This window comes from Leiobunum rupestre, chromosome 9 (genome assembly GCF_980474605.1).
Source record: "Leiobunum rupestre chromosome 9, qqLeiRupe1.1.hap1, whole genome shotgun sequence".
Classification (NCBI taxonomy): Eukaryota; Metazoa; Arthropoda; class Arachnida; order Opiliones; family Sclerosomatidae; genus Leiobunum; species Leiobunum rupestre.
In genome coordinates, this window is record NC_143392.1 from 20,145,116 (window position 1) to 20,289,294 (window position 144,179).

Sequence of the window (144,179 nt, forward strand, 5' to 3'; positions counted from 1 at the left end):
GTATCTTCCAAAAGTATTTTTTGAAGAAGTTATAAATTACTAAAATTTTATATTTGTAAAACTGGCCATAATTAATACTTTCGATTTCGGTTAATAGATGGCGGCAGCTGAGTCTTACAAAAATAAATGAAACAATTGATGTTCATGGAAATTAAAAATGAGCCGGTTCCAAGGAGCTAACTGAATTTTTGTTTGAACTTTTTAAATTATTCCGAGTTCAAGTCGAACAATTTGCTACCAAATTTATTTATTTATTTATTTATTGATGGATTTATAAATAAATAAATTGAGATACTCTACCAGCTAAAGTATAATGTTTCGTCTACGTAAGTTTGAATTCCCTTTAATTAGCCTTTACAGATAACATAGAGACCCCTTGGACGAATAATTACTGGACTCGAAACCTAAGCAAAATCCCCGGTTCCACAATTACCATCGCCCGTCAGCGCTCCTACCGAGATAATCGCGAAATATTTCTATCCAAATACAAAACACGTGCGTAAATTGTCAGGTGACCCGCATTCCGTCGGCTGCTCCGCTGTTTTAATAGAAGTTTGGCTTTTGGAATTTTAATAGGCTTTAGATTATTCAGTAATTATTGTATTGTTATAAAAATGAAAGGGTAATGATTTCATTCATTTAAATAGGAAGTTCGCTTTCATGTTTTTGCAAATATAGTTTGTGTGAAGGTTTAAGTAGATTATAAATTTAAAAATGCCTAGTCGAAATGGAAATAAAGGTGTAAGCTTTGACGACAGTGACGGGCTTAGAACGCTCGTCCTAACGTCGTCCGCTAATATTGGGCACGTGTTTAGTATTTGGATAAAAATATTTCCAATACTTGACACTACGGCGCTACAAGCGGTGCTGCCGTAAAAGCACTTAGCGGCCACAGTGAGAAGTTAATACACTGCTATGTTTATCGTCTGCTAAGTAGACGATATTTTGAAAAGCGATCTACTCGTGTTGACCGCTACGTGGCACTATATAAACTGAAAAGGTTAATTACCAACGAAGTTTTAGAAGTTTCGCGAAGCTTTTTTTAAAAGTGTCCTTTAACAAAAACCTAACGGCCTAGCCTCCAAATGAATAAAATGTCCCAACGAAGAAGGGCCCCCAACGGCAAAATATTATTTCTCAAGTGTTCCGAAAAATCGCGTCTTATCACGCTAATCGACGGAACTCGGAGAGCGCACGGCAAAATGAGACGGCTCCACTAACTGCTCTTCGAGAACTTCCAAATACCCCGGAGGTCGAATAATTTGGAATTTTAAAGCCTGAACTCCTAATTAACAAAGCAGCGACGGTCGAAGGACACCGGAGAGATCGGTATCGAAGGGGGATGGAAGCCCGAGGACAAATAGCACCCATTGCCATCTCGAACAAAGACTACCCGTAGGAAGGGAATTCGTGCTCTATCGGTGACTGGCGCCGTTTCCAAGTACGTAAAAATAGACGTGTATTTCCATGTTTAGCTAACCGTCCTAGCGAGGGAGATCATTGAAAAAGTTAAATACTTTAAAACGCCAGGAAAGCCGTCGTGTTTTTTACCCCGAACGAGTCACCTAATTCAATTGTACCGTACAGTGGAAAATCTTTTTTCTTCACAATAGCCTAAGGGGAGGAACCGGCCAAAACTACCAAGAATATAGTCAATATATTACTATAGAATGAAGGACTACGGGTAGCCAGAGAGATTGAATAAGCTTACGAAGAGACCATTCTGAGACACTATATATTCTTGTTAGACCAGTGGATGGTGAATTTCGGTCGCGTGGACTCGGACTTTGGGATTACGTTACGATCCCCTTCCCCGAATTTAAGATATTCCGTGTCCATGGACTTATGGTCGACCGGTCATCGATAGATGGTCAGTCAGACGGAAGGAGTATTTTTTTCTCCCCCAAAAAGTGTCCTTATAACATTTTTCGTTCATATTCTTTGGACCTTTGATTTTGATCTTTTATGCCCGTTGGACTGAGTGTTCGCTTTGTATCGTGGATAACGCGATTTTTCACGTAATAAACTGTATTGTAATGTTGAGACCAAACTATGTACGCCATAAATTGCAACAATCGAAAATAAACCCAACAAAGGGTTCAGATTGAACTTTCAATGTTATCAGAAGCGTATAATCTTCCCAATTCTGTCTATCTCCTTATATTGCTAATGTTATCCACTTGAAACACTTGAACCTTCGTAGGCTTACCATTTGTAAGTTTTGAGCATATCCCGCGAAGGTGCGTGAATATAATTAACTTCTGTTATTATATTATTATATTTAAGTTTTTGAGATTCCAATTTTTTAGCTTTGTGTAGAGTAAACGTTTCTGAATAAGAAACTAAATATCTTACAAGGGAAATCGATTTAAATCAACAGGGTTGTTCAAAATGCTTTTTAGGCAAAATGTAATAATAAAATATTAATTAATTGACGGTGACCGCTATGTTGGGTAGAATTTTTTATTCGATAGGAAAAAGCATGGGTGACGTCGTGTGACGTAGAACTGTTAGCTCCCTATTAATAATAATTGCGTAGAGATTTCAAAAGCATCCTCGCAGCCATCGTGGGAAATAAAGCGGTGGCACTGTACGAATATTCGTCTGCTTCTGAGTAAGTGAGCAACTGAGTATCGCATTCTATGATTACTTGGGAGTAAACAGAAGACGAACTTCCTCTACAAGAGTTGCGATGATGGTACCAGAGTAAAAATATTTTGAAAATGTTTTTCCACATATCAAAACAACAAAATTCAAAATGTAAAATGCAAATTTTTTTCCTAGAAAATCAAAAATGCCAAATGTAAAATGCAAAATAGTTTCCTAGAAACTCGAAATGTAAAATGCAAAATAGTTTCCTAGAAACTCAATATGTAAAATGCAAAATAGTTTCCTAGAAACTCAAAATGTAAAATGCAAAATAGTTTCCTAGAAACTCAAAATGTAAAATGCAAAATAGTTTCCTAGAAACTCAAAATGTAAAATGCAAAATAGTTTATTAGAAACTCAAAATGTAAAATTCAAAATAGTTTCCTAGAAACTCAAAAAGCAAAATGTAAAATGCAAAATAGTTTCCTAAAAACTCAAAAAGCAAAATGTAAAATGCAAAATAGTTTCCTAGAAACTCAAAATGTAAAATGCAAAATAGTTTGTTAGAAACTCAAAAAGTAAAATGTAAAATACAAAATAGTTTCCTAGAAACTCAAAAAGCAAAATGTAAAATGCAAAATAGTTTCCTAGAAACTCAAAATGTAAAATGCAAAATAGTTTGTTAGAAACTCAAAAAGTAAAATGTAAAATGCAAAATAGTTTCCTAGAAACTCAAAAAGCAAAATGTAAAATGCAAAATAGTTTCCTAGAAACTCAAAAAGCAAAATGTAAAATGCAAAATAGTTTCCTAGAAACTCAAAATGTAAAATGCAAAATAGTTTCCTAGAAACTCAAAATGTAAAATGCAAAATAGTTTATTAGAAACTCAAAATGTAAAATTCAAAATAGTTTCCTAGAAACTCAAAAAGCAAAATGTAAAATGCAAAATAGTTTCCTAGAAACTCAAAAAGCAAAATGTAAAATGCAAAATAGTTTGTTAGAAACTCAAAAAGTAAAATGTAAAATTCAAAATAGTTTCCTAGAAACTCAAAAAGCAAAATGTAAAATGCAAAATAGTTTCCTAGAAACTCAAAATGTAAAATGCAAAATAGTTTGTTAGAAACTCAAAAAGTAAAATGTAAAATACAAAATAGTTTCCTAGAAACTCAAAAAGCAAAATGTAAAATGCAAAATAGTTTCCAAGAAACTCAAAATGTAAAATGCAAAATAGTTTGTTAGAAACTCAAAAAGTAAAATGTAAAATGCAAAATAATTTCCTAGAAACTCAAAAAGCAAAATGTAAAATGCAAAATAGTTTCCTAGAAACTCAAAAAGCAAAACGTAAAATGCAAAATAGTTTGTTAGAAACTCAAAAAGTAAAATGTAAAATTCAAAATAGTTTCCTAGAAACTCAAAAAGCAAAATGTAAAATGCAAAATAGTTTCCTAGAAACTCAAAATGTAAAATGCAAAATAGTTTGTTAGAAACTCAAAAAGTAAAATGTAAAATACAAAATAGTTTCCTAGAAACTCAAAAAGCAAAATGTAAAATGCAAAATAGTTTCCAAGAAACTCAAAATGTAAAATGCAAAATAGTTTGTTAGAAACTCAAAAAGTAAAATGTAAAATGCAAAATAGTTTCCTAGAAACTCAAAAAGCAAAATGTAAAATGCAAAATAGTTTCCTAGAAACTCAAAATGTAAAATGCAAAATAGTTTGTTAGAAACTCAAAAAGTGAAATGTAAAATGCAAAATAGTTTCCTAGAAACTCAAAAAGCAAAATGTAAAATGCAAAATAGTTTCCTAGAAACTCAAAAAAAATTTAAAATGCAAATTAGTTTCCTAGAAACTCAAAAAAAAATTTAAAATGCAAATTAGTTTCCTAGAAACTCAAAATGCCAATGTAAAATGCAAAATAATTTTTCTAACTCAAAATGCAAAATGTAAAATTCAAAATAGCTTCCTAGAAACTCAAAAAAAAAGTAAAATGCAAATTAGTTTCCTAGAAACTCAAAATGCCAATGTAAAATGCAAAATAATTTTTCTAACTCAAAATGCAAAATACTTTTTCTAACTCAAAATGCAAAATGTAAAATGCAGAATACTTTTTCTAACTCATAATGCAAAATGTAAAATGCAGAATACTTTTTCTAACTCAAAATGCAAAATGTAAAATGCAGAATACTTTTTCTAACTCAAAATGTAAAATGCAAAATACTTTTTCTAACTCAAAATGCAAAATGGTGTTTTGCATTTTGCATTTTCAAAATGCATTTTAAACCACCCTGTAAATCAATAATTAAAAAAACATTTGAATTAAATCAACTAACACACGAAAGTTAATGGAAACATTTCGGTGTACGGAAAGGGATATGTTTTAGAATCTTGGCTAGGTTTTTATATTCATTTCAAAATTAAAAAACTTTATTTTTAGGGATTGTTTGAAGTCATCGTTCACGAAGGGCGTTTGATGTAAAAATAAATTACGAGACGACTGTTAAAAGAGAACGTTTTTTCCTTTGAAAAAAGCCAAACAAAAGTAGCTTATAAACCCTCATTAATTAACTCTCCTACCCGTCGTTCGCGGCGCCTACCAAACAAACATATCAAAAGAGCGAAGCCTTAGAGAAATGATTATGAGGATACTCGACATTTTTTTCTGGACGAAATGGGACATACCTATCAACCCCCATTTAACTCGTTTAAATTTTTTGAAAGTTTCGTTAGAAAAAATATTAAATTTGGTGACATTATTATCGGAATCACAGCCAAGAGAATTTTTCACGCAGCTAGCTAGAAATAGATTTTTATAGAATGATAATTATTACGAAAGAACGGTCTAAATTTAACATTTGAAAAATTTTAAAATTTCAGATTAGGAGAGATTCATCATGTAAATTGTGTTATTTTATCTTAAGACCAAATCGACGACCTTAATGTATATCGAGAATCCGATTTGAAAAATGGAGTTTTCGTTTCTTTTCAGTATACGAAAATAACTTTGACCTTTGATTCTTATAAAATTGAATTTTTGAAATACCTCAACTGATGTTAAATTTATATAGCATTTCATTAAATCACGGCCAATTTTTATCACGCGCTATAGCGGAATATTTGGTTTAGAATGGCTTTTTTTTTATTCATATTAAAATTGTATTTTTTCATTTTTACGCAATTGCCTTGGACAAAACTTGTAAATATTAATAAATTAACATGTATTATTATCTTTAATTGCAAATATGTGATATTTTAAACTAAGCGTATAAGACGCGTTAATAACACCCGTTTTGCATTGAAGCCAATATAAAAAATCTGTGGGGTTGGAGCGCCAAAATTCACCTAGTGAGAAAATCGTTGTTCACGAAAATAGGGCGATTGGGCTGGACGCTGTAGCGCGAACAACGCGTGATCAAAGTTGGCTGTGATTAAATACACTAGGTTGGTGCTAAAACAAAATTATAATACCAAAGGCTTACTGGAGAAGTGTCCATCTAGACCATAAAAATTAAACATGTACCTTCGCCGGCTCGACGTAAATAATGTTTTAATTCTTTATGATTATTCATAACGAAATCCAAAAAAGGTTTCTTCCAAAATCTTAGATTTAATTAAATATTATTTTGAATTTATTTATTTGAGTTTCACTGGTTCTTGGTGTGTATTAGTTTACATTTAATTATAATTGATTTTGTTTTAATTTCTTCCTAAATGTTAGATTTAAATAAATATTTTTGTGAAATTAACCAATTTCTTGAGTCTCACTCTAATTTGGTTTCAATTTGCATTGAATTATATTTTTTTTTGGAAACTAAAAAGTTTTTTTGAAATGTTACATTTGAATAAATATTATTGTTAATTTAATTATTTTCTGAGTTTCAATTAGATTACTTTGAATTATAATCTATTTTTTAACGCAATAGGGTTCTCCAGAAATGTTATATTTAAATATTATTGCCAATAACATTATTTAATGAGTATCAATTGATAATGGTATTTATTATTTTGGGTGTAATTATAATTTAATTTGTAACCCAATAGGATTCTTTTGAAATGTGAGATTTTAATAAATATTATTGCGAATGTTAAAATTTTCTGAATATCAATCGATAATGATATTCATTATTCTTGGTTTTAATATAATTTAATTTGTACCCCAAAAGGTTTCTTCGGAAATGTTAGATTTAAATAAATATTATTGTGAATTTAATAACTTTTTTTGAATATCAATCGATCTTGGATACCATTAGTTTGTATTGAATTACAATTTTAGTGTTGTAAGTCAGAAAATTTTCCGCGGGAAAATAACCGAGACCTTTTTTCCGGAAAAGTTTCCGTATTTTTCCGAAAAAAATAAAAACACTTTTCATTCCATGAGTAGTCTAATATATTGTTTGCAAATTAAAATAAAGCAGCATTTTAGCCTCATTTTTTCGAATCTAAAAGTAAAACTAAACCTCTAGACTAGCTTTAAACTGATTAACAATGTAACACTATTAAAGTTTTGTAGTATGTTTACTGTTATTAGACCTTTTATATTTTATTTTTCCGAATTGCGGAAAATTTTCCGCATTTTATTTTTCCGGAAAATTAACAACGCTTCAATTTATTGAAATTAAAAATGGGTTAGTAATATCGAAAGGATACCCGAATGGAAAAAAATGTGTATACCGAGAAATACCTTGGAAGTTATTTGCGGCTAGGTAATTCCAAATTCGCTCAGTAATGAAGGCAGAGAATAAGAGGTGCCGGAACACGAAGGGCTCTCATCGTCAAAGAGTGAAATTTTCTTTTTTTTAAAGATGACACTCTGCAGATAGTCACGGTAGATTACCCTCGAGAAGATAAGTGGCCCGGGCGATATTTTAAGGGATGAGGGCGAAGAAGTACAGGAAGGTTTCCAATTCGGGGACTATAGAAAATATGGGTATACAACTCCACGTAATTATCAAAACGTAAAAAGCCCATTTTTGTGTGCCTCTCAAATGCAGTGTTGGGCATTTTCGACAAAGAGTCGCTCAACTCACTCACCGCTCACCCTCACGCATTTTTCAGCGGTAAATTCGGAGCTACTCTCTTTTCGCTCTTTTTTGAGTGGTAAAATAAGCCCTCCTCTATTTTCGATCTTTTTGAGTGAGAAAATAAGCTCTCCTCTATTTTCGATCTTTTTGAGTGAGAAAATAAGCCCTCCTCTCTTTTCACTCTTTTTTGAGCGGGGAAATAAGCCCTCCTCTCTTTTCACTCTTTTTTGAGCAGGGAAATAAGCCCTCCTCTCTTTTCACTCTTTTTTGAGTGAGAAAATAAGCGCTCCTCTCTTTTCGCTCTTTTTGAGCGGGGAAATAAGCCCTCCTCTCTTTTCACTCTTTTTTGAGCGGGGAAATAAGCCCTCCTCTCTTTTCACTCTTTTTTGAGTGATAAAATAAGCGCTCCTCTCTTTTCACTCTTTTTTGAGCGGGGAAATAAGCCCTCCTCTCTTTTCACTCTTTTTTGAGCGGGGAAATAAGCCCTCCTCTCTTTTCACTCTTTTTTGAGTGAGAAAATAAGCGCTCCTCTCTTTTCGCTCTTTTTGAGTGAGTAAATAAGCGCTCCTCTCTTTTCGATCTTTTTGAGTGAGAAAATAAGCGCTCCACTCTTTTCGCTCTTTTTGAGTGAGAAAATAAGCACTCCTCTCTTTTCGCTCTTTTTGAGTGAGTAAATAAGCGCTCCTCTCTTTTCGATCTTTTTGAGTGAGAAAATAAGCGCTCCACTCTTTTCGCTCTTTTTGAGTGAGTAAATAAGCGCTCCTCTCTTTTCGATCTTTTTGAGTAAGAAAATAAGCTCTCCCCTCATTTGCTCTTTTTAAAGCGGTAAAATTGGCGCTCCTCTCATTTTCGTTTCGCGCTCTTTTAAAAAAAAATATTTTGCCACTCAATTTCGCTCATAATTATAAAAGTGCCCACAATGAGAGGAGCGGTGCCCATCTCTGCTCAAAAGGCTTGTTTCCCCAATCTTTTATTTTTATGTACAGACTACGAGCAACGTTTAAAAACGTGGAGTAAAAATAAACATAAGTTTATCGGGTTACGACGAAGCGCCTTAGTAGATTGCTTCTTATCAACGGGGGAACACGGCCTTGCGTTTCGGAGTTCGAGTTGACGTTCCAAGCTAGTGTTTACCTCTGACGCGAACGAAAAACCGTTCAAAGGACTGTCATGTTCCCTTTTCGGCTTTCCGTTGCTACGCAACGCGTTTTGAAATTTTTAATGTTTAGGCTTAGTTTCTCCTTTAGATTTGACAGTCGCCAGCCAGATTTCCCGCACGGTACTGATGAGTTCCAAATAGAACGAAACCGGTCTACCGTTGGAATTTCTGGCTATTTTATTTAGTTTTTATGTAGTTTTTTACTCGAAGATCTATTTGATCCGAGTTTCGCGTCTTTTTGTTTGCTTGAAGACCTATTGTTACGAATTATTTGTAAGTTTTTTAATTTCTTCAAATTTGTTTAGGGTTTAGCTATTTTATCCCTTTTAATTATGGACTAATCTACTTATTCGCGTAATTTATCATCCTAGGGATAATTAATATCGTTTGTTCGAGTGTCGTTATTAATTTTGGTCGTCTTTTATTTGAGCTATTTATCGCCTATATTTAGTTGTAATAAGGAATGGGGCTTACAGCCAAGCGAGAGAATGAGACTTTAGAAACATATTAGTGTTAATTAATATTTATATCCTCAATTGGCGTTATTAATTTTGTTCATTGAGTGTTTGATCTATTTATCGCCTATATTTAGTTGTAATAAGAAACGGGGCTTACACCCAAGAAATAGGATGAGCCTTAAGATACATATTAGTGTTAATTAATATATATATCCCCAATTGTCGTTATTAATTTGGTTCATTGAGTGTTTGATCTATTTATCGTCTATATTTAGTTGTAAACTTGTAATAAGAAATGGGGTTTACCATCAAGCGAAAGAATGAGACTTTAGATACATATTAGTGTTAATTAATATTTATATCCTCAATTGGCGTTATTAATTTTGTTCATTGAGCGTTTGATCTATTTATCGCCTATATTTAGTTGTAATAAGAAAAGAGTTTACTCTCAATAGTAAGGATTAGATTTTAAGTAAATATAAGTGATAATTAAATTTTTTTCATAAGTGTCGTTATTAATTTTGTTCATCTTGATCTATTTAGTTGTAATAAGAAAATAGTTTGTAATTCTAATTTTTGAATGAAAATAGCTGATGCTACTTCCAATGTATAAATAAATACTACTTTTATTTGTGCAAGAAAATTTAATTAATTTGAATAGTTTTTATCAAGGATGTTCTTTACAAAGCTATTTAAATGAAAATGTCCAAGTTAAACAACATAACATTAATCACTAAACTAAACAATTTCAAACAGATGAACAGGATATTAAAATATATTACCAGAAATATCCCAATAAAATAGCACGTAAGCTATTTGTTTCTTAAATTTCAGATTGCAATTGATTAGTTACGCCTTTACACCAATATCCGTTTTCAGTTCAAAATTATACTTCATTTTCAAATTAAAATAGCCCCAAATTTTGTCTGTAAATAGACAAAAGAGGAATTATTTTGGTGCAATCCAATTGTAGAATGGCGGAAAACCGGTGAAGAAGTTCGTAGTTATGGGAGGAAGGAACTGGGAGCGAGGGTTAAGTAAGTCGAGATACACGGCTTTTGGTTGAAATCCAAAACAAGAGTAGCTTAAATTACTAGATCATATTTTTCATGTAAATCTTTTACCTAAATATTTTTTTAATATTTTTCAATCATCAGTATTGTTTCAAGAATACATTCATTTACCCATTCTAAGCCTTATTCTAGAATATTTTGCATGGAAAGTTCGCCTGATTTCAGCTTTTCTTCAGGTGATGTTTACACTCAGCCCATTTATATACAACGGGACTCGTAACGATATCATTTATAAAATCGTAATCTTACAAGCACTGGAGAAAGTGTGGTGGCACCATCATTTGTCCGTTAGTTTAAACATTTAATGTGCCTTTTAGTGTAATCATTCTTAATAATTAGTAAAATATTGAATATTTTAAATAAATATTAATTTAATAAATCCTTCAAATTTCTTATTCATATTAATTTTAAAATATTTCTTATTTTGTTTATTATTTTAATAATTCCTTTAAAACTATTATTCGTATTATTTCTTAAAATATTTCATATTTTAAATATTAATTTAATAATACCTTCAAAGCTCTTATCCGTAGTAATTCTTAAAATTTATTATATTTTATAAAAATATTAAATTTAACAATAACTTCAAAGCTCTTATTCGTATTAATTCTTAAAATATATTATATTTTAAATAAATATTAATTTAATTAGACCTTCAAATATCTTACTCGTAATAAATCCTAAAATATATTACATTTTAAATAAATATTAATTTAATTAGACCTTCAAATATCTTAATCGTAATAAATCTTAAAATATTTAATATTTTAAATAAATATTAATTTAATAAATCCTTCAAAGCTCTTATTCTAAATAATTCTTAAAATATTTAATATTACAACCGAATAATAACTTACGAAGATTATATAAACTGATAACAGATGCCGCTAACACCCGACTTTAATAAAACTATCGAGGAGAACTTATCTATGGCAGCATCACGTAACAATAATAATAATCAGCTAGGCTAATACCCAAGGCACCACTTTAGGCCTAAGTCAACCAGCGACTTTTAATTCCATTAATTCAGGTGCGCAGTTAATATTCGTATACTATTACAAGGATAATGAAATTGCCCCATATTCTTAGGTACCTAAATGCTTTCTTGTTTTTATAAAAATAATATAAATTAATTTTACTCAAAGAGGGGTTTTGAAACTTAGATCATTTTGGCTCTCAGAATGAGAGGTAAAGAGTCAGATAACGAGGCGCAGGACGAATGATCGTGAGCAGCGAGAAAATAAAAGAGAGGGCTCTAATTTTGGCTCCGGTATAAAGCTCCCTTTAAAATCTCTATTTAACCCTCGACTCCCCCTCCGCTTTCCCCCAAAACAGCGTTACCATCCCCGGCCTGCCTTCCAAGTCTGAAAGGAGCCCAAAGGAACCCCCTCCGAGTAGAGGGAGTCGAGATAGTCGAAAAAAATCATCCCGGGCGTCTAGAATATCATCAACCCTACCAGCACATGTACCTCAAGAGCAATGGGCCAAGTTTCCAACGCTTCTTCGTCTCCGTTCTCCCTCTGTGTGTCCCCCCCCCCCCCTTAACACACAGACACCACACGCACTAATTTAAAACTAATAAAAACTAGGTAAATGTATTTAAATTAAATGGGTAAGAAGTGGTATGGGAAATTATTTACAGCTACTGCACACTGAGGTAATATATAAAATAATTAACATTATTATACTTACAGATTAATAATTATAATATAATTATAATTAATAAAGATTATTAATTAATTATTAATTATTTGAATAAATATATTATGAATTTATTTCACAGTATTAAACTATTCAAGATTACTGAAGATTATGGAAGATTATTAAACTATTCAAAATTATTGAAGATTATGGAATATTATTAAACTATTCAAAATTATTGAAGATTATTAAACTCTTCAAGAGGAATTAAGATTAGTAAAGTCTTCAAGAGAAATGAAGGTTATTAAACTCTTCAAGATAAATTAATATTATTAAACCATTTAAGATTAGTAAAGATTAGTAAAGATTAAGAAAGATTAATAATTTATTAACATATTAATAATAAGTAAAGATTAATAATTTATTAACATATTAATAATAAGTAACGATTAATAATTTATTAACATATTAATAATAAGTAACGATTAATAATTTATTAACATATTAATAATAAGTAACGATTAATAATTTATTAACATATTAATAATAAGTAACGATTAATAATTTATTAACATATTAATAATAAGTAAAGATTAATAAATTATTAACATATTAATAATAAGTAAAGATTAATAATTTAATAATTTATTAACATATTATTAATAATTTATTAACATATTATTAATAATTTATTAACATATTATTAATAATTTATTAACATATTATTAATAATTTATTAACATATTATTAATAATTTATTAACATATTATTAATAACTTATTAACATATTATTAATAATTTATTAACATTTTATAAACATATTATTAATAATTTATTAACATTTTATAAACATATTATTAATAATTTATCAACATATTATTAATAATTTATTAACATATTAATAATAAGTAAAGATTATTAATTAATGAAGATTATTAAACTATTATTAAATAGTTCCTAAATCTAAGATTAATGAGTAAAGAGACGCGTGAAACGGTTCTAGCGGCGTGGTACAAAACCTAGTTCGGAAACTTGATCGCGAGATCCCATACATCTCCCACGATTCGCAATCCATTGTCTAGCAGCGATCATTACAATTAAAATGTTTCTAGTCCATTTGGTAAATACTTTCGGTGGAGAAGAGCGTGCTATAGAAGACAAAAAAGTCCCTATTTTTTTGGTTCACTAATGGAGGGTACAATTTCTCTCCTTAATCCATTCGTATTGTTCTTTTTTGTCGGTCATTTAATTGGGATTTTCTCGGGATGGGTGGCCTGAAATACCCTCCACAATTTTGCGCCTGGCGGATCTTTAACCGTATTAGTAGAAATCCCGTCGCCTGACCATTATCCCGGCCCTCCTGCGCTAATCAACGGAGATGAGAGCTCTTCGGTTAAGGCCACACTCCCGGGAAAGAGTCGCCGGCCGACTCAACCATTATCGTCCTCTTCATCGAGTAATTAGGGATGGGGAAATTGATAGAAGAACCCAAGACCTGGGACCTTCAACAACACGTACGCCGCGACACGGACCACACCGACAAAGGAATTGAAAATAAAATTAGCCGACAAATCGTTTCACTCAATTGGAGTGTTCCGTACGGACTTCAGCTCTAGAAATTCCCCACTATCAACCAGCCAAATTGTGACACGAATTATAATAAATAATGTATAATGTATAACGTATAATATATAACGTATAATATATAACGTATAACATATAACGTATAATATATAACGTATAATGTATAACGTATAATATATAACGTATAATATATAACGTATAACATATAACGTATAATATATAAGATATAATGTATAACGTATAATGTATAACGTAAAATGTAAATCGTATAATGTAAAACGTATAATGTATAATAAATGGCATATAAAGTATAATGTATAACGTATGACATATAAGGTATAATATATAACGTATGACATATAAGCTATAATATATAACGTATGACATATAAGATGTAATAAATAACGTATAATGTATAACGTATAATGTAAATCGTATAATGTATAATGTATGACGTATAATGTATAACGTATAATGTATAACGTATGACATATAAGTTATAATATATAACGTATAACATATAAGTTATAATATATAACGTATAATGTATAACGGATAATGTATAACGTATGACATATAAGATATAATATATAACGTATGACATATAAAATATAATATATAACGTATGACATATAAGATGTAATAAATAACGTATAATGTATAACGTATAATATATAACGTATAATGTATAACGTATAATGTAAATCGTATAATGTATAATGTATAACGTATAATGTATAACGTATAATGTATAACGTATAATGTAAATCGTATAATGTATAATGTATAACGTATAATGTATAACGTATAATGTATAACGTATAATGTATAACGTATGACATATAAGTTATAATATATAACGTATAATGTATAACGTATAATATATAACGTATAATGTAAAACGGATAATGTATAACGTATGACATATAAGATATAATATATAACGTATGACATATAAGGTATAATATATAACGTATGACATATAAGATATAATATATAACGTATGGCATATAAGATGTAATAAATAACGTATAATGTATAACGTATAATGTAAATCGTATAATGTATAATGTATAACGTATAATGTATAACGTATGACATATAAGTTATAATATATAACGTATAATGTATAACGTATAATATATAACGAATAATGTAAAACGGATAATGTATAACGTAAGACATATAATATATAATATATAACGTATGACATATAAGATATAATATATAACGTATGGCATATAAGATGTAATAAATAACGTATAATGTATAACGAATAATGTAAATCGTAAAATGTATAATGTATAATGTATAACGTATAATGTATAACGTATAATGTATAACGTATAATGTATATCGTATAACATATAAGTTATAATATATAACGTATAATGTATAACGGATAATGTATAACGTATGACATATAAGATATAATATATAACGTATGACATATAAAATATAATATATAACGTATGACATATAAGATGTAATAAATAACGTATAATGTATAACGTATCATATATAACTTATAATGTATAACGTATAACGTAAATCGTATAATGTATAATGTATAACGTATAATGTATAACGTATAATGTATAACGTATGACATATAAGTTATAATATATAACGTATAATGTATAACGTATAACATATAACGTATAATGTAAAACGGATAATGTAAAACGGATAATGTATAACGTATGACATATAAGATATAATATATAACGTATGACATATAAGATGTAATAAATAACGTATAATGTATAACGTATAATATATAACGTATAATGTATAACGTATAATGTATAACGTATAATGTAAATCGTATAATGTATAATGTATAACGTATAATGTATAACGTATAATGTAAATCGTATAATGTATAATGTATAACGTATAATGTAAAACGTATAATGTATAACGTATAATGTAAATCCTATAATGTATAATGTATAACGTATATTGTAAATCCTATAATGTATAATGTATAACGTATAATGTATAACGTATGACATATAAGTTATAATATATAACGTATAATGTATAACGAATAATATATAACGTATAATGTATAACGAATAATATATAACGTATAATGTATAACGAATAATATATAACGTATAATGTATAACGAATAATATATAACGTATAATGTATAACGAATAATATATAACGTATAATGTATAACGAATAATATATAACGTATAATGTATAACGAATAATATATAACGTATAATGTATAATGTATGACGTATAATATATAACATATAACCAGTGGCGTAGCCAGGGGGCACATGCCCCCCCCCCCCCGAAACGTATGGTCATACGTACAAATATTTTTATTTTTTTACTTTTTTTTTCAATGGCGTGCCCCCACCCCCCGAAACAAAATCCTCGCTACGCCACTGCGTATAACATATAAGTTATAATGTATAACGAATAACATATAAGTTATAATATATAACGAATAACATATACGTTATAATATATAACGAATAACATATAAGTTATAATATATAACGAATAACATATAAGTTATAATATATAACGAATAACATATACGTTATAATATATAACGAATAACATATAAGTTATAATATATAACGAATAACATATAAGTTATAATATATAACGAATAACATATAAGTTATATTATATAACGAATAACATATAAGTTATAATATATAACGAATAACATATAAGTTATAATATATAACGAGTAACATATAAGTTATAATATATAACGAATAACATATAAGTTATAATATATAACGAGTAACATATAAGTTATAATATATAACGAATAACATATAAGTTATAATATATAACGAGTAACATATAAATTATAATATATAACGAATAACATATAAGTTATAATATATAACGAATAACATATAAGTTATAATATATAACGAGTAACATATAAGTTATAATATATAACGAATAACATATAAGTTATAATATATAACGAGTAACATATAAATTATAATATATAACGAATAACATATAAGTTATAATATATAACGAGTAACATATAAGTTATAATATATAAAGAATAACATATAAGTTATAATATATAACGAATAACATATAAGTTATAATATATAACGAGTAACATATAAGTTAATATATATAACAAATAACATATAAGTTATAATATATAACGAATAACATAAGTTATAATATATAACGATATATAACGAATAACATAAGTTATAATATATAACGATATATAACGAATAACATAAGTTATAATATATAACGATATATAACGAATAACATAAGTTATAATATATAACGATATATAACGAATAACATAAGTTATAATATATAACGATATATAACGAATAACATAAGCTATAATATATAACGATATATAACGAATAACATAAGTTATAATATATAACGATATATAACGAATAACATAAGTTATAATATATAACGATATATAACGAATAACATAAGTTATAATATATAACGAATAACATATAAGTTATAATATATAACGAATAACATATAAGTTATAATATATAACGAATAACATATAAGTTATAATATATAACGAATAACATATAAGTTATAATATATAACGAATAACATATAAGTTATAATATATAACGAATAACATATAAGTTATAATATATAACGAATAACATATAAGTTATAATATATAACGAATAACATATAAGTTATAATATATAACGAATAACATATAAGTTATAATATATAACGAATAACATATAAGTTATAATATATAACGAATAACATATAAGTTATAATATATAACGAATAACATATAAGTTATAATATATAACGAATAACATATAAGTTATAATATATAACGAATAACATATAAGTCATAATATATAACGTATCATGTAAAACGTATAATGTATAACGTAATGTATAATGTATATTGTAAATCGTATCATGTAAAACGTATAATGTATAACGTAATGTATAATGTATATTGTAAATTGTATAATGTAAATTGTATAATGTATAATGTATAATGTATAATGTAAATGTATAATGTATATTGTAAATTGTATAATGTAAATTGTATAATGTATAATGTATAACGTATAATGTAAATGTATAATGTATATTGTAAATTGTATAATGTAAATTGTATAATGTAAATTGTATAATGTAAATTGTATAATGTAAATTGTATAATGTAAATTGTATAATGTAAATTGTATAATGTAAATTGTATAATGTAAATTGTATAATGTAAATTGTATAATGTAAATTGTATAATGTAAATTGTATAATGTAAATTGTATAATGTAAATTGTATAATGTAAATTGTATAATGTAAATTGTATAATGTAAATTGTATAATGTAAATTGTATAATGTATAATGTATAATATATAATGTATAATGTATAATCCCATGTAGCAAAAGCTCTATGATTAACTGTTCTAAAACGGTTAATTTTAAGTTGAGATGAAACGTTGAGTGTGACGTTGACGATGTCCGGCGACAGAACGAGTCTGGCAACGTATAAAAAGACGTTATAGTTTCCATCATAATCTACCAAATACTGACGTTATTATTAACAACGCAATTAAATCGTTATTATATAAAAGCTGATGAAACGTTTAATGAACTGTTCTGAAACGTTGCAAACAACGAATATGTTACCTTTATATAGTTATATATGTACCTTAAACATGGAATCCTACAAAGCATTATATATTTTTGGAAGAAACATCATGTAGGAACTATATATATAGTTAATTATTAGTATTTCCAGGGAATAGTTGGTTATTTATGTACCCTGTGAATAAGCGCCAGTGATGAAATTCATGAAAATAGAACGCTGCAATAGCTGTTTCCACGCATGGCACCGTACCTAATATAACTAACTAGTTTATGACAATATTAACCAATTATACGTAGATTACATAATACTTTGCCTTTTATTATATGGCCTAGTGTCTGGTAGAAGGATTTTCAAAGAAAATTGCAATAATTTAAGCTTTTTTCGTGTGTATGCCTAAATAATTAAGAACTCGGTATTTTGGCAAAGACCAAAGTGTATTATCTTGTATATAGCGGATAAACCTAATTATTAAATTAATTCAATTAATTAAAGTTGTTTTGCCCAATGTAACCGTCGAAAACCACAGTCAGGGTAGTATTCCAAATGTGGTCGACCTAAGTTGAAAAATGTAGATTCCTATAGTGGACAAACAAACGCTCTTCTTTATTTAAGTAACCGACTTTTAAATCGCTTTACATAGATATTTAATAAATACAAAAATAGTTTAAAACAAAACGAACTAAAAACGTGGATTTCTAGCTTAAAATAAACCGTTGATAAAATTACTGAAAATGACGTTAATTTTAAGTAAATATATAAATCTATTTTTACACATGAAAACTGGTGAATAAAATTAATAAGAAAACGAAATTTAAACGTAGATTTCTAGCTTAAAATCAACCGTTGATAAAATTAGTGAAAATTACGTTAATTTCAAGTGAATAGTGATACTCAATTTTACACATGAAAAATGGTGAATATTATAATTCAATATTAACGTAGAAGAAGGGTGAATAAAAAACCAGACCGAACGAAATATTAACCAAATAATAACGTTGTTTTGCTACTTGGGATGTATAATGTATAATTTAAGAATGTTTATAATTATAAAGTTATTTAAAAATTTATCATAGTATGAAATCTGACCCTGATTAAATGATTTAAAAACCAATCATTATTAATTAATTTTAATATATTTAACTATTTTGTCAAATTTAAACAGTATAAAATCCGATTTAGTTTTATCCATTTTTAGTGCAAGTCCGCATAAAGATACTAATAATCAATCAAAACACAAGATAATAATAAAACTTTTTTTTCTTGATATAGAGATGCGAAGGCAGTAGGTAAAAATCGACCTGCGTAGAGTATATTTGGGATGAATGTAGTTTGAATGGCAAGCAACAAAGCTGCCGTTCGTAAAGAAGAGGAACAAGAGAGGGAATTGATGCCAGTGAGAGCCCCAAAAAAACCATTTGTCATTTTCAGCCGATTTAGGCCCAGGTCGAGCGTGGCAATACCCGCCCGAAAAAGAAAGGAGTTGAAACGCGAGAAGCGGAGGTGACCGACCGACCGGAAGAAAGTTCGTCAACGATCTGATCGGCTAGAGGCCGTTTATTACCGAGGCAGCCAGCGAACACGGCCCACCCTAGCCCACTCCAGCCCCTGTTTACTAGCTCCTTTCAGACCAGCCCACTCGATGTAAGAAACACTCTACATTACTCGCAAATAACTAATGACTTTAGAAACGTTTGATAGACAGAGAACAAATTCCCCGAGAACTCGGCTGTTCATTTCGTTGATGCCGGGGAAAAACGACCGCGCTTTATTTGCATTCTGAGAAGTCGACATTGAAGGTTTCTTTTTTTATAATATCCTCTTCCGAGGATAGGAAAATTCTACGAATTCTTTATATCTAAGACAAGAATTACAGGCGGTAGAGCCCGAAGAAACAGTTGATACGCCGGTGAGCCGGTTTTATTTTAATTGGTACCCCAAAAGGTTTTTTTTTAACTGTTAGATTTAAATAAATATTATTGTGAATTTAATAACTTTTTTTGAATATCAATCGATCTTGGATACCATTAATTTGTATTGAATTATAATTGTAGTGTTGTAAGTCAGAAAATTTTCCAGAAAATGATCGAAGCCTTTTTTTCGGAAAGTTTTCCGTATTTTTGCGAAAAAAAAGTTTTAATTCCATGATTAGTCTATTATTGTTTGAAAATTTAAATAAAGCGGCATTTTCGCCTCATTTTTTCGAATCTAAAAGTAAAACTAAACCTCTAGACTACCTTTAAACTGATTAACAATGTAACACTATTAATGTTTTGTAGTATGTTTACTGTTATTATACATTATATATCGATAAAAAGTTTAAAAAAATTAAAAACCCTTAAAAAGTAATTTGTGTTTCAATTTTTACCTCTCCGAGGGGACTTTGTACCCTAGGAGGGGTTATACAACCACCGTGTCTGTCTGTCAGGCCTGCGAACGCGTTCGCATTTTCGGGGCAAAGGGTAATCACTGCGTACCCAGTTTCTTAGAATCAGCTAGGAAAATGTTTTTCCAAAATCGCCCTCTTTTTGTCATTGGGTGTAGTATAATTTTTTAATCGGCCGGGATTCGAACCCGAGCCCTCTTGCACGATAGGTGAGCGTTCTACCACTGAACTGAAAATTAAAAACTCTTCCGAGAAGTGGTATATTTTGGCTTGCCACCTTGTTTATTTTTCTAATTTACAGAAATTTTTCTGCATTTTATTTTTAGGGAAAATTAACAACACTAATTCTTTCTAACGAGCTGTTCCGTTTTCCAAATGAGTTCATAGTTTTAAATTAAGTCAAAAAATTTTAGTAATGTATGGATTAGGTCTAGGCGTTCGGATAGGAAATTTTTCATTCAATTCTTTTATCTATATCCGAAAATTTTCCGAATTTAAACTTATTTGTTTCATAATAAATCGTATAATAGCCGCAAAAAATTTCCATAAATAAACAGTTAACCGAATTGTTCATGATTAATCGAAATTTTGGTGGTTAATTTATCCATTTCCCCTAGCTCTAGTATAGAAATATTGTACATGGTAACTTATTTCAAAATAAAGAATGCACACGTTAGTTACTAGTCCTTTTGTTAGTTAATTTTTAATATTTTAATTCTTAAAATCATCTTTAATGCTAACGCTGCCGTTGTGAACTAAATTACCCTAAAGCCGCGACGCCGAATCGAAATTGTCGCCGCCATCACTCTAGAAATAGATTACGCAGCTGGTAATTTTTCACTCCGGCATGAAAAGGGGGGAAGCAAAAACTTCACCGATGTGTGTTTCAATCGCGTCGAAAGACGTCAGTCCTAGGGAACCAATGAGATTTGATTTAGTTTACCTGAATTAATGGCTTCAAAAGTCGCTTGATGACTTAGGCCTAAGGTGGTGCCTTGGGTATTAGCCTAGCTGATTATTATTACTGTTAGTCATTCTGTCGAAGTACCAATAAATACAAAAATAAATGGCTCCTAAAATAGGAGGCACAAAACCTATAATTATTTACTTCTGGTTATAGTTAGCCATTATCGTCGTTTGGAGGGTCCTCAAAAATGACATAGCAGAAAAAATATATAAATAAATAAACACACTTAAAACACGAAGGGCCTTCAAAACAAAGCCTGTTATAACTCTGGCTTAAAGCAAATGGCGTCTCTTGTCCAGTTGCATTCTCTCGCACTAGATGTCATTAGCGTATAAATCAAAACAAGTTGAGTAAGCATCAAAATATAGCCTAAAAAGGTGTGGCAAATAGACGCTTCAATAAATCATCGCCAAGAAGTAATATTTCCGAGAGCTAGGACCTGAAAGTTATTGTTTATATAGTGCTTGTTAAAATAATGGAAATTTTTCACCTTTACGGCAGCCACAAGCGTTCCCTTTTAACCAGGTTAGCTTTTTTGACGTATATTATGGCTTGGAAAAAACACGACGTTCTGTTTACAGGTGAAAAGATTCCATTATTTCAACAAGCACCATATAAACAGTGACTTGCAGGTCCTGGCTCTCGGAAATATTACTTCTTGGCGGTAACCTGGGAGGCTGATTTATGTAAGCGCCTATTGTGAACTTCTCGCGTTGATTGGCTTTTCGGAATCACGTGATTATTACCTTATTAAACACGTGGTTTCGGGAAGCCAATAGATCGCGGATAGCTCGCCTTTGCTTTAAGTCCCCGGAAGGTGCTGCCACCTAGAAGCGCTTTTAGAAGCTTTTTTGTAAACTTTTTTTACTTTTTTTGATAGAGCCGCCACTTGCTTTAAAGTGCTTGGTCCCAGCGGTTAAGCGGCTCGATGTATTGGTACCTCGATCACTCAATAGATGTCGTTGTGGGTACGTGAGTCCGATCTACGGTTTTAGGTCTGACAGAGGCTTAGCACCAAATTGTATTTGGTAAATTATAATAAATATATTTTCGTTTGAATAAAATAAAGGTAAAAAATGAAAATGTACACAACGTTTTTATGTTTATAAGCAGAGATTGTAGTGTATTAAACTAGTTTATGAGTAATTTTAGAATATATAGAGCTGCTCCAACGATAGGTGGCGCTATTTTACAGGGTCTTTTTGGTGTAATAGAGGAAAGTCTCTAAGGGGTTTTCTTTGTAGTCACCAATTGTTAAAAATTTCGGTATTTGAATTTTTTAATATTGAATCCCATATTCGACCGAGTATCGTTCAACCGAGTATCGTTCGACAGAGTATCTTTCGACCGAGTATCATTCAACCGAGTATCGTTCGACAGAGTATCTTTCGACCGAGTATCATTCAACCGAGTATCGTTCGACAGAGTATCTTTCGACCGAATATCATTCAACCGAGTATCGTTCGACAGAGTATCTTTCGACCGAATATCATTCAACCGAGTATCGTTCGACAGAGTATCTTTCGACCGAATATCATTCAACCGAGTATCGTTCGACAGAGTATCTTTCGACCGAGTATCATTCAACCGAGTATCGTTCGACCGAGAATCAAGCAACCGAGTATCGTTCGACCGAGTATCATTCAACCAAGTATCATTCAACAGATTATCGTTCGACAGAGTATCTTTCGACCGAGTATATTTCGACCGGGTATAATTCAACCGAGTATAATTCAACCGATAATCGTTCGACTGAGTATCATTCAACCGAGTATCTTTCGACCGAGTTTAATTCGACCGAGTATCATTCGACCGAGAATCATTCAACCAAGTATCATTCAACAGATTATCGTTCGACAGAGTATCTTTCGACCGGGTATAATTCAACCAAGTATAATTCAACCGATAATCGTTCGACTGAGTATCATTCAACCGAGTATCATTCAACCGAGTATCTTTCGACCGATAATCGTTCGACTGAGTATCATTCAACCGAGTATCATTCAACCGAGTATCGTGCGACCGAGTATCATTCAACCGATAATCGTTCGACTGAGTATCATTCAACCGAGTATCATTCAACCGAGTATCATTCGACCGAGTATCATTCAACCAAGTATCATTCAACAGATTATCGTTCGACAGAGTATCATTCAACCAAGTATCATTCAACAGATTATCGTTCGACAGAGTATCTTTCGACCGAGTATCTTTCGACCGGGTATAATTCCACCGACTATAATTCAACCGATAATCGTTCGACTGAGTATCATTCAACCGAGTATCTTTCGACCGAGTTTAATTCGACCGAGTATCATTCAACCGAGTATCGTGCGACTGAGTATCATTCAACCGAGTATCGTTCGACCGAGTATCGTTCGACCGAGTATCATTCAACCGAGTATCATTCAACCGAGTATCGTTCGACCGAGTATCATTCAACCGAGTATCGTTCGACCGAGTATCATTCAACCGATTATCGTTCGAAAGAGTATCGTTCGACCGTGTATCATTCGACCGATTATCGTTCGAAAGAGTATCGTTCAACCGAGTATCATTCAACCGAGTATCGTTCGACCGAGTATCATTCAACCGAGTATCGTTCGACCGAGTTTAATTCGACCGAGTATCATTCAACCGAGTATCGTTCGACCGAGTATCATTCAACCGAGTATCGTTCGACCGAGTTTAATTCAACCGAGTATCATTCAACCTAGTATCGTTCGACCGAGTATCATTCAACCGAGTATTGTGCGACCGAGTATCATTCAACCGAGTATCATTCGACCGATTATCGTTCGAAAGAGTATCGTTCGACCGAGTATCATTCAACCGAGTATCATTCAACCGAGTATCGTTCGACCGAGTATCATTCAACCGAGTATCGTTCGACCGAGTTTAATTCGACCGAGTATCATTCAACCGAGTATCGTTCGACCGAGTATCATTCAACCGAGTATCGTTCGACCGAGTATCATTCAACCGAGTATCGTTCGACCGAGTATCATTCAACCGATTATCGTTCGAAAGAGTATCGTTCGACCGTGTATCATTCGACCGATTATCGTTCGAAAGAGTATCGTTCGACCGAGTTTCATTCAACCGAGTATCGTTCGACCGAGTATCATTCAACCGAGTATCGTTCGACCGAGTTTAATTCGACCGAGTATCATTCAACCGAGTATCGTTCAACCGAATATCATTCAACCGAGTATCGTTCGACCGAGTTTAATTCGACCGAGTATCATTCAACCTAGTATCGTTCGACCGAGTATCATTCAACCGAGTATCGTGCGACCGAGTATCATTCAACCGAGTATCATTCGACCGATTATCGTTCGAAAGAGTATCGTTCGACCGAGTATCATTCAACCGAGTATCATTCAACCGAGTATCGTTCGACCGAGTATCATTTAACCGAGTATCGTTCGACCGAGTTTAATTCGACCGAGTATCGTTCGACCGAGTTTAATTCGACCGAGTATCATTCAACCGAGTATCATTCGACCGATTATCGTTCGAAAGAGTATCGTTCGACCGAGTATCATTCAACCGAGTATCATTCAACCGAGTATCGTTCGACCGAGTATCATTCAACCGAGAATCATTCAACCGAGTATCGTGCGACCGAGTATCATTCAACCGAGTATCATTCGACCGAGTATCATTCGACCGATTATCGTTCGAAAGAGTATCGTTCGACCGAGTATCATTCAACCGAGTATCGTTCGACCGAGTATCATTCAACCGAGTATCGTTCGACCGAGTATCATTCAACCGAGTATCGTGCGACCGAGTATCATTCAACCGAGTATCGTTCGACCGAGTATCGTTCGACCGAGTATCATTCGACCGAGTATCATTCAACCTAATATCGTTCGACCGAGTATCATTCAACCGAGTATCGTTCGACCGAGTATCATTCAACCGAGTATCGTGCGACCGAGTATCATTCAACCGAGTATCGTTCGACCGAGTATCGTTCGACCGAGTATCATTCGACCGAGTATCATTCGACCGAGTATCATTCAACCTAATATCGTTCGACCGAGTATCATTCAACCGAGTATCGTTCGACCGAGTATCGTTCGACCGAGTATCGTTCAACCGAGTATCGTTCGACCGAGAATCATTCAACCGAGTATCGTTCGACCGAGTATCGTTCGACCGAGTTTAATTCGACCGAGTATCATTCAACCGAGTATCGTTCAACCGAATATCATTCAACCGAGTATCGTTCGACCGAGTTTAATTCGACCGAATATCATTCAACCTAGTATCGTTCGACCGAGTATCATTCAACCGAGTATCGTGCGACCGAGTATCATTCAACCGAGTATCATTCGACCGATTATCGTTCGAAAGAGTATCGTTCGACCGAGTATCATTCAACCGAGTATCATTCAACCGAGTATCATTCAACCGAGTATCGTTCGACCAAGTATCATTTGACCGAGTATCGTTCGACCGAGTTTAATTCGACCGAGTATCATTCAACCGAGTATCGTTCAATCGAGTATCGTTCGACCGAGTATCGTTCGACCGAGTATCGTTCGACCGAGTATCATTCAACCGAGTATCATTCAACCGAGTATCGTTCGACCGAGTATCATTCAACCGAGAATCATTCAACCGAGTATCGTGCGACCGAGTATCATTCAACCGAGTATCATTCGACCGATTATCGTTCGAAAGAGTATCGTTCGACCGAGTATCATTCAACCGAGTATCGTTCGACCGAGTATCATTCAACCGAGTATCGTGCGACCGAGTATAATTCAACCGAGTATCGTTCGACCGAGTATCGTTCGACCGAGTATCATTCGACCGAGTATCATTCAACCGAATATCGTTCGACCGAGTATCATTCAACCGAGTATCGTTCGACCGAGTATCGTTCAACCGAGTATCGTTCGACCGAGAATCATTCAACCGAGTATCGTTCGACCGAGTATCATTCGATCGAGTATCATTCAACCGAGTATCGTTCGACCGAGTATCATTCAATCGAGTATAGTTCGACCGAGTATCATTCAACCTAATATCGTTCGACCGAGTATCATTCAACCGAGTATCGTTCGACCGAGTATCGTTCAACCGAGTATCGTTCGACCGAGAATCATTCAACCGAGTATCGTTCGACCGAGTATCGTTCGACCGAGTTTAATTCGACCGAGTATCATTCAACCGAGTATCGTTCAACCGAATATCATTCAACCGAGTATCGTTCGACCGAGTTTAATTCGACCGAATATCATTCAACCTAGTATCGTTCGACCGAGTATCATTCAACCGAGTATCGTGCGACCGAGTATCATTCAACCGAGTATCATTCGACCGATTATCGTTCGAAAGAGTATCGTTCGACCGAGTATCATTCAACCGAGTATCATTCAACCGAGTATCGTTCGACCAAGTATCATTTGACCGAGTATCGTTCGACCGAGTTTAATTCGACCGAGTATCATTCAACCGAGTATCGTTCAATCGAGTATCGTTCGACCGAGTATCGTTCGACCGAGTATCGTTCGACCGAGTATCGTTCGACCGAGAATCATTCAACCGAGTATCGTTCGACCGAGTATCATTCGATCGAGTATCATTCAACCGAGTATCGTTCGACCGAGTATCATTCAATCGAGTATAGTTCGACCGAGTATCATTCAACCAATTATCGTTCGACAGAGTATCGTTCGACCGAGTATCATTCGACCCGGTATAATTCGACCAAAAATCGTTCGACCGAGTATCATTGAACCGAATCCCATTCGACCGAAATTTTTTAAAGTGAAATCTAATCAAATTGTGCGGTTTTCAAATCAAATATGAATTCTAATTCATTCGATAAAAATGCATATTTTTACGCGTTAATTTAACTTAACCTAACCTAAATTTTCGGTCGAATTTGATTCGATTTAATGGGATATCTAAATTAGATCAGGTCAATACTCTAGTTCAATTCGGTTCGTACAGTTTTCTGGACCTACAAATTGTCGCCATTTCTTTGATTGATACCGAAATATCGTAGAAGACGGTCAAATCACGTCCAACTAAAATTAGATAAAAAAAAATTCTTCGAGATCGCCTCTACCAGAAATGATAAAAGGAAATCATGAAAAATTAATGTCTTGCACCGTATACAAGGAGGATGAGGTCGTGACGCCGTGGCGTCAAGATCCGACCAAGAAAGACTTTTTATTCATTTTGTCCGAACTCGGAAGTTGGCGGAAACTAGATTATGGGCCGCCTGTTTGGACCTCCGATCTCGAAATGTGATAAATAACTTTTTTATCGAACCCTAATATAAAACTACATATTTATAAGGATTTTTGACCAAAGGAAAATATATTTATTCAGACTTCAAACGATGACCAGTCTGTTTTTTTTTTCTTTTTTAAATATCAGTGTATTTTATTTACAGAAAGAAGTTGCTATTCTTTAAGTATTTTATTTATCTCATTTCAAAAATAGAACCAAAAGTAAATAGGATAAAGTCTCGGACATCGGCTTGGATGAACTATTTGGGGCTTCCAACTATGAAAAATTCATAGTTTATATCTACGGGACTTTATCAAAAGGTGTATTCCGTCGCGGTAAAGAAATAGTTCGCTCCATTTTCACTTTTTAATGGGGAACGGTCAAGCTTTAATCAGTTAGATAGCCCTATAGCCCATTAAAAACTAACATTTATGGCGAAAACCGCATAAAAAAATATTGAGTGGTTAATTTTTAATAAAATAAAGAAATTTCGGGAAATCGAAAAGCGCGCGTCCGCCGCGACACCTGGTGAGAAGTCGGTGAGACAGAAAACCAACGTAAAAGGGCGCGCTGCTGAAGACGCGAAAAAATAGTTTTGCACGCGCGGCGCGTTCCAGTTATAAGAGACTTAAGCCTAAATTGCGCGATTTTAAAAGTGAGGATAATTCGCAAATCGCTCATACGGGGTTAAGGGCGCTGACGGCAGCCCTAAGATGGCGGCGAAAATTCAAACCCAAACACCTGGCGTTATTTTTCCTTTCAAATTTTTGGGTTAAAAGCTATTTTTTCAAGACAAAAAAGGTACGTGTTAGTATATTGAACTTCTTGTTAATCTTTTGATACGGAAATAAGGCCATATTTGGAAAAGCTTGGCCGTTCCCCTTTAAGAGATATATTATATACTTATGACACTTGTAGCCGTGTTCATGCATTTTTTCTTACTACATTCTTTTCTTCACCAAAGATAAATCAGTAAAAAGACTAGCAACTCTGTAACCCGGAAGTTTAACCCTCTTTGTTATTTAAATTTTTCTATTGGTCATCCAAAAAGAGTCAGAGTTCAAATTCAGCCAATCATATAGTACTCTAAAAAAATTATCGTCTGTTTCGTAACAATAGTGCAGCTAAATACGCATTAAGCCTAAAAATGGCCCCAAATTCTCGGAATATCACGTGAACGGCAGTTGGGTTAGATTAGTTCATGGAGCCGCTACCGAGGGGCACTTTTTAGAAAAAAAATTTGGGCGTCATCGTGAAGAAAGCATGTAGTAACAAAAAATTATAATGTCATACTAAGAGGTATTACGTTACTTATGGTAAAACTAATCTTCTAAATTACATTTTAAAATAAGACTAATCAAAGTAAAATAATTATTTTGTCGAAATTATCAAAAAAGCCCTAAATTTTTCAGTTTCAATAACATTACCGCCATCTATCGGTTTCAAACACTTTGCACGGAATAAGGCAGCGCGTTCTTAAAAATAGTCTCGCGTAAAAGTACCATTTTGGCAAATTGCTATAAAATAAAAGCGCGCGTCAAACTATGGAAATTGCCTGTACTTGCGGTTTTTGAAAATACATTTACATTACCCAGAAGCCTCTAGAAGAGAAAGTCATCAATTCTATTGGCTGGTCTGCTAGTCACGTGTTCTCGTGCTCATTTAAAAACATGACATCTCCTAGAATATGTATAAATTAAGGGAAAAAAACACAACTTCAATTACACAGTACAATTAAATTTTAATAAAAACTTAAATTTTATATTTTGTATATAAAATTTAAGTTTTTATTAAATTTTAATTTTTTGTGTAATTGAAGTAGTGTTTTCTTTCTTAATTAACCTATACACAGGTGCCGTGAAGCTTTATTTAATATGTATCAAGTTGAAAAGTTTCCCCTATTTTACTTTTAATAGGACAATATCGATATATTGGGTGAAAACTCGGAACCCTTCCGCGTTGAGTTTGCAAGTTCTCTCCCCACTTATTTAAGATGTTTTCCCCCGAGCTCTTCGGTTTCCCCTTCCATAAACACTTTTAGAGGTTAACGGTAATAGTTAGTGTAGGCTAGGAGCAACAAACACAAGGGGAACGCAGTTAACCTTTAAACACGCTAACGCAGTGTTGTGTACAAATTTCATTGAACGAGCCTTTACGCTGAACGTTTTACGGGCGGGAGCGGGAGACAATTTCCGAATATTCCCCTTCCGACGGCAGTAGGCGATAAAGCATCTAACCAATGAAAACTGTACACAAAAAATGCAGGACTTTGGACGGGTGTAGGCCGCTGTTGGCTCGCGCTGCATGAAGGGCTTGCCACCATCCACCTACATATTGTAACCCGGCCACCTGAATTAATGGCTTTAAAAGTCGCTGGATGACTTAGGCCTAAGGTGGTGCCTTGGTTATTAGCCTAGCGATTATTATTATTATTATTATGTACGGTAAAATTTAAATAAGATCAACAATTATATAACCGAAAGTTTTGACAGTGTATTTCACATACTTGTTAAAATAACCAAAAGATATTTGATAAACAATTTTGGCATTATTCCGGCCTTAGCCCATTCAAAATGTGGGCGTGGGTTGGGATGAGATAAGAATTTTTGAAAAATGGATGGTCTAACAAGGGTAGACAAGCGAACCAATTCATGAACTTCCTTATAAAAAAATAGCCAGGAATGCGTTACGAAAAAGCTCAAGTAGGTCGTAAGCCTATTTTCACTCTCTTGAAGCTTGATCCAGTTCGATACGTCCTCTAACGGGAGAGTTACAGAGATAACTGGCGCGTTTTATTTTACTTTATAAAAAATGTATGGATTCCTTTCGCGTAAGAATCGGGGGACTTTGAGTTCATCTTTCCGGCTTTTGAAACGCTTCATTGAACGAGAAAGAACAAGACCTGATACCAGTACCGCCATCTATCCGACGGTCTAGACAGTGTCGTCATTCGAAACTCTGTCCCGCAAAGGCTACTTTCAAAAATCGGAGACGCTAATACCAGCTATACTTTTCAAAGTTTCGCACTGCCCCCTATCACAGAATTTTGATACTATTTAAGGCGTTAGACCGTGACCGACGAAAAGTTCTACCAGTATTATCATAAATATATTTCTAGTATTATTTTACACTAATTTATAAAATAACGGTACTCTTGAATTTTTACGGGGCTTACACTGACAAATTTCTCAAAATTAACCAAAATTTACATTAATTAGACATGCAGTATCAAACTATCAACAATTTATAATAATAATCAGCTAGGCTAATACCCAAGGCACCACCATAGACGATAGGCCTAAGTCATCAAGCGACTTTTAAAGCCATTAATTCAGGTGGCCGGGTTACAATGCGTAGGAGGGTGGTGACAAGCCCTGCATGCCACGCGAGCCAACAGCTCCCTACAGTATCTATTACCGTTAATCTCAACAAGTTTTTATAAAATGCGTAAACGCGAACGTCTACGTCTCTCCCCGATTTTGATTTCAAATTTTGTGAAGCTAAAACATTTTGTCGAATGGTAAAGTTAAATATGGCGCCATCTATGTTGCTTTTAATATGTATATAATAAAATAATAATAGTATCCAAATTTAACCAAGGCTTTAAATTTTTTAATTCTAATCATTAGTTAAGCTGTTTTAAATTATGTTATTTTATATAAATTTATATTTACATTTTCAATCAAATTTTTTCTGTTTCTTAATTCCCTAAGCCATGGACCAAGAATCTAAGGGAACTCACTGTTCCTGAGGTACATCAGCCGCTTTGACAAAGCGCCTCAAGAATTCTGTTCAACTATCACTACGAGAATCTTATTCGGGGCTTAGAAGACAGTACATGCGAGAAAGTTCGGTTAGGCTTAGTTCATTAATTTTTTTTAAGATTAGAAAATATAAATTAATTGGATTCTAGTGAATTTGATTAAAAAACCTCAGCCATATACGGCTTAGTGGTTATTTTTACTTAACACAATGGTTAATTACCACTACTTAAACCTTTATTTCAAAAATAAAAGGTCTAAGACTTCCTAAGCCTAATCTTTTAACCGACAACAACGGCGCCATTTTGTCCAAATGGAACGCTTACCTATAAAAATACGCCGGAAATCGACTTCAGCAACGCCAAGGTGGTCCACATGGAACTAAAATTAACAGTGATTTTCCTACTCTTAGTATTAATCCAGCTTTTTAAAGCCTGAACACTGAGTCCCCTTAGATTCTTGGTCCATTCCTAAGCCTATGTCTTTTTTTCCGGTTAATTCGTCGTCTGCTTATTCAATTGACAGAATCCAGACGGTCACAGCTTTTCTAATCTACCATAGATGACGTTCTATTATGGAGTTTCTAATTTTCCTACCATAAATAATATAATAAAACAAAGTATGGTGAAATTGTTTACTACATTCTTTTTTCACAGTGACGACAAAAAATATCATAACCATGTAATCGCCTTTTCTTACTCATTAGTTTATCATTTGAGGCCAAAGCTTAGTGAAAGTTAAAACGTTTTCATAATTAAAATAAAGAATAATTAGTAAAAAGGAACCTAAAATTTGTTATTTTTTTTTTAAACTACTTGGTTTATCTCTACAGGTCACCCACAATTAGTAATAAATTTACGATATATGGATTTGCTAATCCTTCTACTAATTTGTTTTTGTTGAAGTAGGTAGTACCAAAAGTGACATAATTAGCAAAAGTGTGTCAATCGGACCTTTTTCTGAATGAATGTTACGAGCGAAATACACTTTGGGAGGGGAGAAGGGAAAGTATGCCTTGGGGAGGGAAGGAAGTTAAAACCAACAAACAACGCCTCGTAGTGAGGAACGGAGGAACTAAGCAGCACTGGTCAAAGTTAGTGTATTTTTTATTTTTCGTCGTTCTGTGGAGATGCTATCGCCATCTACCTACGATATAATACCATAGACTAAAAAAATATCCAGAAAGGCGAAAATAAATAGTTTTTTATGTGGTCGATCTCGGGTCGAGCATACGAAAGTACAGGGATTGTCACACTTTTGGTAGTACTAAAATAAAATACACAACCAGGCAAAAAGCGTCAAACTTATGGTTTGTATTTATTTATGCTCTTACTAATCTGTCAGTGGTGAGGAAATCTGTTGGCAAAAGTGACATAATTATCAAATTGTAAGTTCCTGTACTTTCCAATGTGTAGATTTATTTAGTGCATATAGAAGAATGCAGTGGGATTGACCTTGGATTAATTAACGCATAGGGATATACCAGTTTAGCAAAACCCCGGAAACTTGCACTAATAGCGCTCTAGCGGTGGGAAAATGCAGAGCTATGTCTGCGCAAGTGCGAAAAATGGGGCACGGAAGTGGTTAAAGGCCTAGGTTTTCTTCTGCCTGTCCCCCTTTAAATTAGGCCAACATGTTCAGCGGTTGGCCTACCACCAGGGTATTTGTGCTAAAAAAAAAGTTAATTTAAAGGGGGACAGGCAGAAAAAAACCTAGGCCTTTAAGTAAGGAGGGACATCTGGTGTTTATTTTTTAAATTTATTTTTGCGTCCAATTTGAAAGTAAATATATTAACGGGTGTCGCAACTCACGTAGAAAAAATTGTGGCCCCATTTTTGGCGCATGCGCAGACGTTGTTACGCCTATTTTCCCCTATAAGAGCGCCATTAACACACGATTTTCGGCTAGCGAGCCCGTAGTGGCGTAGCAGTGTGCAGTGGTGTCGATAAAATGTTTTTATTTGTATTGTATTGTATTTTATTTTTATTTCATTTTTTTAATCGTATATTTTGTAATAGTAGTTTTATTCATTTTATTTAGTCCAAACACCATTTTCCAAATAGTAGTGTCGTGTAGCCTGCTTCACTACCAGAAGTGAAAATAGATAGATGGCGATAGCGTTTCAGTCGAATGGCAAAAAATCAATAAATCAGCTATAATAATTCTCTCGGGCCTCCTAAGTTCTCACCAAAATGTATTCGCGACCGAAAAATATCGCTACGCCCACTTTGTTTTGAAACCTAGATAGGTAGCGACTAAAGCAGACGCTATTAGTTTTTCCTCATCGTTATTCGTAAATTACTTGCATTGTAATATAATTTTTGCATCGTTTGCTTATATTTTGATGAGTTTATTTAAGAAAAAAAACGTTCTTATGACTTTTTATTTGGCTGTAGCAGACGCTAGATCAGAGAAGCAAACGCCATTACGCCACCTAGACTCGATTCGGTCGCAAATACCCTCCCAACTTTGTCATTAGGTGATTTATTTTCGCCTTTTCTCGGACTAAAAGTGTACTCTTTTTACTCGAAAACGTTTTATTCGCCTGTTCCAGAGATCAGAATTACTCGGCCTCATAAACAATTGTATTAGCGCTACTCTTTTTACTCCTTCTGGTGTAAATCGCGTAAACCGGATTTTGTCGTCTGCTAGCCAGAATATATCCGCTGAAAAGGCCACAGGCAGCCATTTTGGAAAAACGTTTTTACTCCGACTCAAAACTATTCGCCAGCACAGAATCGGAGTAAAATGACGTCCTAGCTTTACTCTTCTTACCTTACTCCAAAATCCCGCAAAAAGTATAAAGAAACCACCTACTATTACAAAAAATCATTTATATTAACTTTTGTTATTGTATTTTTTTCTGTGAATAGAAATAAAAAATTTGATTTTTGTGCAATTTTTCGGTTTTTAATTAAAGGCTACAGAATCATTTGGAAAATGTCCTCGAATTTCTGGTACCTTCATCAAATTATGGCACTTTTAAAGTCATATTTCCGGACACTAGCTTGGGTGAACTAGGGAAATTTGAATTATTCCTTGTCCCTTTACGTCATTATCTCAATAACCTTTGACCTTTTTATGAAGATTTCCAAAGATTACAATGTAGTAAGTTACGGAGTTCTTATCAAGAGTTTGAAATATTCTTTAATTTTCGAATTCGTTGATGGTTTGAAGCACCTGGAATTCATAGATGTATAACAGACCATCGAGTGAAGTGGTTCGCTACCTTATCTGGGTTTGAAAAGCCAGACATTTTCAGTTTTGTAGTTTATAATCTTTTCCCTATCTTGAAAGTTTCAATTTGATTTTCTACCATTAACAATAATAAATACTTTGTCAAAATATCAAGTATGGCTGTACATAAACTGATCGCCTCTATGGCGGTCCTGGTGATTAGCTTACTGACCACTGGACTAAGGGCGAAACCAATCGAGAATGGAACTGAAACCGAATTAATCGAGACTGAACAGTACCAAGCTTTGTTGGAGGCTATCGCCCGGGGTGATAAAGACTTGAACCAAGTGGATTTCACGAAATGGCTCGATTCGCGTCAAAACAAGTCCCATAAGCAAGAAACCAATTATGCAGGTTTGATATGTTGAGGGTGAGCTAGAGAATCAAACCAGTTTCTTCCCAAGTAGGTACTTACTTACTTGCTTGGTACAAGGAAGGCAGAGTGATTAGCAATTTCGACTCGCAGCAAGATGAGCCGGGCTCGACCCCAGCTTGTGGCACCTATAGGGGTGCTGCGTTTGTTGCTCCTAGGTGGCACTGGGTGAAAACTCGGCACTATTTCTTCCGTGTTGAGTTTGCAAGTTCTCTCCCCACTGGCTAAAGCTTTCCCATAAGTTCTCCGGTTTCAACTTTTTATGAAAAAAAGACCTTGTAGAGGTTAACGTAGTGTTGTAAGTCGGAAAAGTTTACGGAAAATGACCGAGGTCTTTTTTCCGGAAATTTTCCGTATTTTTCCAAACCAAATAAAAAAAGTTTTCATTCCAGGATTAGTCTAGTAACGTTTGCAAAATTTAAATAAAGCGGCATTTTCGCCTCATTTATTCGAATCTGAAAGTAAAACTAAACCTCTAGACTAGCTTTAACTGTAACACTATTATTGTTTTTAGTATGTTTACTGTTATTAGACATTTTATATCGATAAAAAGTTAAAAAAATTAAAAACTCTTAAAAAGTAATTTATGTTTCAATTTTTTACTTTTCCGATTTAAGGAAAATTTTCCGCAATTCGGAAAATCTTCCGGAAATTTTTCCGCATTTCATTTTTCCGGAAAATTAACAACACTAAGTTAACGGTAATAGTGAGTGTAGGGAGCTGTTCGCTCGCGTGGCACGAAGGGCTTGCCACCACCCTCCTACGCATTGTAACCCTTCGACCGCGGTTACTTCAGCTCGTCTACAAATTAATAATTTTATATTATTTTTTGAGCAGGCTTGATATAGACAATTAAACCATAAATTTAGAATTAGTAACAGTCTACAAGCTCTTCTATTGTAGGGCTTCAATGAATTAAGAATTGTGCTTAAGTAATTAAATTATGTATGGAATAACTCCGAAAGTTGATGATTACGTTTTATATCATTAGTAATAATTATTATAATAAAGAAATATGGAATTCATAAATTCTAATTGACCGTAATTATACTGTAACATAGTTTCCAAGGCATACCCAGCTACAATTAAGCTCATTCAATCAGTTAGTAATTAAACTACGTTGTTTACCGATATTCAAATAACTATAAATCACATGTAGTCATTTTTAACGCGTTTTAAATAATTATACTAAATTCATAAGTTAATTACTAATTAATTACTTATATATAAAATAAAATAATTAATAAATAAATAAATAAATAAATAAATAAATAATAATTTATAGATTAAAAAAATTACAGTGTAACACATATACTTAACAGGTTATTCAATAGTAACTAATTCCAAATCGTAATAAATACTTAGGAATTATTTCGTAAATTTAACTTAAGTTAAATAAAGTAAATAATATTAAAAATTCGAATATTATAACATGAAATAAGGGTCAGTACCAAAGAAATAAATTAATTTCTTCGTCAAAACCAAAACATTATTAAAATAGTATAAACCGATTTTCGAAACAAGTATTTCGAAACAAGTATAGAAATATTAAACCACGATTGTAACAAGAAATTACTCAAAAATGTATCGCGTAACAGCCTGGAGTATCAAAATTGACAAGCGAATTCACCAAATTTTAGGTCCATCTCAATCCGTATGCGACGTCCCAGCCAACATTGTCACCTGTCAAATGAAAAATGGACAATGCAAGAAACACGCGACAGATCCGTCGAAATTCATGTGCGAATATCAGCATGGAGACCCGGTTGATCTAAAATCATTCTATACGTGTCCAATACAATGTAAGATATATTCCCAAGAATGTAAAAACGATTTCGTGACTGCAATTCGTAATTTCGTATTTCAGCAATTTGCGAAGACCAAGCAAACATCAACGCTTGTGTTGGCAAAAACGGCATATGCAAAATAGACCCGACAAGTACGTCCGAATTCATGTGCGAGTGTAAGTACGGAGACCCTGTAGACCCATCGACTTTTTCCGCTAAATGTCCAAGTAAGTGTCAGATATCATTCGAGGAATATCACAATTATTTCGCGATAGTGATACAGGATCGCATATTTCAGCAATATGCGACGTCCCAGCCAACATTGTCACCTGTCAAATGAAAAATGGGCAATGCAAGAAACACGCGACAGATCCGTCAAAATTCGTGTGCGAATGTCAGCATGGAAACCTGATAGATCCATGGAATGTCGATCAATTCCAAGATATTTCTCAATCTTCAGTAATCGTTGCAGCAGCATTTTAAGAAGTATGGTTATTTTCTTTAACTTGGGCGAAAATCACCAATATCAGAATTAGATTAGTTATTCTGCCAATATTAAAAGCTCATCGTTTTAAGTTCTGAATGTCGTTGAAGAAATTCCATGACGATAGAGCTCTTGCAACGCGGGGGAGTCAAATACTATCATTACAACATTGCAAAATAAATGGGGAAAATTTAAGGACAGCGATAAATATGATCGTTTCAATATGGAAAAATAAAACGATACTACCACGGCAATTTCCAGACGTACGATAATTTTAACGCCGTACAATATAGTACTCGATTTTCGATGATTCAGTCTGAGCGTAAGATAATCTACTATATATTTCTGGTAAGAGATTAATTTAAGCATTATTAAAAAACCAAATCATTTCTCATAACTATAACTTCGACCAAGTCAATATTTTTACAAAATTCAATTTTAAAACAAATTTTCAGACGTACGACGTGGCAACGATGGCAAAAATAATAGTTGAAAAAAGAACGCGATAGATTAAGCCTAATAATGTTGATACATTGAGTTGGGAATAAATAGAGGTACAGCTAATTTCGTTCAATAAGGAGACTTTATCAACTATATCGTTCTACCGTGGCGGCATCTGTCTCTAGTGGTGGCAACTATATTACAATTGAATTTTTTCTCGAATCTGATGCGAAATTGAAATGTATGATTACTCGTAACAAACAAACCTTTGAAGTTGTTTAAAAATAATTTTATTCTTTCAACACGATCCTTTTTAACTCAATTTACGGTGAGTTAGCTAATAATTATTTATTTTTAGCCAACTTTGATCTCTCGCGCTACAGCGGCCATCTCATTCCTTGACGTTTCTGTGTTAACCTATGAGCAAAAGATGTGTATAACGTGAGCGCCCCTAGCGGATTATTATTTTTAGAATAGTTTTTACATTGAAGTCAATATAAAAACCGAGCGTGGCGCTGAACTCCTACACGTACAGTTTATAGGGGGAAAATACTTGCTCGCGGAATTTCGACGAATGTGTTGGCCGCTGTAGCACGAACAGCGCGTGATCAAAGTTGGCCGTGACTTAACAAACAACAACGTGAGAGGGGAGCGCGCGCAGAGGAGATTTTGCAGAGTGATCTTGCCATACGCGATACGGCAGGATAAGCATTCCATGGTATGGATTCCTGCCATGACGTATACAAGCAACCACCGAATCTAATAACCAATATATAACATTTTTAAATAGTAGGAACTGCATGGATCCATAGAATCATACACGAATCATGGAATCATAAGGTCGAATCCAAATAGAATCGAAACCGAAGGAATTTGACGCCGAAAAGTTATAATCCGTTCCCACTGAAAATAATTATCATTTCAAAATGAAGATAACTCTCAAATTAAGAAAAATAAAGTATTTTTCCAAATATTTTGAGATTTTCAGTGTCAGGCTGTGAAGGGCCGGCGAGTTCAAATTTGGGTAAATGGTACGTCAAGTTAATAAGAAATCCATCGCCATTTATAAGATTTCTGGTCGTTGAGAATTCAGTAAAAATAGTCATTAAGAATTCATTTATTAATTTTATTTGTAAGAATTCTTATGATAATACCATAAGTAACAAAATAAACATAAGTATAGCGAAATTGGAAGTTTCCGAACAGGATAGTCGACCCTTGGATTAATCAAGGATAGTAGATACATGGACGATACAAACCGCGGCCATTGTTAAGACGTGGTTCACCATGGACAGTATTATTGCAGTTAGTTTTTACTATTTTGATGTTAAATTAAAAATAAAACTACGAGCGTAAATAAAAAAATCACCATTTGTTTTGAACACTTAAGCCTCGTTAAGAACCGCTGAAATTAGGTGACCGCCATTTTTTTTTGTTTACAACTAACTCTCCTCGCGTTTAGGTCGTTTTAGGTGATATATTCCAACCGGTGCCTACGTTATTATAAAGGCCTGTGCAAGCTGCTCAGCTAGGGGGTGACAGGAGCTTGCGACTTACGCGCGAAAGACCAATAGGTGGCGTACTTCGTTGTCTTTTACTTTTCAAATATTTCGAGATTCGCGCCGAAAGTTTGAATCGTTCGGCGGGCTAATTTTGCTAATATCCTGTCTAATACCATTTTATTAATGGAATTTCATTGTAAATCCTTAAATTAAATAATAAAGTATGTTAAAATAGGCCTTGGCAAAAATTTTATCAGTTAAAATAACCTAGTGTTATAAATAACAGTATTTTCGAATAAATTGATTATAATTCATCAATTTATTGGAAAATAAAATATTCTCAAATTTATTTTAGTAATGAAAGATTTTGAAAATATCTTACTTAAAACTCTCGACAAACATTTCACCGTCTTTCTCCTTATAAGACACCGACTCGACAATGATTATACGCGGGAACTTCGGAAATTCAAAACTCTAATGTAAAGGAAGAGCGCCTCTATCGGGAAATACCGGCGAACTAAAACTTCCAAAAACAAAAATGAAATCAGACGCTTGCACAGGCCTTTATAATAACGTAGGCACCGTTCCAACAGAGGCCGCCAATACACTTTCTCGTCCCTGTATCTACTGTCCTTGGATTAATTAACGCATAGGGATATTCCGGTCTCGTTGAAATTCCCTTCTCTGGCTGAAAATCCGGTGATAATGGCGCTCTATCGGGAAAGATAGGCATGACAACGTTTGCGCATGCGCGAAAAACGGGGCACACTTTTTTTCTACGTAAATTCCTTTCAAATTGGACGTCAAAACTAGTTCGACAAATAAACGCCAGATGTTCCTATTTGTGCCCCGTTTTTCGCGCTTGCGCAGATATAGCTTTGCATTTTCTCGCCGCTAGAGCGCCATTAGCGTAGGTTTCCATGTATTTGGCTTTTTGCTAAACCGGAATATCCCTATGCGTTAATTAATCCAAGGTCGACCCTTAATTCCTACTCTTTCCGTTGGCAAAATAGTTGGTTTGTTTGATGGCGAGAAATACGAGCGTACACGCTTTTAGGTTTGAAATTCGCAAATAACTAACTTCTGAAATGGAGCCAGTGTTGATAATAGTTATTTTTATCTTCCGATTCAATAATTCATCATTATTTTCCAAAAGTAAGCGTTAATTACACTTTTGAAAGCATTTCAATTTTTATTAGGCCTTGGCTGGTCCGTCGAAAAGGCTTAATCCGGAGGACCGTCGCCGATTTTCCGGGCTTCCTCCAAATTCTAGGAGCAGTTCGCGGAGAGTTGTCAGTCCGTCGGTACGTAATGGTTTACGTTGTCATTGGCGAAACAGACTCATTAACAAATTTGCATTGAGTGAATAGGAAGTGTCATACTTATGGCTATTTTATTACTAAGAATGATAGAGACCATCCAATTCAGTAGCATTAGCCTCTTTAGGCATTTTTAAAAAGGTTTTGATGTATAACGGCCAGCTTTGATCGACGTTATATGAGAGTTCTGTGGGTAATTTCTTTTGTCAACCTTGATAAATATGTTGTACCCAAGTTTGATATGTTGTATCCTGTTGTATTGCTCTGAATTTCAACAGGGTTGCCACAAAATTTTCAGATTCAAATTCCCTGACTATTCCAGGTATTCCCTGGCCATTTTAAGAATTCCCTGACTTATTAAGACCAAAATTTTTCTTTTATATTTTACTTTTATCATAATTTAATAAATTTAGATGGACTTATATTTCAGTAAAAACGTTATTGCAATGTTGAAAAAATTAGCCAAACATTCAAGGAAATAAATGATAATCATATAATTTGTCATAGATCTAGAGTTAAATTACCTTCAAAAAGTGCGAAGTTAAAATTGAATTTCCTGACTTTTCCCTGAATCTTTAAAAATTCTTAAAATTCCCTAACATTTCCCTGACTTTTTAGGCCCATTTTTAAATTCCCTGACTTTTCCCTGATTTCCCTGTTTTACCTGACGTGTGGCAACCCTGTTCAATGCGTTTAGATTCAGACAGGAGCGTTAGCGTGTGGACAGTAGCGTATAAACCTTCAATTTCCGACGTGTTGATTTAAGTGCGAGGAAGAGGTGCCCGGGACAAAGTATCAGTTATTGGTAACTTTGTGCCTGGAACATATGACATATGCGACAGCAGATGCATTGGTTTGTGAATTATTGCAAGTATAAGGGCTTGTGATCAGTTTCGACGGCTACATGCATCCCCACAATATAGTAGTGAAACATTTCGCAGGCATATACGATTCCTAGTAGTTCTTTTTCGGTCTAGGCGTATCTTTTCTGCGTCTGGTTGAGTGTCGTTGAGGCGAACTCAATAGGTTTGTCGTTTTGAAGAAGAGCTGCTCCGATTCCAGTGGACCGTAATTTTGCATGGATATTGAGGATTAAAAACTGCTAGCATCGGGGTATTAGAGAGTAATTTTTTCAGTTTATCAAATACGACCTGTTTATTTTCGTCCCAAAGAAAAATCACGTCCTTCATCAGAAGCTTTCATCTTGTTCTGAATACGATGGAAAGAATTTTGTTACGTAATTCACCATATCTAAGAATCTTTAAGTGCACGTTTATCTTCTGGCGGTGGGAGATCAACTATGACTTTGACCCGCTCAGGATCAACCTCAATTTGGTGCGGAGTGATGATGTGGCCCAAGTACAGGCCCGGACTGGCTCCTTTGAGGGCCCTCGGCTAGAGACTGAAAAGGGGCCCCATTACTGGGTGGTGTGTGGTATGGAATAAAAATATATTTATTATTGCAATTTATTTTAAACAATTTGGGGCCCCTTGAGCCCGGGGGCCCTCGGCGATCGCTGACGAGCCACTATGGCCAGTCCGGGCCTGCCCAAGTATTTTATTCTTGTTGTAGTTTCTTCGAGCTAAATGTTTAAACCAGCCTGCCTAGCCTTCTCCAAAATTCTTCTCAGAAGCTCTTTGTGGGCGGTAGTGTTCGTGGCATGTAATAGGAAGTCGTCTGTTGATATATGGGTGTTAGAAAGGTTTTGTGGAGGGAACAGTTTATACATCACTTGTTGGAAAATTTCTGAAGTGGTGCAGATACCATAGGGAAGACGTAGATATTGGCAAGTTCCAAACGGCGTGGCAAATGTACATAGATGAGAGCTGGTTTCCGTCAGTGGCACTTGCCAGAAAGAGCTTTTATCATCCAAGACCTTGAGGATAGTGCTTCCATGGAGTTTGGAGAACGGCAATGTGGTTGTAGCGACCAATTTTAGTAATGTATTAATGTTAGTTAATTCAGAAGCCCGATTTAATTTTTATTCTGTAATCATGTTTTCTTTCCCGTGTTAGTCAGAATTTGACCTTGTCGTTTCCAGGAAAGTTCACGGGTTGGGGTAATTTTGGGCCACCGTGGGAAGTTACTCTTAGCCTTGACTGTTCTCATTGAAGTGACCGCGCCGCGCTTCGGGCGGTCACTCTATGTGAGGGCGGTTGTAAGAGGTGACCTTGTGGCCAGAGGTAGCCTAAATTCCCAATTCGTTATTTTATCTCTCTCCGTACATACATCTTCGGGATTAGCGAGTCCCCCTATTATATGAACAATTCACCGCGAACCCCCTAAAACCTTTCTCTTTTCCCCTGCAGTTTCTTTTACAACAAGTCCGAATTGAGGGTTGCCAATTATCTTATTCGGTGTATTTCTCCTTTTTGTGTTATATTTTTAAAAATAGCGTCTCGATGGCGCCAGGCTTGACATAATTGCAAACCATGATTTATTGGGGACGCTACGGCTGACCCTTTGAGGTGTCCGCTTGTGGGAACCGAAAAATTAAAATTACCGTGATAACGATTTTCTGGCGATTGGTTGGGTCCGGCCAGGACTTTTGGCCCGGCTCCTCTGATTGGAGTGAAAGTGCGCGCCTCGTGAGACACGTCACTTTAGCCACGAACAAAACCAGGGTGTTCGCGCCCTTTTGGTCAGAACTGGCTTGGGTCTCACCTTCATCCCATAAGGTCGAAAACACTCTCTAAGCTGTCCCGGGTTCGGACTTTGAAAATGCGAGGTTGGGGTGGCGAGTAAAGCTTGGTTTCCACCAGCGCGCGTCAAAAAGTGACACTCAGCTTTGAAACGTACAAATGTTCTTACGCGCGACAAAAAATTAACATTATGACGCGCTCTTACGCGCGTTGGTGGAAACCAAGCTTAAGAGTGAAGCCGCGAGATTCTCGACCGCAACGTGCGGGTAACGTTACGGTCTCGCGTAGCTAGAGAAGTTCTCTGTCAGCAATGAACAAAATAAAGCTTCGATTAGTTGTTCCCAATTACGGGGAAGCTACCGAGTATGTGTGCGTGATCAGGAACAGCAAGAGGTGCGGTTAAGGACCCCGACCAACATGGACCGCCAATCCGGACCGTAAAAATAAGTATTTTGAAATAAGGAGGATGGCTGTGGCCATCAGGTGTTATGTAAATTTAATTCTTTCATAAGTGTCATATTGTTAAAAGTGTTTTATTTAGTTTGGTTACATTGGTAACCTGTAGTGCTCAGTATGTGTTTAGTTATTGTAATTGTTTTCTTGTTTTTATTTGTGTTACCTTCTTTAATTAAATGCTAATTATTAATTTTTAATTTCGTGTAATGGCAACCCTCAATTTAAAGTTTTAGCAAATATCCCCTAGACATCCCTTTTCAAACTCGCTAACCCCTAAGCAAATATCCCCTAGACATCAAAAGTCGCATGATGACTTAGGCCTAAGGTGGTGCCTTGGGTATTAGCCTAGCTGATTATTATTATTTTTATTACATCCCTTTTCAAACTCGCTAACCCCGAAGGTTACGCGGGAGGGAGGATCAAACTCACCATTGTAGGCTTGGTCGTTGGGTCTCCTTCAGGCTAGGAGGGCGACGCAAGGTTTATAGTATAAAATCCCTACATGGTCTTTTCATAGCTGGATTAAATTTACGAGGATCCAGGCAGATACGTATTCCCGCCATCTGATTTTCTTTGAACCACCATCGGGTGCACCTATTCAGTTTGGCCTTGGACTGGTGTGATAATCCCGTCCTTTAGCATGGCTGTTCTAATGCGTATGGTAGTTTATGAGCTACGGAGACCAAAGGTATGGCATTAGGTTTCAACTGAATTTGATACTTTATCGGGAGTTTTCCCAATCCAATCAAAGACGTCTGAATATTGATTGATGACGGCTTTAGGGCTTTCTTGCTCCGACGGTGTTCGTACCATAGATGCTGATATTGCCACAGTTTGGGGAATGCCTTGTCTCGTACGTTGCACCAGTCCCAAGGCCTCCAAAGCTCTAGCTCCAAGAATGGGAGTAGCCGGATTCGGAGTTATATAGAAGAGCAGAAGTGATAAAGGAAACGCAAGACATCTCCACAACCCCGTGCCCAGTGTACACTCTTAAAAAAAGGGTGTTTTAATGGTATATTAAGGGTGTAATATCTGTAAAAAAACACTCTTTAATGTTCATTTAAACGCCCTAAAGGGATTTTTATTGTCCCAAATTAAATACTTGAAAAGGTGTATAAAGGGTGTTATATTACCCCGTAAATAAGGTGAATTAACACCTCGTAAGGGTGTAGCTCCCTTAAGGCAGTAGTTTAGTACCCTAAAAGGAGTATTTTAACACTTTAAAGGGAGTATTGTAGCACCCTTAAGGCATTAGTTTATAGAACCTTAAAGGGAGTAGTTAAAAACTTTAAAGGGAGTATTGTAGAACCCCGAAGGGGCTAGTGTAACACCCTGAAGGGAGTCGTTTGGTACCCTAAAAGGAGTGGTCTTGTACCCTAGAGGGAGTAGATAATAACCCTGAAGGGAATAGTTTTATACCACAAACTGTTAACAAAGGAACCAAAACGGAGGACATAAGCACCCCAAACAGTGTAAATAAACACCCTAGCAGGAAAACTGCTTTTTAAGGTGTAGAATAACATCCTTTATAAACCTGTTAAGGTGTTAAATATGGGACAAGAAAAAACCCTTAAAGGTTTGAAAATACACCCTTTTTTTAAGAGTGTACGCAATTATTTGTTTTGGTGGAGGAAGTAACATCGGCTGGTACGTAAGTGTGTTATAGATGAGCTGGGGCAGAATATTAACTTGCGAGCCAGAGTCTAGTTTAAATAAACCATAAATATTATGAACGTACATGGATTAGTACCATTCATCTTCAGCATCCTGCGAGTGAAGGTCACTATAGTGGCATTGCATGAAGCCGGTATGAATTATAGCCAAAAATTTGAAGAATCTTCAGTTTGCATGTTATCGTCTATGCCAACTTGAGATAGATCTAGAAAGTAACTTCTTTGGAATGGTGAATCTGCTAGGTACTGCATGGAGTCAGTACTTGCAGCAGGGTCCGCAGAAGAAGAAAAAGCGTGGTCGTGAATCATTGATACATTGGCTGGGTAGTAGTCTGTATTAACGGCATCTAGAGATTGGGTAGAATCGGTAGCCGGACATCTACCTTCCCGGTGATGCTATAAGCCGCAGTTTGAACATCTATTTTGGATACCCGTTGGCATAAACAAACGATTAGATTTAGATCCCCTTTGTTGGTACTGGTTTGGCTGTTGCCTTGGTGGAGGGAGACGCTGTGCTGCTTGAGGATGCCATGTACGTCGAAAAGAAGGATTATGGCGTTAGCGCTGAGGTACAGGAGGGCATGAAGGTTGTGATTATACGTGTCGGTGTCCCTGTCCTCGTAGTAGAACATCAACGGCAGCATTTTGCTTTGGCGGTGTGGTCCCATGAACCAATTCCGAATACATAGTCGATGTCTCATCAGCTTGGCAGATAGTTATGGCCTGTTCTAGAGCTAAGTTGCGATGTGAGAACAATATTTTGCGTAATTCCGTCTTATAGATTCCAGACAAGTTTTGATATCGAAGAAGCGAATCAGAGAGGTCCCGAAATCTGCAATTACGCGCAGGGGCGTAGGAACGTTCTAGAAGTTGTAGGGGGCAAAGATAAACGAAAAGGGGTCTGGATGATGGTTTTTAATTTTTAATGGAGTGTATCTTCTCCGAATGCATGTGTACTTGTTACTACTATGTAAATTGGCGGGAAAAGACTGAAATTTAAACACAGTTGAGGTTCTATAAACTGTATATGCTTTTAAAATGATAATTTGAGCCTTTTGAAGATTTCAACTGACCAAAGGTTGGAGGGGGCAATAACATTAGTTGCCCCTTCCAGCAAATTTCTAGGGAGGGGCATTGCCCCCCTGCCCCTCCCGGTTCCTACGCCCCTGATTACGCGCCTGAGAACGGAGATCTGTGAGAAAATCATCAATCATTTGCTTGGTATGAAAAAATTTGTAACGATGAGAGTCAGGGTTATCGTAAAAGGGCATAATAATTATCAGAGGCTGAATAGATTTGGTCCAAAGTAGGGTGTGGTTCATCGCCGGGCAGCGTAATGTTACAATGTAAAGTAAAGTGGCTACTTGCGTCCCAGCTTGTTCATTGGAAAGTTTCGAGGCCGTGGTGTATATCTTGAAAGTAGCTTTATACTGTTGCAAAGTTTGTAGTTCCTGGATCAAAGTGTTCTGGGCCTCGAAAGGATGAAGACATCGTCAGCAAAGGAATTCAAATGAAGCCATGAGAAGTAGAGGTTACGTATGCACTTCTGACACCATGTTATTTTTTTTTTTTTTTAGAAGCTCGTTACGAGCGATTGTAACGGGTGGGACAATTCCGTCCGCTCGTCCATTTGATTAATCAGGTGCGAGATATGTGTTACGGCCACGCCAACGGGGGGATACTTAGGGATAGGGTTGGGACACCCGTGGCGGAAGTATGACAACCACCCGCTGGGGGGTGAGTGGTCGTCCTCACACGGCCATCCACAAACTCTGCCTCCCGGACGCCTGGGATTACAGGAGTGAGCCACTACTCCCGGCCACCATGTTATAGTTTAGAATAACGCAATATATAGATAGATTATATAGACAAGTTTATTAAAACATGATTATACGTTAAAATCCAAGTGATACATATTCCTATTGTTTCGCCTTTATATACCGTTTGCCGGGCTTGTTTACAACGCCACCTGTGATGGCTAACCAAACCAAATGGATGCGCTACGCTATAGGGCCATCTTTCAACTCCACGTTACTCTAGGGCGTTCAACCATGGACTGTAAATTTTAGAGGACGAGTAAAGCGTAGCCTTCCCCTGTAGAATTTTGGTTTCCCCGAGCATCAATCACTTCGAACTAGAGAGAGAGAGTCCGTGAAGGTCATTTGTAACACGCATAGAGATAGACCCCCCCCACATGTTATCTGGAAATCTGGCCGACCGAAAGACACGCGCTTTAGTTTTTTTTATGACCTTGAGCGACTCCCGTCAGCCTGATCGGTGAACGGGGCGTAAAATACCTCGGGAATACCGGTCCTCTAAAATTTACAGTCCGTGGTTCAACATTATTAGGCCTAATCTGTCGCTTTCTTTTTTCTAAATACTAATTTTGAACACCGATAGATGGCAATATTACGTAGCGCATTTCCAAATACTAATTTTGGTCACCGATAGATGACACTATTACGTAGCGCATCCCGAAAATATCGGTCTTCTGCAAGCGGTCTTTTCTGTGTTCTTCCCACGAAGCCCGTATGCAGCTTAAGGGATCTATGCTATTTCATATCTATGGCGAGCACTCCCACAACCATCATAGGGATAATATATCTGTTGTAACAAGTTTTAGTGTCGCTCCCAATCCGCCTTATGCTCAAAGAGTAAGCTACTCCTCCCTAAAAACATTAAATCGTACCAGAATCTCATTGGTTTACCGTTAACGTCTTCCGAAGTGAAGTTTTCTCCTTATCCCCTTTCGTACCATCTAGAAGCAACAAACCCAGCACCCCACACAAGGAGAACGCAGCCCGTCAAAAGTCGTGCATTACCTTGCGTACAGTTTTCATTGGTTAGACGCTTTAGCGCCTGCTGCCGTTGGAAGGGGAAAATTCGGAAATTGTCTTCCCCCCGCCCGTAAAACGTTCGGCGTAAAGGTTCGTCCAATGAAATTTGTACACAGCACTGCGTTAGCGTGTTTAAAGGCTAGCTGCGTTCTCCTTGTGTTTGTTGCTCCTAGGTGCCCGAGTATAAATTATACCGTTATACGTTCTTGGTGTCATTCAGTGAATTGGGAATAGTACCGCTAGAATTACAGTTTCAATCTGCCTTCCGCAAAACAAATTTTTCAAAATTGAGAACTCTATCATATCTCGGTGGTGCCATCCGATGTCAGCGACGGGAACTATATCTTTTGAAAATGACCTTTTCCAATATTCCACCTTGAAAGTGATAGATGGCGCCACCGTATAATGATAGAGTTGAACGGCTGAGTGCGCCAACTCGAAATTTCAGAATTTTTTTCGCAAAACCCCAACTCCCGAACGTGCCTATAGTGTCCATGATGTAATTCTAGCGGTACTATTCCCAATTTAATGCAGGTGTAATGTGAAAAAAGAATTATCAAGATGGGGGTTGATAGCAAGTCGTTTCCATGGCTAAGCCTCTGACACTAACAATGTAAGTCTATTTTTAAACCATTTTTAACGAAAATAACAATACGTTCTTAAAATAAAGAAGGAGAAGAACTGATGATAGCAGAAGGTATTCAAAAAAGAGGTGGTTACTTTTCGCTTGTTCTAGAACAAATGGAGTACAGCTTTTTTAGACTATTCGCTTGTTGTGGTGGAGAGTATTTCGGATACTGTCTACTCCTTCTGTAAAGAGAGTTAACTGATAAAATCGTCTGCTTATCCAGAATTTATCTGCTAAAAAGCCCACAGGCAGCCATTTTGGGAAAACATTTTTACCCGACTCCGAACTATTCGCCACTTCAGAATCGGAGTAAAATGACGTCATATGGTTATAATTCTAAAATTCTAACTAGAGAGCTGCAACGGAGCGGAAATTATTCCGTTTCCGCGGACTCCGTTCCGTTCCGCGGCGCTGGAATGGAATCGGAGCTAATTTATAAGAAAGTAGAGGAACGGAATGGAATCGGAGCAAATTTCCGAAAATTTGTTGTATCGGAACGGAATCGGAGCAAAATTCCGAAAAATCGTTGTAACGGAACGGGATCGGAGCAAATTTCCGAAAAATCGTTGTAACGGAACGGGATCGGAGCAAAATTCCGAAAAATCGTTGTAACGGAACGGGATCGGAGCAAAATTCCGAAAAATCGTTGTAACGGAACGGGATCGGAGCAAATTTCCGAAAAATCTTTGTAACGGAACGGGATCGGAGCAAAATTCCGAAAAATCTTTGTAACGGAACGGGATCGGAGCAAATTTCCGAAAAATCTTTGTAACGGAACGGGATCGGAGCAAATTTCCGAAAAATCATTTTAGCGGAACGGGATCGGAGTAAAATTTTCCAAAACCTTTGTAATAGAACAGGATCGGAGCAAAATTCCGAAAAAAAAACGTCATATATTGAAGCATGGACACTGTTTTCATTTCTCTCTTGGCTGCTGATTGGGTCTCCCACTTTTCCAGACAGTGAGATCATAATCCCCCTTCTTCACCGGCTCGTGGGAAACATAATTGCAACTGAAGCCTTTTTCTCTACGACAACGTTGCGTACATCAATGCGAAGAATCGCAAAAGGTACAAAGGCCGTTTAGCGAAAAGGGGGAATAAATTGGCGGGGTGACCCAGCTTGCGGTAAAGTTTTAGTTTTACATTCAATTCAATATAAATAATAATTGTTTCTGTAAATTTCTGTATTCAGGTAAATAAAATAATTTTTCCTCATTTTTAAGACTATAGACTCTTAAACGCGCCTTCCCAATCGACCGCCATTACCTTACAGTCTACGGGGAGGGTGATGAGAAAACCGGTTTTGGGGGATGAAATTTCTGCGGTAGAGGGCTGGCTCGTTGGTTGTCTGTACGATAATGGCGGGGCCCAGTAAACGTTTCTAAAAAGAGTGTATACTGAGGGAAAGCAAAATATTTAACGGGAGCGGAAACTGAGCATTAAGTAATAAGCCCCATTTTCATGCTCGCTGGTAGTGGATAAAACTCGTCAAAATTTGCTTCCGCCTCTCGCAAGCGTGAAAATAAAGCTAAAATATCTGTTTGAAACAGATCGACGCGGAAAGTGATAAAGTGTATAGCTGAAGCGGATTTTGTCGATTTTTACCCGCTACCAGCGAGCATGTAAATGGGGCTTTATAGACGATTAATGAAACGGAGCGGAACACGAACGGAAATAATATCGGAGAAACAAACGGAGCGGAAACGGACGGAAAATATTGACGATAAATGAAACGGAGCGGAAACGGACCGAAATGATAGGCGACAAACAAAACGGTGCGGAAACGGACGGAAAAAATGAGCTTGAACGGACGGAAATATTGGGCTAGAAATAAACCGGAGCGGAAACGGACGGAGATATTGGGCTAGAAATAAACCGGAGCGGAAACGGACGGAAATAACGGACGATAAACAAAGCGGACCGGAAACGGACGGAAATAATATCGGAGAAACAAACGGAGCGGAAACGGACGGAAAATATTGACGATAAATGAAACGGAGCGGAAACGGACCGAAATGATAGGCGACAAACAAAACGGTGCGGAAACGGACGGAAAAAATGAGCTTGAACGGACGGAAATATTGGGCTAGAAATAAACCGGAGCGGAAACGGACGGAGATATTGGGCTAGAAATAAACCGGAGCGGAAACGGACGGAAATAACGGACGATAAACAAAGCGGACCGGAAATGGACGGAAATAATAGGCGAGAAACTAAACGGACCGGAAACGGACGGAAACAACGGACGAGAAACAAAGCGGACCGGAAACGGATATATGTACCATAACGGGAAACAAAACGGAGCGGAAACGGTGTGGTATTTTCGCTTCTCTGCAGTTCTCTAATTCTAACCCTACTGCGAAATCCCAGAACAAGCGAAAAGTATCGACCTATTAAGGTTCTGAGGGTCAGGCCTATTCTGAACAACCTAAAGCGTTAACAACGATACTAATCACCTAGTGAAAAAATAATTCTATCAATAGTATAAAAAAATTGGCGCCAATAAAAAGGAACTCCGAAAGTACCCAATATAGCAATACCCAGGATACCATAACATAGCATAGCCAACACTTTATCTGATAGCGTTTTCCATTTGATTGCTCGAGAATCGCTCCGAATCTGTCTCTGACTAGAGTAAAACTGAAAATGGAACATCCCATTAGCATATTCCCGCTCGTTGTTGTTTTTCGTCTGCTAGTAATTTGAATTTTCGCGTCTTGGTTTGACATTTTGCCAAAAAATCTAAACAGAACACGCAAATATTTGCTCGGATCTCGATCCGTTGATCTGTCGAAATTGGCAGATCGGTTTTGGTTGATCTCGGAGCACCCGAGAGTGGGAAATGGAACACGTGAAACTTGATCGGAGCAGATCCGAGCACGCAAATGGAACATAAAATGTTGATCAGAGCGATCTAGAGCGCTTGAGAGCAGTCAAATTGAAAACGCTATAACAATAATCAAGATAGGATAACGTAGCATCTAGGAAGATGAAGACTATGCATCCTGGAATAGAAAATTGTATTCCCCCAATGCGGCTCCCCGAAGACCCCGATCTCTCTAATGGCGTTTTCCATTGGGACTGCTCCGAGCATGATCCGGATTTGCCTTCTACGTCATCGCTCTACCACGGAGAACTCCGCTAGGTGCTCGGAGGACTAGACTTCCAGCCCTCCCAATGGAATACGAATTTTTCTCGGAGTCACTTTGCTTAAAAATTGCTCTTTTTTGGTTGCCCCGTCCCTCGAGTTGGGGCAGCTCGGATCAATCCGCGAGGGGGCAACAGTGCCAATGGAAGACGTGCCTCCTTTTTGGAGTTGCCCTTTTTGTCCCAATGGAACACGTTTTATATTTAGGAGCGCTCAGAGGACTCCAATGGAAAACGCCATAAGGTGACTCAAACCTTAGCGCCATCCCATGACAGCCAGAGCAAATATTGTTCTAAGCTTTGGAATTTTGAATTTCTCAGGCAGTAAATGATTTTAGTCGCAAAATAACTGCGAACATATTTTAAAAGTGGAAACAAATTCAATATGAGAAAGTTTTTCTAATTAATAATCCATTAAAAACCAATAAACATTCCCACGTTTTCCAGACTCCCAAAGCAGAAAATTTTAAAAAGTTGCTAATTTTCCACGATAGATGTCAGTTTTTATCACTAAACTTGGCAAATGACCAACTTGTGGCGCCCTATCTACAAAATTCATAACAGACTACCGAGTGCAGGATATATTCTTTTGATTGAGATATCCCTGGCACTGCTGAGCCTAATTCTTGGTGATTTATGTAGAATACGGCGGCGGCGCCGCCATCGGCTACACTGCGCCTGAAACTAGTATATTTCCAAATTCATTTTGCGCGTGAAAATACGCCACCATGTTAGCGTATAAATGCAGGTAAATATGCCTGCTGTACCTCACAACGTAAAGGTACTGTCACGCCCAAAAACGTAATTTTGAAATCCGTCAATTGTGTGTAAAAAGTACAAACAGATACTCAAAATCATTCAGAATACAGTCATATTTCCGAGGGGTCGGACATTTGGAAAAAATCCCGTACAAATTTTGGGAAAAAATCCACAAATCCAAAATCCAAGAATTTTGCTCCCATAGACTTTGTATGACAAATCTACAATAAAAAATCCTGGATTTTTAGAAAATCCGAAATCCCATACACAAAACAGGCAAATGTCCGACCCCTCGCATATTTCCTTTCAAATTTTCGGTTCGGAAATTGAGCAACATTGCTTAAAAACGTTTTGACGGCAAATTTTTACAGGGGATTTCTACTAATTAATATAGAAATGATAATTTAAAATTATTCATGCATAGATTTTAAAGCTAAGCAAGGCTTAAAAATTTAAATATTAAATAAACATATAAGTTAACTATGAATTAATATTTAATATCCTCTCTTCAACAGGGCACAGCCCTTACAATTTAAAAAGCTCACTTTGTGTTTGGTAAAGCAGCTTCACACATTAAATAACCATTGTCAAAACGAATTTTATCTAAACAACATAAAATTTCTTAAGTGATATCTTTCGAGTCTAGTTCGAAACAACGCTAATCTAAACCATTCGCTAAAATATGTTGAAATAATTTTAAATAAAGTAATTGTATAAGTTTTGTTTTAAAGACTGAACATTCAAAATGATAATACGATGAAAAATAAATAATGATGAGAAATACTAGTTAAATTTTCCACTATATTTATTATATATATATTTCTGCTTAACTCTAGAAATTAATTTTATCTCGCAAGTTTTAATATTAACTTTGATCTATATTAACAATTTTATATATAATCTAGAAACGCCTACCAATATAGTTTAGTTAGAATCTAACTTTGGGTCAATGGCATAGTTAACAACTTTCTTATTACCAATTTAGTTATTTTCCAAAACTTACGATAGTTAATTTCTCTTTCAAACTTAATGAAAAACAGTCGAGCTACTCTTGAATTTCGGAATGAGAAAGTACTTTGCACTAACTCGATATTCCTTATATTTTAACAATTAAGTACACAAAAGGCAGAATTCAATCCTGATAATTTAAATGAGAAAAACAAATATAGTTTGCATTAAAATAACTCCAAATTCATGGTTGGTATTTAGAAGAGGGAAAGTTATAATAAAATCAATAGAGGCAACACTTTAATTAATACAAGTGAGAAACTAAATATTAAAAAGAAAAATTCCTAAAACTGTTTGTTCGTAAAACAGAGTAAAAACTTTAAAACCATAATACAATTTCGTCAATAGTTGTCTAACAACTTTAGTTATCTCTGATATTTTTCATATACGAAAAATAAAGTTAAATGCAGCTTTTACATTCTTCTCATCGATACATCAGAACATCGGGGCTTTGATACAAACACATGTAGGCGTCACATAGAAGTCTCCTGGCAATTTCTGGTAGAACTTTATCATCTTTCGTACTCATAAGAAATTCTGTCCCTTCATCCGACAGCCACCACCTTAAATCTTGAAATGGAACTACTTCGGGAATATTGTACCCATTTTGTTCGCCTAGTTTTTAGACACACCCAATTTATAAAAATGAAATATTTTATTATAACAGGCTTGCCACAGTTTTTTCACAATCAAATTCCCTGACTTTTACAGGTTTTCCCTGACTTATTTTGTGTGAAAATTTTGTATTTCTGTTAAAATATTTTAGTAAAAGTTTCCTATTTGCCAAAATTAAATTCCCTGACATTTAGACTAATTTTTAAAATCCCCTAACATTTCGCTGATTTTTAGACTTAATTTTTGAAATTCCCCGACTTTAAGACTAATATTTAAAATTCTTACTTTCCCTGATATTTAGACTATATTTAAAAATTCCCTGACTTTTATACCCATATTCAAATTCCCCGACTTTTCCAGGAATTCCAGATACTGTGGCAAACCTGTATAATTTAAAAGTTGGCCATACCTTTCCTATCAGCCATGCTATCAAAAAAGCACCAAGGAGCATCTGGACCACTTCCACATTTGACAAAGGATACGTAATGACTTGTTTCAATGCACAAAATTGCAAAGAGTTCCATATAAACACGTGGGATCGTCACCATGTCTTTCAACATACGAAATTCAGAAGGAACTGTAAGAGCCGTACACTTGTGTTTCGATCGCTTTTTGTGACTATGACTCTTTTTAATTTTGAATTAATAAAATATTAGCTTTGATTAAACTAAACACTAACTTTTATATTATTAAATATTCTTACTTTATCCATACAGAGATGACAAAAAGCGGTGCTGTCCAAACCAGTACCCAATTGACCGAAACATTCTTTGCACTCAAATTCCGCAACTTGACCGCAAACGCTGCACTGTCTCGGTGCTAGTTAATAATAATTTAGTTTAGTTACAACGTCAAGATTCGTATAACTAGAATATTAAATTTATATTTACAATCTTCGATAACGTCAGTAATATCTAAATAAAGGCTAGGAATTATTCTCGGATACATTTTGAACTGTTTCCCAAAACGAGGCATTTGTACAAGGAGGCAATTGGGAATCTAAAATTATTCAAATGTATTAATATAAGTAATTAAACAAGAATAGTATCAAACTTACCTCTCTTAGTTTAATATCAGAAGCTAAGAAAGACTGGTCAAATAATTGTTGGACAGTGGGCAAGGTTAGTTTCTCATCCTTTTCTACAAACAATTGGTAGAAATATGCTTCTTGACAGGAGCTAGAAAATTTAAAATAACAATTAAGAGTTTATATCCCAATGTTTAAGTATAATGTAGTATTACCTGAGTTTTAGGAAAGGATCAGCTTTCAAAATTTGATTAAGCAAAGAATTGAGAAATTCTTCAGGATCTTAAATTAAAAATATTTTAACATAAGTAACAATTTCTAAAAGTATGACACGTGGGTAAGTAAAAAATGTATGGACAATTGTCATACTTTTGTCAGTGTGATATTTATGGTTTAACTAAAATAAGAATCTAATATATACTTGTATTGACTAGTAATGAAAACAAACCAATATGAAACCAGTATAATTTACTGAAAATGTTATCTAACAATTGTCATCTAAATTACAGATTTCAATTTTATGTTATGATGTAAAACCTGACTTAAAAAAATGGGGGAAAATAGATTGTGCTTTTATGATAGAAAATCCGCAAGGCATATTTAGAGGAAAATCAAGAAATTGATAAGAAAAATATTCGTATTAGTACTGATTTGCCATATCAGTAAAAATCAGTATTGGTTAAACTTCAAAATCAATATAAGAATCAGTTAAATTACGACTAGCCAACGTTAGTATTTACCTTTCTCTTCAGACATCAGCCCACTCACAGAACTTAATCTGTCAAGCAAAGTTCTTAATTTCATGACTCTATCTGCCCTTACATACATATTTCTAAAAAAAATTTAATCGTTAAGAATATTAACTTATTTAAAAAGTAATAAAATATTCCTTACGCTCTTAATGGATTTACAATTTCCTCTTTCAACACCTTCTGTACTTCTCCATATTCCGGAATATCATCGAATCTAGATGGCCTGTGTAGTAATGAGTCAAAAACACCGGTACAAGAGAACATGGCAAAAAGAGTGGCGTCGAGATAGCAGGAATTATGATGGCCCTGAATTCCACGATTTTTCCCGCAAAGTTGCCTCATTTTTTCAGGATTACAAATAGGTGGGATGTCGCCGCTGACTGAGGGACAATCAATACTTCCAAATACTACCAAAAAAAAACAGTAAATCATTAATATACGAAAGAAAAAAACCTCCTACAAAGTACACCAACCTGCACTTTTTCTTTTTTCAGATTCGAGAAACCTGCCATCTTTCCTACACTGGCTTAGACGAACAAAGAAGGCTTTCCGAGGTTGGCAATGAAAGTATCGTCTTCCGTGAAAGGTTCCGTCAGTACTCCCGGGGTTTTCCTCTTCCATTTCAATACCAGCCACCAATTTGTTACTGTTTTGATCTTCCGGGATAACACCAATCCACCTGATAACTCCGTAACAAGGGTCTCCATTCACTATGACTTCAACCACAGATCCCACTTCCAAGTCCGTTGAGTTAGTGATGATTTGACTGGAGTTATTGTTCATGTTATTACTACTGATGTGGCTTATTTGGGTGCCATTGGATACAGAATGGCCTTTTTTGCTAGGTATGGTAAGTCCGGGCGTTTGGTGGGATAAAGTCATCGAATTTTTATGAATACTCAAAGAATCATCCGATCTCGTAGTTCCGAGTTTGAGTGAATTACCTAAATTAAAAAAGGATAGTAAATAACTTACGAAGAGGGAAATATAATATCTATTACTTTTTCGGTTGGTTATCTCGTAGGGGTTCACAGTTGGACTATGATTAGATGAACTAGTGACTCTTGGTAGGCAGTCGTCGTGAGTAACGTGATAAAATGATTGAGAATTGTTCGTGGAGACCAAGCTGGGTAATCCACTGTCCGCTACCACATCTATTCTAGTAGTTTTGCTCACTGAATCCAAATCAGACAATGCTAAATTAAGCCTATGCATTGCGGGGCTATTTCCACCTGATTTTGACCCATTTAACATCATATCATCGGGTCTAGCTCGCTCGACCTGCGAAGGAGACCGAGACCCACTTTTATTTGAGTAGTGATTACCATCAGTCACGCTGTAGTTGGGCAATTTCTCCCTGCAAATACGAATGATAGGTAATTACTATTAAAACTCAAATTACTAAATGATTTTATCACTTACCACTGCGACGCAACTTTGCTTTGCTTATCTACAGTCGAATACAGCGGGGTAATGGTGGATGACTCAAAACCAGACCCAGTTAAGGAGGCTGAATGGGACCGGTTATGACTTCCAATTTTAACTGTGGTGGCTGGTGGAATCCTCCTCTGCATCGTGCTGTGAGGAGAAACGTTGTTGCTGCTAAGCGCTACAGTTGACTGAGAATTATTCGAGCAATATTCGCTTTTCTTTTGTAAATCTCGTGGAAGACTCGAAAATGTTTGAGAAAGTTGGACAGATGACTTCCCTACCCAACGAAATACTAAAATTACTAACAAATAATTTTTTCTACCCAAATCCATATTTTCAATAATATTTACCAGTATGACTAATAGTATCTGTATAGTCCTTACTCTTCTTTTTTCTATTAGGTCTAGGAGGCGTACTAGATGCGGGTCCTAATGAATCATAGAAATAATTTACAAACTTAAATAAATCGATCATCGCTTCTTCTACAGATAAACTAAAAATTATTTTTCAAAAAGCTATGACTAACTGAATTTGTTAAATCTCTCTTATCTGAAATAAACCAAATCAGTACAGGTACTACAGCTTATTGGAGTCATACTGGTAGATTGGTAAACAGGGATAGCTTGCTCAGAGATAAGAAAAAGAAGATAAGGTTACAGTTCTCAATTCCGAAAAACCACCGATCTTTCATGCACATGCAATATGTTGATTCTAGAGAAAAGATTAAAAAGTACCGTTAGAAGTTTGCTTGTCTCCTAAAAAATCTTCAGCTTTCATCAAACCAATAATAGGAACTAAAGAGGCGTGATTTTGTTTGGCTTCAAACAACTGGTAATCGTTATACTTTCCTGTACCGCTACCAACTGGGTTTACCTTAATTGGGATTAAATAACCCAATGATGTCAATAGTAATTATTACGAGCGCTGAAATAAGCCAATTACTACTTACAAATTCTAAACCAACCATCCAATCTGTACCAACATCGGGCAGTTTTCCCAGCCATTTAACAACACCATATTCGGGTCCAATATCACTGATCCATACCACTTTATCATTCAGACGCAGAGGTGGAGGGGAATATCCTTCAGCGCATACTTTCTCAAATGGTATAGGCTGAAGTTTTGAACTTTGAACGGGTGTTGAAACTGGGCTTTCAGACGCACTCAAACCTGTAATATCAAAATATTTTAAGAAAATTAATAAATTTTATATTTATAATAATCAGAGCTATTTGACTAAATAAGAATATAAACTGAAACTAATAACAAATATTTCCCTCTAGATAAAAACTTATTTAGTTTCATACTCTCTCGATATCAATATATAAATATAAAAAATTACTAGTATAATTAAGTCACGCTTCAACGAAATTTTAAATTAAACACATTCTTGAACCACAGAATTACTCACCAAAGAAAATATTTTAAAATTACAGTAGTAGTGGCATGCGTGTGCCATTAAACCTCACACCCGACCTTAATGATATTTACATTATGTGAAAGAAAAAATGTCATGAACCATACCTCTTCACCAAAAAAAAATCTAGGAAGAAGTTTTATTATAAAGGTTCTGTACTTCATGTATAAAAAATACAGAGCATTGACCCATTACCTCTACCATAAAGGTCCTTATTCGAAAAGATAACCTATTATCCGAGAATTTGAAAGGTTCGTAGAGCCAAAATTCATTAGACTTAACTCCTCAAGCTATCGGACTTAAGTTCCAAAAATAAACCGAAGCCAAAAAGAGCTTATTAGGCTAGTAACAGTTTCAATCTCTTTTTAACCCAAGCTGGTAAAATAAAGGACAACTTATATTGGGAAATAATTTTAAGCAAAATAAACGTAGAAGTATTTTATACTCCAGCTTGCTTCGCTGTCTCTCTCCCACCCATAAAAGTAGCACGTGCAAGTGTCTAATTCAGACTCTCTTGGCCTCTTTCCCAAAATCTCATGTTAAAATAAAAAAGGAATACAATTCCAGCCATACCGATATAAGACATGTCAATGTTTCGTCCCGATTTTTTCTAGCACACGCATGTGGGGCAAAACAAAATCAATATTGTTTTAATTTATAGAAACTCTAACATGCAAGTACTCTATCTTTTTAAAAAACTAGGTAATATATCGATACTACGAGACAAACGCCCCACTCATTTTAGTTTAGATTACAGCTACAGTAAGTGTACTTTAAACTAAGCTTATCAAACTATTTGAATAATACATACACACCTAATTCTAATAAAAAACTCAAATGAAAGATGAAAAATTAAAACAAAATATGGTAAAAGAGTACCAATTCCTAATTAATATTTACAATGGTACTTTTAAAGAGTAGAAACAGGACTATGTACCAAAATCAATTTTATATGAATAATAAATACAGAGCGAGTGATCGTCATCCCACGTAAAATGAATAAGTCAACAAGTTACGTCGAAAGATTTCAACAAAACAAACTAATGCCGAAATCCGGCTTGCGTAAGATAATGTTGGAAAAAACCCATCTAATCCAAAAATTACGGCTTACATTCATTATTTCCTAGTCTTTGAAACCACTAAATTAACCAACAAGTTTTATTTCCAGCGAATCCAGCCCTGAAAAAGTAAACCTACCCCCGTAACGTAATAGAAGTCAAGGTTTCACGTATTTTCTGGGGCAAAAAATAGTCTGATATGACAGAAAAGGTCCACTTCAGAAGAAAAAAAACAAATAAATAAGATTAAGCGAAACCAGTTTAATGGAAACCTTTACAGCATTAACTTCGTTGGGAAAAAAAACCGAAACTTTTGGATCAAGGCCTAATCTTATCGGTAAAGATAAGTTTTTGTATAGTTAAAATATGGGAAAAGATAAACCATGTAAATGCCGCCTAACGCAAATACTCGTTGCCAACTCCGCGGTTTTGTAATTTAATTACGGGGAAAAAATTTCCAGCTGCGAGTTTTTAAAGTTTTTGCTACGGTATATTAATTCCATACTAACAATATTTCAAAACCATTAGTAGTTCTCCGAACTTCCTAGAAGAAATAGCTGATATCTAAAATATCGCGGGCCTGCTCTAAATAGACGCTTCAATAAAACGACTTCAAGGAAATTGCCAAGAAGTAATATTTCCGATAGGCTGGACCTGCATGTTATTGTTTATATTGTGCTTGTTGAAATAATGGAAACTTTTCACTCGTACGGTATGCAACGAGTGTTTCCTTTTAACCAGGTAGCTTTTTGACATATAAAGGCTTGGCAAAAACATGATGTTCTATTAACAGGTGTAAAGTTTCCATTATTTTAGCAAGCACTATGTAAACAGTGACTTGCAGAGATCTCCTAGCTATCGGAAATATTACTTCTTGGCAATTTCCTTGAAGATGTTTTATTATTGAAGTGCCTATTCCGAGGGTTTTTCGACTTTGGTTCGCGGGAAACGGGTTTCGCCAATTGGCAACCCTATTTTGTTGCAATGCAATAGTATTAGTAAAATTTCGAAAGAGCCTTAAAAGGGGTTTACGTTTTATATATTGTAAAATATTATTTATAAGATAAAATAATGAATACTTGAAAAAAAGATCGTAGAGTCGTTGTAAACAAAAATGGAACAATGTTTTAAGTTTTAAAACTAAAATAAATGTTTTAATTCCGCCTCAATGACCCTAAACCTTCAAAATAGAAATTCCTAGATACCGTTCATTAAACACGTTTGAAAAAACCGATTCTTTTCAATTTCATAAAATAAAAACTGAAAGACTCACAGGACTTGGGGAAAAGTCTAGGCATGAAGACGCCACTAATCTCAATCATCCAGAAAAAGATTTTCTTCCAAAAATTGCATTATAGCATCACCACAATGAAGAAACGAATAAAAGCATATCGCGTAAAAACCAAATCAACGAAATAGACGCGAAGCTCCGAAAGGGAAAATATTATCGCGAAACAGTTCAATAAAGCTATTTTATTTCCCGCGTTTAGGTCCGCGCACCCTGAAATATATTTCAAGCGAAATAGCCGAATGACATTTGCAGAAGGGCAAAAAACAACACTGCAAAGAGAGGCGCTACTTTTGCATTCCCGTCTTTCTTACGTAGTGGGTTCAAAATTTCTTTTGGGTTGTACGCGCACTCCCTGATAATAAAGCCTTTCTATTCTCCGTTCACTTCTAAAGTTCGCTTCTAAATAAAAGTGCAGCCAAGAAAAACCCGAAAAAAGGCAGAGATGGGGAAACGCCGCTTTTTTTCCCGCTTTAGTCAAGGACCATTTTTAAAAACAGCCAGATGAAGTCTAGTGGGCCGACTTTTCGAGATTTGCGTCACAGTTTAGGCGAAACTGACGTAATATTGAAAAGTTTATCAAAACAAACGCCAAACTAAGAAGGGGGATGGGTCATTACGCGTAACTCGACGCGACGACTTGTTTAGCGTTAGCGATAAAATTGAGACGTTATCGGATTCGGAATTTTGATATAAAAATAAATATTTATAAAATCAATTAATTCTTCATGAGGCTTTATAATTCCATATAAAAGTGACCAAACAATGGAAGGACAAACTATACATGATTACTTTATAGAGCGTAACCAAAAAGTTTCAGACATACATGGAATAAGGAAATGACTATATTGTTCTCATTTCAAGGGTATTTTGAAACAAACAAAATAAATTATTATTTGGTTTAAAAAAATATCTATAGCTCAATATGTAAATTTACGAACAGCATTATTTAGTTTGAACTGAACATTGACGTATGGCGGAGGAGGAGGATTGAAAGTAGGCCAAGGGTGGATTCTAAACTGGATTTGGGAATCAGAAATCGCGAGAGGCCCTCGCAATTACTTTTTTTCCTCATTGACTCATTACTTTAAAAAACTGACGCTCTTGCTCATTTAAGGATATAATATCCATAAAAACAAATTATGTAGAAATTTGTGGCACGTCAACATTTTAAACCAATAAATATATAATTTTACGCAATTACAAATTTAAGGTTTACATTGATTAGTTATGAAAATTATTATTTGCCAATGGTATTTGGTTTCTTATTTTCTGTAACTTATGCCCCCATCACCCAAAATCAATTACTCGAGTATCTATACACCCAGATTGGAATGGAATGAAAAAAGTATGACTCACCAATTTTATTTTCAAAGTAGCTGCCAGCTCTCACTGTTATGCTGCAAGGGTTGAAAGACTTCCTCTCTTGAAGTAAACGTAGTTTGTTGATTGCTAGAAATAGCCCCCCGTTACTAGTTCTCGTTGAAAAGTAGTGATGACCCTTCAAAGTACCATCACTGTTGCCATACTCAGATTTCTCCTGCAATTTCCATAAACAGAAATAAAAACTATTTTCCTTTAGCGAATACATATTTAGCTTCTTTGAAAATAAGAAATTACCGTTAATTCAACTCCAAACATGATCCCTTTGCCAATCTGAGTTACTGGACCACAATATTTCACAAGTCCTAATGCATTAGGTTTATTATCACCAACATCGACGTATACGTTTGAGCCAACCATTATCATAGCTGCTTCTCGGATCCAAGAGCGATCTTCTAATACTAAAAGACGGTCTTGTACTGGACTGACTGATATCAGAATTTCTGCTTGAAAAAGCGAAACTTCGTGGAGCAACGAGTCCGGACATATCACTTTCACAGAGTCATTGTCTAAGCACTTGAGATTCAACACACCAGGAGCGTGTTTCTCCGAACTGATCTCCTCGAGCATAGAGCCTTTAACCAACTGCACTTCTTTGTTGAACGCATTTGTTCTCAATGTCAAGGGTTTTCCTTCAATCACATGGTCTACAATCCTCTTCGCAAAGTAATCAGCTTGAAGCACAAATTTCTTTCCCATGTTTGATTAGTCTTTAAAATGTCTTGACCTAATAAAATTTTATCTCGTCAGAATGTAATTTCATCTGTGAAAAGAATAAATATATAATACCGTAACGAGTAACAACAAGAAATTAAATAGCTATTAAATCTAAAGCCAATTTAGCTATTTTTTGATAAATAATCAAATAGTTTTTCAGGGGTCACGAAATCATAAGAAAGCTGTGACATTCAGAAAAAAACCAAGGCTTAGCAATTTCATTTCAGAACCTTTACATTAATCATACTCAACTTACAGATAATTTGAAGTAGATTTCCATGTTAGAATTAAAATTATTTTAAGTATTTTTTAATTTTTTCATTTGCGATAAATTTTACTGGGTTCTGACGCGTAATTTATTTGCCTTCCTGACACCAAAAATGGAGATGAACCGGTCCAGTGTTAGGCCCATTTTTTGATACTAACATATATAAAAATAAAATTTAAAGGCGTAATCAAGAAGGTAAATATTTGGCAGCTTGTCCAAAACAGTCACTTGAATCTCTCCAATGCTTGAAAAGAAGCCAAGTGAGGCATATAATTTCGATAAAACAGCGACGACGCCTTTAAATCAAGTAAAGCCAAAAGCGACAGTTGTGTCAAGAGGGCCAGTTCAGTGACGAGTGCTGCCATCTACAAGAGCAAAACGAAACTAAAAACCGTACCTTGAGTATATCCAATGACATACTTAGGCGCGATATTCAAATTATAAAGAAGAATAACAAAAGTCAAGTTTGTAAATATATTTTAATAAAAAGTATTTAAATAGTTTAAAATTGAAACGTAGACAAAAAACGTGAACACGTTAAAAACTAGTTAATTTCACACAATTCATTAGGACTAACACAAAAATCTCTCGTCAATTAGAGCCTTGCGAACTAAATTTCGACGTCCAACACTCTTCCTAATCGCTTGAATGACCTTTTCCATAAATAAACATATTTTTTTCAATTATTTTCAATTATCCTTCTAATTTTACCAACGTATTACTTACTTTTGAGGCAAAATAAGTAAAAACAGCAGCCGTAACGAAATTCTGAGACATAGAATCAATTACCGCAAACAGCAACACTTCAAACACTATTAATGTACTTTCTTGTCCACATAAGAGAGCTTCATCGAATGAATGACCATTATCTATTAAAAATTAAAAATATCACACTGATTTTACCAATATTGACCATTTGAAAAACAAAACATACCATTGTAAAAAATTCCCTTATCTGTGACTTCGGCAAACTCAACATCAAGTATATTTTCCAACAGTAACCTATCTCTAATGACATAATCTAAGTCTTTGAACGCCTGAAATGGTAACAATTACAGTCCAAACGTTTTCACAAGTAATAACATAAGTTCATAATTATTTTTCGCATAAGTATGCCAGTTCCCTAAGTTGACATTAGTACGACCATAAGTAACATAATAACCATAAGTATGACACTTCCTATTGCTTTAATGCTAATTTTCTAACCGAACCTTTTTTCGGCACTGATACTCTCTTCAAGCTGTGACTTGGACTCGCGACTTACCGTTTTGGATGACTACGTTTTGATAAAAACTTAAGCCTAATATCGGAGAGCACGTTCTGGAGTCGCGGGGGAGCTTTGGCTTTGTTTGGAAGCCCGCGTGCGAATCACGCGTGAAAAAAAAAACATAAGCTCGTGGCGCCGAGAAAAACTTTTTTAATTTTTATCATTTTAGCCTAATATTCCGCCTATCTATCGGAAACCAGATATTTAGGCTTAGCGGAAGTCTCGCATATTTTAGACACTAGAGGGCTCTGTGCTGAGAAAACATCTTGATTACACAATATTTATGAAAATCAGTTTGGTTGTAAATATCGTTAATTGTCATACTTATTGATATTATGTTACTTATGGTACGACGTCACAAAACACTGACACACTTATGGAACGTAATTACAAACTTATGGTAATAAATAACCAATACTTACATGATCAATAAAGCCTGATAAAAATTTATTCATCATGAGATATGTGTTAACAACACGGTCGATATCAACTTTGGATAATCTTCCACCAGCTCCTTGCATCCGGTCTGACGTTTGACTATACTGGCATATTAATTCTAATTAAATTGACGATTAACTTTAAAAGATTGTGTAAGTATTTACGGTGCGCAGAGGCATAAGCAGTCGTTGATACTGTTCGTAAACACCCTCGGGGAGGGACATTTGAAACGTTTGCTGCTCCGTATTGGGCAAAAGTCCTCGATGTCCGCACAAATCTTCTTCCTCTCTTCTCAAATGTTCGTGCATCTCTTTCATATTGATGTCGGCTCTGCCATGCGTCGATCGACCATGAATGTAATACCCGTACTTAACCATGGTCATTATGAAGACGCTCACCTACAGTAGTAAGACGTAGGGTTTAGTCACAACTCTGACTAGAATCTTACCATAAGTCTATAATTATTTTTCCCATAAGTGTGCTAAATCTTTACTGAGAACCATTTATAGAGTTACCACACATTTTTGGTGTCCGAGACTCGAGTGGGTTGAGAGATGGGTAACCACAACCAAAGATAATAAAGAACTCCGTACCCTAGATTCGAATTCAGAGAGCCACGGCCAACTGTGATCAAAGTTGGCCGCGAGAGAGCTTTCCGATTACCCATTTCCGGCATGTGACCTTCATCGGCTGCTGTAGGGCGCTATCTATAGTTGCCATTAGTTGGTTACCATGGTAATTATGCAGCTAATTTTTTCCGGCAGGAAATGGGTAAATCTAGGTTACGAGGTTTATATTATCTTTGTTGAGCGTCGACGCAAAAACTGTCCGTTAGGCCTAGCACCATTTTTTGCGTCTAATTTGAACTGCCTTGGGTATTAGCCTAACTGATTTTTAATTATTAAAGTATCAATTACATTACGCATATTGACGAACCTTGATAATTATAGACTTAGATCTAATTGATCATAAAAGTACAACATACATTGCTAACTGAACACAAATCGACAAACTGTTGGAGCTTATCTTCGAAGAACCTCTCGAAAATGACTTTATGCACCGTTAATTGCAAAAACGCCACCAGCAAATATATAGATGCGCCAATTGCGAATCGGCATATCAAATTATATGGCGTATAACGCTGATAGTATTCTCTGTTGAAGTTTGAAAATGGGTCGGATAAGGATAGAGTTTCGAATCCAACCACCTGAAAAATATCAATATTTTATTCAAATGAATTGAAGTTCGGGACGCCCCAAGGGGGTTCATTCCCCTTAACGCAATGGCCCCCTAGCTTATTTGGTCAAGGATAGTGTGTCAGAATTTATAGACCATACCACCGGAGGTCTATCATCATAGTGCCCTACGCCAGCGTCCACCTAGCACGGACAGGTGACAAATCCAGCATGGAGTACCCTACTACTGATGGTCGCACCATTGACGCAAGCCACTCAACCCAGCAGAAGGTGCAGCAATGGGACGACCAATCCCCACTTCGCACACAGCAGTGGGATTAAGAGTGGATGCTGTAGCAACTCCAACCGACACTCTACCTACGTAGGTAAAGAGTCATACCCTTTGGAGAGAGCTCCTAAAGGGGAACGACGGGCACACAGCTGGCACCGGAGATCCCGGTGTGCTCCAAAAGGCCGGGAAACAGGACCACTGCGCCTCATACGGAGACCCGCCGCCCCCCAGCAGGCCACCCAATCCGCCGAGGTGGCCAGTTTGCAATATTTTTGCGTCGATGCCAAAGTTCAGTGGAAACCAAGCATACTTCTTTTGCGTCGAAGCGTTATCAGAGAGAATTTAGATAGGGAGAAGAAAGATGGGTTCAGAATGTAGCTCACAATACCACGTGATCTAAATTCTCTCTGGCGTTATTGCGCTAAGGAAAACCAGCCCTTGAGGTTGTCCAAGTCATATTGTACTTACGTTTAAAAAGAAAAGGGTCGTGAATAATTGGAAACTGGGGCAGACTCTTCTCAAAGTTTGCAATTCCGTCCATCCACTGGCTACGAAATAAACTCTCCAAATGCTGGCACCACTGATTTCGTTGCTTCTCTCCGTTAAAGAGGATCTGGAGATGGTGCGGCCCAACGCCGAGATGGACCCCGAAACGTTAGACGAGCCTTCGCCCATGGCCGTTTCGTCGGTAATTTTAACAGACTGACGACGGGTGTTGTTAGTGGTCGTTTTGGAACGAGGCCGTTCCCAGTCGATGAAAAATATGTTCGAAGAACATTGGTGGATCAAAATGTCCAAGAGTTGAATGCACTGAAATTCACATTCAATTACATTACTTGAAATTTTTTCACGTAACCCCTGAATATAGATGTCGCTACACCCTTCAAGGCATCAGTCTGACGCGGGGGCAGGACTTAACGCTCCGCCCCCCTGCGTTGTCACTATTGCGTAGCGGGAATGAAATAACGCGTATGGCCAGAGTTTGTCTCTCGCGCAGAGAGGGAAAATAATGCCGCAGCTAGACCAATTGGAGAGCGGCATATTAGCGTCATAAAAATATATAATTTTAGTCCTTCCCCTTTGACAACCAAAACACAGTAAGGTGATCCTAGCTTGGACGAATAATTACTGGACTCGAAACCTAAGTAAAATCCCCGGTTCCACAATTTTGCATCGCCCGTCAGCGCTCCTACCGAGAGAATCACGAAATATTTCTATCCAAATACAAAACACGTGCGTAAAAATGTCAGATGACCCGCTGTTTTTAATAGAAGTGAGGCTTTTGGAATTTTAATAGGCTTTGGATTATTCAGTAATAATTGTATTGGAATAATAATGAAAGGGTAATGATTTAATTAATTTAAATAGGAAGTTCGCTTTCATGTTTTTGCAAATATAGTTTGTATGAAGGTTTTAATAGATTATAAATTTAAAAACGCCTAGTCGAAATGGGAATAATAAAGGTGTAAGCTTTGACGACAGTGACAAGCTGTAAACGCTAGGCCTAACGTCGTCCGCTAATATTGGGCACGTGTTTAGTATTTGGATAGAAATCTTTCCAATACTTAACACTACGGCGCTACAAGCGGCGCTGCCTAAAGCAACAATCGCGCCATTTAGTTTCGGGTCCAGTAATTCTTCGTCCAAGATCTATGTACATCTACATTCATGAGAGAATGGACAAAGTCGTCCGTACTTTCATGGCAAATGCGGCGCTTATGAACAACATCAATTGTTTTGATTGAGCTTTCGTTGGCAGTAAAAGATGGACAATGGATTGGCACTAAATTATATATAACATTAATTAAATTAATACACGTAGTAATGAATAGAGAAAAATATACCTTGAACATAACTAGCCAATTTAAAGCGGCGCAAAGAATCACTAGGAGAAAAGTATCCGCCAAGTTACCACAGGCAAATATCACAAATCTAAAGACACCCTAAAAATATCATAGGCACAGTTATTCTATTAATTAACTATAACATTTGACCGATTCTCAAAATGCTTACAGGGAAACCATCACTTAAAGCAAAGCCCTTAGCGGTTCGATTTTAATGTTTTAATTTATACTAGATGGCGCCAGTTTAAACATTTTGGAGCGATATAAATATTTATTTATTATGAAAATAATATTCTAACCCTAATTTTAAGCGATGCTTCATGTAAAAACTATGAACATAGATTTATAAAAACAAAACGCATGGAAATATTCATCGGTTTTTGGATAATTTAAAATATCCACATTTCTAACTGTTGGCGCCATCTGTTAAGATTTCTGGTATTTAAAAATCGACCTCTAATGGCGTTACTCCTTTGAAAGGATCGTCTATCTTGTGTATCGGTCTATTTCATTGGGGAAACGTACCAAAATATCAATCTTGTGCTTGGCTGACCTTTTGCCCCAACCCCAAGTTTGAAAGAAAGTGTAAAATAAAGCCAAAACGGATATCACACCCAATGAAATCTAAATAAACAAAAAATGAATGAAAAATGAATTTGTATTGATTAAAAATTACTAATTTCCTTACGGATATGTTAGACAGGGTTCCGGTTTGATCCATTTCGTAGGAAATTGAAAAATGAGACTATATGTAGAATAAAGATATTACGAATTGTCAAACTTCGTTTTGAAAAATTAAAAGACTTACAGATATTAAAACGTTTAATTTGTAATCATCTAAGGTCACTTCACTGTGTTCCAAAATTAGTAACGGTGGATATATCGCCCCAACGCTATCTTCCTCATCCTGAACGGTAACTCTATAGTTATAAGGGCGTAAGTTTTGATAAATATACAGTGTAAACAGGAAATTATAAATACACTAGGAATGTCTAAGGCAGACAACGGTGGCCCTGATGATTATCGTGGAAATGGGCATGGTTTAAGAGCGAGATTTTCGTTCACGCTGTGTTACGTTAAAGTCTGTACTGATTCGATGTTAAAGGGCCACAACAGTGTTTGAATTTGACCAATTTCCCGCGCTAGTTCCAAAAACAGGATTGGTAGTATTTGCTACCACGTTCTAAATTTGGGCGTTGGGCCGAATTTTTCAAACGCTGGTTTGGCCTTTTAAGCCTTAATAAGCCTTTCTATAAAGTCATTACGCTTGCCGAACTTGTTTTAATGTATCGCTTTCGTCACGAGACACGTAGGAGTTCAGTTCAGTTTTGAAGGTTAGATCTTTATAAAAAGGGGCGACTCGTCGAATTTTAATTCGTGTCTTGTTCAACTTGTTAAAAATGTTCCACGCGCTCTTTAATATTTTAGTGTAAAATGCTCGTGCATTTTTTTATTTCAGGGAGCACGCGCGAAATCGCTCGAGCCCGTTTACGCTAAAATATCAAGACGCGCGTGGAATTTTTTAACAAGTTGAATAAGACATAAATAGAGTTTATGCTATCGTCTATAGAGTGTTGTCGTCTGATACGATTTTGAAAACTTGTCACGTCACAGCTGTAGTGTTAATAGTGGCCGCCATGACAGTTACCGTTTTTTATCAATAGGCAAATTACAATGGTGACGTCGCAGGGTTTCAGACGACAACACTCTATTGGCTATCATAGTGAAACGTCACTTCTACGTCACGAGTGACGCGCCCAATACATCTAAACAAGAATGCCAATGTTACTTTATAGAAAGGCCTATTGTCTCGAATACGATACACCATTTAATCTTTATTAATAATTTAATAATTAACGTAAGCCACGCCCGGTTCTCAAGGTGGCAATGGGTTCTTAGACATTCCTAGTGTATAAATATGTAATTTCCAGGTGTAACCTTATTGAGAGTCGACTAGTGTAACGGAAAACTTTGGCGAGATCGTTTGATTCGTTTTCCTGTTCCAATTCAATACCCGTAACGGGATCGGTGAGGAAAAACCTTCTGGTTAATTGCCAATTTGATTTGTCACTTCCTATTTAATTTAAGATATTTAATTTACTATAGTTATAGTACATGGTTATATTTATTAAAATTTAGGGAGAATGACTTTGTTGAAAAACGGACGAAGAATCTAAGGGAACTCACTGTTCCCGATATTTTGACAGGGTAGGCGTGGCCTAAATCTGAAGGCTTTCTGAGGTACACCAGCCGCTTCGAAGCGCCTCAAGAATTCTGTTCAACTATCACTATGAGAGGCTTAGTCGGCGCTTAGGCAACAGTACGTGCGAGAAAGTTCAGTAGCGGCGCTAAGGGTGGGCTGAAGTGGGATTTAGCCCCCCTGCATTTCTGAGAGGGGCCACATATTTATATTAAAAGGGCCACATATTTATAATTAAGAGGCCACGTATTTTAATTTATGAATTTTCTTTATCTCTAGAAATTTGTTTTATTGCCAAGAAATTTTTTTCTGTTTACTCAATAAGATAGTAGACCATAAACAGATAGATTCGGGAGGAAGGGAGCGGAAATTGAGAGAAAGTTGAATGGACAATAGAAAGAAAAGAAAGGAAATTTAGGGAAATACCCTGGGCATGCACGTGTCCCCTCTAGGTCGGATATAAGGTCATATAGGGGTCCAGTAAACGCGACGAGAGCCGAACCAAGAAAACGACCTTGCTCTTCTCGCTTCCTGGAAAATTTATAAGGGGTCACTAAATTTGTAAAATGGAGTGTAGCTACACTCCATGGTTGTAAGGGCCACAAAATTCTTAGGGGCCACAAAATAATTAGCCCTCCTGTGAAAAAACCTTAGCGCCGCTACAGAGAAAGTTAGGTTAAGATTAGATAATTAATAATCAGCTAGGCTAATAAACAAGGCATCACCTTAGGCACCAGTCATCCAGCGACTTATAATTCCTTTTAAACAGGTGGCCGGGTTACAACGCGTATATAGGAGGGTGGTGGAAAGCCCTTCATGCCACGTGAGCCAACAGCTAACAATTACCGTTAACTTCTACAAGTTTTTATGGAAAGGGGAAACCGAAGAACTCGTGGGAAACTCCCGTTACTCAGTGGGGAGATAACTCAGTCAAATGCGGCTTACTGGTTATTTTTACTTAACATAATGTTTAATTACCGTTACTTCAAATTTTAAAGGACCAATTTCAAAAATAAAAGGTCTAAGATTTGCTAAGCCTAAGCATTGAACCGACAACAACGGCGCTATTTTGTCAAATTTGAACGTGAACGCTCAAGCTTCTCTATGAAACTACGCCGGAAATCTATTTCAGCGACGCCAAGTTTGTCTACATGGAACTAAAATTAGTCGTGATTTTCCTATTTCTAGAGCGTGACCGGTTTTGGGAGAAACGCAGTGTTCCAAAAATACCACTTTTTGGAATATTGAGCATACCACTGGTAAATAATGGTAAATATGGTAAATAATGGTAAATATGGTAAATAATGGTAAATATGGTAAATATTGTAAAATATGGTAAAAAATGGTAAATATGGTAAATATTGGTAAATATGGTAAATAATGGTAAATATGGTAAATATGGTAAATAATGGTAAATATTGGAAAATATGGTAAAAAATGGTAAATATGGTAAATATGGTAAAAAATGGTAAATATGGTAAATATTGGTAAATATGTAAATATGGTAAATAATGGTAAATATGGTAAATATTGGTAAATATGGTAAATATTGTAAATATGGTAAATATGGTAAAGTATGGTAAATATGGTAAAGTATGGTAAATATGGTAAATATGGTAAATATGGTAAAGTATGGTAAATATGGTAAATAATGGTAAATATGGTAAAGTATGGTAAATATGGTAAACAATGGTAAATGTGGTAAAGTATGGTAAATATTGGAAAATATGGTAAATATGGTAAAAAATGGTAAATATGGTAAATATGGTAAAAAATGGTAAATATGGTAAATATGTAAATATGGTAAATATGGTAAATAATGGTAAATATTGGTAAATATGGTAAATATTGGTAAATATGGTAAATATTGTAAATAATGGTAAATATGGTAAATATGGTAAAGTATGGTAAATATGGTAAAGTATGGTAAATATGGTAAATTATGGTAAATAATGGTAAATATGGTAAAGTATGGTAAATATGGTAAACAATGGTAAATGTGGTAAAGTATGGTAAATATGGTAAATAATGGTAAATATGGTAAATAATGATAAATATGGTAAATAAGTTAAATAATGATAAATATGGTAAATATGGTAAATAATGATAAATATGGTAAATAATGGTAAATATGGTAAATAATGATAAATATGGTAAATAATGGTAAATATGGTAAATATGGTAAATAATGATAAATATGGTAAATAAGGTAAATAATGATAAATATGGTAATTTATGGTAAAAATGGTAAATAATGGTAAATATGGTAAGTAATCATAAATATGCTAAATATGGTAAGTAATCATAAATATGCTAAATATGGTAAGTAATCATAAATATGCTAAATATGGTAAGTAATCATAAATATGCTAAATATGGTAAGTAATCATAAATATGCTAAATATGGTAAGTAATCATAAATATGCTAAGTAATCATAAATATGCTAAATATGGTAAGTAATCATAAATATGCTAAATATGGTAAATAATGGTAAATATTATATGTGAAATCAAGAAAATCACTAAAAAAAGGAATATATTATCAACAATAGTTCTTATTAAACTTTATTCTAATTACTCTACAAGACCTGTTCTAAATCTTAATGGTTTTATGTCCTTATATGTAGATTTCAGATTTAAATACTGTCATAAGTTAATAACTTATGATACTGTAAATAGTTCGTGGAAATATATTATATACTATTATCTACCATTTTTTACCACTTTTACTATTTTATACCATAGTTCTATTTTAATTTACATATCATTATTTACCACATAATTTATCACCTGTTAAATACCACTTTGGAACCTGTAAAAATTGTCCAGCGCAGTCATTCTCCATCAATATAAAAAAAAATTGATAATGATAATTTACCTCTATTTACAAAACTTCCTTTATTATTTAAAGTTTTAATTAATACTGGAACGGGATAAAGGTAGGGTTTCTCGTTATTATAATTTACTAAAACTGAATATTCAATGTTAAGGAAAAACTTAAGGGTGCAACGCCATTGGAAGCCGATTTTTAAATACCCGAAGTCAAATAAGATGGCGCCAGCAACCCGAAACGTACATCTTTTAAATTATCTATTAAATAATAAATAATAATAAAAACATCCCCTTAGAATAGTGTTAAAAATGGTTTTTGTTTATAAATCAGTTAGTACTTATTCCCTTCCCTCCAAAACGTTCAAATTGGCGCCATCTAGTATCAATAAAAGCATTAAAATTTAACTCCAAATGGCTCCACTCTAAACATTTGTTGCTCTGTAAGCAAATTGTGAATCGGTCTATTTCATATATATAAAAGGATACAAATTTCGTAAAAAATCAACTTGGAACTGTCCCATAAATTTTTAACCTTCAAATCGCACTGTTTAAAAGAGTTTAGTGTAAAGTATTGTTATTATAAAAGCGACAAGATGTTACCCGATAGCGCTAGCGACGGCAGGGCAAACGTAAATAGTTGGTTTCACCACGGCAAAAACGTCACAAAGTCGATCGTCGACGCAAAAAATTACCTTAGGCCTAAAGCTTGTTTTCCACTAGCGCGCGTCATAATCAGCGTTGCCAACCGTACTATAATTATGGTACATTTCGATAATTTTACCTTTCGAATTTTTCCGTACTATATTTTCAATCGCGTACTATATAGTACGCTTTTAGCGATAATTGTACTATAGTTCCGATATTTGTGCGATTATTTAAGAAATAGTAGAAAGTTCTTTTTGTTAACATAAGAACGGCGTCTCCAGTTTCTTATGTTACTCCTAGTTGGCTAAGAATTTAAATATTATACTCCTTGGAGTGTTTAGTTTGTACTCGAAAATACGACCGACTTGACTAATCAAGCGTGTTGCAGCCTAACGAAAACGAAATATGTTAGTAACGGCAAACTATGATAAAGTGCTACCATGCTATAGCGAGTAATCAAAGTTGGCCGTACTTGTGTACTATAATTTTTTAGAAAATTCGATAATTTTTGGGCTTCGATACTATAATTTCAGTTTTGGGACCTGGCAACGCTGGTCATAATGTTATTTTCTTTATGCGCGTAAAAACGTTTGAACGTTTCAAAGCTTAGAAACGCGTCGTTGCGCGCGCCAGTGGAAAACAAGCTTTATGAGGAATTTTAACGTTGACGCCGTCCAATCGAAGAAAAAACATTGTGTCGGTGAACATGGACGCAAAAATATTGCCTTAGGCCTAACGGGGAATTTAAACGATGACGCTCACCATTGTAGCAAAAACACCACGTCGATGAACATGGACGCAAAAATATTGCCTTAAGGCCCATTTTCATGCTCGCTGGTAGCGGATAAAAATCGTCAAAATTCGCATCCGCCACTCGCAAGCGTGAAAATTAATCTAAAATATCTGTTTGAAACAGATCGACGCGGAAAGTGAAAAAGCGTGTAGCGGAAACGGATTTTGTCGATTTTTACCCGCTACCAGCGAGCATGAAAATGGGGCTTTAGGCCTAACGCGGAATTTAAACGATGACGCTCACCATTGTAGCAAAAACACCACGTCGGTGAACATCGACGCAAAAATATTGCTTTAGGCCTAACGAGGAATTTAAACGATGACGCTCACAATACTAGCAAAAACGCCGCGTCAGTGAACATCGACGCAAAAATATTGCTTTAGGCCTAACGAGGAATTTAAACGATGACGCTCACCATCGTAGCAAAAACGCCGCGACGGTGAATATCGACGCAAAAATATTGCTTTGAGGCTGGTTTTCACTAAGGAAAAACGCCACGACGGTGAACGTCGACGCGAAAAATTACCGTTAGGCCTAATACAATATTTTTCCGTTGACGCTCACCGCTGTGGCGTTTTTGCCCTAGCGAAAACCAGCCTTTAGGCCTAACGAGGAATTTGAACGTTGGCGCTCACCATCGTAGCAAAAACGCCGAACGGGAATATTTCGGATCGACGTGTTTTTACTCTAGTGAAAACCAGCCTTTAGACGTAATACAATTTTGTGCGTCGACGCTCGACGTTGCAACGTTAAAGGTAGGCTTAAAGCTGGTTTCACACTCGACGGAAAATTAGCAGCGTAAAGTTGAACGTTAGCGGTATATCGAATGGGAATCAATTTTCAGCTCGGCGTTTATTATCGTCTTTCCGTCATATTTTCCGTCGAGTGTGAAACCAGCTTAAATCTTGGTATTGCATTGCCAGCGCTTTCAGATGGCGTAATTTATACCTTATAAGAACGTCTAACGCCAAATACGAAATCACTTTCAGATCGTTGAGAAACTGCTCCACACGGATCCAGCGTCGAGGCCGTTAAAGGGAACATGTCCAAGAAGGTACCATTGAAACTATAGGTGGTGGCAACTAGATTAAGTCTTGACGCCTAATCCATATCGAACAATTAATACTCTCAAATTAGTATCAAATTAAATGCAGGCAAGAACAGATCGAAGCAATTAGGAACCAACGAATATAGCATTGGGGTCTGAAGGCATGTTCTACTATTTATATTTTTGGACTTTCCTACTAAATATTTCGTGGCGCCACCTGTTGTCTAAAATGGGACTACAAAAATATTTTTTTATTTTAATTATTAAACAAGTTAAACTCTAATTCAAATAATAATTATTGGAAATATATTAAATATAAAGACATAATTTACATACTAAGTATTATAAATTATTTATATTATTCTTATAATTCTAAATAATTCTAAATTAAATATTATTAATATATTTTATTTATTTACAATATAATTTTATGACTGTTTATCTTATTCAACCAAAGATGGCGTCTACGACATAATGCTCAATTTAGCTCCACCCCCAAAATTAAAAAAAAGAGTACGTCCAATGGGCTGCTAACTCCAATGATTATGAGGACACCCTATGATTAAATCACGATTAGAATAGATTAAAATTAAATCTGTAGCTTTGGCAGTACAAAGATTTAAAATGCTTATATCATGATTAGATTAGATTAAAATTAAATCTGTAGCTTTGGCTGTAATAAGATTAAAAATGATTAAATCATGATTAATTAGATTAAAATTAAATCTGTAGCTTTGGCTGTACAAAGATTAAAATGATTAAATCATGATTAGAATAGATTAAAATTAAATCTGTAGCTTTGGCTGTACAAAGATTAAAAATGATTAAATCATGATTAGATTAGATTAAAATTAAATCTGTAGCTTTGGCTGTACAAAGATTAAAAATGATTAAATCAGATTAAATTATTAATTATGCCCCTCGAGTACGTAAGGATATCCGTTTTATTGTTCTCAGTTGCTTCGATCTGTTCTAAATGTAGTTTACATTTTTTTCAGAATTAAAGGTAAATTTATTATTAACGTTCTTTTTCGTTAATATTTCTTTGGCGTTTTCCTCAGTGTAAAATAGCCAGGGTAGATTTTGTGGCCTAGGTAAAAACAAAATTACAATTTAGTACAATTTCTCAAATTACATCGTAATTAACTTACCATTCGTTATGGTCAGTATTTGCGGTCATTTCGAAGTATTTATCACAAGCCATTGAATCGTCTCTTTCACTGTTTAATTTATAGTGAGAGAGTACGCACAAATTGGCTAATACGTGGCAAGCGCTAATATTTTTCAACACCTTAATAAGTAATTGATTAAAATTTATTTTCGTTTAAATTATTTAATTTCAAATACTTGGCAGTTATAGAGAGCGGCTTGCAAATGTTCTTGAAAAAAGGCTGATTTCATTTTCACCCCATTCTACGTTAAAATATAACATAATTTTATTCAGACTGCCTTGTTAATATCGTTTAATTATATCAGAAGCATATAAAATCTATTTCACGAAAGAAGTGTTAATCTCCGTATTGGGTAGTCATACGTCAGAGCTAAGCCCCGCCTTGAAACGGCCGCCATGACATCAATTTCACGTAAGCCGCCTTCACACTAGACACCTTGAAATCGTTTTAAAACGGTTTCGAAAGATCAAACCGTAAAATTTTGCTGTCGAATGTATTTATTGTATGGCTATTAATACAATCGACACCGAAGAGGTTCAATTTTATCTTTCGAAACCATTTAAAAACGGTTCCGAAGTGTCTAGTGTGAACGCGGTTAAAGTGTTGTTAATTTTCCGGAAAAATAAAAAATTTAAAAATAAATTATATTTTAAAGGTTTTTAATGTTTTTAACTTTTTATCGATATAAAATGTCTAATATCAGTAAAGATACTACAAAACATTAATAGCGTTACATTGTTAATCAGTTTAAAGCTAATCTAGAGGTTTAGTTTTACTTTCAGATTCGAAAAAATGAGGCGAAAATGCCGCTTTATTTAAATTTGTAAACAATATTAGACTAATCATGGAATTAAAACTTTTTGTTTTTTTTTCGGAAAATACGGAAAATTTTGGTAATTTTTCGACTTACAACACTATTTTCACGTGACAGATAACGAGGCGAAACGCCACACGATCCTGCGAAATAATCACGTGACCACCATGGGCATCTTAATGTCGTGGACGTAATACACGCGTTACCATAGCAACGAACAAAAGCCGCACCCACGAGCAAGCTACGACTACTCAAGGGCGTATTTAGTAGGAGGGGCTTGGATCGAGGGGGCGTTCCATTTGAGTCTCAAGGGCGGCGAGACGTTTGCAGCCCACCCAAAATGAAATCCTCGATACGCCCTTGCTTATTGGGTGCTTGCTTGTAGCGTCGTCGGCATACGCCATAAATAAGCCCCGCCTTAAAACGGCCGCCATGATATTACTATCACGTCACAGATCACGTGGCAAAACGCCACCCTATCTTGCGAAACAATCACGTGACCGCCATGGGTGTCTTAATGTCATGGCTGACCTATACGCGTTACCATGGCAACGAACAAAAGCCGCACAAACGAGCAAGCTATGAATACTGCTGATATTAGGCACTTTAAATATTTACAATCGCAGGCTATAGCTGATTTTATAAAAGTAGTTTCGTAAAAAAATAGTGCGGGTCGAAATCGGTCGAAATACATTGTGTACCGAGTTTCTAAAACAAGTGCAGCAGGGAAATTTGGTTTATCAATACCCCCAGGAATCCATACCTCTACTTGGAATGCTTATCGCGGCAGATTTTCGTCTCGATGTGGCTGACGGTTTTTTTGACGTCACTATGTTAACTTAACAAACAACAACGTTAGCGGGGATTTTTTTATCTCGTAGGCGGGGCCAAAGCCGTCAGAGTGATCTTACCATACGCGATACGCCCAGATAAGCATACCAAGTAGAGGTATGGATTCCTGCTATCCCTACGCAGTGTAGTTCTAAAATCCGTGGTTTGGCGGGAAATTGGAATCTGCTTCGGGCCTGCGAAATTACACTTTTCATTTTAATGGCCGAGATGGATACTTATCTCGTAAAGGGGTATCTTATATACTTCTGATTGTATAAATACTTGAAAAACGCACTTCGAAAGAGACAGTGGACCAGGCACCAGTCGGAGGTAATAAATTTAAAATAGGAACGCAAGAACCGCCACTTATCACATACTAATTAAATATATTTTAAGCTCATTTTAATTTAATTTAATATAATATATATGTGAAAAAATTACTTTATCAGGGGGACAAGTGCAGTTTCCCGCAGATGCAATTTGAAAATCCAACGGGCATTGTACACATCTAATAAATTTAATGTTAATCAATTTAATGTGAAATTTGATTATTTTAATATTCACCTCTTTCCGGTTGAATCTGGCCAAGTAGAACTTGGACATGGAACACATAGCTGTTTCCATGTGGAATTTTCAAGTCTTTCCACTTGAAAAAGATTTAATTTGATATAGTTAGTTATGGTCTCGAAGGGGCAGAACTTTAAGCTCCGCCCACGACATTGTCACTAACACGTGGTCGAAAATAATACGTGTACGAGAAAAACTGTTCGTCTATTGGCCGAACAACAGCCAATGAAAAGTCGGGTATTAGCCTATCTGATTATTATTATTAACGGCAATATTAAGTTTAGGGAGCTGTTGGCTCGCGTGGCATGAAGGGCTTGCCACCACCCTCCTACGCATTGTAACCCGGCCACCTGAATTAATGACTTTAAAAGTCGCTAGATGACTACGACCTAGGGTGGTGTCAAGGGTATTGACCTAGCTGATTATTATTATTAACGGTAATAGTAAGTTTAGGGAGCTGTTGCCTCGCGTGACTTGAAGAGCTTGCCACTACCCTCTTACGCATTGTAACCCGGCCACCCGCGCCACCTGAATTAATGGCTTTAAAAGTCGTTAGATGACTACGGCCTAGGGTGGTGTCAAGGGTATTAGCCTATCTGATTATTGTTATTAACGGTAATAGTAAGTGTAGGGAGCTGTTGGCTGACTTAGGATTGTGTGGTTTATTATTATTATTATTATAACTATGTTTTTTTATGTTACTTAAGATAAGACTAAAATATTGTTTCTTTAAGTATGGCACTTTAAATACTCTTAAGTCTAACGGAGCCTTTGACAGCGCTTAGCTAGAGGCCTTGTCTTCCAGCGATGATGTTATGGCAATACCTACCCAGAATTCCGTGTTCACAAGGTAGGCAGGCTACGGTGTCGTTTTGGACGTGCGTACGGGAACATTTTACGCAGTTCCAACCATCAAATGAAGACACCTAAGCAAATAGTTGAACACACAGTGTGTTAGCCATTGAGTTGGGAATAAATAGAGGTACAACTAAATCTGGCTGGCGCGGGACCAATTTCGTTCAATAAGGAGACTTTATCAACTTTATCGTTCTACCGTGGCGGCATCTGTCTCTAGTGGTGGCAACTATATTGCAATGGAATTTTTTCTCGAATCTGATGCGAAATTGAAATGTATGATTACTCGTAACAAACCAACCTTTGAAGTTGTTTAAAAATAATTTTATTCTGTCAACACGATCCTTTTTAACTCAAGTTACGGTGAGTTAGCTAATAATTATTTATTTTTAACCATATAACTATACAAAATATAGATGGCGCTACCACCTAATTATGCAGATGAATTTCGTACAGTCTTATCAGAACAGGTCCCGCGTAACCATGGCAACCGAAATCGTTATTGTAATTCTAGCAGTATTATTCCCAATTCAATGGCATTAGCTTAAAGTAGACCAAATACTGTAATTGTTAAAAATAGAACATGCCTCATCGTTTTGACATGGTTGACAATTGACACCTGGTCTGTTGCCATTCACGAGCCTGTGTTGAGGTCGACATTCGCAAGACAGTCCTAGATCAAGAACGCGAAAGAGATATGGTAAAAAATTCATGTGTCCACGCAAGAGCTTCGTACCTAGTGTCTTAAAGATATAATTATCTATAGAGATATTGTTACATTGTTAGTGTCAAAGATTTAATTATCTATAAAATTTAAAGTACTCAAAAATTCTGAAGTGTAAAAACCCCAAAATTAAAGGACTGTTTAACAGACGAAAATCCTGCAGTTTAACGAGTTGTCTGCTACGTGGCTCTATACAAACTGAAAGAGCTAATTGGAAAAGTCTGAACTCTTTAAAATATTTTTGTGACCCTTTAACAATAACTAAATATTTTAATCCATTTTAAATCAAAAATTGGGTCGAATTTTAAAAGGGATAAATGTGTATTACAAGAAAGTAACGCTAAGCAACACGCCAGGTTTCCACCATAACACGTGTTTCTAAAGAGCGCGCATTGATTGTACAATCCGGGCGCCAGCCGGTCTGGGCTGGTTCCAGCTGCAAGCGTCAGCCGCTAAACCAGCCAAGGAGAACAGAGTTCATTGAATCTATAAGCGCGCGTATTACAAGTACGCCGTGTATACAATATTTACCGTCAGGAGTTCCCCGTTGAAACTGCTTTTGATCGGCGTCCAAGCCGCCGCATTCTCGGCATCGAAGTTCCGTAGAATCGAAATACTCTGATTCGGAGCATAGGTTGGGTTTGACCAGTGGAAAAGATGACGTAGGGTGTTTCGCTAGGCATAGAGTTGCATAGTAGAATTGGACGCAAAGTATAATAGTCAATCTAACGGTTCTAACCCGTACCATTTCAGGAGAATAAATGTAAAGACTTCTTTTTGGTCGACGTTCATACAACATAATCGCGCTTGCCGCAGCTGGTTAGAGCCATGTCGACACGCGACAATTAACGGGACTGCAGCGATAACTCCATCTAACCCAGAACACGTAATCCGTCTACTTAATAAGCGTATAAATGGACCATTCCATAATCAAGCGCTCTCGTAAAGTCTCATTCTATGAAAATTGCGAAAACCGAAAATAGGGATTTTCGAACGGTCGTAGAATGAGGCGACATCTTTTGGTAAAATTTCAAACTACCACGTTTTGAAAATTATACAAATTTTTAATGAAACAATAAAATAATTTACGTTATATTAGTTGAATGATAATAATTAAAATGCTGGTAATCAATAAACTTAATTTTAGTATTGTGATGATTGTAGATGGCAGCAGCTACCCTACTTTAGGCGCGGTTTTTGAAAATATTTTTTTGGTGAATTTAAAATATCAATGCAATTTTATTATCTAGATAAATGATTAAAGTATAGAATTATTCATATTATTGTGTAAAAAAAAATATTTTTGATGAATATATTTAACATATATTCAATTAAATATTGTAAAAAATATTTACCTGTAAAAATTAAATTAAATATTAATCTATCCTTGGAAAAATTAGAAAATAAATTCGACTTTTACACAACATAGTAATAAACCAAAAAAAAACCTATCACATGATACCGTGGACACTAATTAATTTATTTTTTGTGTAACTCGATCGAGAAACATTTAGTCTAACACCTGACGATGACGTGGGGGCACGTCGAAACATGTAGTGTCAAAATAAAAGATTCGATTGTGTAAAAGTTGAATTTATTTTCTAATTTTTCCACGTATAATATGCACGAGGCAAAAACGCACTTAAATTATTGAATATGAATCTATCTATACTGCTGTTGTTAATAGCTTGAATAGGATCCCGCTGATTTTTGGAAAATGCTTTTTAAAAATAAAAATTTATTATTATAGTGACATTCAAAAACTACGTATTACATTTTAAATTTTTCGGCGTAGTGATACAGGAAGTAAATTTTGATGCGCGCTGCGGTTAGTTAACGGTTACGCTGTTTAGTGATAAATTCGTTCGCAAACGGAATTGCGTAGGTATATGTTTAATTTTGACATTCTAGATTGGTCTTAATTACTTGGTAAATAGTAAATTATCAACTTCTGATAAAACCTAATATAAATTACGCAGTAAGAAACGCTTATACGATCAATAAATTGACAAAAATTCCCACAATTTTATACTAAAAATCACTATTACCTTCGACTACTACGAAAGGCAGGTATAGTTCACTAAATAAAGTTATCTATGTATTAGCCTAGCTGATTATTATTATATATTATTAGATTAGAGTTAGGTTAAATTTATTGTCTGCCACTAAAGGTAATGTAAGGCGCTTGTAAAAAATTTGATTTTTCATAAAAATATTTTCCTAATAACATCCACTTCTACATTAAGAAGATCATGGCAACACTGTTTTAACGGATTTTACAACTAAGAACTAACGCTTGGACAGAAAACTGCTAATTTTTCTACGTACATTAACACGGTGATTTTTCCGCGCGAGCTTGAGTGCAAAGTCCGAAAGTTACGAGATAATTTTTAATCTGTGGGTGCGCCTTTAAAAAACGGAAAAAGACTAGGCCATCTATGGATTAGATCATGAAGTTACTTTGATGATTATTAATGTTAAATGTCCACCGCTTTAGTTGTCTCAGGTAACATTGATTTCGTCTATTGTTGCCAAAAATTTCAACTAAAAACGTAGATATCGTAATATTTAGCCCAAAAATTCATGTAATTATCCATGTATCAGATATGGCTTACAATTAGATGACGCAATTTGAAACCACGCCCTTTATCCAAAAAACGTTATAAAGTCCCTTTAATCGCTCTATAGCATGTTGCGTAATAATTTAAATTTATCTCAAACCGAGCGTGAGTTCCTAGATTTGCCAATAAAGGAAGTCCATTCATATGTAGGATAGAGTGGAAGAACTTGGGAGATAAACCAAATTTCTTACGAATAAATATTGTGTATAAGATAAAAATGATAAAAAAATTAAACAAGTTATCCAACACTCGCCAATTGGAAATGCTTTTGGGTCCACCCCGTTTACACCCGACCGAATTAACAAAAATAAATTTAATTCCAAACGAGACTTCTAATCGATTTTTCGATAACAAATTGAAAATTAAATAATTAGTACAGAATGATAATTAAATATTTAAAAATAGGTTTGTCGAAACTTAAAAGAGGTATTTACTATTTACAACAGACGGAATGTTTAAAGATAAATTTTTTTATAAGATACATTTTTAACGACTTTTTGATAACAAATGCAAAATTAAAAATTAATTGTGAACATTAATCAAATAATTAAAATAGGCTTTTTTAAACGTAAAAGGGGTATTTACAACAGATACATTTATATATAAGATAAATTTTTAACGATTTTTTGATAACAAATGCAAAATTAAAAATTAATTGTGAACATTAATTAAATAATAAACTAGGCTTTCTTAGAAGGGGTATTTACAACAGAACAAATATACAATAAAAAATTCATTTCTAAGTGAGACGTTGAAACGATCAATTAGATAACTTATTGAGAACATTATTAATTAGAAATGACCAAAATATTAAAAATTAATTTAATTTCTGAAAACTAAAAAATAATAAGAAATTATTGGATAATTAATTGTAAATATTAAATAAATAATGAAAAGAGAAATAATAATAATAAGAAAGAGCTAAATTAGGTAATTAATTGTAAATATTATATAAATAATGAAAAGATAAATAATAGTTAATAATAATAAACAACTAAATTAGGTAATTAATTGCAAAGATTAAATAAATAATGAAAAGATAAATAATAATAAGAAAAAGCTAAATTAGGTAATTAATTGCAAAGATTAAATATATAATGAAAGATAAATAATAATAAGAAAAAGCTAAATTAGGTAATTAATTGCAAATATTAAATAAATAACGAAAGATAAATAATAATAAGAAAAAGCTAAATTAGGTAATTAATTGCAAAGATTAAATAAATAATGAAAAGATAAATAATAATAAGAAAAAGCTAAATTAGGTAATTAATTGCAAAGATTAAATAAATAATGAAAGATAAATAATAATAAGAAAAAGCTTAATTAGGTAATTAATTGCAAAGATTAAATAATAATAAGAAAAAGCTAATTTAGGTAATTAATTGCAAAGATTAAATAAATAATTAAAAGATAAATAATAATAAGAAAAAGCTAAATTAGGTAATTAATTGCAAATAGTAAATAAATAATTGAAAGAGTCTATCATTTCAATTCAATTAAGATAGATTTCCGATATAGAGGCAGCACAGACACGAACAACGCATGAATAAGAGGGTCAAATAAGCTGTCTTACATTTTGAGGTTATACGTTAGAAATTGACCCAAACAAAGACAGGGACTATGATTGCAATGGGCGTTTCCATCTCACAAAACACCGAAAGCGAAAAACTCCGAAGAAAGAGAAATTGAATTCGCCAGCGAAAACATTCGTCCGACACAGATCCGCCAGTAGACTTCTAATCAGCAGCGTGGCTCCTCCAAACACGATGATAATAATACCATTCTTATTGCTAGCGGTGACCGCGGTACACGGGGCCTCTTTGTCCAACTCGACGGACTTCGTGGAAGTGATCGAAATCGAAGTGGACGACTTAGAGAACGACACGGCGACTAACGACGCGTTGATTAGTTTGAATACCCTCGGAGTCACTGAGCAGTTTAAGTCCTTGGAATCAGGGTGCCACTTAAGCGAGTCCCAGGTGGACGAAATCAGGAGTCACGGACCGGTGGTTGATCGAATCGTCGATTACGTCCTCGATGTGGACAAACACGAGACCTACCGCCGTTTAACGGAGTTCGTGGATTCGTTCGGGTCCCGGCCGAGCGGAAGCGCGGCGTTGGAGGACTCGATTAGCTTCCTGTTGGACGGAATGAAAGCTAAGGGTCTGGACAACGTCCACGGCGAAGAGGTCACCGTGCCCCATTGGGTTCGGGGGCGGGAAACGCTGACCATGTTGGAGCCCCGCCAAAACAAGATGGCCATTCTGGGTCTCGGTGGGACAGTTGGTACTCCCCCGGAGGGAATCACAGCCGAGGCTCTGGTTGTCACTGATTTTGATGATTTGAACAGCAAAAAGGATCAGGTTTGTGCTATTTACTTCATTCCGTTTAAGGGGGAAGAATACTCCGGCCTTTGTCTACTTTCGCGCTATTTCAAGCTGAACTCTTTTAATTTTGTATTCTAACTTATAAAATTAATATTTAAGTGTAGAACAGCCTCTTGTTTAGTGCCTAAAATAATTTTGACAATTTTAAATTTAAAAGTAATTAAGTTATTACGTTTTAATTCGGACCCCGGAGCTAAACAAGTTGGGCAAGCGCCCAAACTACCCTTTAGTTAACTATTAATATTATGGTTATCAAAATTATTTTAAGCACTAGAGGAAGTGTCAGCCTAATAAGAAAAATATAATTAAATTATGTAATTGTTAAAACAGAAACGTTCAGCTTGAACAAAAAAGAGGCTTTTACTGTATTCTTCCCCAATTACAATTAACTAACAAGTTTAAGTACATGCTATTTCCTAAAATATACATTACCAAAAGTTTATAAAACGTCTCTTACGAGATAAGTATTCAACTAGGCTATTAAAATGAATGTTTAAGCACTGTTAGGAGATGCGTACTTATCTTTAAGAGATGTATTATGTACTTCTAACTTTACTTATTTTTCTTAAATACATGTACAGGTGTTTAAAATGTTTTATATCAGAAGTATATGATATATATATATATATATCTTATACTACTAATATTACTCATCTGAAACATGTTTATCGTAGGCACAATTCCATTTTTCACAATACATTTCGGAAACAAAGATACTATGCTGAGCGAAATTCATAAATAATGATTTCCTGTATTTGTTAAAATTCTATTTGATCACATTTTGATAAAACTCCATTTGATCAGATTTTGATAAAACTCTATTTGATCTGATTTTAATAATACTCTATTTAATCAGATTTTGATAAAACTCTATTTAATCAGATTTTGATAAAACTCTATTTAATCAGATTTTGATAAAACTCTATTTGATCAGATTTTGATAAAACTCTATTTGATCTGATTTTAATAATACTCTATTTAATCTGATTTTTATAAAACTCTATTTGATCAGATTTTGATAAAACTTTATTTGATCAGATTTTGATAAAACTCTATTTGATCAGATTTTTATAAACGTTTACTTGCTCAAATAACATTTGATTAACTTTTACTTGCTCAAATAACATTTGATTAACTTTTATTTGATGAAATACCATTTGATCGGAATTTGCTAATCTTTTACTTGCTAAAATCAGAATTTGATTAAGTTTTATTTTTACTGATATCAAAATTTCATTAGAAATACATTCCTTACCAAAACGGTTGATAAAATTTTGCAAATTTTATTTAACTTTGATCAAAAAGAAGTGTTCTTTGATCGAAATATAACTTAATCAAATATTTTTTATCAAACTTTGATCCTAGTTTAATAAAATCATGCAGGTCAGATTTTGTAAAATTTCGATAAAAATATTTGATTAATTTTGAGAAAAATATTTGATTAATTTTGAGAAAAATATTTGATTAATTTTGAGAAAAATATTTGATTAATTTTGAGAAAAATATTTGATCAATTTTGAGAAAAATATTTGATTAATTTTGAGAAAAATATTTGATTAATTTTGAGAAAAATATTTGATTAAATTTTAATAAAAATATTTGATTAAATTTTAATAAAAAATATTTGTTTAAATTTTAATAAAAATATTTGATTAAATTTAAAAAATATTTGATTCAATTTAAAAATATTTGATTAATTTTGATAAAAAAATTTGATTAATTTTGATAAAAAAATTTGATTAATTTTGATAAAAAAATTTGATTAAATTTTAATAAAAAATTATTTGATATAATTTTTATCACTATTTGATCGGTAAAGAATTATTTGTTAAATTTATATCACCATTTGATCGGGCCAATTTTTGATAAAATCAATTGATCAAAATTTGATTAACCATTTTCATAAGAGCAAAATTTATTACAGAGGCAAAATACAATTTTATAATAAAGCATCCTTTGGTCGTGTAATTTTCACATTTGACACTATCGATTTTCAAATGGACCTGAATTTAAAATTCTAGGGACTGTGTTATGATACCACTAGTTTCCGTAGAAAAAATTTAAATACCGAACTTTTTTTCAAGCGAGGGTTTCCCGATAAATTTGAATCTGAAATTTTTATGGGGTTCCATTAGGTGACAAAGATTGAGAACCACTGTTTTACCTTGGACGAATAATTACTGGACCCGAAACCAAATGGCGCGCTTGGTGCTTTCACGGCAGCGCCGTTGTGTCAAGTATTGGAAAGATTTCTATCCAAATAATTAACATGTGCTTAATATTAGCGGTCGTCGTTAGGCCTAGCGTTCTTAGCTCGTCCCTGTATAGTCAAAGCTTACACCTTTATTTCCATTTCGACTAGGCATTTTTAAATTTATAATCTATTTAAACCTTCACTCAAACTATATGTACAAAAACGTTAAAGTGAACTTCCTATTTAAAGTAATGAAATCATTACCCTTTCATTTTTATTCCCATACAAATATTACTGAATAATCTAAAGCCTATTAAAATTCCAAAAGCCTAACTTCTATTAAAAACAGCGGAGCAGACGACGGAATGCGGGTCATCTGACATTTTAAGGCACGTGTTTTGTATTTGGATAGAAATATTTCGCGATTCTCTCGGTAGGAGCGCTGACGGGCGATGAAAATTGTGGAACCGGGGATTTTGCTTAGGTTTCGAGTCCAGTAATTATTCTTCCAAGGTTTTACACCCAAAGCACGCGGTAATTTTGATCATTGTATGCCCCCGCGGTTTTGGCGGGGAAATTTACTGCCATTGCAAACTACCTTAAAGGGAGTACAACCTTTTCAGGATTAGTGGCAATACATAATTCCCTCCCAGCATATTTTTAATCAAGTGTTACACATAGTGTGAATTACAGTGGTTTATAAGCAATTATCCCTCTATAAGTATTCTCGCTTATGTAGTGCTTCTATATCTGATATCTAGTAGAGCGCCTTTCGTGAATCTAAAACTACGTACCTCATTATTAAGAAATTATATTTGAATAAATATCAAAACTATAATGAATATAATTAATTTATAGCTCGGATATTGTTGTTTATTTGTTAATTAAGGGTGCATTTAAAAAATACACACTAAATATGAAACAATAAAGGTTTCAAGTGAGCAAACCTTTTCAGGACGGGCACTCTTTCTCTAATAGAAGAATTGGGTGTTTCTACTATCGTTCTAGACTAGCGCCATTAGCGACAAAAGGGAGAAGCTAAGGCACACCCTCCCAAACCAGGAGGGTTCTACTCCCTTTAGTGAGCTTAAATGCGTGTTTCAGGATTATGGATACTTATAGCGTTCGATATTTTTCTAATCGGGATGATAAACATTTGAAACCATTTCCGCAGGTAGAGGGCAAAATTGTGGTTTTCGCGTACAAGTACGAAAACTACGGGCAAGCAGTGGTGTACCGTTACAATGGGGGCATGAAGGCTTCGAAACTGGGCGGCGTGGCTGCTCTGATTTCATCGTGCACGGACTTCTCTTTGTACACGCCCCACACGGGACAACACGAGTTCACCGACAACGTCACCGCCATACCATCAGTGTCCATCACCGTCGAAGACGCCCAAATGCTGTTACGTTTGTCCCAGAAAGGTAAGACGTTGTCTAAAAATCAGCTAGGCTAATACACAAGGCACCACCTTAGGTCAAGCGACCTTTGAAGCCTTTAATTCAGGTGGCCCGGATTAAAGGCCGATAACTAAAGGTGAATTAATGGCATTAAAAGTCTCTGATTGACTAGGGCCTAAAGTGGTGCCTTGGGTATTAACCTAACCGATTATTATTAATTTTATGAAGAACTATCACCGAACTGAATTTCAGAGATATTGCGAAATCAAGGTCTAGTTCAATACAGAGCCCCCTGGTGTCTAAATAGGTACCAGGTAGTGGCGTAGCTGAGAACTCAGAGGCCCCCCGCAAAATCTCTATGGGGCCCTAATTTTAATTTTTTTATGGTTAGCGGGGCCCCCCGAAGCTATCCCCCCCGCGCCATGGGCCCAGTGGACCATCAGCTAGAAGACTTTTTCTATAGAAGATTGCATTTTGCTTGGGTGTTTATTTAAATGATATTAAAATTTGGTTCATTTAGTGACTTATTCAAAAGATTATGCCAAAATTTAAGGACTTGTAGGGGGTGAGTTGAGAAGTATGCCTGTTTTTTCGCATTTTCCTACGATGAGTGAAAAGAGCGCCAGAGAGCTTCGAAGTGTGGCCTACTAGCCACTGGAAGTAGGCTGCAACAAGCGCAAAACTAAGCAGCAGGGACTTAATATACTGTTTAGGTTTACGTTTTTACGCTGGTTACCTCGATTTGTTTACAAAGTCCTTTTTTACCGATCAAAAAAGGACTTTGTAAACAAATCGACGTAACCAACGTAAAAAAGTAAACTTAAACAGTATTTAAAGTCCCTGCTGCTTGGTTTTGCGCTTGTTTCAGCCTACTTCCAGTAGCTAGTAGGCCACACTTCGAAGCTCTCTGGCGCTCTTTTCACTCATCGTAGGAAAATTAGAAAAAACCGGCATACTTCTCAACTCACCCCCCACAATTCCTTAAAATTTTTGCATAACCTTTTGAAACACCCTGTACATAAATATTAGCATATTATGAATATACATTTCTTGGATTTTCATACGGTTGAATTTTTTAAAGATAGGCGCTGTGTGTGCTTTCACAATTTCGCACGCTCCTCTTAAGTCTTACAGTTAAAACTAACATAAACATGTGACTATTTTATTCAGTGACTCACGCATGCGCGTAGGGTAGGAAAGAAAAGAGAGTGCCTATGAGCAATGATATATGGCTGTATATAAATGCAAACTACAGTTGTCGCATAATTTGTTGGTTGAAAAGAAAATAAACACCTCGATAAATACTAAATGATAGTTTTTTAGCTTCATAATTTATATGAGTATTCCAAGTTAGGGACAGGCCTAGATTAAAACCGTCTATATTAATAATATAATTATTGTTAATAAGTTTTTTGTTTCTGGTTTTAATCGTCTTTAATTAATCTCTATTTTTTAATTTCAAGACAGGGTAATTATTTCTGAAATCATCAGACTTTGCTGCATGATAGTAACAGATTTTAACCAAACTTTTTTTATGCGTTCATCTACCTCTACAATGAAGATTTCCGAGGTTTACCGGAAATATTCCAAAAAGTTTAAAAGTTATGATTTTTTGAAATTTTAGTTTTTTGGTTTAATTTTGGTGTATGTTATTGACATTAATTTTAATATCGCGTTCGATAAAGGTTGGGAAAACATAAAAAAGGGTATCCTAAGATAAAACTGTACGCTGAAACAGAATTTGAAATCTATTTTATTGTATCTGCTATAAATTTTGATATACTCACTAGGCGGCACACGTCCAATATCAAGAAGACTTTTTTCAAAAACTCAAATTTAAAAAAATCATAACTTTTAAAATTTTTGGAATATTTCCGGTAAACTTCGGAAATCTTCATTGTAGAGGTAGATGAACGCACAAAAAAGTTTGGTTAAAATCTGTTACTATCATGCAGCAAAGTCTGATGATTTCAGAAATAATTACCCGACAGTTAATTTTAAACCAGTCGCTTAGAACATTTATTCTCCTATAAGTTCTTAAGTATAGGATAACTAGAATGGTATTATGAAGTGTTGGCTCGCGTGGAATGAAGGGCTTGCTACCACCCTCCTACGCATTGTAATCCGGCCACCTGAATTAATGGCTTTAAACGTTGCTTGATGTATTAGGCCTAAGGTGGTGCCTTGGGTATTATTCTAGCTGATTATTATTATTATAATTATCTCTATCTAAGACAAAATGTAAATTTTCTTTATCCATGTCTAGTAGATCAACTAAATCCAACTCCAAGGCCTAACAATAATTTTTGGCGTCGACGCGCACCATCAGAGCGTTTTTTCCCTATTGAAAACCAACTCTTAGGCCTAACGAAGATTTTTTGCGTCGACGCGCCCCGTCAGAGCTTTTTTCCCTAGTGAAAACCAACTCTTAGGCCTAACGAAGATTTTTGCATCGTCTCGCACCATCAGAGCGTTTTTTCTCTAGTGAAAAAACAACTCTTAGACCTAACGAAGATTTTTTGCGTCGACGCGCAACGTCAGAGCGTTTTTTACCTATTGAACACCAACTCTTAGGACTAACGAAGATTTTTTGCGTCGACGTTCACCGTCAGAGCGTTTTTTACCTAGTGAAAAAACAACTTTTAGGCTTAACGAAGATTTTTTGCGTCGACGCGCACCGTCAGAGCGTTTTTTCCCCGAGTGAAAACCAACTCTTAGGCCTAACGAAGATTTTTTGCGTCAACGCGCACCGTCATAGCATTTTTCCCTAGTAAAAAACAACTCTTAGGCCTAACGAAGATTTTTTGCGTCGACGCGCACCGTCATAGCATTTTTCCCTAGTAAAAAACAACTCTTAGGCCTAACGAAGATTTTTTGCGTCGACGCGCACCGTCAGAGCGTTTTTTCCCCGAGTGAAAACCAACTCTTAGCGTAACGAAGATTTTTTGCGTCGACGCGCACCGTCAGAGCGTTTTTTCCCCGAGTGAAAACCAACTCTTAGCGTAACGAAGATTTTTTGCGTCAACGCGCACCGTCATAGCATTTTCCCCTAGTGAAAACCAACTCTTAGGCCTAACGAAGATTTTTTGCGTCAACGCGCACCGTCATAGCATTTTCCCCTAGTGAAAACCAACTCTTAGGCCTAACGAAGATTTTTTGCGTTGACGCGCACCGTCAGAGCGTTTTTTACCAATTGAACACCAACTCTTAGCACTAACGAAGATTTTTTGCGTCGACGTTCACCGTCAGAGCTTTTTTCCCTACTGAACACCAACTCTTAGGCCTAACGAAGATTTTTGCGTCATCGCACACCGTCAGAGCGTTTTTTCCCTAGTGAAAAACAACTCTTCGGCCTAATGAAGATTTTTTGCGTCGACGCTCACCGTCAGAGCGTTTTTTACCTAGTGAAAAACAACTCTTAGGCTTAACGAAGATTTTTTGCGTCAACGCGCACCGTCATAGCATTTTTCCCTAGTGAAAAACAACTCTTAGGCCTAACGAAGATTTTTTGCGTCGACGCGCAGCGTCAGAGCGTTTTTTCCCCTAGTGAAAACCAACTCTTAGGCCTAACGAAGATTTTTTGCGTCAACGCGCACCGTCATAGCATTTTCCCCTAGTGAAAACCAACTCTTAGGCCTAACGAAGATTTTTTGCGTCGACGCGCACCGTCAGAGCGTTTTTTCCCCGAGTGAAAACCAACTCTTAGCGTAACGAAGATTTTTTGCGTCGACGCGCACCGTCAGAGCGTTTTTTCCCCGAGTGAAAACCAACTCTTAGCGTAACGAAGATTTTTTGCGTCAACGCGCACCGTCATAGCATTTTCCCCTAGTGAAAACCAACTCTTAGGCCTAACGAAGATTTTTTGCGTCAACGCGCACCGTCATAGCATTTTCCCCTAGTGAAAACCAACTCTTAGGCCTAACGAAGATTTTTTGCGTTGACGCGCACCGTCAGAGCGTTTTTTACCAATTGAACACCAACTCTTAGCACTAACGAAGATTTTTTGCGTCGACGTTCACCGTCAGAGCTTTTTTCCCTACTGAACACCAACTCTTAGGCCTAACGAAGATTTTTGCGTCATCGCACACCGTCAGAGCGTTTTTTCCCTAGTGAAAAAACAACTCTTCGGCCTAATGAAGATTTTTTGCGTCGACGCTCACCGTCAGAGCGTTTTTTCCCTAGTGAAAAAACAACTCTTCGGCCTAATGAAGATTTTTTGCGTCGACGCACACCGTCAGAGCGTTTTTTCCCTAGTGAAAAAACAACTCTTCGGCCTAATGAAGATTTTTTGCGTCAACGCGCACCGTCATAGCATTTTTCCCTAGTAAAAAACAACTCTTAGGCCTAACGAAGATTTTTTGCGTCGACGCGCACCGTCAGAGCGTTTTTTCCCCGAGTGAAAACCAACTCTTAGCGTAACGAAGATTTTTTGCGTCGACGCGCACCGTCAGAGCGTTTTTTCCCCGAGTGAAAACCAACTCTTAGCGTAACGAAGATTTTTTGCGTCAACGCGCACCGTCATAGCATTTTCCCCTAGTGAAAACCAACTCTTAGGCCTAACGAAGATTTTTTGCGTCAACGCGCACCGTCATAGCATTTTCCCCTAGTGAAAACCAACTCTTAGGCCTAACGAAGATTTTTTGCGTTGACGCGCACCGTCAGAGCGTTTTTTACCAATTGAACACCAACTCTTAGCACTAACGAAGATTTTTTGCGTCGACGTTCACCGTCAGAGCTTTTTTCCCTACTGAACACCAACTCTTAGGCCTAACGAAGATTTTTGCGTCATCGCACACCGTCAGAGCGTTTTTTCCCTAGTGAAAAAACAACTCTTCGGCCTAATGAAGATTTTTTGCGTCGACGCTCACCGTCAGAGCGTTTTTTACCTAGTGAAAAACAACTCTTAGGCTTAACGAAGATTTTTTGCGTCAACGCGCACCGTCATAGCATTTTTCCCTAGTGAAAAACAACTCTTAGGCCTAACGAAGATTTTTTGCGTCGACGCGCAGCGTCAGAGCGTTTTTTCCCCTAGTGAAAACCAACTCTTAGGCCTAACGAAGATTTTTTGCGTCAACGCGCACCGTCATAGCATTTTCCCCTAGTGAAAACCAACTCTTAGGCCTAACGAAGATTTTTTGCGTCGACGCGCACCGTCAGAGCGTTTTTTCCCCGAGTGAAAACCAACTCTTAGCGTAACGAAGATTTTTTGCGTCGACGCGCACCGTCAGAGCGTTTTTTCCCCGAGTGAAAACCAACTCTTAGCGTAACGAAGATTTTTTGCGTCAACGCGCACCGTCATAGCATTTTCCCCTAGTGAAAACCAACTCTTAGGCCTAACGAAGATTTTTTGCGTCAACGCGCACCGTCATAGCATTTTCCCCTAGTGAAAACCAACTCTTAGGCCTAACGAAGATTTTTTGCGTTGACGCGCACCGTCAGAGCGTTTTTTACCAATTGAACACCAACTCTTAGCACTAACGAAGATTTTTTGCGTCGACGTTCACCGTCAGAGCTTTTTTCCCTACTGAACACCAACTCTTAGGCCTAACGAAGATTTTTGCGTCATCGCACACCGTCAGAGCGTTTTTTCCCTAGTGAAAAAACAACTCTTCGGCCTAATGAAGATTTTTTGCGTCGACGCTCACCGTCAGAGCGTTTTTTACCTAGTGAAAAACAACTCTTAGGCTTAACGAAGATTTTTTGCGTCAACGCGCACCGTCATAGCATTTTTCCCTAGTGAAAAACAACTCTTAGGCCTAACGAAGATTTTTTGCGTCGACGCGCAGCGTCAGAGCGTTTTTTCCCCTAGTGAAAACCAACTCTTAGGCCTAACGAAGATTTTTTGCGTCAACGCGCACCGTCATAGCATTTTCCCCTAGTGAAAACCAACTCTTAGGCCTAACGAAGATTTTTTGCGTCAACGCGCACCGTCATAGCATTTTCCCCTAGTGAAAACCAACTCTTAGGCCTAACGAAGATTTTTTGCGTTGACGCGCACCGTCAGAGCGTTTTTTACCAATTGAACACCAACTCTTAGCACTAACGAAGATTTTTTGCGTCGACGTTCACCGTCAGAGCTTTTTTCCCTACTGAACACCAACTCTTAGGCCTAACGAAGATTTTTGCGTCATCGCACACCGTCAGAGCGTTTTTTCCCTAGTGAAAAAACAACTCTTCGGCCTAATGAAGATTTTTTGCGTCGACGCTCACCGTCAGAGCGTTTTTTACCTAGTGAAAAACAACTCTTAGGCTTAACGAAGATTTTTTGCGTCAACGCGCACCGTCATAGCATTTTTCCCTAGTGAAAAACAACTCTTAGGCCTAACGAAGATTTTTTGCGTCGACGCGCAGCGTCAGAGCGTTTTTTCCCCGAGTGAAAACCAACTCTTAGCGTAACGAAGATTTTTTGCGTCGACGTTCACCGTCAGAGCTTTTTTCCCTACTGAACACCAACTCTTAGGCCTAACGAAGATTTTTGCGTCATCGCACACCGTCAGAGCGTTTTTTCCCTAGTGAAAAAACAACTCTTCGGCCTAATGAAGATTTTTTGCGTCGACGCTCACCGTCAGAGCGTTTTTTACCTAGTGAAAAACAACTCTTAGGCTTAACGAAGATTTTTTGCGTCAACGCGCACCGTCATAGCATTTTTCCCTAGTGAAAAACAACTCTTAGGCCTAACGAAGATTTTTTGCGTCGACGCGCAGCGTCAGAGCGTTTTTTCCCCGAGTGAAAACCAACTCTTAGGCCTAACGAAGATTTTTGCGTCAACGCGCACCGTCATAGCATTTTCCCCTAGTGAAAACCAACTCTTAGGCCTAACGAAGATTTTTTGCGTCGACGCGCACCGTTAGAGCGTTTTTTCCCTAGTGAAAACCAACTCTTAGGCCTAACGAAGATTTTTTGCGTTGACGCGCACCGTCAGAGCGTTTTTTACCTACTGAATACCAACTCTTAGGCCTAACGAAGATTTTTTGCGTCGACGTTCACCGTCAGAGCGTTTTTTACCTAGTGAAAAAACAACTTTTAGGCTTAACGAAGATTTTTTGCGTCGACGCGCACCGTCAGAGCGTTTTTTCCCCGAGTGAAAACCAACTCTTAGGCCTAACGAAGATTTTTTGCGTCAACGCGCACCGTCATAGCATTTTTCCCTAGTAAAAAACAACTCTTAGGCCTAACGAAGATTTTTTGCGTCGACGCGCACCGTCAGAGCGTTTTTTCCCCGAGTGAAAACCAACTCTTAGCGTAACGAAGATTTTTTGCGTCGACGCGCACCGTCAGAGCGTTTTTTCCCCGAGTGAAAACCAACTCTTAGCGTAACGAAGATTTTTTGCGTCAACGCGCACCGTCATAGCATTTTCCCCTAGTGAAAACCAACTCTTAGGCCTAACGAAGATTTTTTGCGTCAACGCGCACCGTCATAGCATTTTCCCCTAGTGAAAACCAACTCTTAGGCCTAACGAAGATTTTTTGCGTTGACGCGCACCGTCAGAGCGTTTTTTACCAATTGAACACCAACTCTTAGCACTAACGAAGATTTTTTGCGTCGACGTTCACCGTCAGAGCTTTTTTCCCTACTGAACACCAACTCTTAGGCCTAACGAAGATTTTTGCGTCATCGCACACCGTCAGAGCGTTTTTTCCCTAGTGAAAAAACAACTCTTCGGCCTAATGAAGATTTTTTGCGTCGACGCTCACCGTCAGAGCGTTTTTTACCTAGTGAAAAACAACTCTTAGGCTTAACGAAGATTTTTTGCGTCAACGCGCACCGTCATAGCATTTTTCCCTAGTGAAAAACAACTCTTAGGCCTAACGAAGATTTTTTGCGTCGACGCGCACCGTCAGAGCGTTTTTTCCCCGAGTGAAAACCAACTCTTAGCGTAACGAAGATTTTTTGCGTCGACGTTCACCGTCAGAGCTTTTTTCCCTACTGAACACCAACTCTTAGGCCTAACGAAGATTTTTGCGTCATCGCACACCGTCAGAGCGTTTTTTCCCTAGTGAAAAAACAACTCTTCGGCCTAATGAAGATTTTTTGCGTCGACGCTCACCGTCAGAGCGTTTTTTACCTAGTGAAAAACAACTCTTAGGCTTAACGAAGATTTTTTGCGTCAACGCGCACCGTCATAGCATTTTTCCCTAGTGAAAAACAACTCTTAGGCCTAACGAAGATTTTTTGCGTCGACGCGCAGCGTCAGAGCGTTTTTTCCCCGAGTGAAAACCAACTCTTAGGCCTAACGAAGATTTTTGCGTCAACGCGCACCGTCATAGCATTTTCCCCTAGTGAAAACCAACTCTTAGGCCTAACGAAGATTTTTTGCGTCGACGCGCACCGTTAGAGCGTTTTTTCCCTAGTGAAAACCAACTCTTAGGCCTAACGAAGATTTTTTGCGTTGACGCGCACCGTCAGAGCGTTTTTTACCTACTGAATACCAACTCTTAGGCCTAACGAAGATTTTTTGCGTCGACGTTCACCGTCAGAGCGTTTTTTACCTAGTGAAAAAACAACTTTTAGGCTTAACGAAGATTTTTTGCGTCGACGCGCACCGTCAGAGCGTTTTTTCCCCGAGTGAAAACCAACTCTTAGGCCTAACGAAGATTTTTTGCGTCAACGCGCACCGTCATAGCATTTTTCCCTAGTAAAAAACAACTCTTAGGCCTAACGAAGATTTTTTGCGTCGACGCGCACCGTCAGAGCGTTTTTTCCCCGAGTGAAAACCAACTCTTAGCGTAACGAAGATTTTTTGCGTCGACGCGCACCGTCAGAGCGTTTTTCCCCGAGTGAAAACCAACTCTTAGCGTAACGAAGATTTTTTGCGTCAACGCGCACCGTCATAGCATTTTCCCCTAGTGAAAACCAACTCTTAGGCCTAACGAAGATTTTTTGCGTCAACGCGCACCGTCATAGCATTTTCCCCTAGTGAAAACCAACTCTTAGGCCTAACGAAGATTTTTTGCGTTGACGCGCACCGTCAGAGCATTTTTTACCAATTGAACACCAACTCTTAGCACTAACGAAGATTTTTTGCGTCGACGTTCACCGTCAGAGCTTTTTTCCCTACTGAACACCAACTCTTAGGCCTAACGAAGATTTTTGCGTCATCGCACACCGTCAGAGCGTTTTTTCCCTAGTGAAAAAACAACTCTTCGGCCTAATGAAGATTTTTTGCGTCGACGCTCACCGTCAGAGCGTTTTTTACCTAGTGAAAAACAACTCTTAGGCTTAACGAAGATTTTTTGCGTCAACGCGCACCGTCATAGCATTTTTCCCTAGTGAAAAACAACTCTTAGGCCTAACTAAGATTTTTTGCGTCGACGCGCACCGTCAGAGCGTTTTTTCCCCGAGTGAAAACCAACTCTTAGCGTAACGAAGATTTTTTGCGTCGACGTTCACCGTCAGAGCTTTTTTCCCTACTGAACACCAACTCTTAGGCCTAACGAAGATTTTTGCGTCATCGCACACCGTCAGAGCGTTTTTTCCCTAGTGAAAAACAACTCTTAGGCCTAACGAAGATTTTTTGCGTTGACGCGCAACGTCAGAGCGTTTTTTCCCCGAGTGAAAACCAACTCTTAGCGTAACGAAGATTTTTTGCGTCGACGTTCACCGTCAGAGCTTTTTTCCCTACTGAACACCAACTCTTAGGCCTAACGAAGATTTTTGCGTCATCGCACACCGTCAGAGCGTTATTTCCCTAGTGAAAAACAACTCTTAGGCCTAACGAAGATTTTTTGCGTCGACGCGCAGCGTCAGAGCGTTTTTTCCCCGAGTGAAAACCAACTCTTAGGCCTAACGAAGATTTTTGCGTCAACGCGCACCGTCATAGCATTTTCCCCTAGTGAAAACCAACTCTTAGGCCTAACGAAGATTTTTTGCGTCGACGCGCACCGTTAGAGCGTTTTTTCCCTAGTGAAAACCAACTCTTAGGCCTAACGAAGATTTTTTGCGTTGACGCGCACCGTCAGAGCGTTTTTTACCTAGTGAAAAACAACTCTTAGGCTTAACGAAGATTTTTTGCGTCAACGCGCACCGTCATAGCATTTTTCCCTAGTGAAAAACAACTCTTAGGCCTAACGAAGATTTTTTGCGTCGACGCGCAGCGTCAGAGCGTTTTTCCCTAGTGAAAAACAACTCTTAGGCCTAACGAAGATTTTTTGCGTCGACGCGCAGCGTCAGAGCGTTTTTTCCCCGAGTGAAAACCAACTCTTAGGCCTAACGAAGATTTTTGCGTCAACGCGCACCGTCATAGCATTTTCCCCTAGTGAAAACCAACTCTTAGGCCTAACGAAGATTTTTTGCGTCGACGCGCACCGTTAGAGCGTTTTTTCCCTAGTGAAAACCAACTCTTAGGCCTAACGAAGATTTTTTGCGTTGACGCGCACCGTCAGAGCGTTTTTTACCTAGTGAAAAACAACTCTTAGGCTTAACGAAGATTTTTTGCGTCAACGCGCACCGTCATAGCATTTTTCCCTAGTGAAAAACAACTCTTAGGCCTAACGAAGATTTTTTGCCTTGACGCGCACCGTCAGAGCGTTTTTTACCTAGTGAAAAACAACTCTTAGGCTTAACGAAGATTTTTTGCGTCAACGCGCACCGTCATAGCATTTTTCCCTAGTGAAAAACAACTCTTAGGCCTAATGAAGATTTTTTGCGTCGACGCTCACCGTCAGAGCGTTTTTTACCTAGTGAAAAACAACTCTTAGGCTTAACGAAGATTTTTTGCGTCAACGCGCACCGTCATAGCATTTTTCCCTAGTGAAAAACAACTCTTAGGCCTAACGAAGATTTTTTGCGTCGACGCGCAGCGTCAGAGCGTTTTTTCCCCTAGTGAAAACCAACTCTTAGGCCTAACGAAGATTTTTTGCGTCAACGCGCACCGTCATAGCATTTTTCCCTAGTGAAAAACAACTCTTAGGCCTAACGAAGATTTTTTGCGTCGACGCGCACCGTCAGAGCGTTTTTTCCCCGAGTGAAAACCAACTCTTAGCGTAACGAAGATTTTTTGCGTCGACGTTCACCGTCAGAGCTTTTTTCCCTACTGAACACCAACTCTTAGGCCTAACGAAGATTTTTGCGTCATCGCACACCGTCAGAGCGTTTTTTCCCTAGTGAAAAAACAACTCTTCGGCCTAATGAAGATTTTTTGCGTCGACGCTCACCGTCAGAGCGTTTTTTACCTAGTGAAAAACAACTCTTAGGCTTAACGAAGATTTTTTGCGTCAACGCGCACCGTCATAGCATTTTTCCCTAGTGAAAAACAACTCTTAGGCCTAACGAAGATTTTTTGCGTCGACGCGCAGCGTCAGAGCGTTTTTTCCCCGAGTGAAAACCAACTCTTAGGCCTAACGAAGATTTTTGCGTCAACGCGCACCGTCATAGCATTTTCCCCTAGTGAAAACCAACTCTTAGGCCTAACGAAGATTTTTTGCGTCGACGCGCACCGTTAGAGCGTTTTTTCCCTAGTGAAAACCAACTCTTAGGCCTAACGAAGATTTTTTGCGTTGACGCGCACCGTCAGAGCGTTTTTTACCTACTGAATACCAACTCTTAGGCCTAACGAAGATTTTTTGCGTCGACGTTCACCGTCAGAGCGTTTTTTACCTAGTGAAAAAACAACTTTTAGGCTTAACGAAGATTTTTTGCGTCGACGCGCACCGTCAGAGCGTTTTTTCCCCGAGTGAAAACCAACTCTTAGGCCTAACGAAGATTTTTTGCGTCAACGCGCACCGTCATAGCATTTTTCCCTAGTAAAAAACAACTCTTAGGCCTAACGAAGATTTTTTGCGTCGACGCGCACCGTCAGAGCGTTTTTTCCCCGAGTGAAAACCAACTCTTAGCGTAACGAAGATTTTTTGCGTCGACGCGCACCGTCAGAGCGTTTTTCCCCGAGTGAAAACCAACTCTTAGCGTAACGAAGATTTTTTGCGTCAACGCGCACCGTCATAGCATTTTCCCCTAGTGAAAACCAACTCTTAGGCCTAACGAAGATTTTTTGCGTCAACGCGCACCGTCGTAGCATTTTCCCCTAGTGAAAACCAACTCTTAGGCCTAACGAAGATTTTTTGCGTTGACGCGCACCGTCAGAGCGTTTTTTACCAATTGAACACCAACTCTTAGCACTAACGAAGATTTTTTGCGTCGACGTTCACCGTCAGAGCTTTTTTCCCTACTGAACACCAACTCTTAGGCCTAACGAAGATTTTTGCGTCATCGCACACCGTCAGAGCGTTTTTTCCCTAGTGAAAAAACAACTCTTCGGCCTAATGAAGATTTTTTGCGTCGACGCTCACCGTCAGAGCGTTTTTTACCTAGTGAAAAACAACTCTTAGGCTTAACGAAGATTTTTTGCGTCAACGCGCACCGTCATAGCATTTTTCCCTAGTGAAAAACAACTCTTAGGCCTAACGAAGATTTTTTGCGTCGACGCGCACCGTCAGAGCGTTTTTTCCCCGAGTGAAAACCAACTCTTAGCGTAACGAAGATTTTTTGCGTCGACGTTCACCGTCAGAGCTTTTTTCCCTACTGAACACCAACTCTTAGGCCTAACGAAGATTTTTGCGTCATCGCACACCGTCAGAGCGTTTTTTCCCTAGTGAAAAACAACTCTTAGGCCTAACGAAGATTTTTTGCGTTGACGCGCAACGTCAGAGCGTTTTTTCCCCGAGTGAAAACCAACTCTTAGCGTAACGAAGATTTTTTGCGTCGACGTTCACCGTCAGAGCTTTTTTCCCTACTGAACACCAACTCTTAGGCCTAACGAAGATTTTTGCGTCATCGCACACCGTCAGAGCGTTTTTTCCCTAGTGAAAAACAACTCTTAGGCCTAACGAAGATTTTTTGCGTCGACGCGCAGCGTCAGAGCGTTTTTTCCCCGAGTGAAAACCAACTCTTAGGCCTAACGAAGATTTTTGCGTCAACGCGCACCGTCATAGCATTTTCCCCTAGTGAAAACCAACTCTTAGGCCTAACGAAGATTTTTTGCGTCGACGCGCACCGTTAGAGCGTTTTTTCCCTAGTGAAAACCAACTCTTAGGCCTAACGAAGATTTTTTGCGTTGACGCGCACCGTCAGAGCGTTTTTTACCTAGTGAAAAACAACTCTTAGGCTTAACGAAGATTTTTTGCGTCAACGCGCACCGTCATAGCATTTTTCCCTAGTGAAAAACAACTCTTAGGCCTAACGAAGATTTTTTGCGTCGACGCGCAGCGTCAGAGCGTTTTTCCCTAGTGAAAAACAACTCTTAGGCCTAACGAAGATTTTTTGCGTCGACGCGCAGCGTCAGAGCGTTTTTTCCCCGAGTGAAAACCAACTCTTAGGCCTAACGAAGATTTTTGCGTCAACGCGCACCGTCATAGCATTTTCCCCTAGTGAAAACCAACTCTTAGGCCTAACGAAGATTTTTTGCGTCGACGCGCACCGTTAGAGCGTTTTTTCCCTAGTGAAAACCAACTCTTAGGCCTAACGAAGATTTTTTGCGTTGACGCGCACCGTCAGAGCGTTTTTTACCTAGTGAAAAACAACTCTTAGGCTTAACGAAGATTTTTTGCGTCAACGCGCACCGTCATAGCATTTTTCCCTAGTGAAAAACAACTCTTAGGCCTAACGAAGATTTTTTGCGTTGACGCGCACCGTCAGAGCGTTTTTTACCTAGTGAAAAACAACTCTTAGGCTTAACGAAGATTTTTTGCGTCAACGCGCACCGTCATAGCATTTTTCCCTAGTGAAAAACAACTCTTAGGCCTAATGAAGATTTTTTGCGTCGACGCTCACCGTCAGAGCGTTTTTTACCTAGTGAAAAACAACTCTTAGGCTTAACGAAGATTTTTTGCGTCAACGCGCACCGTCATAGCATTTTTCCCTAGTGAAAAACAACTCTTAGGCCTAACGAAGATTTTTTGCGTCGACGCGCAGCGTCAGAGCGTTTTTTCCCCTAGTGAAAACCAACTCTTAGGCCTAACGAAGATTTTTTGCGTCGACGCGCACCGTTAGAGCGTTTTTTCCCTAGTGAAAACCAACTCTTAGGCCTAACGAAGATTTTTTGCGTTGACGCGCACCGTCAGAGCGTTTTTTACCTAGTGAAAAACAACTCTTAGGCTTAACGAAGATTTTTTGCGTCAACGCGCACCGTCATAGCATTTTTCCCTAGTGAAAAACAACTCTTAGGCCTAACGAAGATTTTTTGCGTTGACGCGCACCGTCAGAGCGTTTTTTACCTAGTGAAAAACAACTCTTAGGCTTAACGAAGATTTTTTGCGTCAACGCGCACCGTCATAGCATTTTTCCCTAGTGAAAAACAACTCTTAGGCCTAATGAAGATTTTTTGCGTCGACGCTCACCGTCAGAGCGTTTTTTACCTAGTGAAAAACAACTCTTAGGCTTAACGAAGATTTTTTGCGTCAACGCGCACCGTCATAGCATTTTTCCCTAGTGAAAAACAACTCTTAGGCCTAACGAAGATTTTTTGCGTCGACGCGCAGCGTCAGAGCGTTTTTTCCCCTAGTGAAAACCAACTCTTAGGCCTAACGAAGATTTTTTGCGTCAACGCGCACCGTCATAGCATTTTCCCCTAGTGAAAACCAACTCTTAGGCCTAACGAAGATTTTTTGCGTTGACGCGCACCGTCAGAGCGTTTTTTACCAATTGAACACCAACTCTTAGCACTAACGAAGATTTTTTGCGTCGACGTTCACCGTCAGAGCTTTTTTCCCTACTGAACACCAACTCTTAGGCCTAACGAAGATTTTTGCGTCATCGCACACCGTCAGAGCGTTTTTTCCCTAGTGAAAAACAACTCTTAGGCCTAACGAAGATTTTTTGCGTCGACGCGCAGCGTCAGAGCGTTTTTTCCCCGAGTGAAAACCAACTCTTAGGCCTAACGAAGATTTTTGCGTCAACGCGCACCGTCATAGCATTTTCCCCTAGTGAAAACCAACTCTTAGGCCTAACGAAGATTTTTTGCGTCGACGCGCACCGTTAGAGCGTTTTTTCCCTAGTGAAAACCAACTCTTAGGCCTAACGAAGATTTTTTGCGTTGACGCGCACCGTCAGAGCGTTTTTTACCTACTGAATACCAACTCTTAGGCCTAACGAAGATTTTTGCATCGTCTCGCACCGTCAGAGCGTTTTTTCCCTAGTGAAAAACAACTCTTAGGCCTAACGAAGATTTTTTGCGTTGACGCGCACCGTCAGAGCGTTTTTTACCTATTGAACACCAACTCTTAGCACTAACAAAGATTTTTTGCGTCGACGTTCACCGTCAGAGCTTTTTTCCCTACTGAACACCAACTCTTAGGCCTAACGAAGATTTTTGCGTCATCGCACACCGTCAGAGCGTTTTTTCCCTAGTGAAAAAACAACTCTTCGGCCTAACGAAGATTTTTTTGCGTCGACGCTCACCGTCAGAGCGTTTTTTCCCTAGTGAAAAACAACTCTTAGGCCTAACGAAGATTTTTTGCGTCGACGCGCACCGTCAGAGCGTTTTTTTCCCCGTGTGAAAACCAACTCTTAGCGTAACGAAGATTTTTTGCGTCGACGCGCACCGTCAGAGCGTTTTTTCCCCGAGTGAAAACCAACTCTTAGGCCTAACGAAGATTTTTTGCGTCGACGCGCACCGTCAGTGTTTTTTGCCTAGTGAAAAACAACGTCATTGAAACACAAGTGGATGCCGTTCTCCCCCTCTGTCGTGACGGGGAAAAACAAGACCATTAGGGTCCAACATAGTCTCAACATAGTAATTCTCCCTAAGTATAAATAAATACATTCTTCACAGCGAACAAAATAATAATTTAAAAAGCCGCTAGAAAAGAAGACATTTGTCAAAGTTAGAAACCGCAAAAAGGGAGCAATTTCTTCCGTGGAATTGGCGGAACTTGACGTTTATCTTTTTAATTAATTCAATCTCTGCGTTAACCGTAATAGGAAAAGCAAAAGCTAGACAACCAGAAAATTGCAATAATCAAAAGTATATAAAACATCTCTCGCAATTGAAGTATCCTTTATTGCTTATATTATTTATGAGCTTGAAACACGGTCGTATCTCCGCAGGCTACCGATATGGTGTTAAAACATGTTGCGAAAGAAAACTTATTGCGTGGTCAAATAAATTATTTAATTTAAAGTTTATTTAATGAATAATAGTGATTATTATTCATTAAAGTTATTATTATTAATTAAATTAATTATTATTAATTAAAGTGATTATTTTTAATTAAAGTGATCATTATCAATTAAAGTGATTATTTTTAATTAAAGTGTGAATTATTAATTAAAGTGATTATTTTTAATTAAAGTGTGAATTATTAATTAAAGTGATTATTTTTAATTAAAGTGTGAATTATTAATTAAAGTGAGTATTATTAATTAAAGTGATTATTATTAATTAAAGTGATTATTATAATTAAAGTGATTATTATTCATTAAAGTGATTATTATTAATTAAAGTGATTATTATTAATTAAAGTGATTATTATTAATTAAAGTGATTATTATTAATTAAAGTGATTATTATTAATTAAAGTGATTATTATTAATTAAAGTGATTATTATTAATTAAAGTGATTATTATTAATTAAAGTGTGAATTATTAATTAAAGTGATTATTATTAATTAAAGTGTGAATTATTAATTAAAATGTAAATTATTAATTAAAGTGATTATTATTACTTAAAGTTTAAATTATTAATTAAAGTGATTATTATTAATTAATGTTTATATTATTAATTAGAGTTTAAAGTATTAATTAAATGTTATTATTAATAATTAGTTGTTATTACTAATTAAACTTATTATTAATAATTAGTTGTTATTACTAATTAAACTTATTATTACTAATTATAGTTTTTTTCTAATGTCTGAACATTCGGTAGTAACGCAAAAGGTAAATTTTGAGCCGTGATACGCCTGAGAAAACTACCGTGATAATTTGGAAACTTATCGTCAAAGAGAATATGATGTACTTCTGATATAACGGACGGAGTAATCCTCGTACTTAACACTGGTCCAATAATGGAATGGAAAATAAAATCATTCATTATTAGTGGGAGGCACGTGCCAAAGCAATGATTAAGCGATTCCAGTAATGAAAGGAAGTGATATCTCTCGCATTGCCGCAACCCGCGACAGAACTCTCGAGAAAAACCACAAATTGATTACGCTTGTATCGAACTGCTTTTAATTAAGAACGACCCTGTTGAGGCGCAGGCGACTCCCCGTACGGCAGCGGACAACCCCTATGTTCTAACGGATAAACATTATCATAATGGCGCCGACTCCGATCGATCCCTTTTTAAAAACTGGCAACACTGTTGCGATGTTTTACAATTGGTGGATATTTTTTTCTTTTTCTGGAACAAAATTTAACCATTTGGACTACACTGGAACCTTTTGTAAGTTATTTGTACTACACTGTAACTTATTGTAGGTTATTTGGATTACTCTGTAACGTATTGTAGGCCATTTGGACTACGCTTTAGCCTTTTATAGGGTATTTGGACTACACTGTAACCTATATTAGGTTATTTGGACTACACTGTAACTTATTGTAGGTTATTTGAACTACACTATAACCTATTGTAGGTCATTTGAAATACGCTGTAACTTTTTGTAGGGTATTTGGACTACACTGTAACCTATTGTATGCAAGTTGGACTACACTGTAAACTATATTAGGTTATTTGGACTACACTGTAAACTATTTAGGTTATTTGGACTACACTGTAAACTATATTAGGTTATTTGGACTACACTGTAACCTATTGTAGGTTATTTGGACTACACTGTAACCTATTGTATGTCATTTGGAATACACTGTAACCTATTTTAGGTTATTTGGACTAAACTAACTTAATGTAGGTTATTGGGACTACACTTTAACTTATTGTAGGTTATTTGGACTGCACTGCAACCTTTTGTAAGATATTTATACTACATTGTAGCCTATATTAGGTTAATTGTATTACACTTTACCCTATTGTAGGTTATTTGGACTACACTGTAACCTATTGTATGTCATTTGGATTACACTGTGAACTATTATAGGTTATTTGGATTAAACTTACAGGTAAATGAACATTTAGAGCAAAGACATTAAAGATTAAACTTAAATGTTTTTAGTTACACTAGATGGCGCCAATTTAAACGTTTTCTGATTAATACAAAAACTCACTGTGCTAAAAACTTTAATCGAAAAATCAACTTAAAACGAAACAATTCAAACTTCAATAAATTTTGCACAATTTAAAATTATAACGTTTCAGACTTTTGGCGCCATCTGGTAAGACTCGAGGTATTTAAAAATCGCTCTCTAATGGCGTTACACCTACGAAAGGATTTTCTACCTCATCAATTGCGTATCCACTTATTCCTTACTGAAAATCTTTCTAACCCAGCCATGTTACACCAACCAGAGCTATTTTCAGGGGAATTAACTCTTTCTGTTTATAAAGAGCCACGTAGTGGCAAACGCAGTGGTGTAGTCGGGCCAGGGCGGGGCAGGGCGTCGCCCCGGTGCTTTTTTCAAAGGCAGGGCTCCGCCCCGCCTTGGTTTTTCCATTTTGCCAGGGCGCGCCCTGAGTCTTTTTTTTCAACTTGCCAGGGCGTGCCTTGCTTCTATTTCGTAAATCATTTTTCTCGAATAAAGGGTGTGTGAATTTATGATCAATTTTGCCCACAGAAAAATACCATAACAATTTCAAATCGTTACCTAGGTACGGCCAACTTGGATCACGCTAAAAGTCGAAGTTGGACTTACATTTATAGCAGCCGGTACAGCCAACTTCAATTACGGGCGAAATCGAAGTTGGCTGTACCCAGGTAGCGCCCCGGTTCTTTTTATTTTAGGACTACACCACTGGGCAAACGTTTGAAGTTCCTAAACTGCTGGAAGTTCGTCTGCTAATTGGAAAATTTGGTGTAATAAAATATAAAATCGTCCAACAGTGTTAATAATAATAAGTCACCATCCTAGGCCGGCCCAAGTCATCTAGCGACTTTTAATTAGAGCATAGCGCCGATTTGATTTGGGTCGGCCGATTTTTCAAATATCATCGACGGCGCGAAAGGACCAAAATTTCTGCCCCCTTTTGAAAATTTTAGAAAAAAATAAGTTAGCTAGAACAACTCAGCGTCGAAGGCTACCCAACCTAGTCTACCGTAAAATACCAGAACAGATGAAAAACTACGGCAGAACTGCTATGGGCTAGGGTAAATTTGACCACATCACGAAAAAACGAATAAAATAATTCACTTTCTTCAAAGAAAGTTTGTAAACTATAATGGAGAGTTGAAGCTTCAATTACCGTAGGCTTAAGAAATCAACTGATTAAATTGAGTGCAATACACGATTTGGGGTGTACGCGATTCACAGCGCTCTGAAACTCTCTTTATATGTTGGTATTCGAATTATTGGAGTGTAAGAAAATAAGATCCGAGTGTGGCCCGGAAGATATATTTTGGGTTCCGCACGACTGATCTGATGTTTGTCTTCAAAAGTTTCATAATGGGCGAAAGAAAAGAGCCATAGAAAACTGGAAACACTACAAATTGGGGGTCGGTCAGTCGGTCAGTCTCCTTCAATTTACGGTCAAAGTAACTTGAAACTTTTATTTATTTTTAATTGTTATTTTTATATCAAAACCTCAACGTTGTCTCAACTTTCTTCCTTTTGTTTTTGTCGTTTGAACAGGAAAGAAAATAGTTCTCCATCTGGTAATGGAAGAGGAGAATCTAGCGAGCACAATCTCTCGGAACGCAGTGGCCGAAATCCGAGGAGACAGTCATCCCGAAGAGGCGAGCAAGCTGCTAACTTAATCTTTTCGACCAACCCCTGATAATGCCGCTATAAAGCCCACTAAAGCCAGCCTCCGTCTAGCTTGTTTCCTTTCTTACATCCCTTTTTTATCCACATTCCTCTCAGTCCAAAGAAAGTGAAGAAAATACTATCAAAAAAAATACTGACAGTATATAACGACTTTATTACAGTTGGTGATAATCGGAGGTCACACGGACAGTTGGGATGTGGGCCAAGGGGCGATGGACGACGGAGGAGGGGTCATGATCTCGGTTCGAGCCTTGGAAATCCTCAAGAAACTCGAGTTGAGACCCAGAAGGACTTTGCGGAGCGTGCTGTGGACCGCCGAGGAGGTGGACTTAGTGGGAGCCATGGCTTACTATCAGGCGCACAAGGACGAGGCGGACAACATAAGTATCGCCCTGGAGTCGGATTACGGCATTTTTAAACCGTTGGGTTTATCTTTGAACACTGCGAGTCTCGACGCCCGGTGCGTGGTCAAGGAGGTCCTCAACTTGTTCTCCTCCAATCGACTGGTGGACGCCGATAAATTATTTATCGAGGTAATTATTTGTCCACGGAACTGACACTGTCTGTCCTGGCATTATTCGATAAAGGGATCTACCTTCGTCTGTTGTTTCATTTTTGGTATATCGATCGTAACAATTGTTTATTTTTGGGAGGAGGGTTGGGCAGGAGAATTCCAGGAAAATGGCGCCATCTTTATCAGGACATTTCAGTGACAGTTGTAGAGTATTGATGAAGGGAACGGGTAAATATAGGATTAAATAAAACTTATCCAGAAATACGCCAGTATCAATTCAGATAGCCTGCGGACCTTTCAAATGGTTCTTGTCCTTTTGTTTTTAAAACGGTGTCAGAAATAATGGGGAAACGTTAATAGAAATTTTTGCGTCGAGACATTTTTGTCCGTTTGGAAAATGAAAACCAGCCTCAAGGAAAAAAATAGCTGGTTTGGCTTGACAATGAATTGTAGATTCCTACTTTGACTAATCTGGTAGCCCAACAACTGCAAATATTTTGTCTAGTAATCCCAATTTGGCCAAAAAGGGGAGAGCTAAAATTATAGAAGCGCCTATTAAACTAACAAATTTAAATAAATTTGCAGAAGAATGGGCCTGATTTGATTCCCTGGCTCGATGACGGAGTACCAACTGCCTCTTTGAAGACCGCCAACGCTCGTTACTTCTACTACCACCACACGGAAGCGGACACAATGGCCATGGTGAATCCGGACAATTTAGACCAATGTCTGGCCCTTTGGACAGCCACTTCATACGTTCTGGCCAATTTGAAAGACAAACTGAGCCGCGAATAACGAATGTCAATAAACCGTTGAAGAATTGTGGTCTTTGTACTTGTACACATCGAAAAATTAAAGTTCCAACACTAACATTAACTCTTTGTCATTTCATAAACTAATTAACTATAAAATTCAGGTGCTTTAAGAACAAAATTAATTCCAGAATATTTGAGCAGAAATTTCACCGTCTCAGTAACTCTCGCCAAAGTGCGAAATGATTCAAAATGTAGTTCTTGCACCCGCTAACTTATATCGTCTCTCTATTGCATATTAAATGCGAACGAAAAAGTAAAAATATGTGACGATTTCCACTAAGTTAATTATCAACACGCAATGTTGTTCGATGGAAAGTTTTGTTTGAACTTCTTCGTAGAACGAGAAAATGCGTCTACTCTGGTCAATATTAAGACAATTACATCCCCTCTTTTGTTTCCCGCCGACCCAATTTACTTCCATTACCTTTTATGGTAAGATTTTGAAGCACGTACAGTTGAAATTAAGTGAAATATCTTTCCATTATTATTAGTATCGCTGGATACAAATACAAAGGTTTAAAGAAAGTGCAGTGACAGTTTATGGATGAAAATATGCGTTGAACTACATTCATTTTCAGATTTTGTCAACTAATGGGCGGCGAAACAAAGTTGAAATTCATATGGTTCCATTTGACCATCGTTGCGGCTGTGGCTCAAAAACACAATTTAAAAGGTATATTTGAAAAGCAATTGTCTGTATCCGCGATAGGAATGAAAAATTTCCAAACCTCTAGTCTTAAACAAACCCCCAGTCTAATTCTGCTCAAATAAAGAAATTTCTTGCTAAGGTTTCTACTTGGTATCGCGCAGTTTCTAGTATTTGCTCATTTAATTTTCTAAATTCTGAAGGTTTTTTTCTTACGAGAGCAAAAGCAGAAACACGGAAAAATATAAAATTCCGATGACAATCTAGCCTTATTCTTCCATTTAATACAATTTTCACGTTTATCTGGCCGGTAATTAAAATAAACAGATGGACAGCGTTTGATACCTCATTGGAACTTTTCTTTAGGGATTTATAAATTATGGTATATGTGTGAGAAGATTATTTAATATAAAATTAAGCTTTAATTACTAATATCTTAAAATTTGCAATTTTAATTTTTACTTAAACTACATAACTATTATTTATTATATTGCCATAAGTCTATAATATAATATCGTAAGTGTGCCTCTTTGGGAAAAATGTTTGGTAAGCGCTATTTAAAAAGTGGCGTCAAAAGAACAATATCCCCTTAATGAGGCGCTAATCTCAGAGTTACGTCATAATAACAACATCCTTTTTAGCAAGGTGCTATTGTCTGAGTGACGTCAACAGAAAAATATTTCCTTAGCGAGGCGCTATTGTCAGAGTGACGTCAACATGAAAAACATTCCCTTAGCGAGGCGCTATTGTCAGAGTGACGTCAACAAGAAAAACATTCCCTTAGCGAGGCGCTATTGTCAGAGTGACGGCAACAGAAAAATATTCGTTTAACGAGGCGCTATTGTCCGAGTGACGTCAACAGGAACAATATTCAATTAGCGTGGCGCTATTGTCAGAGTGACGGCAGCAGAAAAATATTCCTTTAACGAGGTACTATTGTCAGAGTGACGTCAACAGAAAAATATTCCCTTAGCGAGGCGCTATTGTCCGAGTAACGTCAACAGAAAAATATTCCCTTAGCGAGGTGCTATTGTCTGAGTGACGTCAACAAGAAAAACATTCCCTTAGCGAGGCGCTATTGTCAGAGTGACGTCAATAGGAAAAATATTCCCTTAGCGAGGCGCTATTGTCCGAGTAACGTCAACAGAAAAATATTCCCTTAGCGAGGTGCTATTGTCTGAGTGACGTCAACAAGAAAAACATTCCCTTAGCGAGGCGCTATTGTCAGAGTGACGTCAATAGGAAAAATATTCCCTTAGCGAGGTGCTATTGTCAGAGTGACGTCAATAGGAAAAATATTCCCTTAGCGAGGTGCTATTGTCAGAGTGACGTCAACAGAAAAACATTCCCTTAGCGAGGTGCTATTGTCAGAGTGACGTCAACAGGAAAAGTATTCCCTTAGCGAGGTGCTATTGTCAGAGTGACGTCAATAGGAAAAATATTACTTTTGCGAGGCGCTATTGTCCGAGTGACGTCAACAGGAAAAATATTCCCTTAGCGAGGCGCTATTGTCAGAGTGACGGCAACAGAAAAATATTCCTTTAACGAGGTACTATTGTCAGAGTGACGTCCACAGAAAAATATTCCTTTAACGAGGCGCTATTGTCCGAGTGACGTCAACAGGAACAATATTCAATTAGCGAGGCGCTATTGTCCGAGTGACGGCAGCAGAAAAATATTCCTTTAACGAGGTACTATTGTCAGAGTGACGTCAACAGAAAAATATTCCTTTAACGAGGCGCTATTGTCCGAGTGACGTCAACAGGAACAATATTCAATTAGCGAGGCGCTTTTGTCAGAGTGACGGCAGCAGAAAAATATTCCTTTAACGAGGTACTATTGTCAGAGTGACGTCAACAGAAAAATATTCCTTTAACGAGGTACTATTGTCCGAGTGACGTCAACAGGAACAATATTCAATTAGCGAGGCGCTATTGTCAGAGTGACGGCAGCAGAAAAATATTCCTTTAACGAGGCGCTATTGTCCGAGTAACGTCAACAGAAAAATATTCCCTTAGCGAGGTGCTATTGTCTGAGTGACGTCAACAGAAAAATATTTCCTTAGCGAGGCGCTATTGTCTGAGTAACTTCAACAGAAAAATATTCCCTTAGCGTGGCGCTATTGTCCGAGTGACGTCAACAGGAACAATATTCAATTAGCGAGGCGCTATTGTCAGAGTTACGTCAACAGGAAAAATATTCCCTTAGCGAGGCGCTATTGTCAGAGTGACGCCAACAGGAAAAATATTCCCTTAGCGAGGCGCTATTGTCAGAATGACGTCAACAGGAACAATATTCAATTAACGATGCGCTATTGTCAGAGTGACGGCAACAGAAAAATATTCCTTTAACGAGGCGCTATTGTCCGAGTGACGTCAACAGAAAAATATTCCCTTAGCGAGACTCTATTGTCCGAGTGACGTCAACAGAAAAATATTCCCTTAGCGAGGCGCTATTGTCCGAGTGACGTCAACAGGAAAAATATTCCCTTAGCGAGGTGCTATTGTCAGAGTGACGTCAATAGGAAAAATATTACTTTAGCGAGGTGCTATTGTCCGAGTGACGTCAACAGAAAAATATTCCCTTAGCGAGGCGCTATTGTCTGAGTGACTTCAACAGAAAAATATTCCCTTAGCGTGGCGCTATTGTCCGAGTGACGTCAACAGGAAAAATATTCCCTTAGCGAGGTGCTATTGTCAGAGTGAAGTCAATAGGAAAAATATTCCCTTAGCGAGGCGCTATTGTCAGAGTGACGTCAACAGAAAAATATTCCCTTTGCGAGGCGCTATTGTCCGAGTGACGTCAACAGGAATAATATTCAATTAGCGAGGCGCTATTGTCCGAGTGAAGTCAACAGGAAAAATATTTCCTTAGCGAGGCGCTATTGTCAGATTGACGTCAACAGGAAAAATATTCCTTTAGCGAGGCGCTATTGTGTGAGTGACGTCAACAGGAAAAATATTCCCTTAACGAGGCGCTATTGTCAGACTGACGTCAACAGAAAAATATTCCTTTAGCGAGGCGCTATTGTGTGAGTGACGTCAACAGGAAAAATATTCCCTTAACGAGGCGCTATTGTCAGAGTGACGTCAACAGAAAAATATTCCCTTAGCGAGGCGCTATTGTCAGATTGACGTCAACAGGAAAAATATTCCTTAAGCGAGGCGCTATTGTCCGAGTGACGTCAACAGAAAAATATTCCCTTAGCGAGACTCTATTGTCCGAGTGACGTCAACAGAAAAATATTCCCTTAGCGAGGCGCTATTGTCCGAGTGACGTCAACAGGAAAAATATTCCCTTAGCGAGGTGCTATTGTCAGAGTGACGTCAATAGGAAAAATATTACTTTAGCGAGGTGCTATTGTCCGAGTGACGTCAACAGAAAAATATTCCCTTAGCGAGGCGCTATTGTCTGAGTGACTTCAACAGAAAAATATTCCCTTAGCGTGGCGCTATTGTCCGAGTGACGTCAACAGGAAAAATATTCCCTTAGCGAGGTGCTATTGTCAGAGTGAAGTCAATAGGAAAAATATTCCCTTAGCGAGGCGCTATTGTCAGAGTGACGTCAACAGAAAAATATTCCCTTTGCGAGGCGCTATTGTCCGAGTGACGTCAACAGGAATAATATTCAATTAGCGAGGCGCTATTGTCCGAGTGAAGTCAACAGGAAAAATATTTCCTTAGCGAGGCGCTATTGTCAGATTGACGTCAACAGGAAAAATATTCCTTTAGCGAGGCGCTATTGTGTGAGTGACGTCAACAGGAAAAATATTCCCTTAACGAGGCGCTATTGTCAGACTGACGTCAACAGAAAAATATTCCTTTAGCGAGGCACTATTGTGTGAGTGACGTCAACAGGAAAAATATTCCCTTAACGAGGCGCTATTGTCAGAGTGACGTCAACAGAAAAATATTCCCTTAGCGAGGCGCTATTGTCAGATTGACGTCAACAGGAAAAATATTCCTTAAGCGAGGCGCTATGGTCAGAGTGACGGCAACAGAAAAATAATCCCTTAGCGAGACGCTGTCAATGGCTAGATGAGACTCTCAAAAGCAGCAATAGAGGTTGTGTTAAGAATAGCTCTCTGTAATAGTTCTATATGAGGTGAATAGAAAATGATATTCTTATGGGATAATATTATGGATTTATGATTCTACCTTACGAACAAGTCATAATGATATATACATATCTTTGGAAACATCCGACCGATATATAGATCTTTAGACGTACCGATCCATATATAAATATTTCACAAACTCTTTTGGAAGATCCCACCAATTTTAGGCATTACTTCCGCAACAAACCACGAGTATAACTGGGTAATGGACGTATCAAAAAAAAAGGAATAAAAACCACTAATGCACAGTAAAATGTTGTTTTATTAAAAACGCTAAGGCCGTTTCGACGCTTTAACCAGGCGATTACAAAAGGCTTGCCACCACCCTCCTACGCAAATTAACCTAGCCACTTAATTTAAAAGCATTAAAAGTCACTAGATGACTCAAATGGTGCATAGATTAGCTGATTATTTAAGACTTTCGAAGCGAAGAGTTGTCAGTCCATACCCACATTTTGATTTACGCGGTCATTGGGAAAACAGACTGTCATTAAAAAAATCGAGATTGAAGAATAGACAGTGTGATACTTATATTTATTACGTTACTGATGCTTGTATTTATTACTATCAATTTCGCAGAAATCGACTTGTCTTCAATTCCAAGCGAAATACCAATAGTGGTGTTTTTCAACCAATCTACAGGTATTCGTAAGATATAGTGTACATTCGTTAGAAATCGGATACTTTTCTATCCGATGATAAATTCGGTAATATATACATATTTCCGCGATGGTATTAGATAGCGGAGATTTACATTGGGTGATTGAGAACGTCTTGGGTGGTCCAGAACTCAGCGCTTACTTCTACGCAATCGGAGAAGAGGAAGGTGGCTGGCAGCCGGCGGCGGTCATCGGATGGCCGCGCTTTCCCTTGAGGACCTTATTGTCGTCTTTCTATACAGACAGCACCCAACCGCCGCTGGTAGTGGCTCTTTTCATACACAATCAGACTTTTTTGAAGGAGGTAAACCTACATTGAAATATATACAGGGTGTTTCAAAAGGTTATGCAAATATTTTAAGGAGTGAGTTGAGAAGTATGCCTGTTTTTTTCTCAATTTCCTACAATGAAATAAAAGAGTGCCAGAGAGCTTCAAAGTGTGGCCTACTAGCCCCTGGAAGTAGGCGGCAACAAGCGCAAAACCAAGCAGCGGGGAAACGCGAACATTAAATTTTGGGTTCGTGTGATAGGTAAAACAGGACTTTGTTAACAAATCGAGGTAACCAGCGTAAAAAAGTAAACTGAAACAGTATTTAAAGTCGTGATGGACCGCGATTTCTCCTCACTTACAAACTTCAACAATGGAGTTCACTTCGGAAGAACTGGCGGATATTTATTTTATGTATGAACTAGCGGATGGCAATTCTTTGGCCGCTCAACGTCTCTACCAGGAAAGGTACCCGAACCGGCGCATCCCCGTCTCATGGACTTTTACTTAAACAGTATCTAAAATCCCTGCTGCTCGGTTTTGCGCTTGTTGCAGCCTACTTCCAAGGGGTGGTAAGCCACACTTTGAAGCTCTCAGACTCTGGCGCTCTTTTAACTCATCGTAGGAAAATGGGGGAAAAACAAACATACTTCTCAACTCACCCAATACAACTCCTTCAAATTTTTGCATAACCTTTTGAAACACTCTGTATTTATGAAAGATATTTTGATAAAGCGAAATCAAAATAATTTTTTCCTTTAAGCTCGACAAACTGGTTATGCTAAGCATTGTTAAACCAGCGATAATTGTCGAATATAAAGACAGCATCGTTCAGTATGCGGATTGTATTAACTGGGTCGTGGTACAGGTAAGAAACAGCTTCGGGAATAAGAACCGAATCAGCTGTTGAACACCCTAATTATTATCCGCAAAAAATAAGTTGGACAAATAAACTACCGGACTGGAATTTAGATCGCTCGCTTGCTTCTGTTGAAGTAGTACCGCTTGTAGCGCCAAGGTGTTCGATATTGGAAACATTTCCACTCGAATAGTAAAACAATGGGTTAGGTGGCACACGATTTTTTAAATAAAAGACAGAAATTTACGTACAATATTTCTTTTAAGGGGACTAACAAGGAGAGTACCCGAGGTGTTTATTGCCGATTTTGTTCAAAGTCGGCCTAAGGTGGTGCCTTGGGTATTAGCCTAGCTGATTATTTATTTAGCTGATGAAATTTCCCAAATGGCAAATCGAATGGGTAGTGCAACGTCTCCTTTTGGGAAATTTCATATTTCATATAGGTCTACATTACAACCGACTTTGAACAAAATCGGCAATAAACACCTCGGGTACTCTCCTTGTAAGTCACCATCTAAAGTCGCGACGAAAGTTTTTATGCGTGTTCCCTTATTTTAATCTTTATTAAGGGTTTTTTGGCCTTTTTAATTTTGAAGCGTGTTTTTAATTTACGTTTTGGTAATATTATCAGCCTTTCGGTGCCACATTTCAAATATTTTGCTGATGTCATTGGTACAAAAGGTCTAAAAAGTTTAAAATTAGGGAAAACGGTTGGCAGTTAATTTTGAAATTCCTTAAAATTTTACCGAAATTGATTACAGGGATCATATAAATTTCGCTAGCTTTAAAAAGGGCCTCAAAATACTTCTAATGGGCCCAGAAATTAAAAAATGGGGCCCCCACATATTAGATCTACTTTACTAGCTGCTCTTGTGAAAAGGAAACATTTGATTTAATCATATTTGCTTATAAAAATATTGGGTGATATAATTTATTTAAACTTAAATGCTTAAATATCATGCATTAACGTTTCAGTTTTATACAAATATAACTACTTTTAGCTTGAGATCAACGTTTAATGTTCCATTTGAGTACTCGGATCTGCTCCGATCAATAAACGCGTGTTCTATTTACTCATCTCTAGCGCTTGAGATCAACTTTTAATATTCCATTTGAGTAGTTGTATCTGCTCCGATCAATATACAAGTGTTCTATGTACTTATCTCCAGCACTTAAGATCAACGTTTAATGTTCCATTTGAGCACTCGGATCTGCTCCGATCAATAAACGCGTGTTCTATTTACTTATCTCTAGCGTTTGATATCAACTTTTAATGTTCCATTTGAGTAGTTGGATCTGCTCCGATCAATATACACCTATAAACGCATGTTCTATGTTCTTATCTCCAGAGCTTGAGATCAACGTTTAATGTTCCATTTGAGTAGTTGGATCTGCTCCGATCAATATACACCTGTTCTACAGGGTGTCCACTAAAAAATGAACCAGGGCGAATATCTCAAAATCTGTTTTAGGTGCGATTTTGAAATTTTCAAGTCGTATACAAGATGTAGGGGGAAACCTTCTGCGAAAATTTCAATGACCTTGAACCATGTCTTCAAGGTCAACCAAAAACTAACTCGAGAACCGTAAGTGTTAGAAAGTTGGTTCCAATTAGAAAAGAGTTCCACGTGACTTTTTAAGTACAAATAGCTTTGACCTGCTCGGATTTGACCAATTGGAAGCCAGGAAATGCTAGATGAAAAACAAGAAGGTCGTTAAGTTGATAACGTGTCGAAAGCGAGGTTCGGGAGCTGATAACTCTAAAGATACTCGTGTTAGAGTACCGAAATTTGCTAAACATCCTCATCAAGATTGAGGGTCTTTAGTTGAAAAATTTGATTCGATGGAATTTGACCAATAGGAAGTCGAGGAACTCTTTTTCAAAATCACATAGGTCGTTAAAATGAAAATTGAAAGAAAACGCACAAAACTCAAAATCAATTCGTGTTACATCGAAATTTGCTAGACAAACTCAATATGGTGGGAGTTTTTTAAGTTTGTAAAATTGGATGACCTTGAAGAAGTTGTTTAAGGTGTGAAAACATTATCTCGCGATCCATTGTCTTTAGAAACTAGGTTTCAATAGGAAATATGCGAATCACCACTTTATCGTCAAAGTAGTTTTGAACCATGTCTTCAAAGACATTCAAAAATGACTTTGACTTCCTTTTGGTCAAATCCGATCGAATCAAAGCTAATTAGACCTACAATGTGACGTGGAACACTTTTCTAATTGGAACCAACTTTCTAACACTTACGGTTCTCGCTTTAGTTTTTTGATGACCTTGAAGACATTGTTCAAGGTCATTGAAATTTTTAAACTAAAGACCCTCAATCCTGATGAGGATTTGTAGCAAATTTCAGTACTCTAACACGAGTATCTTTAGAGTTATCAGCTCCCTAACCTCGTTTTCGACACGTTATCAACTTAACGACCTAATTGTTTTTCAACTAGCATTTATCGGCTTCCTATTGGTCAAATCCGAGCAGGTCAAAGCTATTTGTACATAAAAAGTCACGTGGAACACTTTACTAGTTGGAACCAACTTTCTAACACTTACGGTTCTCGAGTTGGTTTTTGTTTGACCTTGAAGACATGGTTCAAGGTCATCGACATTTTCGCAGTAGGTTTCCCCCTACATCTTGTATACGACTTGAAAATTTCAAAATCGCACCTAAAACAGATTTTGAGATATTCGCCCTGGTTCATTTTTTAGTGGACACCCTGTATGTCTAGCGCTTGAGATCAACTTTTAATGTTCCCTTTGAGTACTCGGATCTGCTCCGATCAATAAACGCGTGTTCTATTTATTTATCTCCAGAGCTTGAGATCAACGTTTAATGTTCCATTTGAGCACTCGGATCTGCTCCGATCAATAAACGCGTGTTATATTTACTTATCTCCAGAGCTTGAGATCAACGTTTAATGTTCCATTTGAGTACTCGGATCTGCTCCGATCAATAAACGCGTGTTCTATTTACTTATCTCCAGAGCTTGAGATCAACGTTTAATATTCCATTTGAGTACTCGGATCTGCTCCGATCAATAAACGCGGGTTCTATTTACTTATCTCCAGAGCTTGTGATCAACATTTAATGTTCCATTTGAGTACTCGGATCTGCTCCGATCAATATACGCGTGTTCTATTTACTTATCTCTAGCACTTGATATCAACTTTTAATGTTCCATTTGAGTACTCGGATCAATTGACCGAGATCACTCTCGGAGCGAGTTTGTCACTTGTTTCAACGCACTGGGTATTCACGGAGTAATTTTCGGTGGAAAAATTTCCCAATTATCTCGGTAGGGGTCGTTAGAGGACGATGCGATTTGAAGAAAGTTGAAATTGGTCCTATGATTCTAGTAGTTTATTTGTGCAAGGTGGAGGCTTATAAAGTATAAAATTATCATGGGTGGTTTGTTAATAGAACTACAAAATATGCAATCAACTTTTGAGCGAGACCGAGCGTCAAATGTACGCTATGCTGAACATTGCCCAGAGATGCGCTATTGGAGTAATTGAAGTACGCTTTACCCTAATTTAGCCATTAATCTAACTGTCGTACTAACGCATTGTATATTGCAACAAGATTCCGAGTGACGAATCGGGGAATTATTTCTACCGAAGACTCCTGAATGAACATTTACCCTTATTGTAAGCACTACGAAATTAGACATTTCTATACCGAAGCTTGAATGTTGAAAAGGTTTTCTCTTATACAGAACGGCTTGCAACATAACAATGGACAAGGAACACGGTTATGGACAACACGTTGACGATGGTCGATACTACAATGGTTTGGTTGGTCAACTAATGAAAGAGGTATTTAGGAGCGTATACGAAGGTTCGAAGTGCGACAAAGATCGTATTAATATATACTTAGGTAGAATGACTATCTTGAGGTTATCCGTGGGCATCAAGATAAAATTTTTCCCCAGGTGGCACGAGAAACACGTCACCGGCGTATCCTTCCGACGTCAGTTTTATGAAACCCATGAGGAATAGGACAGATTTGGTTTTCTCTGAGGCCGAGCTCAATTTGAGACCGAGCTCAGGTATTTTTATTAAATATTGTGAGCCTGAGACGAGACTGATAAGTTCTCACGTTAAAGCCGAGCCCAAGCTGAGGTATTGTGGAACGAATATTGCAACTAGTGATCCCGAGCTTGAGCCCCTGTTAAAATACAAATTACTTCGAGCTCAAGCTTGAACCCCTTTCATGATTCGCATTACTTGAAGCTCGAGCCCGAGCCCGTATTAAAAATTAACGTACTAAGAGCTCAACCTTGAGCCCAACATAATACAGGCCACCACCCTCCTACGCATTGTAACCCGGCCACCTGAATTTAGGGCTTCAAAAGTCGTATGATGACTTAGGCCTAAGGTGGTGCCTTGGGTATTAGCCTAGCTGATTATTACTTGAGCCCGAGCTCGAGACTGATTTTGGTAGTTTTCATATCTGAGGTGAGCCCGAGCTCAACTGACGATTACGACTGAGCCCGATTTGAATACTCTTTTCTTAGCTGAGGATGAGCTAGATTTCCTTCCAATTCGCGATATTGTTTAGCCCTAAGCCCACTTTCGAAATTTATTGGGCAAAAAAAGCGTTAGAAGCGAGCGTGGCCTAGCGCCGTCTGGATCCCCGGGCTCAGGGCTGCCTGACCACCTCCGACTGCCTTCCAGGTGTGCCAGTGATGCCGGAATGGAGTTCGAAAACACTAATTGGGCTATTTTATACATAAATTGTGCGACGAAACATCGAGCTCGAGCTTGAGTCTTTAGTATTTTTAAAGCATAGTGAGACCGATCTCGAGGTCACCATTTTTTTTTGTAAGTAACTATAGTGAGCCCAAGACCGAGACCACTCGTCGATTTGTAAATATAGTGAGTGCGAGCCCGAGACTGCCGGTATATTTATAACTACAGTGAGTCCGAGCCCGAGCCGGATTGTAAGATTTAAATCTACTGAGCTCGAGACCTCACATCGGCGGGGAAATTTAGATTGCGAGCTCGAGCCCGAGAACCGGCCAGGTCTAGCTCCTAAAATATTTGTAACTGAGTATTTTCATTAAAGAATCTTTGTTTATACTTAAAGGATTTAAAGTTACTACTGGTTTCCTAACCAGAGATTAGCTGTTACCTTATCAGAGTTCAATTAATAATTATCGAATAGAATAATAACAGAAACCCTAAGCCTAGGCTTCGAGAAAAGACGTAAAAGAGGGGAAGTCTTGAAGCGTGAGATGAATTGCGAGCTAGGCTTAAAATCGTCTCAACACCGTCATTCTCACCCAAGTACAAATAAATACATTCTTAAAATAAGACTTTGGTACGTTTTCTCGAAGGAAATTACCCTAATTTTTTCCGTGCGACCCGGATACAAGAGAATGCAGTACGTGGACTACACTATCCCCATCGAATACGACCACCAAATATACATTTTCAGAGAAGACGAGTTTTTGCAACCCCCAACCATTCGCAAATTATTCCAACCGTACGAAAGCGAGGTAATTCAACCTTCTATTAGAACTTAGAGACGTATACTTAAGCCAATAAGGTATTAATTTATGCAAAAAATGTTAAGTTGTTAAGAACGTCTTCATGCCTACCCGCCTTTTGGTCAGCTGACCTGGTCCACCTCACAAGGAAATCTGACAATTCAGGCAATATGAACGCGCTACCTGACCTGTTTTATGTCAAATCAAATGACCTGATGACTTGAATCGGGTGCCTATCCGATTCAAGTCGCCCCGACAGAAATCAGAAAAGGCGATATCCAATGAGCATGACCCACGTGATAACAAAAATTATTTGTTTTTGATTACCGTGAGTCGAAGAAACCATCGACATTCTTTTCTTTTTTGAATAAATGTTTTCACGCATGTCGATTTTTGTGTTTTCCTTTTCTTGGTATCTTCATCCAAAAGAAGAGCTATTCCAATTACCGCTATTTTTCTTTACCTATTATAATCTTCCAATTTTAACCCAATCAATGAATTTTTAAAATTGAAATAGCAGACGGTTTAAAAAGGTATGCCCTAGCTCGTCAAAAAAGCGGACCAATAACAATCAGGGCCGAACTTAGAGATCCTGGGCCCATGGGCAGATAAGGAGTCTGGGCCCCCTTTTCACTCGCTGCATTTACTCGTATCCCTGGAACTAGGCTGTGCCTGAATTTCCCTGATTCAGCGTAGAAGTCTGAGCTCTACGGTTATATTACTAAATAAAAGCTCTTAACAATCGTCGACTAAATACGCGATAATTATGCAACATTGCGAATTAAGGCTGCGTCCGTAAACTGCCAGGCAGAAATTTTGGTAATTTTAAAACCAAATCTTCTACCTAGGAATTTCTCCAATATAAATTACGATTGATATTATAGATTTATGACTTCGAATACAGTAATTACGGTCACTGGAGAGCCCCTTCCAAGGATGACCCCCTAGGCCACGGCCTAGGTTGGCCTAGGCGGAAATACGGCACTGATAACAATTACGCGTGTGAACGTTGTTCGGGAAAATAGCCGACCAATCCCTGACCTGACAAGGTCACCTGACGACGCCATGTAGCTTGTCAGCTGACAAAAAGCGGGTAGTGTGAACGAGGCATTAAACGTGTGGTTCAATTACGTCATTTTTAGGGAACCAAAGAGATACCGCGATGATATGATATTTTGAGGACGGAGTAGCTTACTTTCCGGGCATGAGGGAGATTGAGAGCGACGCTAAAAATAGTTTCAAAATAGTCATTATCTTTCAGTACAAATAAATACATTATAGAGGTTAAGCCAGCACCCGAAAACGTGTAGTGGAAACTTGTATCATATTTTTAATACATATCTTTCAAAAATTTATTTGCCGGATTTTTTTAGGTCATGTTCAAATTTCCTGACTTTTCCCTGACCTTTTGGGGTCATTTTGAAATTACATGACAATTCCCTGACCTTTCGGGGCCATTTACAATTTAGCCGACCTTTCCTTGACCCTTGGGGCCATTTTCAAATTCCCTAATTTTTGGGGGTCGTTTTCAAATTCCCTGACTATTCCCTGACCTTTCAAGGCCATTTTCAAATTCCCTGATTTTGGGGGTCATTTTCAAATTCCCTGACCTTTTCCTGACCTTTCGGGGCCATTTACAATTTCCCTGACCTTTTCCTGACCTTTCGGAGCCATTTACAATTTCCCTGACCTTTCCCTGACCTTTTGGGGCCATTTACAATTTTCCCGATCTTTCCTGGACCTTTGGGCCATTTTAAAATTCCCAGACTTTCCTTGACCTTTTGGGGCCATTTTAAAATTCCCTGACTTTTTGGAACCATTTTCAAATTCCCTGACTTTGCAGGTTATCCAGATCGTGTACGAACTCTGTCGTACAAGTGGCCCCGTTCACGTTTCCTCGTGCAGGTTAAACCAGTCTAATCTTACTTAAACTCTATCTTTAAAAAACCATTAATAATGTAGGTATGGCTCATCATTGGATTTTGCTACTTAACTTCACTTTCTGCTGCTTACCTGCTAACGCATACGGAGGAGTTTGATAGATTCCGATGGAGCCTCTCCGATGCCGCCCTCTATTTCTATCAAGCACTAGTCATGCAACGTAATAAGTTCCCCGAATCCCCGCCCTTACAAAAACCTTCTATAGAGTTTCTTATCAAAGTCTATTGAAAGAAGGGGGTTTTCTATATCCCATAAATTATCTACAAATATTTCCATTGAAATACATAGAAATTTCGAGATTTCCATAGCTATGGAAATCGTATATTTAAATGACACAAATTTCTATAGACGCTATAGAAATTTGGTTAATTTAAACATACGATTCCAACTACGTCTCTTAATAATTGCTATAGAAATATTTTATATTTTGAGGTTTCTTTCAATGGGAATATTGATATAAAATGTCTATAGACTCTATAGAAAGTTGGGTCACCTATCTATAGGATTCGTACCGTTCTATAGAATTTCAATAGAAATATTTTGTATCCTTTAAAGTGCTCTATGAATATTTCTAAAGAAAAATTATAAATTTCGAGGTAACTTTCAATAGCTATATAGAACGTCACCCATATTTATGTATATTTTTTAGAAATTAGGGGCATTTATGTATAGGATTTTGACTAAAATTTCTATAGATTTTCTATAGAAAGGTTTTGTAAGGGACGCGTACTCTTGGGACTATATGTTGATGGTATATATCCGTTCCTTCGCAGCGGGATCAACGAAAATGTTGATGGTGAAGTCAGTGTGGAAATTCGTGGGTCTCTGGTGGTTTTTCGCGACCATTATCTCCACCGGTTTCTCGGCCAAGTTGACCTCTTTCATCACGACCTCTTTCACGACCCACATGCACTACAATGACCTGGACTCTCTGGGGGATATGATCGAAAAACAAGGCTACGCGGTGGGCACCGTACGAAATTCTTTGACGCATCACATCATGGAGAACACGATCAGAGACGCTCACAATGACGTACGGTATCGCCACGTTCTTACTAGCACCATAAGTGACATAATTACCAAAAGTGTGACAATCCCTGTACTTTCGTATGCTAAAGGTTTAATGAATGCTCGACTCGAGATCGACCACGTAAAAGACTATTTATTGTCGCCTTTGTGGATCTTTAGTCTATGGTATTATATCGTAGGTAGATGGCGATAGCATCTCCACAGAACGACGAAAAATCAAAGTGTACACTAGCTTTGACCAGTGCTACTTACAAGGAGACATCCCGAAGTGTAACCCACCGATTTTGTTCAAACTCGGGGGATTGGTAGACCTTCATGTAACTTGAAAAATCCTAAAGGGAATTTATTCAATGGGCAACCGTTTTGCCATGGCAACGAAAAAGGTTTTTGACAACAACAAATGGAAATTTTCCCATTGAAAATAACATGGGACTCTGACCGATTCCTAGGACCCCCCTGTGAAAAATTTGAACAAATTAAAAAATTTCGAAAATGCCAAAAATAGAAAAAATAGATAAAAATTGACAAAAAAAACATCAAAATTGATCAACTTTTGATCAATTTGAGGTCAAAATCCCATGTTATTTTCAATGGGAAAATTTAATATTTTGTGTTGTCTAAAACCTTTTTCGTTGCCATGGCAAAACGGTTGCCCCTTGAATAAACTCCCTTTAGTATTTTTCATGATACATGAAGGTCTACCAATCCCCAGAGTTTGAACAAAATCGGTGGGTTACACTTCGGGATGTCTCCTTGTTAGTTCCTCCATTCCTCACTAGGAGGTGTTATTTGTTGGTTTTAACTTCCTTCCCTCCCCAAGGCATACTTTCCCCTCTCCCCTCCCAACTCGTAACATTCATTAAGAAATAGGTCCGATTGACACACTTTTGGTAATTATGTCACTTTTGCTAGCACTATAAGTGGATAATAAACATAAGTATGGCACAGAATGAATTCGGTTAATGATAGTCTGTCGAGGAGTGATTGCGAAATAAGAAGTTTCCGAACAGGAAACTCGTCCCTTCCTACTCCGTTGGCAAAATAGTTGGTTAGTTTGATGTCGAGAAATTCGAGCGTACACGCGTTTAGGTTTGAAATTCGAAAACAACTAACTTCTGAAATAGAGCCAGTGTTGATAATAGTTATTTTTATCTTCCGATTCAATAATTCATCATTTTTTCCAAAAGTAAGCGTTATTTACACTTTTTAAAGCATTTCAATTTTCAATAGGCCTTGGCTAGTCCGTCGAAAAGGCTGCCGGCGGACCATAGATATAAGAAATGTATATAAAGGTCTAGATAAATTTCGGGGCGTCCAAGCCTAACATAAAATACGGAATTGACACCTAGCAGACACCGAGGAAGGCACGTGACCCAGAGCGCGAGGTCTCTAAGCATTTTAGTACTAAGTGCTTGACCTTTCCGCAGGCCGTAGTCTTTAGACACCGTCTGTTGGTGACTTTTAGTATAATTTTTAAGCAGGAGACAATGGCTCTCGCGACGATAGCACGAGCTTTCTTACCGATAATAGCGCCTTATAAGGAGAGCCTGCAGAAATTACGCGTTTCTGCTAGCTGTCACCTCCGTATTCACTTCCTTTGAAATATTTTATCTAGACCTTTATATACGTTTCCTATATCTATGTGGCGGACCGTCGGTGATTTTCCCGGCATCCTCCAAACAGTGTTGGAATTAAGCTTTTTAAAAGTACTGGTCAATATGACCACAATACCCCCTACTTAAAAAATTATTTACTGGTCATGACCACTCATTTCTACCCCACTTATCTCCCTCCCTCTTTTATATTACTTTTGAAAGTGAATTGTTAATAGCTATTACATGTAGGAACTATAATAATATTTATTTATTACATACCAAAGAGCTTTGATATTTATCATATTTCTTAAGGAACTTTAAAAATATTTCATCATCTTCTTGTTCTTCGAATAAAAACTTATCCGTATTTTCAGTTTTACATCATCTTCTTGTTCTTCGAATAAAAACTTATCCGTATTTTCAGTTTTACATCATCTTCTAGTCCTTCGAATAAAAACAGTTTTACTCCTTTCTGACTTTCTTTTGGTTTCTAAAAACTCTAAAGGGCCAATGTGAAGAATAGCCCCCCCTATTATATTTCGATTTTTATTCGATTTATTGGTAGCATTTTTTACGCTGAATTTAATGGTGTATTAATTATTATCCACAAACATATAAATTAAAAGTTATCGGGAATGGGATTTTTCAATTTTCACTGGTATTATCAGGAAATTTCACTGTCTGTTCTACCCCGAGATAGAGTAGGACACATGAAAACAAACTTTCATTTTGGTCTATACTAATTGAATATCAATAAATGATTTGGGCCAATGTGAAGAATTGAACATCAATTAACTATTTTACTTTTCCGCGTATTTGGACAATACTTGATGCGTTGAACATCAATTAATTATTTGGGCCAATGTGAAGCATTGAACACCAATTAACTATTTTAGTTTTCCGCGTATTTGGACCATACTTGATGCGTTATGGCTAGGTAATGTCCTCTAGGTCGCGTTATAGGCGGCCCATCGTGATAGCAAGAATGGGGTTGGGGTGGCGCCAATAGTCTGTTTTCAATTGCACAAGTTGAAATTCAGTCGATAAGAACTTTTCTTACCCTCGCAAATGCTTTGAAATTGTAGATTTTTCACACGTGTTAACGAAGTCCTTTGGGCTATTTTTAACAATAGGTACTTTGGTTTTTTTGTGGTTTTGTTTATTGTTTTCGGGTTTACGATACTTGATGCGTCAGGCTTGGTGCTGTCCTCTAGGTTGGGTTATAGTTGGCCCATAGCTTTTTTTAGTATGGGGTTGGGGAGGCGCTGCGCGCCCCCAGCGCTCGAGCGAAGTGAGTGCGCGGCGCCGTTAGGCGCCAATACTTAGAGTACATTCGACGTTGTATAAGTCAACATCACACAGAAGTCATAGTATGGTTAAAAAAAACCTAAAATGCGTTGAAATACGAGAAAAATTCCCAACCCTTAAAAGTTAGTACTGTTCTGCATTTCAGCCTTTTCCTTTTTCGTCATCAGTCCTACGGTCTCCAAAACGTATTAAAATCTAGACATTTAAAGAATCGTCCTCCTCATCAGTCCTACGTCATCAAATAAACAAACAAATCTCGAAATATGTCGTATTTCCCGTTGTAAAAATTGCTGGCAAGTAACAATTTTACATTGATCATATCTTTTTAAACAATAAATTGCGATTAAAACTTTTTGCATTGTTAAAAAATCCCGTTCTTTGAGGTACATATCATTAACATATTCAGTTCCCTCCCAAATCCATTATTTGTAAGAGTTAAGTATAGACTACACTACCACTACAAATTTCATTTTCAGTATTACTCCTTAGTACACACCAAACATAAAGTTTGATTTCACGTGTCCTGCTCTATCTCGGGAGAAAAAGTATAGAACTCACATTAAACTATTGTCGAAAATGCATTAAAATTGACGGTTTTCAAAACGCGTTAACTTAACTAATTATCATTTGCGGTTACTAAAAAAAATACCTTCGTACTCCTTACACACTGGGCTTTCATCTAAGAAAATAAAAAAACAATAAAAGGAGGGGGGGCTGTTCTTCACTTTTGCCCTATAAAGAAATTGCAGATAGGCATCAAGGTCTTCTATTCTTATGTTTCTTAAACATATTCTTAATGATTGATCTAGAAGTTTTGCATTTAGCTCGACGAATCTGACTGGTTGTAGCGGAAGAACGTCAAATTGCATTACTGCCAGATGCCAGGAAATACGTTCGATTTAGGAGTAGAAATAAGTCAAAATCCGCAATTTCGTTGGCTGTGAGAAGCTGAGAGCGCAACGCTTTTATCATTTTCTCTTTTCGGTATAGAATTATACTTTTAATTAAAAATAAACTGGTCATTATGACCAGTGAACCCCCCAGATTCCTTTTAATTACTGGTCATAGCCCAAAATAAACTGGTCTTTGACCGACGCCACCGCCTTATTTCCAACACTGTCTCCAAATACTAGGAGCCGTTCGGGACGAGTTGGCAGTCCGTCGGTACGTAATGGTTTACGTTGTCATTGGCGAAACAGACTATCATTAAGGGGGAAGACTACAGTGGCCATTGTCTCTTTCGCGCTATTTCAAGCTGAACTCTTTTAATTTTGTATTTTAACTTATAAAATTAATATTTAAGTGTAGAACAGCCTCTTGTTTAGTGCTTAAAATAATTTTGTCAATTTTAAATTTTAAAGTAATTAAGTTATTACGTTTTAATTCGGACCCCCGGAGCTAAAGAAGTTGGGCAAGCGCCCAAACTACCCTTTAGTTAGGACCTTATATCTCGTTAACTATTAATATTATAATTATCAAAATTATTTGAAGCACTAGAGGAAGGTTCAGCCTAATAAGAAAAATATAATTCAATTATGTAGTTGTTAAAACGGAAACGTTCAGCTTGAACGAAAAAGAGGCTTTTAATGTATTCTTCCCCCTTAATAAATTTGAATTGGGTTAATAGGAAGTGTCATCCTTATATTTATTATCCACTTATGCTAGCACGTATATAGCTAACGTGACTAATATTTAATTAGCATTCGTCAAACGAGACGAAAATAACGAACGAGTACAACGACCTGATGCAACACATTAAAGACAGAAGTTCACAGGTCTACCACCTCGACAGCGTTCACGACGGCATTCAGAAAGCGATTAAAGAGAAGTACGTCTTCATAGGATCCGAGAATGCCATCGATCAGGCTCTGTCCACTCTCAAAGTCCAAACGGCCATGCATTTCGAACGTGATCATCTCACTCTAGCTTACAGATCCATCGCCGTCGAGAAAAATTCATTATTCTTACCACTACTCAATAGAATGTAAGGGACAGTATAATATCAGGCTTTGTCATGGAGAGGTTTGCGCACTCCTACATTGTTTGGGGCAACTCGTTTGTCAGTTTGGATTTGAGAAAAAAATTTAACTGCCTTGTTTTCCACTAATTTCAAAAAATAATATAACACAAATTATTTTATGGTAACACAAATAATTTTATGGTCACACAAATTATTTTATGGTCACACAAATTATTTTATGGTAACACAAATTATTTTATGGTAACACAAATTATTTTATGGTAACACAAATTATTTTATGGTCACACAAATTATTTTATGGTCACACAAATTATTTTATGTTAACACAAATTATTTTATGGTAACACAAATTATTTTATGTTAACACAAATTATTTTATGTTAACACAAATTATTTTATGGTAACACAAATTATTTTATGTTAACACAAATTATTTTATGGTAACACAAATTATTTTATGGTAACACAAATTATTTTATGGTCAAACAAATTATTTTATGGTCACACAAATTATTTTATGTTAACACAAATTATTTTATGGTAACACAAATTATTTTATGGTCACACAAATTATTATATGGTAACACAAATTATTTTATGGTAACACAAATTATTTTATGGTCACAAATTATTTTATGGTCACACAAATTATTTTATGGTCACACAAATTATTTTATGGTCACACAAATTATAATTATTTTATGGTCACACAAATTTTTTATGGTCACAAAAATTATTTGGTTTTCTTAATTATCTGTAATATAATCCAAATATTTAAGCAGACATTATTTATTATAATAAAATTTTAATATTTAATATGCCCCCCCCCCTCTGGATTTTCTGAGCTAAAAAAGTTCACGAATGTTTTTAATACCAGCTGGGAATCGGATGCAGGGCCGTATTAACGCATGTGTCAAGTGTGCCCTGGCACAGGGGGACCCGATGTTAGGGGGCAAATCTTCGAAAATAATGTTTTTTCCATTTTTTTTATATTTTTATTTCAATATTTTTTAAAGTTTATTCGGAAAATTTATTTATTTTCTGGGGACCCAACTTCTACTTTGCACAGGGCCCCCAATAGTGTTAATCCGGCCCTGATCGGATGAAGTACAAGGAATATCTTGGGAAAATGTTTTGTTCTGTCTATTATCCTGAAATCACTAGCAATTATACAAAAACTATTCTGATTAAAAATCCCAAAAATTTTAAATTTTGCCCCGTCTTTGCCATTAAAAAAAAATGTTATCCGGAACTCAAGTTCCGCACCATCCTGAAAAATCCTGAAATGAGGTCCCTGTCTGACCTGTGCATAAAATCCTGAAATGAGGTCCCTGTCTGACCTGTGCATAAAATCCTGAAATGAGGTCCCTGTCTGACTTGTGCATAAAATCCTGAAATGAGGTCCCTGTCTGACCTGTGCATAAAATCCTGAAATGAGGTCCCTGTCTGACCTGTGCATAAAATCCTGAAATGAGGTCCCTGTCTGACTTGTGCATAAAATCCTGAAATGAGGTCCCTGTCTGACCTGTGCATAAAATCCTGAAATGAGGTCCCTGTCTGACTTGTGCATAAAATCCTGAAATGAGGTCCCTGTCTGACCTGTGCATAAAATCCTGAAATGAGGTCCCTGTCTGACCTGTGCATAAATTAAACCAATTTTTTTTCAGATTTCGTAAGAACCAAGAAAGTGGCCTTTACGAGCAATGGCACAAGAAAGTGGAAGAGAAGCTACTGCTCAACAAGGGTGTGACGACCGAAGGGGTGGAAAATCTGGAGAACGCCCTCAATGACGTCAGCGAATACTCCTCCTTAAATATGGAAGGGTTGTTGGCTGTTTTTCATCTATACATGATTCTCAACTTGACCACCTTCGTGGTTTTAATCTACGAATGGTTCCATTTCAAATTAACCACGTGGTACCGAGCCAAACCTCAACGGAGAAGGAACACTCAGCAGAAGAGACACAAAGCGCGGTTCCACAGGTCGCGTTGGTGGATTCTTCGCGAAGATCCGGTCGCCAAACGATTGTTCTCGAACACAAAGCGACGACGAACCAGACTCATGAAGGATATGTTCCTTCAAACTCACGTGGAAGTGACATTTTACTGTTGAGGGGCATTTGGACTACACCGCTTTTAAAGTCCTTTAGCTTCGCCATCAAATTTGACCAGAGCCGTACCTAGCCCACATGGCGCCCTGGGCAAAAAAAAAAAAATAGCGCCCCCAGAACCTTAGGTAGAAATTTTTAATTTTTCAATATCCAATTTAAATGAAAATCTTTGATTTTGCGCCCCTAAAACTTTGGCGCCCTGGGCCACTGCCCCGCTCGCCCTACTCGAGGGACTGTTCTGAATTTGACCATTTGTACATTTAAATGTTTCGCAGGTACAAAGAATGAGCTTATATACATAAAATCAAAATAACAAAAATTAAAATTTATATATAGGTAAACAGCTACAGGAAAAAATATTTACAAAACTTTAAGTTTTGAAAATGAACGCTACTCACCGCGAAATATTATTTTGGGCGCGTGCAGAGAGAAATGAATGAAACTATTTATTTACGTTGATTATTTTATTAAAACTAGCGTTAAAATTAGGTGTCATCCATTCATCAAGTGTCTCGTAACTTCTAAACGGCGGCCCGAATCGAAAAAATATCATAGAACATTTTCGTCTTAAAAGAATCTGTAGAACCCGTAGGTCTTCGCTCATACCACCCTTTTGAAACACCCTGTATACAAAAAGGAAACAAATTTTTAATGGAAGCTCGGCGAATTTTGAGAACTATTTGAAAAGACGTACGTTACCCCAATTAAGGAGTAAGTTTTTCGTGGGGTTTATTAGTTCATATTGTAGATCCCTGTTGGGGTTTAAGGCTAGGCAATTTAGCAGGAACTCTTCGTCAGAAAAATCCAACTATCTGTGAGCGCGCCACTGATTAATTGGGAATGAATTAAACAGTGTGGCCCACGTTTAGGGGCTAGGTGACCGATTTTTGGATGTACTTTTCTTTAGATACGCAACTATTTGAAATTAAACTAATGAAGTTATTCCATGACGTCACTGATGCGCGAACTTAGAAACCTTTGACCGTCGTCTGCTTAATATCATATTCTTATTATCAAAAGTCGATTTTGTTAATATTTGTTAAATTTTCATACTGAGAATAGGAAAAAAACAGGAATAATTTCATTAGAGGAACCCAAAAAAATAGAACTCCTACTGTACTATCGCGACCTACCGACATTGACTATAATTGAATAAACAGCGTAATGTGACCAGCTAGTTGAAACTTCGAACCTGAAAACTGTTCCTCACCAAAGAAATTGCATAGTCTGAATGTTTCTTTAGTGCGAAAGATATTCCACAAAAAGTTTGGCTCATATCAGAAGAGTATAAATACATTTTTTACGAGAGTATTCTGCTGATGTTATTCGTATTTTCGCATCCTACTGCTGATTTTACAAATTACGTTATTATAGTGGTTTTCTAAAACTATTTCATCATATTTTTTTTTGAAAGCAGTTAAATAACAATATGGTGAGTAGACAGAATAATACAAGTGGTAAATGAGACTTGATACGGTGTGTGCTTCTGACCTTTGGCTACAATAGTGCAAAATTTTCCGCTTGTGTTGCACGAAAACAAACTATTTTCACCAAGTGTTGCGGAAAAATAACTACACGTCAGTGTTTTTGAAAACACCAAGAGATTGAATCGTTTCCCAGACGCAAACGGTGGTTTTGAAAAATTATCATTTCATCGCTTCATACAGTCTACGAAATAAAATAGTTAATACTGACTTTAGAATAAAATAAATAGTTTTTATTTATTAGCAATTTTCGCTACTTTAATAAAAATTAGAATCAAAATAAATGGTAAGTCTTGGCTGTAATTACATTGAATCAATAATAATTATAACAGAAATTGTGGATTACAAGTTTATAATTTTCGCTAAAATAAAGCCCATAGGTTATTTTCACAGTGAACTAAACGCACAAAGTATTCCTAATTTCAAAAGAACACGATGAAGCAGTTTTTAAACCGATGTTTCAGACATTTGAATACCCAGTACAGCCTGCATATTTAAAGGGAATAGAACCTCCCGTCTATTATATGGCTTTAGATATTTCTAGTTAGTGAATTCTTGCTCAAATTGTGACGGGGTCTTCCATAAAGAATGCGTTGGGGCTATATTCCCTTTAAAGTTCATTTTGAACAATTTTTAATAATACGTAACACAAAGAAACATTCTTCAATCACCCTGAACATAAAGAACCATTTTTCAATCACCCTATACACAAAGAACACTATTTAAATCACCCTGTACACAAATAACACTACTTAAATCACCCTGTACACAAATAACACTATTTAAATCACCATGTACATAAAGAACACTATTTAAATCGCCCTGTACACAATGAACAATATTTAAATAACCCTGTACACAAAGAACAATATTTCAATCACCCTGTACATAAAGAACAAAATTTAAATCACTCAGTACATAAAGAAAAAAAATTAAATCACTCTGTACATAAAGAACAATTTTTCAATTACCCTGAACATAAAGAACAATATTTAAATCACCCTGTTCATAAAGAAAATTTTTCAATCACCCCGTCGCCGGAGAACAATCTTTCATTCAACCTGTCCATGGAGAACTCATTTTCAAACATCCTATCCTGTAACATAGTTAGAGCGCAAATTACGTAACGCTAATATCGGCTTTTTAGTTTTTACGAAGAGTAACAATTAGAAAAACTCTACCCCCTAAATAACGTAACAAATACTTAGTTATAATAGCACCATAACCTTTAAAAATTATTCATTTCTTTCAAAATTAAGCCTATATATTTATTATATGAAAACGAATAATTATAAATGAGAAAAACAAATATTGAATTTCTAGTCCACCTTAAATGATAATTTATGTTCCGTTATAGAATACATGTGACGTAACATTATATATATATAACGTGCAAAGCAATCTTTCTGGAAGACCCCTTTAATTTTTCAAATTACCTTGTACAGTGGCGCCAAACATTTCTAAAGCCAAGGCAAGAGCGGCCAGAGTTGCAAACGTTGGCGTTCCACAACAAGTACCTGTGGTTATATATAGAGGCTTGTGCCGCCGATAATTTTGAACGCGCCGCCGCCGATTGTTCGATAATCGGCGCACGCCGCCGCCGCCGCCGCCGCCGATACAAAGAACGGCGCGCTACCGTTTATTTTTTTTCTTTATACACTTTTTTTTGGTATATTAAGCTTGGTTTTCATTTACGCGAAAATAACGACATTTGAACACGACGTCGAATGTCAAATTTTAACTCCCTTTAAATTTAAATGTTGCTTGGTTTATCGATATGTCCCCCCCCCCCCCCCTCTTTTCCTTCTTCCCCGGTTGACCCTAGTTTTCCGTTAGTTCCTAACTCCGCTAACTAGTACGAGTTGGTATTTGCCCTGGCCCTTCTGGTCACGTGTTTTTAAACTATCGCTTCAAAAAATAGCTCTAAAATTTATACAAACGCCGGCGTACGCCGCCGCCGCCGGTATATTTGGGGTCAAACGCCGCCGCCGATCCATATCAGATCGGCGCAGGCTTCTAGTTATATTCCCTTTAAGCAACCCCTCCTTCTCCCCCCCCCCCGGTATAATGTAGTAACGCCTACTCGGTTACATTTTTTGCAAACGGCCCCTAAAACTTCCTTTACCACAAAAGATAAATCGATTAGAACTCAAGAGTTACCTCGTGTAAAAACTAAATAACTCTTATGAATTATCAACTGTGCACGAGAGAGTTCATTTAATCAGAAAAATAAATTATTACTTGACCAGAAAACTAGAAAACTATATTGATGGTAGTAGTGGTCCAAGTAAATAAAACCAGTTTTTATACATAACCCAAATTGGGGGAGTTGTATGTATTAGTATCATGTACCGCGTAGTCCTACACCGTCGCCGTCGCTGCCGCCGTATTTTACATACATGTACATTTCAACCGCTAGCGTTGAAATGGTAAATGATGCATCAATCGATAGGAAATTACATGTCCTCGGTATCCACCTTTCTTTAGTATATTCGGAGCATTATTTCCACTAAGGCGATCTAAGAAAGGTTAGTCACGCCTTTCCCTGAATATTTAATTGGTTTTATTTTAGTAGTAGTTGCTGTGAATCAGCCAAGCTTGATAAATTGTTAGGTTTTTAGAGTTATCTAAATGGAGCAGTATGGATTGAAACCGCAACTTAACAATAGAGTTTCAGCAACCCATTTCTAGGCGTAAACGTGAACGTCTACGCCAGAACACATGAATACGGCTATGAAAAAGCAAAGTTAAAAGGAACCACCTATGGACTGCATCGTAAAGGATGATAAAATTAGCGATTAAGTAGATTAGTCCATTATGAAAAGGGATAACAAAGCTAAACCCTAAACAACGAGTTTCGCATCTTTTTGTTTGCTCGAAGACCTATCGGTACGAGCTATTAGTAAGTTTTTAAATTTCTTCAAATTTGTTTAGGGTTTAGCTTTACTATCCCGTTTCATAATGGACATATCCACTTAATCGCTAATTTTATACGCCTAAACATTACAAATTTCAAAACGCGTTGCGTAGCAACGGAAAGCCAGATTTCCCGTACGGTATTGTTTTTTAACTAGTTACGTACAGCAAACACAATGTTGTGTGTCACTTTTTTTTTCTAATTGAAGCGCTCACAATGAGAGGGTTGGTGCCCATCACTGCGTGCGTTGTTGTTTACTTTCAATAAAGCTCCTTTTTGTTCAAGATACTGCAGTTTCATTTATTTTTAACAAAACTGCATGTAAATAACCATGATTCGTGAAATCGCCGAAAACACGATTTTAAAGAGCGCTTTTTTCGATTTCCGCTCATTTGAAAGCCAATATCGGCGCTCTTTTTTGAGAGGTAACATTTATGCTCCTCCCTTTTGAGCGGTAAAATAAGCGCTCCCATCTTTCCGTTTTTTTGAGCGGTAAAATAAGCGCTCCTCTCTTTTTGTTCTTTTTTGAGCAATAATATAAGCGCTCCTCTCTTTTCGCTCTTTTTTGAGTGCTGAAATTGGCGCTCCTCTCTTTCCGCTTTTTTGAGCGGTAAAATAAGCGCTCCTCTCTTTTCTCTCTTTTTTGAGTGGTAAAATAAGCGCTCCTCTCTTTTCGCTCTTTTTTGAGTGGTAAAATAAGCGCTCCTCTCTTTTCTCTCTTTTTTGAGTGGTAAAATAAGCGCTCCTCTCTTTTCGCTCTTTTTGGAGCGGTAAAATAAGTGCTCCTCTCTTTTCTCTCTTTTTGAGCGGTAAAATAAGCGCTCCTCTCTTTTCGCTCTTTTTTGAGTGGTAAAATAAGCGCTCCTCTCTTTTCGCTCTTTTTTGAGCGGTAAAATAAGTGCTCCTCTCTTTTCTCTCTTTTTGAGCGGTAAAATAAGCGCTCCTCTCTTTTCTCTCTTTTTTGAGTGGTAAAATAAGCGCTCCTCTCTTTTCGCTCTTTTTGGAGCGGTAAAATAAGTGCTCCTCTCTTTTCTCTCTTTTTGAGCGGTAAAATAAGCGCTCCTCTCTTTTCTCTCTTTTTTGAGTGGTAAAATAAGCGCTCCTCTCTTTTCGCTCTTTTTGGAGCGGTAAAATAAGTGCTCCTCTCTTTTCTCTCTTTTTGAGCGGTAAAATAAGCGCTCCTCTCTTTTCTCTCTTTTTTGAGTGGTAAAATAAGCGCTCCTCTCTTTTCGCTCTTTTTGGAGCGGTAAAATAAGTGCTCCTCTCTTTTCTCTCTTTTTGAGCGGTAAAATAAGCGCTCCTCTCTTTTCTCTCTTTTTTGAGCGATAAAATAAGCGCTCCTCTCTTTTCGCTCTTTTTTGAGCGGTAAAATAAGCGCTCCTCTCTTTTCTCTCTTTTTTGAGCGGTAAAATAAGCGCTCCTCTCTTTTCGCTCTTTTTTGAGCGATAAAATAAGCGCTCCTCTCTTTTCGCTCTTTTTTGAGCGGTAAAATAAGCGCTCCTCTCTTTTCGCTCTTTTTTGAGCGGTAAAATAAGCGCTCCTCTCTTTTCTCTCTTTTTTGAGCGGTAAAATAAGTGCTCCTCTCTTTTCTCTCTTTTTGAGCGGTAAAATAAGCGCTCCTCTCTTTTCTCTCTTTTTTGAGCGATAAAATAAGCGCTCCTCTCTTTTCGCTCTTTTTTGAGCGGTAAAATAAGCGCTCCTCTCTTTTCTCTCTTTTTTGAGTGGTAAAATAAGCGCTCCTCTCTTTTCTCTCTTTTTTGAGCGGTAAAATAAGCGCTCCTCTCTTTTCTCTCTTTTTTGAGTTGTAAAATAAGCGCTCCTCTCTTTTCGCTCTTTTTTGAGCGGTAAAATAAGTGCTCCTCTCTTTTCTCTCTTTTTGAGCGGTAAAATAAGCGCTCCTCTCTTTTCTCTCTTTTTTGAGCGATAAAATAAGCGCTCCTCTCTTTTCGCTCTTTTTTGAGCGGTAAAATAAGTGCTCCTCTCTTTTCTCTCTTTTTGAGCGGTAAAATAAGCGCTCCTCTCTTTTCTCTCTTTTTTGAGCGGTAAAATAAGCGCTCCTCTCTTTTCGCTCTTTTTTGAGCGGTAAAATAAGCGCTCCTCTCTTTTCGCTCTTTTTTGAGCGGTAAAATAAGCGCTCCTCTCTTTTCTCTCTTTTTTGAGCGGTAAAATAAGCGCTCCTCTCTTTTCATTTTTTTGAACGTTGGATTCGGCGCTCCTCTCTATTCGCATTTTTTTGAGCGGTAAAAAAAGCGCTCCTCTCTTTTCGCTCTTTTTTGAGCAGTAAAATAAACGCTCCTCTCTTTTCGCTCTTTTTTGAGCGCTGAAATTAGCGCTCCTCTCTTTTCGATCTTTTTTGAGCGGTAAAATAAACGCTCCTCTCTTTTCGCTCTTTTTTGAGCGCTGAAATTAGCGCTCCTCTCTTTTCGATCTTTTTTGAGCGGTAAAATAAGCGCTCCTCTCTTTTCATTTTTTTGAACGTTGGATTCGGCGCTCCTCTCTATTCGCATTTTTTTGAGCGGTAAAAAAAGCGCTCCTCTCTTTTCGCTCTTTTTTGAGCAGTAAAATAAACGCTCCTCTCTTTTCGCTCTTTTTTGAGCGCTGAAATTAGCGCTCCTCTCTTTTCGATCTTTTTTGAGCGGTAAAATAAACGCTCCTCTCTTTTCGCTCTTTTTTGAGCGCTGAAATTAGCGCTCCTCTCTTTTCGATCTTTTTTGAGCGGTAAAATAAACGCTCCTCTCTTTTCGCTCTTTTTTGAGCGCTGAAATTAGCGCTCCTCTCTTTTCGATCTTTTTTGAGCAGTAAAATAAACGCTCCTCTCTTTTCGCTCTTTTTTGAGCGCTGAAATTAGCGCTCCTCTCTTTTCGATCTTTTTTGAGCGGTAAAATAAACGCTCCTCTCTTTTCGCTCTTTTTTGAGCGCTGAAATTAGCGCTCCTCTCTTTTCGATCTTTTTTGAGCAGTAAAATAAACGCTCCTCTCTTTTCGCTCTTTTTTGAGCGCTGAAATTAGCGCTCCTCTCTTTTCGATCTTTTTTGAGCGGTAAAATAAACGCTCCTCTCTTTTCGCTCTTTTTTGAGCAGTAAAATAAACGCTCCTCTCTTTTCGCTCTTTTTTGAGCGCTGAAATTAGCGCTCCTCTCTTTTCGATCTTTTTTGAGCGGTAAAATAAACGCTCCTCTCTTTTCGCTCTTTTTTGAGCGCTGAAATTAGCGCTCCTCTCTTTTCAATCTTTTTTGAGCGCTGAAATTAGCGCTCCTCTCTTTTCGATCTTTTTTGAGCAGTAAAATAAACGCTCCTCTCTTTTCGCTCTTTTTTGAGCGCTGAAATTAGCGCTCCTCTCTTTTCGATCTTTTTTGAGCGCTGAAATTAGCGCTCCTCTCTTTTCGATCTTTTTTGAGCGGTAAAATAAACGCTCCTCTCTTTTCGCTCTTTTTTGAGCGGTAAAATAAACGCTCCTCTCTTTTCGCTCTTTTTTGAGCGCTGAAATTAGCGCTCCTCTCTTTTCGATCTTTTTTGAGCAGTAAAATAAACGCTCCTCTCTTTTCGCTCTTTTTTGAGCGGTAAAATAAACGCTCCTCTCTTTTCGCTCTTTTTTGAGCGCTGAAATTAGCGCTCCTCTCTTTTCGATCTTTTTTGAGCAGTAAAATAAACGCTCCTCTCTTTTCGCTCTTTTTTGAGCGCTGAAATTAGCGCTCCTCTCTTTTCGATCTTTTTTGAGCAGTAAAATAAACGCTCCTCTCTTTTCGCTCTTTTTTGAGCGCTGAAATTAGCGCTCCTCTCTTTTCGATCTTTTTTGAGCGCTGAAATTAGCGCTCCTCTCTTTTCGATCTTTTTTGAGCGGTAAAATAAACGCTTCTCTCTTTTCGTTTTTGAGCGGTAAAATAAACGCTTCTCTCTTTTCGTTTTTGAGCGGTAAAATAAGCTCTTCTCTCTTTTCGTTTTTGAGCGGTAAAATAAACGCTCCTCTCTTTTCGCTCTTTTTTGAGCGGTAAAATAAACGCTCCTCTCTTTTCGCTCTTTTTTGAGCGCTGAAATTAGCGCTCCTCTCTTTTCGATCTTTTTTGAGCAGTAAAATAAACGCTCCTCTCTTTTCGCTCTTTTTTGAGCGGTAAAATAAACGCTCCTCTCTTTTCGCTCTTTTTTGAGCGCTGAAATTAGCGCTCCTCTCTTTTCGATCTTTTTTGAGCAGTAAAATAAACGCTCCTCTCTTTTCGCTCTTTTTTGAGCGCTGAAATTAGCGCTCCTCTCTTTTCGATCTTTTTTGAGCAGTAAAATAAACGCTCCTCTCTTTTCGCTCTTTTTTGAGCGCTGAAATTAGCGCTCCTCTCTTTTCGATCTTTTTTGAGCGCTGAAATTAGCGCTCCTCTCTTTTCGATCTTTTTTGAGCGGTAAAATAAACGCTTCTCTCTTTTCGTTTTTGAGCGGTAAAATAAACGCTTCTCTCTTTTCGTTTTTGAGCGGTAAAATAAGCTCTTCTCTCTTTTCGTTTTTGAGCGGTAAAATAAACGCTTCTCTCTTTTCGTTTTTGAGAGGTAAAATAAGCGCTCCTCTCTTTTCGCTCTTCTTTGAGCGCTGAAATTGGCGCTCCTCTCATTTTCGTTTCACGCTCTTTTCAAAAAAAAAATTGTCGCTCAATTTCGCTCATAACAACAATAAAGAATTGTTCAAAATTTAACTTTGACACACACATTAGGGAGATTGTGCGTACTCACATTTCCGTGCTATCTTGTTTAAACTAAACGTAAAACATTTAAAACGCAACTACCCTAAAATAAATGATTCTACGAAATAGATATAAACGTAGTCAAATAAACAAAATGTGAAGAGTGAATTGAAAGGCCTCCGGTTTGGAGGGAAGACCTTCAAATCATTGATGGCGCGCTATCTCAGGGCCTGTGGGCTCGCGAAAAATGTAATGGCGTTTCTGAATAAATATTTTTCGAAAACTTTCCTGGAATCTGCCGTACAGGTTGGTATACGAAGACGGTTAAATTGGTCACCAACAGTGAGACAAACTTTATTTGGCCGCGGAAAGAGTTTATGGTTGAAAATGAAGGCTTATTATTATGAATTACCCCAGCAGCAAGAATCCATTTAGGTACCATAAGAATATGGGAGGACCGCGATTCAATACTCGCCCTCGCAAAATTTGTAGCGAAAGTTCGTCTGATTCGATATTTGGAGTAACTCACTCCTGCCATCTATGATAAACCCGCGCTACTTGACATATTATTTTTTAAGTAATTGAAAATGGAGCTGACCAAAAAAAGAAATACGCGTAGAAATGTTAAAAAGAAAACGAAATCAAAAGCCATTATTGAAGCAAATACTATTTATTAGAGAAAAACTACCTTCCGAATTATTATTTAATAACAAACTAGTATTAATATCTTTCAACCCATGGTCGTTAATAAAATTATTCACACTAATTTCCGCCAAGGAAGAGAATAAATCCGATTTAAACCCATTTGGGCAGATATTTGCTTTTTCCGCCATTTTAACGAAATGAAAAAAAAATTAAAACGCCAGATTCTAACGCCTGAGTGCGCTGTGTACGTGGTGTGAAAATTGCAGACGAACTTTCGTTACCAAGTTTGCGAGGACGATACCTAAATGGATTCTGGCCAGCAGCACAAAAACGTCGGCCCGACGGTGTCGTACTGTCGTATTTCCGTCAGCCCTACTTGCCCAAAAATCAATCGCTGACCAGTCGAAATGTCACCGTCGGCCGACTGCACACTTTACAGTCGCGTTGCAGTCACCTGCGGTGCACTAGCTATATGACTAAATTATGACTACCAACAAAGACGTCGGGCCGACTGAAATGCGACCTTAATTTGTAAGCTTATTTAATAATTTTTTTATATTTTTTTATAAAAGACAACAATAAATACACAAAATAATTGTATTCGCTTTAATGAAATACCAAATAGTTTAAACACATATTATTATAATTATTTATATTTTATTATATCTACAAGTTAGATTATAAAACAAAACATTCGTAATAATTACAACGATCGAATATATTATCTTCCGTCACGTATCCTACTTCATCGTAAAATTATTTTCTTCCACATTATACAATAGTGGCAGGCTTGAAGTCAATAAGGCATATAATAATTAGGATTTGACTGCAAATGTCTCTGTATAATCCATTAAATATAAAAGGAATAATAATTTAACCTTAAACGGCTCACCTTCCTCAAAAACCTCGGATAGAAGTTAAAACGTAAGGCATACAAGTTGCTCCAAATTAATTAGAATTATTGAAAATTGTTAAAAATATTTTAAAAAGAACTGCTAAATAAATTATGTTTTTAAATAACTCCATGCAGTAGCAGTTCTTTTTAAAATATTTTTAACAATTTTCAATAAGTTTACCATGAAACAGAAATGAAATATTTATAATAATTAGAATTATGACTTCCTACTTGATATATCAGGCTAGCGTTTTAAATATTAAAGGTATCGTAGGCCCTGAGCATATCGCCATCTAACGATTGGTTTCGGTACAAATAAAAGGAGTCTTTATTTAGTCAAAAAGTACACCGCATATGACTATATCGGGACTATAAAATGTGTGGCTGGCCCAAGGTAAATGGAGATACGGTAATACATTTCGACCAGACATTTCCACAGTGGACGTCAGAAAGCGGTACTACGAACACCAATTCTTAAAAGGCTACTTATGGCTATACTTAAATTAGTCTTAAAAATACTTTAAAATGACCGAGACTATTTTACGACTGTGCGACTGTTATAC

General features: G+C 36.7%; 3 protein-coding genes across 11 annotated transcripts; 1 reads left to right on the top strand and 2 right to left on the bottom strand.

Moving 5' to 3' along the window:
• Window positions 1-53,271: 53,271 nt before the first annotated feature.
• On the bottom strand, window positions 53,272-64,003 carry LOC149926792 (ubiquitin carboxyl-terminal hydrolase CYLD-like). Of its 5 annotated transcripts, XM_090157628.1 has the most exons (17): window positions 63,748-64,003; window positions 63,012-63,537; window positions 62,751-62,931; window positions 58,578-58,798; window positions 58,363-58,501; window positions 57,979-58,056; window positions 57,620-57,905; window positions 57,199-57,554; window positions 56,671-57,141; window positions 56,340-56,604; window positions 56,186-56,277; window positions 55,661-55,727; window positions 55,476-55,596; window positions 55,309-55,417; window positions 55,122-55,237; window positions 54,828-55,044; window positions 53,272-54,418 (listed from the first exon to the last, which is right to left on the bottom strand). In XM_090157628.1, exons 2-17 carry the CDS (start codon window positions 63,471-63,473, stop codon window positions 54,228-54,230), a joined length of 3,372 nt encoding a protein of 1,123 aa, XP_090013754.1. In that variant the 5' UTR covers window positions 63,474-63,537; window positions 63,748-64,003; the 3' UTR covers window positions 53,272-54,227. The 5 variants fall into 5 exon arrangements, with proteins under 5 accessions (XP_090013754.1, XP_090013755.1, XP_090013757.1 ...); XM_090157629.1 differs by lacking the exon at window positions 57,979-58,056; XM_090157631.1 differs by lacking the exons at window positions 62,751-62,931; window positions 63,012-63,537; window positions 63,748-64,003 and adding an exon at window positions 61,377-61,784.
• A 223-nt stretch (window positions 64,004-64,226) lies between these two features.
• LOC149926793 (meckelin) lies at window positions 64,227-82,194 on the bottom strand. 2 transcript variants are annotated; one of them, XM_090159469.1, is made up of 25 exons: window positions 81,788-82,194; window positions 81,120-81,205; window positions 80,507-80,603; window positions 79,675-79,756; window positions 79,552-79,618; window positions 79,406-79,486; window positions 77,641-77,706; window positions 77,445-77,584; window positions 77,281-77,383; window positions 76,194-76,346; window positions 74,294-74,351; window positions 73,854-73,946; window positions 70,714-70,849; window positions 69,584-69,695; window positions 69,464-69,520; window positions 69,301-69,399; window positions 68,776-68,874; window positions 68,628-68,714; window positions 67,400-67,741; window positions 66,450-66,671; window positions 65,629-65,862; window positions 65,449-65,568; window positions 64,694-64,796; window positions 64,486-64,628; window positions 64,227-64,412 (listed from the first exon to the last, which is right to left on the bottom strand). In XM_090159469.1, exons 1-25 carry the CDS (start codon window positions 82,053-82,055, stop codon window positions 64,332-64,334), a joined length of 3,129 nt encoding a protein of 1,042 aa, XP_090015595.1. In that variant the 5' UTR covers window positions 82,056-82,194; the 3' UTR covers window positions 64,227-64,331. The 2 variants fall into 2 exon arrangements, 1 of the variants encoding a protein (XP_090015595.1); XR_016474126.1 differs by lacking the exons at window positions 64,227-64,412; window positions 64,486-64,628 and having other exon boundaries at window positions 64,703-64,796; window positions 65,449-65,563.
• Window positions 82,195-83,037: 843 nt separating this feature from the next.
• Window positions 83,038-111,062, top strand: LOC149926794 (carboxypeptidase Q-like). 4 transcript variants are annotated; one of them, XM_090159471.1, is made up of 6 exons: window positions 83,038-83,137; window positions 85,386-86,243; window positions 89,636-89,885; window positions 109,538-109,641; window positions 109,834-110,205; window positions 110,772-111,062. In XM_090159471.1, exons 2-6 carry the CDS (start codon window positions 85,647-85,649, stop codon window positions 110,979-110,981), a joined length of 1,533 nt encoding a protein of 510 aa, XP_090015597.1. In that variant the 5' UTR covers window positions 83,038-83,137; window positions 85,386-85,646; the 3' UTR covers window positions 110,982-111,062. The 4 variants fall into 4 exon arrangements, with proteins under 4 accessions (XP_090015597.1, XP_090015596.1, XP_090015598.1 ...); XM_090159470.1 differs by having other exon boundaries at window positions 83,041-83,141; window positions 85,382-86,243; XM_090159472.1 differs by having other exon boundaries at window positions 83,042-83,137; window positions 85,382-86,243.
• Window positions 111,063-144,179: the final 33,117 nt, after the last annotated feature.

Coding starts and splice junctions, on each gene's coding strand:
- LOC149926792 (XM_090157628.1), bottom strand. CDS start 63,473: ATGGGAAAGAAATTTGTGCTTCAAGCTGATTACTTTGCGAAGAGGATT. Junction 57,906..57,978: donor AGATACTATTAGTCATACTG/GTAAATATTATT, acceptor TTCGTTGGGTAG/GGAAGTCATCTGTCCAACTT. Junction 55,045..55,121: donor GTCATCTCTGTATGGATAAA/GTAAGAATATTT, acceptor AAAATTAAAAAG/AGTCATAGTCACAAAAAGCG.
- LOC149926793 (XM_090159469.1), bottom strand. CDS start 82,055: ATGTTGTATGAACGTCGACCAAAAAGAAGTCTTTACATTTATTCTCCT. Junction 76,347..77,280: donor CCTTTAATTCTGAAAAAAAT/GTAAACTACATT, acceptor GATATGGATTAG/GCGTCAAGACTTAATCTAGT. Junction 68,875..69,300: donor AGCACAAGATTGATATTTTG/GTACGTTTCCCC, acceptor TGATATTTTTAG/GGTGTCTTTAGATTTGTGAT.
- LOC149926794 (XM_090159471.1), top strand. CDS start 85,647: ATGATAATAATACCATTCTTATTGCTAGCGGTGACCGCGGTACACGGG. Junction 86,244..89,635: donor TGAACAGCAAAAAGGATCAG/GTTTGTGCTATT, acceptor CCATTTCCGCAG/GTAGAGGGCAAAATTGTGGT. Junction 110,206..110,771: donor CCGATAAATTATTTATCGAG/GTAATTATTTGT, acceptor ATAAATTTGCAG/AAGAATGGGCCTGATTTGAT.